At 45.8% G+C, this 144,179-nt stretch overlaps 2 protein-coding genes and 1 long non-coding RNA gene across 3 annotated transcripts; all 3 read right to left on the reverse strand.

The window, feature by feature from the left end:
* Nucleotides 1–17,574: 17,574 nt before the first annotated feature.
* On the reverse strand, nt 17,575–20,601 carry LOC129867990 (uncharacterized). Its single transcript, XR_008761708.1, has 2 exons — nt 19,513–20,601; nt 17,575–19,482 (listed from the first exon to the last, which is right to left on the reverse strand). It is a non-coding gene; the product is annotated as an uncharacterized LOC129867990 (long non-coding RNA).
* Nucleotides 20,602–21,022: 421 nt separating this feature from the next.
* ywhag1 (3-monooxygenase/tryptophan 5-monooxygenase activation protein, gamma polypeptide 1) lies at nt 21,023–51,381 on the reverse strand. The gene is made up of 2 exons (XM_055941527.1): nt 51,126–51,381; nt 21,023–23,530 (listed from the first exon to the last, which is right to left on the reverse strand). Exons 1-2 carry the CDS (start codon nt 51,210–51,212, stop codon nt 22,874–22,876), a joined length of 744 nt encoding a protein of 247 aa, XP_055797502.1. The 5' UTR covers nt 51,213–51,381; the 3' UTR covers nt 21,023–22,873.
* Nucleotides 51,382–54,339: 2,958 nt separating this feature from the next.
* Nucleotides 54,340–86,905, reverse strand: LOC129869107 (scavenger receptor cysteine-rich domain-containing group B protein). Its single transcript, XM_055943613.1, has 9 exons — nt 86,779–86,905; nt 71,831–72,133; nt 70,870–70,938; nt 68,254–68,568; nt 66,847–66,930; nt 65,817–65,894; nt 65,033–65,347; nt 55,121–55,195; nt 54,340–54,897 (listed from the first exon to the last, which is right to left on the reverse strand). Exons 1-9 carry the CDS (start codon nt 86,903–86,905, stop codon nt 54,581–54,583), a joined length of 1,683 nt encoding a protein of 560 aa, XP_055799588.1. The 3' UTR covers nt 54,340–54,580.
* Nucleotides 86,906–144,179: the final 57,274 nt, after the last annotated feature.

The raw sequence follows: 144,179 nt of genomic DNA on the forward strand, positions 1-144,179 counted from the left end.
GCCAACCCGGATGTCCTAGCCTTGTCTGAATCCTGGCTTAGGAAGACAACCAAAAACCCTGAAATTTCCTATAACATTTTCCGACAAGATAGAACTGCCAAAGGGGGCAGTGTGGCAATCTACTGCAGAGATAGCCTGCAGAGTTCTGTCTTAATATCCAGGTCTGTACCCAAACATTTCAAGCTTCTACTTTTAAAAATCTACCTTTCCAGAAACAAGTCTCTCACCGTTGTCGCTTGCTATAGACCACCCTCTGCCCCCAGCTGTGCCCTGGACACCATATGTGAATTTATTGCCCCCCATCTATCTTCAGAGCTCGCCCTGCTAGGTGACCTAAACTGGGACATGCTTAACAGCCCGGCCATCCTACAATCTAAGCTTGATACCCTCAATCTCAAACAAATGATCAATGAACCCACCAGGTACAACCGCAAATCCATAAACACGGGCACACTCATAGATATCATTCTAACCAACTTGCCCTCCAAATACACCTCTGCTGTTTTCAACCAAGATCTCAGCAATCACTGCCTCATTGCCTGCGTCCGTAATGGGTCTGCAGTCAAACAACCAGCCCTCTTCACTGTCAAACGCTCCCTAAAACACCAGCGAGCAGGCCTTTCTAATCGACCTGGCCCGGGTAAGCTGGAAGGATATTGACCTCATCCCGTCAGTAGAGGATGCCTGGTTAATCTTTTAAAGTGCCTTCCTCACCATCTTAAATAAGCATGCCCCATTCAAAAAATGTAGAATCAGGAACAGATATAGCCCTTGGTTCTCTACAGACCTGAATGCCCTTGACCAGCACAAAAACATCCTGTAGCGTTCTGCATTAGCATCGAATAGCCCCCGTGATATGCAACTTTTCAGGGAAGTTAGGAACCAATATACACAGGCAGTTAGGAAAGCTAAGGCTAGCTTTTTCAAGCAGAAATTTGCATCCTGTAGCATAAACTCAAAAAAGTCATGGGACACTAAAGTCCATGGAGAATAAGATCACCTCCTCCCAGCTGCCCACTGCACTGAGGCTAGGAAACACTGTCACCACCGATAAATCCACTATAAATTAGAATTTCAAAAAGCAATTTTTTACGGTTGGCCATGCTTTCCACCTGGCTACCCCTACCCCGGTCAACAGCCCTGCACCCCCCACAGCAACTTGCCCAAGCCTCCCCCATTTCTCCTTCACCCAAATCCAGACAGCTGATGTTCTGAAAGAGCTGCAAAATCTGGACCCCTACAAATCATCCGGGCTAGACAATCTGGACCCTCTCTTTCTAAAATTATCTGCCGAAATTGTTGCAACCCCTATTACTAGCCTGTTCAACCTCTCTTTCGTATCGTCTGAGATTCCCAAAGATTGGAAAGTTGCCGCGGTCATCCCCCTCTTCAGAGGGGGAGACACTCTAGACCCAAACTGCTACAGACCCATATCTATCCTACCCTGCCTATCTAAGGTCTTTGAAAGTCAACAAACAGATTAACGACCATTTAGAATCCCACCGTACCTTCTCCGCTATGCAATCTGGTTTCAGAGCTGGTCATGGGTGCACCTCAGCCACGCTCAAGGTACTAAACGATATCATAACCGCCATTGATAAGAGACATTACTGTGCAGCCGTATTCATTGACCTGGCCAAGGCTTTCGACTCTGTCAATCACCACATTCTTATTCATAGAGTTCAGTGTGTCACATCGGAGGGCCTATTGTCCGGACCTCTGGCAGTCTCTATAGGGGTGCCACAGGTTCAATTCTCCGGCCAGCTCTCTTCTCTGTATACATCAATGATATCGCTCTTGCTGCTGGTGGTTCTCTGATCCACCTCTACGCAGACAACACCATTCGACACCATTCTGTATACCTCTGTACACCTCTGGCCCTTCTACTACCCAGCCAATAAGTTGTTGTGACTAGGTAGGAGTGGTATACAGAAGATAGGCCTATTTGGTAAAAGACCAAGTCCATATTATGGCAAGAACAGCTCAAATAAGCGAAGAGAAACAAAAGTCCATAATTACTTTAAGACATGAAGGTCAGTCAATATGGAACATTTCAAGAACTTTGAAAGTTTCTTCAAATGCAGTCTCAAAAACCATCAAGAGCTACAATGAAACTGGCTCTCGTGACCGCCACAGGAAAGGAAGACCCAGAGTTACCTCTGCTGCAGAGGATAAGTTTATTAGAGTTACCAGCCTCAGAAATTGCAGCCCAAATAAATGCTTCATAGAGTTCAAGTAACAGACACATATCAACATCAACTGTTCAGAGGAGACTGCGTGAATCAGGCCTTCATGGCCGAATTGCTGCAAAGAAACCACTACTAAACGACACCAATAAGAAGAAGATAATTGCTTGGGCCAAGAAACATGAGCAATAGACATTAGAACGGTGGAAATCTGTCCTTTGGTCTGATGAGTTTACATCTTGTCTAGGCGACTGTAGACTATCTGAAATGAGATGTAGGTCTATCAGGGGCTATAAACTACCTGCTTTTATCTACGTAAACCATGACAAAGTTGAATTACAATAATAAACCCAGATTTTAGTCCGTAGCCTATTGAAATGACAAGTCAATCTGGCAAATGGGCCATTTATAACGGTTTGTATTTATTAACATCTGGTACATAATAACGGCACAATTGCCAGAAAATAGCCTGACATTAGTTTATGCTCTTCCAGGTGTTTCTTGCTCAGAGATTTCGAGATCCTCTGTCCAACTTTCATCACTCAAACTCTCCTGTTGGATTTATCTATAGCTATGCACATGTACAAAGGGGATTTTTTTTACAATTATAATCCTGGTTCGAGCCCTGAATGCTGATTGGCTGAAAGCCGTGGTAAATCAGACCATATACCACGGGTATGACCCCAAACATTTTTTATTGTTCTAATTATATTGGTAACCAGTTTATAATAGCAGTGAGACACCTCGGGGGTTTGTGGTATATGGCCAATACACCACGGCGAAGGGCTGTATCCAGGCGCTCCGTGTTGCGTCATGCTTAAGAACAGCCCTTCGCCGTGGTATATTGGCCATATACTGTACTATACCCCCTTGTGCCTTATTGCTTAATCATAGCAGTAAAACTAGTTAAATTAACATCCATTGATGGAAAATTATCTGGCGAGTTTAATGAGGGCGAATTATCTTTTCTCTTGCGACATATTCAAATTCCTTTATTATGTCATGTCATAGCTCACAATAATTCTTATTTTGAGGAAACCCGGATTTGTAATAATTCTGAAAATAGATTATACCTACAAATCTTATTGAATGTGTTCAAATGGCAAGTTACAAGTTTGCGACCGTTGTTAAATCTTTCACACGTCATGAAGCTTGCAAAATGTAATTACACGTTTGCAAACCATACTTGCAACTACGAATCTCAACGTGCGACCACAAAATACAAACTAGTTAGTTGGCTAGTTCTGTCATTAATATAATCCCATACAATTGGCAGAAGCAAATGGGGATCCCTAATAAATACAAATACAAATGCATGTGTCTCACGGTCAATGGGTGAGTTATTTTTTAAATGTATTTTTTTATTGAATATTGAAAACAATCCACCTGCAGTGAAGCCGTTCAACATTTACGTCACATTCAGTCACCTAACATCCAGAGAGACTCACAGGATTAACCAGGAGCAACCAGGAGTAACCAGGAGCAACCAGGAGTAACCAGGAGCAACCCGGAGCAACCAGGGGTAACCAGGAGTAACCTGGAGTAACCCGGAGCAACCCGGAGCAACCAGGGGTAACCTGGAGTAACCTGGAGTAACCCGGAGCAACCCGGAGCAACCAGGGGTAACCAGGAGTAACCTGGAGTAACCTGGAGTAACCCGGAGCAACCCGGAGCAACCAGGAGTAACCAGGGGTAACCAGGAGTAACCTGGAGTAACCAGGGGTAACCTGGAGTAACCAGGAGTAACCAGGAGTAACCAGGAGTAACCAGGGGTAACCGGGAGTAACCAGGAGCAATCAGGAGTAACCAGGAGCAACCAGGGTCAAGCATCACGCCCAGGAGCATGTCAAACAGATCTCCCACCAAGTCAAATCGGGGAGCCGGACCAGCGAACTATTGGCCACCGATAGAAGCAGCCAATAGGAGGGCTGATTGCTTACAGCGCCACACACACACACACACACACACACACACACACACACACACACACACACACACACACACACACACACACACACACACACACACACACACACACACACACACACACACACACACACACACACACGAGCAATGTATGCTATATTGAGCATGTGCCGAACCAGATGTGTAACTAAGTAAAATCACATTTTAAAGGGAATTTGCATAATATCAGTTTTATCTGAACATTACCTAATCCCAACTCTAAGTGCAACATTTACTGCAGAGGGAGCATTATAGGAGTTACATTTCCAAGTCACTAATAGGATAGGACACTGAATTTCAGACAAATTGACTCTATAAGCCACCTAATATTTCATACATGACTCACCATTTTATGAATGCCTGGTTAAATGATTCATCTGAGATAGAGATCCAGCTGCAGCCACCAAGCCCCAACCCAGAGAACACAGAGATATCCACCACTCCATCTCCATCTACCTGCCCTGTGTGTGTGTGTGTGTGTGTGTGTGTGTGTGTGTGTGTGTGTGTGTGTGTGTGTGTGTGTGTGTGTGTGTGTGTGTGTGTGTGTGTGTGTGTGTGTGTGTGTGTGTGTGTGTGTGTGTGTGTGTGTGTGTGTGTGTGTGTGTGTGTGTGTGTGTTTGTGTGTGTGTGTGTGTGTGTATTGGCTGTTTCTTCTTCTTCCTCCCTCTAACCTCCCCCCTCATCCCTCTATCCTCCCCTCATCCCTCTATCCTCCCTCTATCCTCTCTATCCTCCCTCCCATCCCTCTAACCTCCCCCTCATCCCTCCCTCCTCCCTCTAACCTCCCCCCTCATCCCTCTATCCCCCCTCTATCCTCTCTATCCTCCCTCTCATCCCTCTAACCTCCCCCTCATCCCTCCCTCCCCCCTCTAACCCCCCTTCATCCCTCTATCCTCCCCATATCCTCTCTATCCTCCCTCTCATCCCTCTAACCTCCCCCTCATCCCTCCCCCTTCCCTCTATCATCCACTCTCCTCCCTCTATCCTCCCCTCATCCCTCTATCCTCCCCCTCATCCCTCTATCATTTCCCCTCATCCCTCCCTCATCATTCTAACCTCCCCTCTCACCCTCCCTCATCCCTATATCCTCCCTCTCATCCCTCTTTCATTTCCTCTCATCCCTCCCTCATCCCTCTATCCTCCCTCTCATCACTCTATCCTCCCTCTCATCCCTCTATCCTCCCTCTCATCCCTCTATCCTTTCCTCTCATCCCTCCCTCATCACTATCCTCCCCCTCATCCCACTCTCCTCCCCTCACCCCTCTATCCTTTCCTCTCATCCCTCCCTCATCCCTCTATCCTCCCTCTCGTCCCTATATCCTCCATCTATCCTACCACTTTCCTATATCCTCCCCTCTCCCCCTCATCCCTCTCTCCACCCTCTCCCCCCTCATCCCTCTCTCCTCCCTCTCATCCCTCCATCCTCGCTCTCATCCCTCTATTCTCCCTCTCATCCCTCTATCCTCCCCCTTCCCTCTATCATCCCTCTCATCCCACTCTCATCCCTCTATCCTCTCATCCCTCTATCCTCTTCCTCTCATCCCTCTAACCTCCCCTCTCATCCCTCTCTCCTCCCCCTTCCCTCTATTCCTCCCTCTATCCTCCCCCTTCCCTCTATCATCCCTCTCATCCCACTCTCATCCGTCTATCTTCCCCTCTCATCGCTCTATCCTCTTCCCTCATCCCTCTAACCTCCCCCCTCCCCACTGCTCTCAGATGCATTACCTCTGTATCTACATACAGTACCAGTTACAGATGGACTCTGTCACTTTTAGGGATTTTTGAGCATTTTGGAATGCACCACACAACCACCAATATAACTAACTACATTTAGCAGAAAACATAGAGCTACAACACCTGTTCACTGTCTGTAATGTATACCGGATTCACTGTCTGTAATGTTTACCTGTTCACTGTCTGTAATGTTTACCTGTTCACTGTCTATAATGTATACCTGATTCACTGTCTGTAATGTTTACCTGTTCACTGTCTGTAATGTGTACCTGTTCACTGTCTGTAATGTATACCTGTTCACTGTCTGTAATGTTTACTTGTTCACTGTCTGTAATGTATACCTGATTCACTGTCTATAATGTTTACCTGTTCACTGTCTGTAATGTTTACCTGTTCACTGTCTATAATGTTTACCTGTTCACTGTCTGTAATGTATACCTGTTCACTGTCTGTAATGTATACCTGTTCACTGTCTGTAATGTTTACCTGATCACTGTCTGTAATGTTTACCTGTTCACTGTCTGTAATGTATACCTGATTGACTGTCTGTAATGTTTACCTGTTCACTGTCTGTAATGTATACCTGTTCACTGTCTGTAATGTTTACCTGTTCACAGTCTGTAATGTTTACCTGTTCACTGTCTGTAATGATTACCTGATTCACTGTCTGTAATGTATACCTGTTCACTGTCTGTAATGTATACCTGATCACTGTCTGTAATGTTTACCTGTTCACTGTCTGTAATGTATACCTGATTGACTGTCTGTAATGTTTACCTGTTCACTGTCTGTAATGTATACCTGTTCACTGTCTGTAATGTTTACCTGTTCACTGTCTGTAATGTTTACCTGTTCACTGTCTGTAATGTATACCTGTTCACTGTCTGTAATGTTTACCTGTTCACTGTCTGTAATGTTTACCTGTTCACTGTCACTAATGTTTACCTGTTCACTGTCTGTAATGTATACCTGTTCACTGTCTGTAATGTATACCTGTTCACTGTCTATAATGTTTGCCTGTTCACTGTCTGTAATGTATACCTGATTCACTGTCTGTAATGTATACCTGTTCACTGTCTGTAATGTTTACCTGTTCACTGTCTGTAATGTTGACCTGTTCACTGTCTGTAATATTTACCTGATTCACTGTCTGTAATGTATACCTGATCAGTGTCTGTAATGTTTACCTGTTCACTGTCTGTAATGTATACCTGATTCACTGTCTGTAATGTATACCTGTTCACTGTCTGTAATGTATACCTGTTCACTGTCTGTAATGTATACCTGATTGACTGTCTGTAATGTTTACCTGTTCACTGTCTGTAATGTATACCTGTTCACTGTCTGTAATGTTTACCTGTTCACTGTCTGTAATGTTTACCTGTTCACTGTCTGTAATGATTACCTGATTCACTGTCTGTAATGTATACCTGTTCACTGTCTGTAATGTATACCTGATCACTGTCTGTAATGTTTACCTGTTCACTGTCTGTAATGTATACCTGATTGACTGTCTGTAATGTTTACCTGTTCACTGTCTGTAATGTATACCTGTTCACTGTCTGTAATGTTTACCTGTTCACTGTCTGTAATGTTTACCTGTTCACTGTCTGTAATGTTGACCTGTTCACTGTCTGTAATGTTTACCTGATTCACTGTCTGTAATGTTTACCTGTTCACTGTCTGTAATGTTTACCTGTTCACTGTCTGTAATGTCTACCTGTTCACTGTCTGTAATGTAGACCTGTTCACTGTCTGTAATGTTTACCTGTTCACTGTCTGTAATGATTACCTGATTCACTGTCTGTAATGTATACCTGTTCACTGTCTGTAATGTATACCTGTTCACTGTCTGTAATGTTTACCTGTTCACTGTCTGTAATGTATACCTGTTCACTGTCTGTAATGTTTACCTGATTCACTGTCTATAATGTTTACCTGTTCACTGTCTGTAATGTTTACCTGTTCACTGTCTGTAATGTAGACCTGTTCACTGTCTGTAATGTATACCTGTTCACTGTCTGTCATGTATACCTGTTCACTGTCTGTAATTTTTACCTGATTCACTGTCTGTAATGTTTACCTGTTCACTGTCTGTAATGTCTACCTTTTCACTGTCTGTAATGTAGACCTGTTCACTGTCTGTAATGTATACCTCTTCACTGTCTGTAATGTCTACCTGTTCACTGTCTGTAATGTATACGCGATTCACTGTCTGTAATGTATACCTGTTCACTGTCTGTGATGTATACCTGTTCACTGTCTGTAATGTTTACCTGTTCACTGTCTGTAATGTATACCTGTTCACTGTCTGTAATGTATACCTGTTCACTGTCTGTAATGTATACCTGATTCACTGTCTGTAATGTTTACCTGATCACTGTCTGTAATGTTTACTTGTTCACTGTCTGTAATGTATACCTGATTCACTGTCTATAATGTTTACCTATTCACTGTCTGTAATGTTTACCTGTTCACTGTCTGTAATGTTTACCTGTTCACTGTCTGTAATGTATACCTGTTCACTGTCTGTAATGTATACCTGATTCACTGTCTATAATGTTTACCTGTTCACTGTCTGTAATGTTTACCTGATTCACTGTCTATAATGTTTACCTGTTCACTGTCTGTAATGTTTACCTGTTTACTGTCTGTAATGTTTACCTGTTCACTGTCTGTAATGTTTACCTGTTCACTGTCTGTAATGTATACCTGATTCACTGTCTATAATGTTTACCTGTTCACTGTCTATAATGTATACCTGTTCACTGTCTGTAATGTTTACCTGATTCACTGTCTGTAATGTATACCTGTTCACTGTGTGTAATGTATACCTGTTCACTGTATGTAATGTATACCTGATTCACTGTGTGTAATGTTTACCTGTTCACTGTCTGTAATGTATACCTGTTCACTGTCTGTAATGTATACCTGTTCACTGTCTGTAATGTATACCTGTTCACTGTCTGTAATGTCTACCTGTTCACTGTCTGTAATGTTTACCTGTTCACTGTCTGTAATGTTTACCTGTTCACTGTCTGTAATGTTTACCTGATTCACTGTGTGTAATGTGTACCTGTTCACTGTCTGTAATGTATACCTGATTCACTGTCTGTAATGTATACCTGTTCACTGTCTGTAATGTTTACCTGTTCACTGTCTGTAATGTATACCTGATTCACTGTCTGTAATGTTTACCTGTTCACTGTCTGTAATGTATACCTGTTCACTGTCTGTAATTTATACCTGTTCACTGTCTGTAATGTTTACCTGTTCACTGTCTGTAATGTATACCTGGTTCACTGTCTGTAATGTATACCTGTTCACTGTCTGTAATGTATACCTGTTCACTGTCTGTAATGTTTATCTGTTCACTGTCTGTAATGTATACCTGTTCACTGTCTGTAATGTTTACCTGTTCACTGTCTGTAATGTTTACCTGTTCACTGTCTGTAATGTATACATGTTCACTGTCTGTAATGTTTACCTGTTCACTGTCTGTAATGTTTACCTGTTCACTGTCTGTAATGTTTACCTGTTCACTGTCTGTAATGTTTACCTGTTCACTGTCTGTAATGTTTACCTGTTCACTGTCTGTAATGTATACCTGTTCACTGTCTGTAATGTATACCTGTTCACTGTCTGTAATGTTTACCTGTTCACTGTCTGTAATGTATACCTGTTCACTGTCTGTAATGTTTACCTGTTCACTGTCTGTAATGTATACCTGTTCACTGTCTGTAATGTTTACCTGTTCACTGTCTGTAATGTATACCTGTTCACTGTCTGTAATGTTTACCTGATCACTGTCTGTAATGTTTACTTGTTCACTGTCTGTAATGTATACCTGATTCACTGTCTATAATGTTTACCTGTTCACTGTCTGTAATGTTTACCTGTTCACTGTCTGTAATGTTTACCTGTTCACTGTCTGTAATGTATACCTGATTCACTGTCTATAATGTTTGCCTGTTCACTGTCTGTAATGTATACCTGATTCACTGTCTATAATGTTTGCCTGTTCACTGTCTGTAATGTATACCTGTTCACTGTCTGTAATGTTTATCTGTTCACTGTCTGTAATGTTTACCTGTTCACTGTCTGTAATGTTTACCTGTTCACTGTCTGTAATGTATACCTGTTCACTGTCTGTAATGTTGACCTGTTCACTGTCTGTAATGTATACCTGTTCACTGTCTGTAATGTATACCTGTTCACTGTCTGTAATGTATACCTGTTCACTGTCTGTAATGTATACCTGTTCACTGTCTGTAATGTTTATCTGTTCACTGTCTGTAATGTATACCTGTTCACTGTCTGTAATGTTTACCTGTTCACTGTCTGTAATGTTTACCTGTTCACTGTCTGTAATGTATACATGTTCACTGTCTGTAATGTTTACCTGTTCACTGTCTGTAATGTTTACCTGTTCACTGTCTGTAATGTTTACCTGTTCACTGTCTGTAATGTTTACCTGTTCACTGTCTGTAATGTTTACCTGTTCACTGTCTGTAATGTATACCTGTTCACTGTCTGTAATGTTTACCTGTTCACTGTCTGTAATGTATACCTGTTCACTGTCTGTAATGTTTACCTGTTCACTGTCTGTAATGTATACCTGTTCACTGTCTGTAATGTTTACCTGTTCACTGTCTGTAATGCATACCTGTTCACTGTCTGTAATGTTTACCTGATCACTGTCTGTAATGTTTACTTGTTCACTGTCTGTAATGTATACCTGATTCACTGTCTATAATGTTTACCTGTTCACTGTCTGTAATGTTTACCTGTTCACTGTCTGTAATGTTTACCTGTTCACTGTCTGTAATGTATACCTGATTCACTGTCTATAATGTTTGCCTGTTCACTGTCTGTAATGTATACCTGATTCACTGTCTATAATGTTTGCCTGTTCACTGTCTGTAATGTATACCTGTTCACTGTCTGTAATGTTTATCTGTTCACTGTCTGTAATGTTTACCTGTTCACTGTCTGTAATGTTTACCTGTTCACTGTCTGTAATGTATACCTGTTCACTGTCTGTAATGTTTACCTGTTCACTGTCTGTAATGTATACCTGTTCACTGTCTGTAATGTATACCTGTTCACTGTCTGTAATGTATACCTGTTCACTGTCTAACATACAAAGTACCTGTTCACCGTCTGTGACATACAGTGCCTGTCAGGTAGAGGAAAGTTGCAGTCAACCAGCGTCGCAATCACTAAACAAATATGTTCCTCCTTGAACTCACTCACCACATTGGACAAAATCGCTCTGTGCAAATTGGTTTCAGGATGCCTCTGAGAAAGACTGCACCATCAGCAATACTATGGGCCCAAAGTAAACACTCTCTCCCAAGATCAGATGGAACCACTCCAGCAGAGCTGTCTGAGATCACAGTTACAGAACCAGTCACCTCCCCAAACAAGAAGACAGGAGTCATCTTCCTAAACAAGAGGAGAGGAGTCACCTTCCTAAACGAGAGGACAGGAGTCACCTTCCTAAACAAGAAGACAGGAGTCACCTTCCTAAACGAGAAGACAGGAGTCACCTTCCTCAACAAGAAGACAGGAGTCACCTTCCTAAACGAGAGGACAGGAGTCACCTTCCTAAACGAGAGGACGGAAGTCACCTTCCTAAACGAGAGAACAGGAGTCACCTTCCTAAACGAGAAGACAGGAGTCACCTTCCTCAACAAGAGGACAGGAGTCACCTTCCTCAACAAGAAGACAGGAGTCACCTTCCTAAACAAGAAGACAGGAGTCACCTTCCTAAACGAGAGGACAGGAGTCACCTTCCTAAACAAGAAGACAGGAGTCACCTTCCTAAACGAGAAGACAGGAGTCACCTTCCTAAACGAGAGGACAGGAGTCACCTTCCTCAACGAGAGGACAGGAGTCACCTTCCTCAACAAGAAGACAGGAGTCATCTTCCTAAACGAGAGGACAGGAGTCACCTTCCTCAACAAGAAGACAGGAGTAACCTTCCTCAACAAGAAGACAGGAGTCATCTTCCTAAACGAGAGGACAGGAGTCACCTTCCTAAACAAGAGGACAGGAGTCACCTTCCTAAACAAGAGGACAGGAATCACCTTCCTAAACGAGAGGACAGGAGTCACCTTCCTAAACAAGAGGACAGGAGTCACCTTCCTAAACAAGAAGACAGGAGTCACCTTCCTAAACAAGAGGACGGGTGTCACCTTCCTAAACAAGAGGACGGGAGTCACCTTCCTAAACAAGAGGACGGGAGTGACCTTCCTAAACGAGAGGACAGGAGTCACCTTCCTAAACGAGAGGACAGGAGTCACCTTCCTCAACGAGAGGACAGGAGTCACCTTCCTAAACAAGAGGACATGAGTCACCTTCCTAAACAAGAGGATGGGAGTCACCTTCCTAAACGAGAGGACGGGAGTCACCTTCCTCAACAAGAAGACAGGAGTCACCTTCCTAAACGAGAGGACAGGAGTCACCTTCCTAAACGAGAGGACAGGAGTCACCTTCCTCAACGAGAGGACAGGAGTCACCTTCCTAAACAAGAGGACAGGAGTCACCTTCCTAAACAAGAGGACAGGAGTCACCTTCCTAAATGAGAGGACCGGAGTCACCTTCCTAAACAAGAGGACAGTAGTCACCTTCCTAAACCAGAAGACAGGAGTCACCTTCCTAAACGAGAGGACAGGAGTCACCTTCCTAAACGAGAGGACAGGAGTCACCTTCCTCAACGAGAGGATGGGAGTCACCTTCCTAAACAAGAAGACAGGAGTCACCTTCCTAAACAAGAGGACAGGAGTCACCTTCCTAAACGAGAGGACAGGAGTCAGCTTCCTAAACGAGAGGACAGGAGTCACCTTCCTAAACGAGAGGACAGGAGTCACCTTCCTCAACGAGAGGATGGGAGTCACCTTCCTAAACAAGAAGACAGGAGTCACCTTCCTAAACAAGAGGACAGGAGCACCTTCCTAAACGAGAGGACAGGAGTCACCTTCCTAAACGAGAGGATGGGACTCATCTTCCTAAACGAGAAGACAGGAGTCACCTTCCTAAACGAGAAGACAGGAGTCACCTTCCTAAACGAGAAGACAGGAGTCACATTCCTAAACGAGAGGACAGGAGTCACCTTCCTAAACGAGAGAACAGGAGTCACCTTCCTAAACAAGAGGATGGGAGTTATCTTCCTAAACGAGAAGACAGGAGTCACCTTCCTAAACGAGAAGACAGGAGTCACCTTCCTAAACGAGAGGACAGGAGTCACCTTCCTCAACAAGAGGACAGGGGTCACCTTCCTCAACGAGAGGACAGGAGTCACCTTCCTCAACAAGAGGACAGGAGTCACCTTCCTCAACAAGAGGACAGGGGTCACCTTCCTAAACGAGAAGACAGGAGTCACCTTCCTAAACGAGAAGACAGGAGTCACCTTCCTAAACGAGAGGATGGGAGTCACCTTCCTAAACAAGAGGACAGGAGTCACTGTCCTAAACAAGCCAGTAATCTTACTGTATTGGTTTGTGACATGATTATGAATGCGGTCTTTTTCTCCTGGGAGGGGTGAATTACTGGGCAAAATGCTATCCTATCAATGTTGTGTGTCAGACAGTAACAGACATGTTCTCACCAACACCCATCACTCACCCCACCTCCATTTGATCAGGAGAGAAGAATGAGTGAAGAGGGCAGGTAAGGTCTGCTGTGAAGAGGACAGGTTAGTCCTGCTGTGAAGAGTTTAGGTCAGGTCTGCTGTGAAGTAGTGTCTGTCTGAGTAACACCTGAATGGAGGAAAACCTGTCTGTCTCTGAGTAAAACATGGATGTAGGGAGACCTGTCTGTCTCTGAGTAAAACATGGATGGAGGGAGACATGTCTGTCTCTGAGTAAAACATGGATGGAGGGAGACATGTCTGTCTCTGAGTAACACCTGCATGGAGGGAGACCTGTCTGTCTCTAAGTAAAACATGGATGGAGGGAGACCTGTCTGTCTCTGAGTAACACCTGCATGGAGGGAGACCTGTCTGTCTCTGAGTAACACCTGCATGGAGGGAGACCTGTCTGTCTCTGAGTAACACCTGCATGGAGGGAGACCTGTCTGTCTCTGAGTAAAACATGGATGGAGGGAGACCTGTCTGTCTCTGAGTAAAACATGGATGGAGGGAGACCTGTCTGTCTCTGAGTAAAACATGGATGGAGGGAGACCTGTCTGTCTCTGAGTAAAACATGGATGGAGGGAGACCTGTCTGTCTCTGAGTAACACCTGCATGGAGGGAGACCTGTCTGTCTCTGAGTAACACCTGCATGGAGGGAGACCTGTCTGTCTCTAAGTAAAACATGGATGGAGGGAGACCTGTCTGTCTCTGAGTAAAACATGGATGGAGGGAGACCTGTCTGTCTCTAAGTAAAACATGGATGGAGGGAGACATGTCTGTCTCTGAGTAACACCTGCATGGAGGGAGACCTGTCTGTCTCTGAGTAAAACATGGATGGAGGGAGACCTATCTGTCTCTGAGTAAAACATGGATGGAGGGAGACCTGTCTGTCTCTGAGTAAAACATGGATGTAGGGAGACCTGTCTGTCTCTGAGTAAAACATGGATGGAGGGAGACCTGTCTGTCTCTGAGTAAAACATGGATGGAGGGAGACCTGTCTGTCTCTGAGTAAAACATGGATGTAGGGAGACATGTCTGTCTCTGAGTAAAACATGGATAGAGGGAGACCTGTCTGTCTCTGAGTAAAACATGGATGGAGGGAGACCTGTCTGTCTCTAAGTAAAACATGGATAGAGGGAGACCTGTCTGTCTCTGAGTAAAACATGGATGGAGGGAGACCTGTCTGTCTCTGAGTAAAACATGGATGGAGGGAGACCTGTCTGTCTCTGAGTAAAACATAGATGGAGGGAGACCTGTCTGTCTCTGAGTAAAACATGGATGGAGGAAGACCTGTGTGTGGAGCTGAAGTTATGTCATTAATGAACATCAAATCGTGTTGAGATAGTGGCTGTGGAGGATGGGCATGAGGATGAGCAGTTTGTTATGTGATGATCATCTACAGTCCATTCAGATTACTGTACGTTTATTAAAGGGTAAATCAAACTGTTTTTGACTTACTCTGTACTTTCACAAATTAATACAACATTTATATTATACTTGGTGAATTTCAAAGCATGGAATTAGGCCAATAGATTATTTCTTTCAACTGTATATTTGTGTTTCAACAGAAAACCCTTTCAGCTCCTGCGACAGCCAGACGCGAAGAGACAGCAACATACCAGCCGTTATCTCCAGGGAGACGGGATGTCTGGTACAGCAGCCCTACAACGAGGAGGAAGACGGGATGTCTGGTACAGCAGCCCTACAACGAGGAGGAAGACGGGATGTCTGGTATAGTAGCCCTACAACGAGGAGGAAGACAGGATGTCTGTTATAGTAGCCCTACAACGAGGAGGAAGACAGGATGTCTGTTATAGTAGCCCTACAACGAGGAGGAAGACGGGATGTCTGGTATAGTAGCCCTACAACGAGGAGGAAGACGGGATGTCTGGTATAGTAGCCCTACAACGAGGAGGAAGACGTGATGTCTGGTATAGTAGCCCTACAACGAGGAGGAAGACGGGATGTCTGGTACAGCAGCCCTACAACGAGGAGGAAGACGGGATGTCTGGTACAGCAGCCCTACAACGAGGAGGAAGACGGGATGTCTGGTATAGTAGCCCTACAACGAGGAAGGCTGCTGCTGAGAGGGGTGGGATGCCAACTATAGTCCTAGCAACAGAAACTAGATTGGTGAGTGCTGGTGCTCTAGACCGGCCACCATTGGCTAAAGCTTTAAACAGGAGAACAGCCCGTCCACCAATGGCTAAAGCTTTAAACAGGAGAACAGGGCATGATAATTCATCTTCTGAAAGTACTTCTTTGAGAAAATAAATGGCTCTGTACATTGCCGAGTCAAGTCAGGATGAATTTGTCATTTCATGTTGTAGTCTTTGTCACATTAGTAGGTCTAGTCTTTTTAAATGGTTGACTGTGAATTTAATTCTCATCATATGAGGAGATGATGGATATTTAGAGTAATATACACCTGATACATTGTTAGTCAAGGGGAAAAATGTGGTTATGTAGTTTTATCTGGAAAATATTAAATGCCTTAGTCCTTTACTGACTTAGTAATTTACTGCCTTAATCATTTACTGCCTTAGTAATTTACTGCCTTAGTCATATACTGACTTAGTAATTTATTGCCTTAATCATTTACTGCCTTGTTCATTTACTGCCTTGGTTATTTACTGCACTGGTTATTTACTGCCTTGTTCATTTACTGCCTTGGTCATTTACTGCCTTGGTCATTTACTGCCTTGTTCATTTACTGCCTTGGTTATTTACTGCACTGGTCATTTACTTCCTTGGTTATTTACTGCCTTGTTCATTTACTGCCTTAGTTATTTACTGCCCTGGTTATTTACTGCCTTGTTCATTTACTGCCTTGGTCATTTACTGCCTTGGTCATTTACTGCCTTGGTCATTTACTGCCTTGGTCATTTACTGCCTTAGTTATTTACTGCCCTGGTTATTTACTGCCTTGTTCATTTACTGCCTTGGTCATTTACTGCCTTGGTCATTTACTGCCTTGGTCATTTACTGCCTTGTTCATTTACTGCCTTGGTCATTTACTGCCCTGGTTATTTACTGCCTTGGTCATTTACTGCCTTGGTCATTTACTGCCTTGGTCATTTACTGCCTTGTTCATTTACTGCCTTGGTCATTTACTGCCCTGGTTATTTACTGCCTTGGTCATTTACTGCCTTGGTTATTTGCTGACAGCCTATGTGATGGGTTATATGCAGCCCTCCTGTTCTCTGAAGCAGACATGTCTGTCCACCAGTCAGCTGCATAGCCCTGCTGTCCTGGGAATCCTCTAGTGCTTCATCAAGGATTTATCTACTTCCCCTGCCTTCGATCGACTGTAGAGGAACCAACCCTGATACCAAAATCAATACCTACTCTAGGTAATGAACACAATCTGCTTACAGATACCTTACTGACTCCATTCTACTCAGGCAGATAGATAGGGCTTTTGACTTTGGATAGGGGTAAGGGTGGGGGTGAATAGGGGACAGGCCCTGATCCAGCATGAAGGTGCTCTTCTCTTTCTGTCATCCAGAGGAAATCTTAGATCTAATTTCACCTAACTAGCAACTCCAGCCTATACTTAAGCAAAAAGGCACTCCGGGGGTGTGTGGTATATGGCCAATATACCATGGCTAAGGGCTGTTCCTAAGCACGATGCAACGCGGATTGTCTAGATACATACAGCCCTTAGCTGTGGTATATTGGCCATATACCCCCCCCCCCCTTATTGATATTATAAACAGGTTACCAACGTAATTCAAGCAGTAAAAATAAATTTTGTCATACTTGTGCTATACGGTCTGATATACCACAGCTGCCAGCCAATCAGCATTCAGGGCTTGCACCATCCTTCCTCTACTCCTTCCTATACTCCGCCCTATACTCCAGCCTAAACGTCCTATACTCCTTCATATACTCATTCCTAGACCCCAGCCTATACTTCTTCCTATACTTTACTGTGTGTGATGTTGATAATAGTGTATGACTTGGGCGACAAGGTGAGGTGAAGCCTGGCTCCTATAGGTCTGTGTGTATTCCCATCAATCTTGAGCTGAAATAATTGTGTATTCAGATGCATTTTCAATGAAGCAACAGTTTATTGATACAAACCAGCGTTGTATTTGTTGGAGGAGAATACATTGGGTTTCCAGTCATCGGGGTATCCTAACCTTCAGCCAGGTCAGGTGTGATCAGAACTTTTAGGTATAGAAGAGTCATACTTTTGGAAATAAGATTTTTAACTGTTTGCTGGTTCATCAATTTTGATGGCAAACCTGCCACAGTACTTGTCATAGTTCTTTCTACGGGGATTGATCGGTTGATCTATGTTTACCTGTGAAAACGTAGTGGTATGTGGAGAACCCAAAGAGTGGTTGCACTAGCAAGTTAATCTGCAAAATATAAATAGGTCCCCCCCCCAAAAAAAATACAAATAAATAAGTACATTTCACTTCGCTGTCGTACAGTTGCAGGACAGACAACCTTTAAGTTAAGTCATCAGTGTGTTTCGAGGCCGAGCCGAGTATGTTGCAGTTTGATGATGTCACGCTGAGGAAAACCAGCTGTGTGTCTTTCAGGATGTGTCATCAGCAGATGGGAAGTTAAACCACTGGTGTGGGGTTGACAGTACACTCAGTCACGGCAGGTTTTCTGCAGACGAGAGATAAGCATCTCAGTGACTTGTTGTTTCTATTCCAGAATGTAGACGTTATAATTTGTAAACATCAAACTACAAAAATATCTATCTACCTACAATATACTGTATATCTACAATATCTATCTACCTAGAGTACCTATCTATCTACAATATCTATCTACCTAGAGTACCTACCTACCTACCTACAATATATATCTACCTACAATATATATCTACCTACAATATATATCTACCTACAATACCTACTGTGAGTCATGGGGTGGGGCGGCAGGGTAGCCTAGTGGCTAGAGCGTTGGACTAGTAACCGAAAGGTTGCAAGTTAAAATCCCCGAGCTGACAAGGTACAAATCTGTCGTTCTGCCCCTGAACAGGCAGTTAACCCACTGTTCCTAGGCCGTCATTGAAAAATAAGAATTTGTTCTTAACTGACTTGCCTAGTTAAATATAAAAAGGTACATTTGTAAGTCGCTCTGGATAAGAGCGTCTGCTAAATGACTTAAATGTAAATGTAAATATCTACCTACAATATCTATCTACAATATCTATCTACCTAGAGTACCTACCTACCTCCCTACAATATATATCTCCCTAGAGTACCTACCAATCTATAATATCTATCTACCTAGAGTACCTACATATCTATAATATCTATCTACAATATCTATCTACCTAGAGTACCTACCTATCTATAATATCTATCTACCTAGACTACCTACCCATCTATAATATCTATCTACCTAGAGTACCTACCTATCTATAATATCTATCTACCTAGAGTACCTACCTATCTACAATATCTATCTACCTAGAGTACCTACCTATCTATAATATCTATCTACCTAGAGTACCTACCTATCTATAATATCTATCTACCTAGACTACCTACCTATCTATAATATTTATCTACCTAGAGTACCTAGCTATCTACAATATCTATCTACCTAGAGTACCTACCTATATATAATATCTATCTACCTAGAGTACCTACCTATCTATAATATCTATCTACCCAGAGTACCTACCTATCTATAATATCTATCTACCTAGAGTACCTACCTATCTATAATATCTATCTACCTAGAGTACCTATCTATAATATCTATCTACCTAGAGTACCTACCTATCTATAATATCTATCTACCTAGAGTACCTACCTATCTATAATATCTATCTACCTAGAGTACCTACCTATCTATAATATCTATCTACCTAGAGTACCTACCTATCTACAATATATATCTACCTAGAGTACCTACCTATCTATAATATCTATCTACCTAGAGTACCTACCTACCTACAATATCTATCTACCTAGAGTACCTACCTACCTACCTACAATATGTATCTACCTAGAGTACCTACCTACCTACCTACAATATATATCTCCCTAGAGTACCTACTTACCTACAATATGTATCTATCTACCTACCTAGAAGATATCTACCTACCTACCTACCTACAATATCTAACTTCCTACCTACTATATCTAACTACCTACCTACAATATCTACCTACCTACTTACAATTCTAGCTAGCTACCTACCTACCTACCTACCTACCTACCTACTTACCTACCTACCTACCTATTTATCTACCTAACTACCTATTTATCTAGCTACCTACCTATTTATCTAGCCATTCATGAACAAATGTACAACTGCACTGACATCAGACGCAACAGAGGTGTTAACAGCAGACATTATACACGCCTTAAAATACATCTTATAATATACTATATCAAATGTACAACTGTATTTAGTGTACAATCAATGTAGAATTATATCTATCTGCCTATATATCTACCTACCTAGCTAACTGTAGTGAACAACATCACAGTACTACATCTGCCTCTAAAACAGTGTTCATTATATCGCCATGGCAATCTATGGAGCGCCTTCAGAATAATCATGAGGAAGAAACATGATCAAAAACAAAAAACAAAGCCAAAATCATCAGAAACTAATCGCCAAAGGACAAACACCTACATGGTTGATATGAATCTAACAACAGCAGTACTGAAATGTGTTTCGAAGAGCTTTGTAATATTTAAATTACAGTTGTATTATTTGTTGTCATTTTATAACTGTTATTATTTTTCTGTTGAGTCACCACTACATGACTCACATTAAGATACCAGGTCCGTGAGTGAATTCCTACATTCAGAAAAACAAAACACTGTTTCATCTTGACTCTCTGACTACAATAATAATAATAATAATAATGACATAATGACGTTCAAAAGCACTAACAGAAAGGTCATTAAGATAAATTCATCAACTATTTTACAATGTGATCATTAACATTTAACATTTAACATTTTAACATTTAAGTCATTTAGCAGACGCTCTTATCCAGAGCGACTTACAAATTGGTGCATTCACCTTATGGCATCCGGTGGAACAGCCACTTTACAATAGTGCATCAGATCTTTTAAGGGGGGGGGGGGGGGGGGGCAGAAGGATTGCTTTATCCTAGGTATTCCTTGAAGAGGTGGGGTTTCAGGTGTCTCCGGAAGGTGGTGATTGACTCCGCTGTCCTGGCGTCGTGAGGGAGTTTGTTCCACCATTGGGGGGCCAGAGCAGCGAACAGTTTTGACTGGGCTGAGCGGGAACTGTACTTCCTCAGTGGTAGGGAGGCGAGCAGGCCAGAGGTGGATGAACGCAGTGCCCTTGTTTGGGTGTAGGGCCTGATCAGAGCCTGAAGGTACTGAGGTACTCTATATGTCACTATGACACAAACACCAGATGGTAATGTCAAAGGTCAAGCTAACACTGGTGTTTTGTTTCTTTTATACCCCCCCGTCTCCCCTCATGCCTCCCCCTTTGTTTAGTAGAAACCAAATACAAGAATTGCATGTCACAATAGCAATGTCCATTACAGATTAATTTAATGTTAACAATCACTGTTTTTTGGTATAGTGTACTTCCAGCGAATGGAGTAAAGAAAACAAAGATTAAAAATAAATGTTCAACAATCCAATATAAAGTATAAATAGAAAATAAATCAGATTGAAATCTAGTCATTTCATGTTCATATGAATACTTCATGTCTACAGTATAGGTTAATGACAATGCAGGCAAGTTACTGTATGTAAATACATCACCAGCATGCACAATATTATATTATGGAGAATATTGGAGTGGTTATCGTTTTACACTCGAGGAACAATATGATAGGCAAGTGCATTTTTTTGACAATTAAAAAGGTTAACACAAAAACAAAATGTTTTTATATATTGGCCAGTGCTCTGTCCAAAAAAGGTGTATCGGTGAGCGTGTGGTTCCAGTCAACTGTGTGTCATTTCAGAGATCTACAATAAGTAATTGTTGTAAACATAAATGTACCTTAATTTAGGGCATATTCTGTTGCCTTACAATATCAAATGATCTCCTCTACGATATCATTTATTTTGGTAGTTTTAGCGTTTTCATTTTCATTGTATTAGCATATTTTGATATTCTAATAATATGGCACCCATGACAACCTCGGTAAGGGGTGAGTAATAATAATAGTAATAATAATAGTAATAATAATAGTAGCCATGTGCTTGAAGATGTTTATGTCTGTATATCATATCAGTGCATGAGAGGGCTGTACTGTCTCTGTGTTTCCTCTACTCCTGCTTTCGTTACAGTACTCTAGTCTGGATGACTGGGTCCAAACCAATTGCTGACATCATGGGAACAAAACATTGGGTTATGTGTGTTCAATAACCACAGAGAATACCTGGCTTCACTCAACAATTACGATTACAGGGTGAGGCATACTTTTTAGATTCAATGTTGGTAAGTCTGAGGTGTCTAGCTAGAGGTACGATACCTCTTTCACTCTCTCCGGAAACTATTTGCAATTCTTTATTTTTTTACGAGGTGATGAAGTTTTTTGTATTTTTTTTTTAAATATTCTATATATTAATTTTATTTTTGCACAAGCTTCGATCTCCCCTTACAATTTTGAACGTTCCTCCTCCCTTACCACAGAAGTTAAATAAGCAGCTCCACTTCATGTAGCTAACAACATAACAACGTGCCAGTCTCCATGCCAGTGTGAGGGTGTCGTCTCTAACCCAACAACCACACTCTACTCACTGGCTGACTGACTGGCTGACTGACTGACTGACTGACTGACTGACTCACTGACTGACTGACTCACTGACTGACTGGCTGACTGACTGACTGGCTGACTGACTGACTGACTGACTGACTCACTGACTGACTGGCTGACTGACTGACTGGCTGACTGACTGACTGACTGACTGACTCACTGGCTGACTGACTGACTGACTGGCTGACTCACTGGCTGACTGACTGACTGACTGACTGACTGACTGACTGACTGACTGACTGACTGACTGGCTGACTGACTGACTGACTCACTGACCGCAGACCTTCTTCATTCTCAAGTGGTGTTTTGACAAAAGTTGCAGAGGCAATCAAGAAGGAAGGGGTTTATCTATTATTATATCTTTTTTTTAAACTATACTAGAAACTAAACTCATCTCCCCTCCTACTCTTTTTAATTAAATAGTTTCTTCACTTTTTACATTCGTTGGGAAAAATAAAGAACTGATCGTATCATCATCTGTGGCTACCAAAGTTCCACCAGCCAACATTTTAACATTTCTAAGAACTGTTTTATTTTTGTTTGTTGTCATTTGAGTGCGTGAGCGTGTTGTGTGTATTGGCTGATACAGGACACGGGGGTCTTTTTAGGGGCTCTCTAGTTATTGGTCTCTCCACCCTCGTCGTCTTGCTGGTCGCTCGTCCACAGTGTCAAGTTGTCTCGTAGCAGCTGCATGATGAGGGTAGAGTCTTTGTAGGAGTCCTCATTCAGGGTGTCTAGCTCAGCGATGGCGTCATCGAAGGCGGTCTTGGCCAGGTGGCAGGCCTGCTCAGGTGCATTCTGGATCTCGTAGTAAAACACGGAGTAGTTGAGAGCCAGACCCAGACGGATAGGGTGGGTGGGCTGCATGTGCTCCTTGCTAATCTCATGGGCCTCGCTGTAGGACTTCTCAGAGGACTCCACCACACCGGCCCTCTTCTCGCCAGTGGCCACCTCAGCCAGGTAGCGGTAGTAGTCGCCCTTCATCTTCAGGTAAAACACTTTGCTCTCGTGCTGCGTGTCGTTGCAGTTCTTGATCAGGAAGTTGTCCAGGAGGTTGAGCACGTCCTGGCACACGGTCTCCAGTTCCTTCTCAATCTTCTCGCGGTACCCACGCACCATCTCAACCTTCTTCTCGTAGCCGTCCACCGAGGTCTTCTGCTCGATGCTGGAGATGACGCGCCAGGACGAGCGCCGTGCCCCCACCACGTTCTTATAGGCCACAGAGAGCAGGTTCCTCTCCTCATTGGATAAGGCCTCGTTTAACTCTGTCACCTAGGAGACACAGAGGGGAAAATAGGGACAGGAATGGTTCAGAGTTGCAGTTAAAAACAGTATTTTAATGTTTATAATATAGAGTTTACATTAAAACAGTATTTTAATATTTATAATATCCAGTTTACCTTAAAACAGTATTTTAATATTTATAATATACCGTTTAACTTAAAACAGTATTTTCATATTTATAATATACCGTTTAACTTAAAACAGTATTTTCATATTTATAATATTCAGTTTACATAAGAACATTATTTTTATATTTATAATATATAGTTTACCTTAAAACAGTATTTTAATATTTATAATATTCAGTTTACATAAGAACATTATTTTAATATTTATAATATATAGTTTACCTTAAAACAGTATTTTAATATTTATAATATATAGTTTACCTTAAAACAGTATTTTAATATTTATAATATATAGTTTACCTTAAAACAGTATTTTTATCTTGTAAATGACTTTTATTGGCTGTGCCACATTTTGCCATGTGTTCCCTTACTAGCTGAATCAACATTTTATATTGATATAACCTACATAGCTCGTCACGATAAACAAAGCAATATTGAGTTGCACAGCAGCTAGGTTGGCTAGAAAAAATCAAGATAACATACTCTATACTGAACCAGGAAAACTAAGGAGGCTTTTGGAATGCACAGTTAGTCATTCATGATGATTCACACAACGATAGAGGTCAGAGGTGGGATAACTCCCATGATCTTCTACACCAGTGGTCACTGACTGTCAATGGCATCCAACAGCTTCAGGCCGGGGCTGGACCACGCCTGTCTGTAGTAAGCTGACATCATGTCCCTGGCTGCTCATTGGCTTTCTCCTGCTCTGAAAGCTTGTTTTGTTTTGTTTCCACGGGCCTGTGTCTGTCTGGCTAAAGGGTTTTATTCCTTTATACCCTCACAGAGAGGAGACCATGCAGTGTAGCACACATCACAGCCACCTTTACATACTTAACCCCTCTGCTCTGGATATAAAGCCTGCTACTCTAGTGTGTCCCAAATGTCACCCATAGGGCTCTGGGCAAAAGTAGTGCACTATATAGGGATTAGAGTCCCATTTGGAACACAGACCCTCTATTTCAGGGCCTTCATTCCTCTCCAGGGCCTAAATTCCACTGCCAGGGCATGGGGTCCCTGGCAGTGACTTTATAGTTCACACCAAGCCCTCTTTGTCTGATGGTTGCCCTACTGAATGTGTTTGTCTGTGACAAACACACAAAAAACTAGATATATTCTAAACATCCTAAACTAGAGAGATTTTGGTGATCTTTAAAAAGCACAGAATTAAACCCACTTGATTGGTTGCTTGCTTTAAGCCGCTTTGCAGTGCTCTTGGCCTGTTGCCTGAGGGGTCCCGAGAAAAAAAAATCTACAGTTTGCTGTTTGATGACGTTGGCTTAGGAGTTTAACGACAGTTTACAGCCAAACCTAAAAGCACACTAACCTTTAAGGGTATACAGTATATTGCCATTTTCCAGTGCTAATAGAACAACAGCAACATATCATTTGAACTGAAATGTCTTATCAAAAAGACAGACAAAGTAAACACTTAGTAACTTGGAAAACAATGACCGAACCATGGGTGATATTAGAGCTTGGCGATATGGCCAAAATATCATATCACTGAATTGTTTTAATTTATGACTGTGTTTGATGGTATTTTATGTTTTCGAATAATAAAAGCTCAACATTTACTTTATGAGTAGTGAGTGATCCTAGGGTGCTTTATGAGTAGTGAGTGATCCTAGGGTGCTTTATGAGTAGTGAGTGATCCTAGGGTGCTTTATGAGTAGTGAGTGATCCCAGGGTGCTTTATGAGTAGTGAGTGATCCTAGGGTGCTTTATGAGTAGTGAGTGATCCTAGGGTGCTTTATGAGTAGTGAGTGATCCTAGGGTGCTTTATGAGTAGTGAGTGATCCAGGGTGCTTTATGAGTAGTGAGTGATCCTAGGGTGCTTTATGAGTAGTGAGTGATCCTAAGGTGGAAACACATACATTCTAAGTGGTTTCAATGGGTCTTTTTCCATTCTGATTGTCAGGGTTGGGTAGGTTACTTTCTAAATGTAATCCGTTACAGTTATTAGTTACCTGTCCAAAACTGTAATCAGTAACGTAACTTTTGGATTACCCAAACTCTTTAACGTAATCTGATTACATTCAGCTACTTGTAGATTACTTTCCCCTTAAGAGGGCATTAGAAGAAGACAAAAATGTTTGTGACCAATTGAACAACATCTATTGCAGCATAAATCAATGTCACAGCTGGCCATATATGGGTGTTAAATTTTACTTTATGGGAACAAACTTATACCTGCACGGTTTTTCAATGCTGATTTGAATGTCATTGATTAAACTGAGAAGTGTCAAAGATTTTATTTTCGTGCAAATATCCTTTCTGAATTTAAAAGTCATCATCCAAGTAATCATCTAGTTTTTCTTATTTTTTGACCAAATGTTGCAATTGCGATTTGACTTGCGATTTAGGTCAAAACACTTGGGTGAACTGTTGGAATCATGGAAATAGAATGATTATTCTAATTCTATAGTTAGAATATAATACTGGGGGGGGGGGGGGGCAAGTGAGCAAGCCATGGAGTAGGTAACGTTTTTCCGAGCTCATGCTGAAATTGCATTTACTCAATACTTTCTTTGCACTTTGACCCAAGAAGAACTAGTAAACACAGCCTTTGAATGACATGCTTTACTTTGTTCAACTTTTATTTTTGTTTTAATGTGTAAATGGCGCATTACCTGCAAAAGTTTAAGTTCAGCGGAGTCACTGACAGAAGAGAAAACACTAAACAAGGAGTTCGAGTTCTTAGACAAGGGGGATCGGTGGCTCCTCCCCTCGGCTCGGCGAAAAAATGAACACAGGGGATTTGAAGGCTGAGATTCTTGCTGCACTCGGAGCGGACGTTTCATCTATACTCAAGGAGCTCAGTGAGGACTTTAATTTTATTAAGTCGGAGTTACAAGCAGTCAAAAATGAACTCGCATTTGAGGAATCATTCTCCTCAAACTCTTTACCCTCAACAATGAGACAAGCATGTATTTCACTAATTCTGAAAAGGAAGAAAAAATACTTGAGTGTGGTTCATAAGAGGCCCATTTCTGTAAAGATACTTTCTAAGATGATTGCCTGCCATTTTGAGTCAGTCCTTCCCTCCATTATCTCTACAGATCAAACAGGTTTCATTATTTTTTCAACATCAGACGTCTTTAAAATATACTTTTATCTCTCTTCATCTGACACTCCAGAGATGTTGTTATCACTTAATGCTGAGAAGGCGTTTGATCGGGTGGAGTGGGATTATCTATTTTATACTCTCAAACAGTATGGATCCGGTCCCAATTTTATGTCCTGGATCAAAGTCCTTTACTCCTCCCCTTTGGCTGCAGTGCGCACAAATAATAACCTTTCATCCTATTTCCAACTTCAATGTGGGACAAGACAGGGTTGTCCTCTATCCCCTCAGCTGTTTGTCATCGTAATTGATCCTTTAGCCATAGCAACAAGGTAATCACACCACTATCAAACGTATTCGAAGAGGGGAGCTTAGAGCATAAAGTTTTACTCTATGCAGATGACATGCTATTATATATGTTTGACCCTTTAACTGGTCTTCCAGAGGTCCAGGTTCTACTAAAGACAGTTGGTAAAATATCCGGGTTGAAGGTTAATCTACAAAAAAGTCTATTGATGTCTAATCCTTCTGCCATGCAAACTTATTTTAGTCATGTGCCCTCCAAGAGTGACTAGACAGAAATTGAAATATTTGGGAATTTCAAAGATCTCTATAAAGCCAATTTCCCTCCCTTGAAATTTCCCTCCATCTGAAACAGGATCTTGAATGCTGTGATTTACTTTCTCTTTCTTTGGGGGAAGAATTAAAACTGTTAAAATGAACGTATTACCTAAGTTTTTATACTTATTTCAATGTATTTCTATCTTTCTGATAAAATATTTCTTAATCTCCATAGATAAACTGATATCTGCTTTTATCTGGAACAAGAAAAACCCTTGGATATGTAAGAATGTATTGCAGAGATCTCTCTCCCCAGGGTGATCTAGCACTTCCGAACTTTCAATATTATTACTGGGCAGCTAATATAAGAATCGTTCTATATTGGATGACAGAACTCTCTAAAATCTTGCATCAGCTGAGCCTGTTTGCAAATACACTAAAAACCTTATTGTGAAACATTATCTAAAAATCTGGAAACAGTTCAGGTGATCGTTTGATCTCAGTGAATTTTCAACTTCTGCCCCATTATTAAAGATCCATACATTCTGTCCATCATTATTAGACCAGGCGTTTCATATCTGGTCTGGAAAAGGGATCTCCTCACTGAACGACTTGTACATTGGTATGGATTTTGCCTCTTTTGAACAGTTAGTATAACAATTCTATATTCCTAGATCCCATTTCTTTAGATACCTGCAATTGCGTAGTTTTGTATCTTCATCCTCGAGTCACTTCACGCTCACCTACCTCCCATCTAGATTCTATTTTTAATGTGAACCCTTATATCAAAGGGGGCATAAGCTTGATCTATACATTATTAAACTCGCAGAATCTGGATTCCCTGAACTCTCTTAATAACTAATAGGAAGAAGATTTAGGTGAATAACATTCAGACAAGAGAATGCTTTAGAGAATACATTCTTCATCTATATGTCTAAGACATGCTGTAATTCAATTTGAAATAGTGTCACGTTCCTGACCTATTTATGTTAGTTTTTGTGTGTTAGTTGGTCAGGACGTGAGGTTGGGTGGGCATTCTATGTTATCTGTTTCTATGTTGGTTTTGGTTTACCTGGTATGGCTCTTGATTAGAGGCAGGTGGTTTGCGTTTGCCTCTAATTAGGAGTCATATTTAGGTAGGGCATTCTCACTGTTTGTTTGTGGGTGATTGTCTCCTGTGTCCGTATGTTATGTTCGTACCACATGGGACTGTAGCGTTTGTTTGTTTCGTTTCGTTTCGATGTCGTCTGTTTCCTGTACGTAAGTTTATGTTTAGTTATGTAAGTTTATGTTCAGGTCTCGTCAACGTCGTTTTGTTATTTTGTAGTTTTGAAAGTGTTTTGTTTCGTTTCGTGTTGCCATCTTTATCGTTGTTATAATAAAGATGGCTTATTTCCCGCAAGCTGCGTTTTGGTCAGAAGATCCTTCTCTCCTCACCTCGTCCGAGGATGAGGAGAGCAACACCCGTTACAGAATCACCCACCACGCTAAGACCAAGCGGCAAAGGGAAACTAAACGGAGTAAGGGACAGGAGAGAAAGGATTTCTGGACATGGGAGCAAATAATGAATGGAGAAGGTCCCTGGGCTAAGGCAGGAGAAAATCGCCGTCCCAAAGCTGAGCTGGAGGCACGGAGGAGAGCAGAGGCTACCGGGGAGAGGAACCGGAGCTATGAGGGAACGCGTCTGGCACGGAAGCCAAAAAAGCCCGTGAGTAATTCCCAAAAATTTCTTGGGGGGGGGGGCTAGGAGATAGTGGGCCAAGGGCAGGTAGGAGACCTGCGCCCACTTCCCAGGCTTACCGTGGAGAGCGGGAGTACGGGCAGGCGCCGTGTTACGCAGTAGAGCGCACGGTGTCTCCTGTACGAGTGCATAGCCCAGTGCGGGTTATTCCACCTCCCCGCACTGGTAGGGCTAGATTGGGTATTGAGCCAGGTGTCATGAGGCCGGCTCAACGCGTCTGGTCTCCAGTGCGTCTCCTCGGGCCGGCATACATGGCACCTGCCTTACGCATGGTTTCCCCGGTTCGCCTACATAGCCCGGTGCGGGTTATTCCACCTCCCCGCACTGGTCGGGCAACCGGGAGTATTCAACCAGGTAAGGTTGGGCAAGCTCAATGCTCAAGAGTGCCAGTACGCCTCCACGGTCCGGTATTTCCGGCACCACCTCCCCGCCCCAGCCTAGTACCTACAGTGTATACACTACGCACTAGGCTACCAGTGCGTATCCTGAGCCCTGTTCCTCCTCCACGCACTCTCCCTGTAGTGCGTGTATCTAGCCCGGTGCCTCCAGTTCCGGGCCCACGCACTAAGCTACCTGTGCGTCTCCAGAGCCCTGAACCCACTGTATCTTCTCCCCCTACTAATCCTGATGTGCTTGTCCTCAGCCCGGTGTCACCAGTGCCGGTACCACGCATCAGGGATAGAGTAGGCTTTGAGAATACAGTGTGCCCTGTCCCTGCTCCCCGCACTAGTAGGAAGGTGCTTATCCTTAGCCCGGTGCCTCCAGTTCCGGCACCACGCACCAGGTCTACAGTGCACCGTATCCGGCCAGAGCCATCCGTCTCCCCAGCGCCATCTGAGCCATCCGTCTCCCCAGCGCCATCTGAGCCATCCGTCTCCCCAGCGCCATCTGAGCCATCCGTCTCCCCAGCGCCATCTGAGCCATCCGTCTCCCCAGCGCCATCTGAGCCATCCGTCTGCCAGGAGCCTGCAAAGCCGCCCGTCTGCCATGAGCCTGCAAAGCCGCCCGTCTGCCATGAGCCTACAGAGCCGTCAGCCAGACAGGAGCCGCTAGAGCCGTCAGCCAGACAGGAGCCGCTAGAGCCGTCAGCCAGACAGGATCTGCCAGAGCCGCCAACCAGACAGGATCTGCCAGAGTCGCCAACCAGACAGGATCTGCCAGAGTCGCCAACCAGACAGGATCTGCCAGAGTCGCCAACCAGACAGGATCTGCCAGAGTCGCCAACCAGACAGGATCTGCCAGAGTCGCCAACCAGACAGGATCTGCCAGAGCCGCCAACCAGACAGGATCTGCCAGAGCCGCCAGCGAGCCATGAGCAGCCAGAGCCGTCAGAGCGCCATGAGCAGCCAGAGCCGTCAGAGCGCCATGAGCAGCCAGAGCCGTCAGAGCGCCATGAGCGTCGAGAGCCGTCAGCCTGCCATGAGCGTCGAGAGCCGTCAGCCTGCCATGAGCGTCGAGAGCCGTCAGCCTGCCATGAGCGTCGAGAGCCGTCAGCCTGCCATGAGCGCCGAGAGCCGTCAGCCTGCCATGAGCGTCGAGAGTCGTCAGCCAGCCATGAGCGTCGAGATTCGTCAGTCAGCCATGAGCTGACCTTCAGCCTGAAAAGGCTAGATACCCAGAACTGCCCATCAGTCCAGAGCTGTCTCTCTGTCCGGAGCTGCCTTTCAGTCCGGAGTTGCCCCTCTATCCTGATCTCCCTCTCTATCTTTATCTACTTCTATTTTCTTATCTATCCCTCTGTCTTGATTTATCTCTCTGTCCCGGTGTTGTCCTTATTAGATATGTTGTTAAGGGGATTTTGTGGGGGTCAAAAGAGGGTGGACATTCTTGGAGGGAGGAAGTTAGGATGGATTATGGTGGGGTGGGAACCGCGCCCGGAGCCTGAGCCACCACCGTGGTTAGATGCCCACCCAGACCCTCCCCTAGACTTTGTGCTGGTGCGTCCGGAGTTCGCACCTTGTGGGGGGGGTACTGTCACGTTCCTGACCTATTTATGTTAGTTTTTGTGTGTTAGTTGGTCAGGACGTGAGGTTGGGTGGGCATTCTATGTTATCTGTTTCTATGTTGGTTTTGGTTTACCTGGTATGGCTCTTGATTAGAGGCAGGTGGTTTGCGTTTGCCTCTAATTAGGAGTCATATTTAGGTAGGGCATTCTCACTGTTTGTTTGTGGGTGATTGTCTCCTGTGTCCGTATGTTATGTTCGTACCACATGGGACTGTAGCGTTTGTTTGTTTCGTTTCGTTTCGATGTCGTCTGTTTCCTGTACGTAAGTTTATGTTTAGTTATGTAAGTTTATGTTCAGGTCTCGTCAACGTCGTTTTGTTATTTTGTAGTTTTGAAAGTGTTTTGTTTCGTTTCGTGTTGCCATCTTTATCGTTGTTATAATAAAGATGGCTTATTTCCCGCAAGCTGCGTTTTGGTCAGAAGATCCTTCTCTCCTCACCTCGTCCGAGGATGAGGAGAGCAACACCCGTTACAAATAGTTAATCAGTTGCATTGGTCAAAGGCAAAATTATTCAAGATTAGACCAGAAATACATCCCACTCGTGACCGATGTAAGCAGGCTCCTGCTACTTTATCACACATGCTTTGTACATGCCTGAAAATGAGAGATTTCAGGTTATCAATTGTTGAGACGTTTTCTAAGATACTGGAGAGACCTAGAGAACCTTCTGCCTTTATTGCATCATTCAGAGTGGTACCACAGGAGGTCCCTCTAAACAGTTATATAGAGTGGCACCACAGGAGGCCCCTCTAAACAGTTCTATAGAGTGGCACCGCAGGAGGCCCCTCTAAACAGTTATATGGAGTGGCACCACAGGAGGCCCCTCTAAACAGTTATATGGAGTGGCACCACAGGAGGCCTCTCTAAACAGTTATATGGAGTGGCACCACAGGAGGCCCCTCTAAACAGTTATATGGAGTGGCACCACAGGAGGCCCCTCTAAACAGCTCTATAGAGTGGCACCACAGGAGGCCCCTCTAAACAGTTCTATAGAGTGGTATCACAGGAGGCCTCTCTAAACAGTTATATGGAGTGGCACCACAGGAGGCCCCTCTAAACAGTTATATGGAGTGGCACCACAGGAGGCCTCTCTAAACAGTTCTATAGAGTGGCACCACAGGAGGCCCCTCTAAACAGTTCTATGGAGTGGCATCACAGGAGGCCCCTCTAAACAGTTCTATAGAGTGGCACCACAGGAGGCCCCTCTAAACAGTTCTATGGAGTGGCATCACAGGAGGCCCCTCTAAACAGTTCTATAGAGTGGCACCACAGGAGGCCCCTCTAAACAGTTCTTTGGAGTGGCACCACAGGAGGCTCCTCTAACCACCACAGGAGGCCCTTCTAAACAGTTCTATAGAGTGGCACCACAGGAGGCCCTTCTAAACAGTTCTATAGAGTGGCACCACAGGAGGCCCCTCTAAACAGTTCTATGGAGTGGCACCACAGGAGGCCCCTCTAAACAGTTATATAGAGTGGTACCACAGGAGGCCCCTCTAAACAGTTATATAGAGTGGCACCACAGGAGGCCCCTCTAACCAGTTCTATAGAGTGGCACCGCAGGAGGCCCCTCTAACCAGTTCTATAGAGTGGCACCGCAGGAGGCTCCTCTAAACAGTTATATGCAGTGGCACCACAGGAGGCCCCTCTAAACAGTTATATGGAGTGGAACCGCAGGAGGCCCCTCTAACCAGTTATACGGAGTGGCACCGCAGGAGGCCCCTCTAAACAGTTCTATGGGCAACATGGTGGTATGTAATACTCTTCTAGCTAGACGTCTTATACTATTTAAGTGGAAGGATCGGTTTCCTCCTACTTTTGACCATTGGACAAAGAAAGTTTCGCAACATCTCTAACTAGAGAAAATACGCTACTCTGTTAGGGGATCTGCAATTACATTTTATAATATCTGGCAACCTTTCCTATCCTTTGTAGAAGACATGGACCAAGCTAATTTCACAACTCCATAAACCAATCCAAATTAGAATTTGGATCATTATTTTTACAATTTATTTCCTTTTTTTTGTATTATTTGATTATATTTTTCATTGTATATCATGCCTGCTTTAAGTCTTGTTTTGGGGCTCTGATAGAGCATGGGGGGGGGGGGGGGGGTTGATCTGCTTTGCTAGGGGGTGCGTGTGTGTTCTGCCTTATATCCGTTCTGTCTGTTATCTGTATAATCATAAAAAATGCCACAAAAACAATGTCAATTTTTTTATTTTATGAAACATTATATAATAGTGGACACCTTGAATACAGTGTTGTTTGACATGACAACAAATGAAAATGCCAGGGCTGCCAGGTTATTTTGACAGGGTAGAAACCAAAGTGTTGGTCAGTGTTTCCTAGGTGACCCTGTAATCTCTGGCCACATAATTTTTTAAAATCTTTAATTCATGTAGCTAACATATTCATGCTTTGCATATTCCTCTTTGATTTTTAAGATACTGCTGCACAAACATCATGCTGATTTAAGCTTACGCCATCACTGGTATCAGGCTGTATAGTTAGCCACGTTTGCTCTGACTCAGTACATTTATTAGCTAGCTAGCTAACCATCTAACTAGCGATTAGCATTAGTAGCTAACACGAACTAGCGATTAGCATTAGTAGCTAACACGAACTAGCGATTAGCATTAGCGGTTAACACGATTTAGCCACAACTTCCTAAGAAAAGACAAACAAGTTGTTTGTAATTATAGGAACGCTTGTGAATTTATACTAAGAAGCAAAGCGGAAATAGCATCGTTGTCATCAACATGTCGAACAACAACACATCCTTGAGTGAAAGGGGCGATGCTAGGTCTGCGTGGAAAGCAGCATGGAGAGAGAGCATATCACATTTAACAAACCAAACATTCAAATATCGTTACAGAAGATAAAGTAAAAACCCAAACTGGTCTGTGCATCAATACCGGTATATAGTCAAATACAGTATACCGCCAAACCCTAGGTGATATATTAAGAAGAGTTACTTTCCTCTTCTACACTGAACAAAAATATAAACGCAACATGTAAAGTGTTGGTCCCATGTTTCATGAGCTGAAATAAAAGATCCCTGAAATGTTCCATACGCACAAAAAGCTTATTCTCTCCAATTTTGTGCACAAATTTGTTTACATCCCTGTTAAGTGAGCATTTCTACTTTGCCAAGATAATCCATCCACATGTACAGGTGTGGCATATGAAGAAATGTATTAAACAACATGATCATTACACAGGTGCACCTTGTGCTGGGGCTCAATAAAAGGTCACTCTAAAATGTGTAGTTTTGTCACACAACACAATGCCACAGATGTCTCAAGTTGAGGGAGCATGCAATTGGCATGTTGCCTCCAGGAATGTCCACCCCACCAGAGCTGTTGCCAGATAATTTCATGTTCATTTCTCTACCATAAGCCGCCTCCACAGGAATTTTAGAGAATTTGACAGTACGTCAAACCGGCCTCACAACCGCAGACAGCGTGTATGGCGTCGTGTGGGCGAGTGGTTTGCTGTTGTCAACGTTGTGAACAGAGTGCCCCATGGTGGCGGTGGGGTTATGATATGGGCAGGCATAAGCTACAGACAACGAACACAATTGCATTTTATCAATGGCAATTTGAATGCACAGAGAAACCGTGATGAGATCCTGAGGCCCATTGTCGTGCCATTCATCCTCCTCCATCACCTCGTGTTTCACCATGATAATGCACGGCCGCATGTCACAATGATCTGGGCGACAATTCCTAGAAGCTGAACATGTTATTCCATGACCTGCATACTCTCCAGACGTGTCACCCATTGAGCATGTTTGGTATGCTCTGGAACGACGTGCACGACAGCGTGTTCCAGTTCCTGCCAATATCCAGCAACTTTGCACAGCCATTGAAGAGGAGTGGGACGACATTCCACAAGCCACAATCAACAGCCTGATCAATTCTATGCGAAGGTGATGTGTCACACTGCATGAGGCAAATGGTGGTCACACCAGATACTGACTGGTTTTCTGATTCACACCCCTACCTTTTTATTTTAAGGTATCTGTGACCAACAAATGCATATCTGTATTCCCAGTCATGTGAAATCCATAGATTAGCGCCTAATGAATTTATTTCAAGTAACTGATTCCCTTTTAAATGAACTGTAAATCTTTGAAATTTGTACATGTTGCATTTATATTTCTGTTCTATTTCTAATCAGATCCTCAGAAGTATAACGAGAACATGGCACTTTTTAAGTCTTGTTCAGCCTGGAGATTCTGTAAGTCTTTTTCCAGTTGAGAGCAAAGGAACGCTACATTCTACCACAGGGCTCTCCAACCCTGATCCTGTACATTTTCACTCTACCCCTAATCTAGCACACATGATTATTATAATTAGATGTTTGATAAACTGTACCAGGTTAGTTACAACTGGGGTTGGAGTGAAAATCCTACAGGACGGTAGCTCTCCAGGAACATGGTTGGAGACCCCTACCTACCCTAACCAGCCCAACACTACACTCTACCCCTAACCAGTCCAACACTACACTCTACCCCTAACCAGCCCAACACTACACTCTACACTAACCAGCCCAACACTACACTCTACCCTAACCAGCCCAACACTACACTCTACCCTAACCAGCCCAACACTACACTCTACCCTAACCAGCCCAAAACTACACTCTACCCTAACCAGCCCAACACTACACTCTACCCTAACCAGCCCAACACTACACTCTACCCTAACCAGCCCAACACTACACTCTACCCTAACCAGCCCAACACTACACTCTACCCCTAACCAGCCCAACACTACACTCTACCCTAACCAGCCCAACACTACACTCTACCCTAACCAGCCCAACACTACACTCTACCCCTAACCAGTCCAACACTACACTCTACCCCTAACCAGCCCAACACTACACTCTACCCCTAACCAGCCCAACACTACACTCTACCCTAACCAGCCCAACACTACACTCTACCCTAACCAGCCCAACACTACACTCTACCCCTAACCAGCCCAACACTACACTCTACCCCTAACCAGCCCAACACTACACTCTACCCTAACCAGCCAAACACTACACTCTACCCATAACCAGCCCAACACTACACTCTACCCTAACCAGCCCAACACTACACTCTACCCTAACCAGCCCAACACTACACTCTACCCCTAACCAGTCCAACACTACACTCTACCCTAACCAGCCCAAAACACTACACTCTACCCTAACCAGCCCAACACTACACTCTACCCTAACCAGCCCAACACTACACTCTACCCTAACCAGCCCAACACTACACTCTACCCTAACCAGCCCAATACTACACTATACCCTAACCAGGTCAACACTACACTCTACCCCTAACCAGGTCAACAATACACTCTACCCCTAACCAGCCCAACACTACACTCTACCCTAACCAGCCGAACACTACACTCTACCCCTAACCAGCCCAACACTAACCAGCCCAACACTAACCAGCCCAACACTAACCAGCCCAACCCTAACCAGCCCAACACTACACTCTACACTAACCTGCCCAACACTAACCAGCCCAACCCTAACCAGCCCAACACTACACTCTACCCCTAACCAGCCCAACACTACACTCTACCCCTAACCAGCCCAACACTACACTCTACCCCTAACCAGCCCAACACTACACTCTACCCTAACCAGCCCAACACTACACTCTACTCCTAACCAGCCCAACACTACACTCTACCCTAACCAGCCCAACACTAACCAGCCCAACACTAACCAGCCCAACACTAACCAGCCAAACACTAACCAGCCCAACACTTTACTCTACACTAACCAGCCCAACACTTTACTCTACACTAACCAGCCCAACACTAACCAGCCCAACACTACACTCTAACCTAACCAGCCCAACACTAACCAGCCCAACACTAACCAGCCCAACACTACACTCTACCTCTAACCAGCCCAACACTAACCAGCCCAACACTACACTCTACCTCTAACCAGCCCAGCACTAACCAGCCCAACACTACACTCTACCCCTAACCAGCCCAACACTACACTACACTCTACTCCTAACCAGCCCAACACTACACTCTACCCTAACCAGCCCAAAACTAACCAGCCCAACACTAACCAGCCCAACACTAACCAGCCCAACAATAACCAGCCCAACACTAACGAGCCCAACACTAACCAGCCCAACACTACACTCTACCCTAACCAGCCCAACACTAACCAGCCCAACACTAACCAGCCCAACACTAACCAGCCCAACACTACACTCTACCCTAACCAGGTCAACACTAACCAGCCCAACACTACACTCTACCCTAACCAGCCCAACACTAACCAGCCCAACACTAACCAGCCCAACACTAACCAGCCCAACACTAGCTAGCCCAACACTACACTCTACCCTAACCAGCCCAACACTAACCAGCCCAACACTAACCAGCCCAACACTAACCAGCACAACACTAACCAGCCCAACACTAACCAGCCCAACACTAACCAGCCCAACACTACACTCTACCCTAACCAGCCCAACACTAACCAGCCCAACACTAACCAGCCCAACACTAACCAGCCCAACACTACACTCTACCCTAACCAGCCCAACACTAACCAGCCCAACACTAACCAGCCCAACACTAACCAGCCCAACACTACACTCTACCCTAACCAGCCCAACACTAACCAGCCCAACACTACACTCTACCCTAACCAGCCCAACACTAACCAGCCCAACACTACACTCTACCCTAACCAGCCCAACACTACACTCTACCCTAACCAGCCCAACACTAACCAGCCCAACACTAACCAGCCCAACACTAACCAGCCCAACACTACACTCTACCCTAACCAGCCCAACACTAACCAGCCCAACACTAACCAGCCCAACACTAACCAGCCCAACACTAACCAGCCCAACACTACACTCTACCCTAACCAGCCCAACACTAACCAGCCCAACACTACACTCTACCCTAACCAGCCCAACACTAACCAGCCCAACACTACCCTCTACCCTAACCAGCCCAACACTACACTCTACCCTAACCAGCCCAACACTACACTCTACCCTAACCAGCCCAACACTACACTCTACCCTAACCAGCCCAACACTAACCAGCCCAACACTAACCAGCCCAACACTAACCAGCCCAACACTAACCAGCCCTGCCTATCCAGTGACGTCTTTGGCATAAATCACTCCTGTTATCTTTCCATGTCAGCTTTCATTTGATTGAGAAGTGAAGAGTTTGCTCACTCCGATGTATTTTCTAATCTTTCTCATTGCTCTCTCTCTCTCTCTCTCTCTCTCTCTCTCTCTCTCTCTCTCTCTCTCTCTCTCTCTCTCTCTCTCTCTCTCTCTCTCTCTCTCTCTCTCTCTCTCGTTTGGAACAGATCCATTTCCCAGACCCTTTATCTGCAGCATAATCTCCTTCCCCTAACCACATAAGAAGGGTTCTAGAACCCTTCCAGAATCAGATCACAGCTTCCAGTACAGTCCCATAATCAGAGCAAGTAATCTATGAGTCATAGCCAAGTCTAACATTCCGAGCTGCCTATGATGACTTCAGCCCTTGATAAAAATCAAATAAATAAAAAAGAGATTACTTTGCCTTCATTGGTTTCCTCTTCTACCCAGATATCCAAATGGGATTTTTTGTTTTTTTTGTTCTTGGAGCCATGGACTGGGTACCCAAGAAACAAAATCCCCCTCCAACTCGCTCTCTCAGTATAGGTCGTGAGTACATTGAGTCACCTGATCAACTGTTAATTCCCGCAAAAATCGAATACATAAAACACCATGTTCAACTGATGATACTGTACCTCTCACAGGTATGCCTATCCTCAAACACACAGACAGCATTAATATACATAAATACTGATTTCACACCTAACTCCTCCTGCCAGCAGCATACCTCCCTGCATCCCACTGCCGGCTTGCCTCTGAAGCTAAGCAGGGCGATCCTGTTTGGTCCAGATGCTGCTGGAAGTGGTGTTGGAGGTCCAGTAGTGGGCCCTCTTCCCTCTGGTCTGTGGAGATCCCAATGCCCCAGGGCAGTGAATGGGGTAGTGGGGTGGTGGGTTGGGGTATAGTTGGGTGGTGGGTTGGGGTATAGTTGGGTAGTGGATTGGGGTATAGTGGCGTAGTGGGTTGGGGTATAGTGGGGTAGTGGATTGGGTTATAGTGGGGTAGTGGGTTGGGGTATAGTGGGGTAGTGGGTTGGGGTATAGTGGGTTGGGGTATAGTGGGGTAGTGGGTTGGTGTATAGTGGGGTAGTGGGTTGGGGTATAGTGGGGTAGTGGGTTGGGGTATAGTGGGTTGGGGTATAGTGGGGTAGTGGGTTGGTGTATAGTGGGGTAGTGGGTTGGGGTATAGTGGGGTAGTGGGTTGGGGTATAGTGGGGTAGTGGGTTGGGGTATAGTGGGTTGGGGTATAGTGGGTTGGGGTATAGTGGGGTAGTGGGTTGGTGTATAGTGGGGTAGTGGGTTGGGGTATAGTGGGGTAGTGGGTTGGGGTATAGTGGGTTGGGGTATAGTGGGGTAGTGGGTTGGTGTATAGTGGGGTAGTGGGTTGGGGTATAGTGGGGTAGTGGGTTGGGGTATAGTGGGGTAGTGGGTTGGGGTATAGTGGGGTAGTGGGTTGGGGTATAGTGGGTTGGGGTATAGTGGGGTAGTGGGTTGGTGTATAGTGGGGTAGTGGGTTGGGGTATAGTGGGGTAGTGGGTTGGGGTATAGTGGGTTGGGGTATAGTGGGGTAGTGGGTTGGGGTATAGTGGGGTAGTGGTTAGTGGTTGGGGGTTAGAATGAGCTAACACACACACACATACACAGTCCACAAATCGATGTGTAGAAGACGAATCCCTCTATGGCAGTGATATTTAAAGTCTGTGTCACAGGAAACTACAGTGGGATCGCCAAAATTAGGAACAAAAAAGGATTATTTTATGGCACAATATACAAATGTTTTTTTGCGATTTTTTTTAGGTAAAAATATATTAAAATTAAGGTTCTGTCATTTGTTTTGGGGTTCCCAGAAATTGTGGCAGAAAAAATGGGGTCCCTGCTGAAAAAGTTTAAATATCACTGGTCAGTTCAGGGATGGGCAACTTTGATGGGGGTGGGGGCCACACAAAAAATCTGAACTCACGAGGGGCCGCAGTGGCTCGCGGGTCTGCTTATGCACGTCCATACCCACACATGCAGTCAAAACCGGCCCTAGCCTTTTGGAGACCCTAAGTGACATTTTTGAGAAAAACATTTTAGCGTTCCCCCCCTCTTGACAGCATTTAAAAAAATGTTATTATGTCTGAGAGTTAATTTCCTGCAATTCTACACATTTTGCCATGGGGCTTCAAAAAAACAAGTTGCTGTTTTAAAGGGAGAACTTTGAGATTTTGACATTGAGGCTCTTTAACTTCCTCCCCAGAGTCAGGTGAACTCGTGGATACCATTTGTATATCTCTGTGTGCAGTTTGATGGAGCCTGGGGCTGTTACAGCAGCATTTGGGGTGAAACTGAAAGGACTAACTGGAAGCTGTGGTGCAGGGATCACAATAGAGTCCTCTGTCTGCCCGTAAAGCTCATCAATCGTCCCTAGCTCTCTCGTGACTCATCCCCACCACTAGCTGCTGTCAACTCCAAACAACAAAAGCAACAGAAATCCAAAAGATCAATTATTTCTCTCCGAGGATTAATGGCTGTCTACTCTGCTTCATTCCTCAGGCACACAAATGTCTGATGTCTATAGACGTGAGATAGTAGTAAAAGCCTATAAGAGGGTGTTCCCAAGGGGAGGAGTTGGGTTAATGAAGAGTCAGGGGGAGGACTAAGAAGCTCCCACCTCACTCGTTTTGTTCCACCTCTGTAACCCTTCAGAAGGATGGATGGACATCGGCTAATGCAGGGCTGACACAAGAGTGGGCCTCATTCTACATGTCCCTGGCTCTCCCCAACTCTCCATCACTCCCACACACCACCTCTCTCTTTCTCTACGTCTATCACACCCACCACCTCTCTCTTTCTCTCTCCGTCTCTCACACCCACCCCCTCTCTCTTTCTCTCCATCTCACACCCAACACCTCTCTCTTTCTCTCCGTCTCTCTCACCCACCCACCTCTCTCTTTCTCTCCGTCTCTCTCACCCACCCACCTCTCTCTTCCTCTCCATCTCTCACACCCACCACCTCTCTCTTTCTCTCCGTCTCTCACACCCACCACCTCTCTCTTTCTCTCCGTCTCTCACACCCACCACCTCTCTCTTTCTCTCCATCACTCACACCCACCACCTCTCTCTTTCTCTCTCCATCTCTCTCACCCACCACCTCTCTCTTTCTCTCCAGCTCTCTCACCCACCACCTCTCTCTTCCTCTCTCCATCTCTCTCACCCACCACCTCTCTCTTTCTCTCCAGCTCTCACCCACCACCTCTCTCTTTCTCTCCAGCTCTCTCACCCACCACCTCTCTCTTTCTCTCTCCATCTCTCTCACCCACCACCTCTCTCTTTCTCTCAATCTCTCACACCCACCACCTCTCTCTTTCTCTCCAGCTCTCACCCACCACCTCTCTCTTTCTCTCCGTCTTTCACACCCACCACCTCTCTCTTTCTCTCCATCACTCACACCCACCACCTCTCTCTTTCTCTCCGTCTCTCACACCCACCACCTCTCTCTTTCTCTCCGTCTCTCACACCCACCACCTCTCTCTTTCTCTCCATCACTCACACCCACCACCTCTCTCTTTCTCCCCATCTCACACCCACCACCTCTCTCTTTCTCTCAATCTCTCACACGCACCCACCTCTCTCTTTCTCTCCAGCTCTCACCCACCACCTCTCTCTTTCTCTCCGTCTCTCACACCCACCACCTCTCTCTTTCTCTCCATCACTCACACCCACCACCTCTCTCTTTCTCTCAATCTCTCACACCCACCCACCTCTCGCTTTCTCTCCGTCTCTCACACCCACCACCTCTCACTTTCTCTCCATCTCTCACACCCACCACCTCTCTCTTTCTCTCCATCACTCACCTCATACCCACCACCTCTCTCCTTCTCTCCATCACTCACACCCACCACCTCTCTCTTTCTCTCTCCATCTCTCACACCCACCACCTCTCTCTTTCTCTCCGTCTCTCACACCCACCACCTCTCTCTTTCTCTCCGTCTCTGACACCCACCATCTCTCTCTTTCTCTACGTCTCTCACACCTACCACCTCTCTTTCTCTCCATCTCTCACCTACCACCTCTCTCTTTCTCTCCGTCTCTCTCACCTACCACCTCTCTCTTTCTCTCCGTCTCTCACACCTACCACCTCTCTCTTTCTCTCCGTCTCTCACACCCACCACCTCTCTCTTTCTCTCCGTCTCTCTCACCTACCACCTCTCTCTTTCTCTCCGTCTCTCACACCCACCACCTCTCTCTTTCTCTCCGTCTCTCACACCCACCTCTCTCTTTCTCTCTCCATCTCTCACACCCACCACCTCTCTCTTTCTCTCCGTCTCTCTCACCTACCACCTCTCTCTTTCTCTCCGTCTCTCACACCTACCACCTCTCTCTTTCTCTCCATCTCACACCCACCACCTCTCGCTTTCTCTCTCCGTCTCTCACACCTACCACCTCTCTCTTTCTCTCCATCTCTCACCTACCACCTCTCTCTTTCTTTCCGTCTCTCTCACGTACCACCTCTCTCTTTCTCTCCATCTCTCACCTCACACCTCTCTCTTTCTCTCCATCTCACACCCACCCACCTCTCTCTCTCTCTCCGTCTCTCACACCTACCACCTCTCTCTTTCTCACTCCGTCTCTCACACCCACCACCTCTCTCTTTCTCTCCGTCTCTCTCACCCACCACCTCTCTCTTTCTCTCCATCTCTCTCACCCACCACCTCTCTCTTTCTCTCCGTCTCTCACACCTACCACCTCTCTCTTTCTCTCCGTCTCTCTCACCTCACACCTCTCTCTTTCTCTCCATCTCTCACTTACCACCTCTCTCTTTCTCTCCGTCTCTCACACCTACCACCTCTCTCTTTCTCTCTCCGTCTCTCACACCTACCAACTCTCTCTCTCTCTCCATCTCTCACCCACCACCTCTCTCTTTCTCTCCATCACTCACCTCACACCCACCACCTCTCTCTTTCTCTCCATCTCTCACCCACCACCTCTCTCTTTCTCTCCATCACTCACCTCACACCCACCACCTCTCTCTTTCTCTCCGTCTCTCACACCTACCAACTCTCTCTTTCTCTCATCTCTCACCCACCACCTCTCTCTTTCTCTCCATCTCTCACCCACCACCTCTCTCTTTCTCTCCATCACTCACCTCACACCCACCACCTCTCTCTTTCTCTCTCCGTCTCTCACACCCACCACCTCTCTCTTTCTCTCCCCATCTCTCTCACCGTTACTTTCCTCGCTCTCACCTCGCTACCTTGTTTTCCCTCCTTATCTCTAAGCTAAAGTGACATCTCTCCTGCAGACCCTCTCCCTCTCTCAGGCTGCAGAACACAGAGACGGCGTGCGCTGCCTGACGTCACGAGCTGTGAGGATGGCTGGTTAAGGAGAGAGAGAGAGAGAGAGAGAGAGAGAGAGAGAGAGAGAGAGAGAGAGAGAGAGAGAGAGAGAGAGAGAGGGAGAGAGAGAGAGAAAGAGAGAGAGAGAGAGAGAGAGAGAGAGAGAGAGATAGAGAGGTGTGTGTGTGTGTGTATGTGTGTGTGTGTGTGTGTGTGTGTGTGTGTGTGTGTGTGTGTGTGTGTGTGTGTGTGTGTGTGTGTGTGTGTGTGTGTGTGTGTGTGTGTGTGTGTGTGTGTGTGTGTGTGTGTGTGTGTGTGTAAGGGGAGGGGAGGGGAGGGGGTTGATTCAAGTAGCTCTTTGTTGTTATATAACCATACACGACTGCAGTTTTTTAAATAGATTTTTCCCTCTCTCTCTCTCATTGCAGCTGCTGCAGGCTTCTAAATATACAATACATACAAGTTGTATAACCCAAAAGGCATGAATAAAAAAACAAGAGTATGTAACTGTGTTGGTACGAAAGCAGGTTCATGTCACTAGGTCTCTGCTACAACACAGAGGCAGGATTTATCAGGATGGGGCAGTATATTCACAGCAGAGGCAGGATTTATCAGGATGGGCAGTATATTCACAGCAGAGGCAGGATTTATCAGGATGGGGAAGTATGTTCACAACATAGAGGCAGGATTTATCAGGATGGGGAAGTATGTTCACAACATAGAGGCAGGATTTATCAGGATGGGGCAGTATATTCACAGCAGAGGCAGGATTTATCAGGATGGGGCAGTATATTCACAACAGAGGCAGGATTTATCAGGATGGGGCAGTATATTCACAACATACTGAGGCAGGATTATCAGGATGGGGAAGTATGTTCACAACATAGAGGCAGGATTTTTCAGGATGGGGCAGTATATTCACAACAGAGGCAGGATTTATCAGGATGGGGCAGTATTTCACAACATACTGAGGCAAGATTTATCAGGATGGGGGAGTATATTCACAGCAGAGGCAGGATTTATCAGGATGGGGCAGTATATTCACAACATACTGAGGCAGGATTATCAGGATGGGGAAGTATGTTCACAACATAGAGGCAGGATTTTTCAGGATGGGGCAGTATATTCACAACAGAGGCAGGATTTATCAGGATGGGGCAGTATTTCACAACATACTGAGGCAAGATTTATCAGGATGGGGGAGTATATTCACAGCAGAGGCAGGATTTATCAGGATGGGGCAGTATATTCACAACATACTGAGGCAGGATTATCAGGATGGGGAAGTATGTTCACAACATAGAGGCAGGATTTTTCAGGATGGGGCAGTATATTCACAGCAGAGGCAGGATTTATCAGGATGGGGCAGTATTTCACAACATACTGAGGCAAGATTTATCAGGATGGGGGAGTATATTCACAGCAGAGGCAGGATTTATCAGGATGGGGCAGTATTTCACAATATACTGAGGCAGGATATATCAGGATGGGGAAGTATATTCACAGCAGAGGCAGGATTTATCAGGATGGGGCAGTATATTCACAGCAGAGGCAGGATTTATCAGGATGGGGCAGTATATTCACAGCAGAGGCAGGATTTATCAGGATGGGGCAGTATATTCACAACAGAGGCAGGATTAAGGATAAGGATGGAGTTTGAGGATTAGGATGGGGGTTGGGGTTGGGGATTGGGATGGGGGTTGGGGATTAGGATGGGGGTTGGGGATTAGGATGGGGGTTGGGGATTGGGATGAGGGTTGGGGCTGGGGATTAGGATGGGGCTGGGGATTAGGATGGGGGTTGGGGATTAGGATGGGGGTTGGGGATTAGGATGGGGGTTGGGGATTAGGACGGGGGTTGGGGATTAGGACGGGGGTTGGGGATTGGGATGGGGTTGGGGATAAGGATGGGGGTTGGGGATTAGGATGGGGGTTGGGGATTAGGATGGGGGTTGGGGATTAGGATGGGGGTTGGGGATTAGGATGGGGGTTGGGGATTAGGATGGGGGTTGGGTTTTAGGATGGGGGTTGGGGATTAGGATGGGGGTTGGGGATTAGGATGGGGATTGGGGCTGGGGATTAGGATGGGGGTTGGGGATTAGGACGGGGGTTGGGGATTAGGATGGGGGTTGGGGATTGGGATGGGGTTTGGGGATAAGGATGGGGGTTGGGGATTAGGATGGGGTTGGTGATAAGGGGAGGGGTTGGGGATTAGGATGGGGGTTGGGGATTAGGATGGGGGTTGGGGATTAGGATGGGGGTTGGGGATTAGGATGGGGGTTGGGTTTTAGGATGGGGGTTGGGGATTAGGATGGGGGTTGGGGATTAGGATGGGGGTTGGGGATTGGGATGGGGTTTGGGGATAAGGATGGGGGTTGGGGATTAGGATGGGGGTTGGGGATTAGGATGGGGGTTGGGGATTAGGATGGGGGTTGGGGATTAGGATGGGGATTAGGATGGGGATTGGGGCTGGGGATTAGGATGGGGGTTGGGGCATAATGAGAAGGATGGGGATTGGGGCTGGGGATTAGGATGGGGATTGGGGCTGGGGATTAGGATGGGGATTGGGGCATAATGAGAAGGATGGGGGTTGGGGCTGGGGATTAGGATGGGGGTTGGGGCATAATGAGAAGAATGGGGATTGGGGCTGGGGATTAGGATGGGGATTGGGGCTGGGGATTAGGATGGGGGTTGGGGCATAAGGATAAGGATGGGGGTTGGGGCTGGGGATTAGGATGGGGATTAGGATGGGGATTGGGGCTGGGGCTGGGGATTAGGATGGGGGTTGGGTTTTAGGATGGGGGTTGGGGATTAGGATGGGGGTTGGGGATTAGGATGGGGGTTGGGGCTGGGGATTAGGATGGGGGTTGGGGCATAATGAGAAGGATGGGGATTGGGGCTGGGGATTAGGATGGGGATTGGGGCTGGGGATTAGGATGGGGGTTGGGGCATAAGGATAAGGATGGGGGTTGGGGCTGGGGATTAGGATGGGGATTGGGGCTGGGGATTAGGGTGGGGGTTGCCTGGCTACCTTGATCCGGCAAAACGCTACGCTATGCGCACGGATGTTCTTCTCTGCAATGAGTCTGGATCTGGGTGCCTTCCCGACCCTTCACTGAATGCGAACACATTTGGGGCCGTCTGATTGGTCCAGAAACCGATGGGTTGGGTTGGGTTGGGCCAGAGCCTGAACACACGTAGGTGGGTAAAGTGTCATTTTGAAAATTCGTCATTGGCTTTGATTCTCTGATTGGTTGGTGATGATCCAATCACTGATGACTTCGTTTTTTACAACACCCTTCACCACAAACAACGTCAATGATGTCTCAGATTAAAGTATGTACTGATTGACAGAGCAGCTGAAGAATTTAGTGTGAGTCGTCAGGCTAGGATGAGGGCTCCCCTCCTCCTTCTCTGAGTCAGCCTTAATTTAGAGGGTGGAGCAAAAGCCCCCCTTCCCCTGACATTACCACCACCTGGTCCTAAAGCAACCTGCTAGACCAGGATTCCCAAAACCCGGTCCTGGGCCCCCTGTGTGACGTTTTCATCAACTCATCATCAAGCTTTGTGCTAGGGCAAAAACAAAAATGTGTGGGGGGGGGGCTGATTTTGGGAAATGTTGTGGTGCGGTTATCCGTGTTTCTTGATGTCAAATTATTCCCATTAATGCTCGCTATTGGTCTGTGGCCATTTATTTCGCATCAGGGATGCGACAGCAGTACCTTTGTAGCTAAGCCTAACCCTAACCCTTTTTCTAACCTTAACCTCATTCTCCTAACCTGCCACATAAATTATCCTAGCCTTCCACGTTAGTTATCCTAACCTGCCACATAAATTATCCTAGCCTTCCACGTTAGTTATCCTAACCTGCCACATAAATTATCCTAGCCTTCCACGTTAGTTATCCAAACCTGCCACATAATTTATCCTAGCCTTCCACGTTAGTAATCCTAACCTGCCACATAAATTATCCTAGCCTTCCACGTTAGTTATCCTAACCTGCCACATAATTTATCCTAGCCTTCCACGTTACTTATCCTAACCTGCCACATAAATTATCCTAGCCTTCCACGTTAGTTATCCTAACCTGCCACATAATTTATCCTAGCCTTCCACGTTAGTTATCCTAACCTGCTATGTAAACCAATGATCTGTGTCGAGAAACCATCAGTCTCAGAGCACTGGAACTGACCAATGGCAGGTATCAATGGACTGACCAATGGCAGGTATCAATGGACTGACCAATGGCAGGTATCAATGGACTGACCAATGGCAGGTATCAATGGACTGACCAATGGCAGGCACCAATGGACTGACCAATGGCAGGTATCAATGGACTGACCAATGGCAGGTATCAATGGACTGACCAATGGCAGGTATCAATGGACTGACCAATGGCAGGTATCAATGGACTGACCAATGGCAGGTATCAATGGACTGACCAATGGCAGGCACCAATGGACTGACCAATGGCAGGTATCAATGGACTGACCAATGGCAGGTATCAATGGACTGACCAATGGCAGGCATCAATGGACTGACCAATGGCAGGCATCAATGGACTGACCAATGGCAGGTATCAATGGACTGACCAATGGCAGGCACCAATGGACTGACCAATGGCAGGCACCAATGGACTGACCAATGGCAGGTATCAATGGACTGACCAATGGCAGGTATCAATGGACTGACCAATGGCAGGTATCAATGGACTGACCAATGGCAGGCACCAATGGACTGACCAATGGCAGGTATCAATGGACTGACCAATGGCAGGTATCAATGGACTGACCAATGGCAGGTATCAATGGACTGACCAATGGCAGGTATCAATGGACTGACCAATGGCAGGTATCAATGGACTGACCAATGGCAGGTATCAATGGACTGACCAATGGCAGGTATCAATGGACTGACTAATGGCAGGCACCAATGGACTGACTAATGACAGGTATCAATGGACTGACCAATGGTAGGTATCAATGGACTGACTAATGGCAGGTATCAACAGACTGACCAATGGCAGGTATCAATGGACTGACCAATGGCAGGTATCAATGGACTGACTAATGGCAGGCACCAATGGACTGACCAATGGCAGGTATCAATGGACTGACCAATGGCAAGCACCAATGGACTGACCAATGGCAAGCACCAATGGACTGACCAATGGCAGGCACCAATGGGCGTTTCCTAATATCAAACGCCCAGATTGGGGTCTCCAATTACACCACATTGGCCTATTGATTCATGTACATTTCATAATGACCTTAACCCTGGAGAACATGATTCATGTACATTACATACTGACTGGCTGCTAATACTACAGCCAGCTTCTGCAATGGACTCTGTGTCTGTGTTATTACAGTAACTCCTTAGTGACAACCTACCGTTCAACATTAGAGCTCCCTGTTCAAGGCAGTTATGCGATGCCCTCTATGGACTAGTAGTCTGTGACAGAGCATTTTCTCAGAGGTGGATTCAGTCAATCCCTATTGGCTTGTCTACTCATTAAGGTGAATAGCCTGATATGCTCTCCTCCCTCTCGGTTCTATTGATGTAATAGAGACCCAATATACTACTGGGCATCAGTTGAGCCTGTTGAGGGGAGGACGGCTCATAGTAAAGGCTGGAACGGAGCAAACGGGAATGGCATCAAACACCAAATCAAATCAAATGTATTTATTTATAAAGCCCTTCTTACATCAGCTGATATCTCAGTGCTGTACAGAAACCCAGCCCAAAACCCCAAACAGCAAGCAATGCAGGTGTAGAAGCACGGTGGCAAGGAAAAACTCCCTTGAAAGGCCAGAACCTAGGAAGAAACCTAGAGAGGAACCAGGCTCTGAGGGGTGGCCAGTCCTCTTCTGGCTGTGCCGGGTGGAGATTATAACAGAACATGGCCAAGATGTTCAAAATGTTCATAAATGACCAGCAGGGTCAAATAATAATAATAAACCATGTGTTTGATGTATTTGATACCATTCCACTGATTCTGCTCCAGCCACTACCACTAGCCCATCCTCCCCAATTAAGGGGTCACCAACCTCCTGTGATGGGTAGATTGTACATTCATGTTTGTTTGGTCAGGATAAGGATGAGAGATACGATAGACAGGCTACCACATTGGACATTCATCCCAGGCCAGGGACGACTACCCCATACTGACCTGACCATATCATCCACTATCTCAGCTCGTGTTTACACACCGAGTAGTCAATATCCTCATTCTGATTATATCAAGCCCCCATATGCATGTCTGAATAGTAATGCCACGGATACAAAGGGCTGAGTCCGATTCCCGAAATGGTGCAATACGGGTACTGCACCTTGGCACATTCTGCGACACGCCTCGTACAGAGTACCTGCTACGCCTTCCTTTCTGACGAGGTCGAGGAGGGTGCAGTGATACAGCATGGGCTGCTACAATGCCGGTTATCCTTGAGATGGAATTCAGAACCATTCCGACCATTCTAACACGCTACAGTCTGCATCCACTGCAATATGACAACCAAAGAACGTTCTAGAAGGATTTCTGCTACCACCCACGTTTCACGTTCCCAGGATCATATTTTACGGGCACATTGTATATTGCGCCAATCGATATAGGCTACAACGGGTCAGCTATAACGTTTTGCTTTATTCTTCTACACAGCGCGCGCTACTGACTTTGTGTGTGGTGCATAAATGTATTTCCTCACAATGTTAGATATAACTAATACAAATGGATCTTCGCGGGAAATTGTCTTGGTTAGAGATCAGTATCACACTCGGGGAATTGAGCCGTCCCTGCCTCCAACCATGTCACTCTTGAACAGTAGCTTAAAGTAAGGCTACAGTACCAGGGAATTGCTTGTTCTCTCTGGTGTCTACCCAAAAGCACATCATTTTTACACGAATATTCCACTGCCTCTCCTTGCCAATATTATCCATGTTTCCCATTTAATTCAGTGAGATCAAAAATTAAACAAACACGTTTCATCTCCAGAGCAAGATGATTGATCCGTTATCAGTCTCCATCATTGTTGCCATGCTGTCTAGCTGATTAAAATGCAACCTGGCAACAAAAAAGGCACCGCCCCAAGATCAAACAAGCATTCGGTTTTCCTTCATCTGACAGCATTATGCCACACTGACAACCACTTTATACTATAAGGCAATACGTGACCATAACTCAAAGTTTCAATAAACATGCCTTTAATTTAGATAACGAATGTGATGCAAACAATTGCTGGATTTTAAAATAAAACGGATATGTATTGTAGTAACCTATGGGCCTTGTCACTGCCAGTCACTTTCCCGAAAATGTAAATGGCATGATATATTGGCTATCCCTTGTCTTATTCAAGTTAAAGGTTTTGTCATAATAATGATCTTTCAAGGCATGTTTAATACATCGAATATGCATCTAATTAAATATGGAATACAATAAGCAGGCAACAATGATTGCCATAGGATACATCGCAATTACTATGTATGTAAATGTATATATCTTTTTCTTTTTTTTTTTTACGTGAGGAATTGACACTGTTAGTGGCGGATATTTATGATCGCTTATTAAACTCAGAAATATGATTCCAAAGCAGAACTTACCGACTTCATGGCTGCTGCCATATCATCATATCTCTCAGCCTGTTCGGCCAGCCTGGCTTTCTGCACCAGTTGCTCGCGATCTACCATTTTAGCTGTCGTTGATACAATGCTATTCTAGAATTGTTAAAGTTTTAAATAAAAGTATGTCACTTTCAGCAATACAGTGGAATGTTACCAGAGGTCCTCTTGCTGCAGCTGCTCCCTGCTGTCTGTGCGTGCGGACGGGACACTCCCTCCCCAACATTACCACTTTCCCTGGATTGCGTCAGCGCCAGAAAAAGGCGTGTAGATGTATAGTGATGTAACAATCCTTATTGGGAGCACAGTCAGTGCCTGATACTGGTTAACGAATAGGATTCTACCGTTAGAATCATACGCTGTAGTGGTATAGAGACTGTATGTTGTATTCTAAACCATTTAACCACACCCGATAATTGAACATTCGTAGACTAGAGAGAGCGTTATTCTCATACACATGCTGTGACAGGAGGTCTAGCGTAAAGACTTCCGTAGGGTCTTTATAGGGAGAACTTGTAGAGCCTAGGGTACCTTTCATGTTTAGTCACAATGTGATTTGATTAGAATAGCATGTTGCAGTAATTGACTAGCCTCTATGTCGAGCAGCAGAGTGCAGGTCTGATAGGCTACAGAACAAATCCACCAAGAGCCCATCATCATTCCTGGGTTCAAGCTGCTCTACCATGTCAGTCAGCCAGCCTGATCACAGTCTAACCACAGTCTAACCACAGCCCGACCACAACCTGACCACAACCTGACCACAACCTGACCACAACCTGACCACAACCTGACCACAGCCTGACCACAGTCTAACCACAGTCTAACCACAGCACTGACCACAGTCTAACCACAACCTGACCACAACCTGACCACAGCACTGACCACAACCTGACCACACCTGACCACAGTCTAACCACAACCTGACCACAGTCTAACCACAACCTGACCACAACATGACCACAACCTGACCACAACATGACCACAACCTGACCACAGCCTGACCACAGCACTGACCACAAGGTGACCACAGTCTAACCACAACATGACCACAACCTGACCACACCTGACCACACCTGACCACAACCTGACCACACCTGACCACAACCTGATCACAGTCTAACCACAGCCTGACCACAGTCTGACCACAGCCTGACCACAACCTGACCACAACATGACCACAACCTGACCACAGCCTAACCACAGCACTGACCACAGCTTAACCACAGCCTGACCACAACCTGACCACAGTCTGACCACAACCTGACCACAGCACTGACCACAGTCTGACCACAACCTGACCACAGCCTGACCACAGCACTGACCACAGCCTGACCACAGCACTGACCACAGCCTGACCACAGCACTGACCACAGCTTAACCACAGCCTGACCACAACCTGACCACAACCTGACCACAACCTGACCACAGCCTGACCACAACCTGACCACAACCTGACCACAACACTGACCACAACACTGACCACAACCTGACCACAACACTGACCACAACCTGACCACAACCTGACCACAGCCTGACCACAGTTTAACCACAGTTTAACCACAACCTGACCACTGACCTGGTTGAGTTACCTGGGTGGGTTACCTGGGTGGGTTACCTGGGTGGGTTACCTGGTTGAGTTACCTGGGTGGGTTACCTGGGTGGGTTACCTGGTTGAGTTACCTGGTTGAGTTACCTGGGTGGGTTACCTGGGTGGGTTACCTGGTTGAGTTACCTGGTTGAGTTACCTGGGTGGGTTACCTGGGTGGGTTACCTGGGTGGGTTATCTGGGTGGGTTACCTGGGTGGGTTACCTGGGTGGGTTATCTGGGTGAGTTACCTGGGAGAGTTACCTGGGTGGGTTACCTGGGTGGGTTACCTGGGTGAGTTATCTGGGTGAGTTACCTGGGTGAGTTACCTGGGTGAGTTACCTGGGTGGGTTACCTGGGTGAGTTATCTGGGTGAGTTACCTGGGTGGGTTACCTGGGTGGGTTACCCGGGTGGGTTATCTGGGTGGGTTACCTGGGTGGGTTACCTGGGTGGGTTATCTGGGTGAGTTACCTGGGAGAGTTACCTGGGTGGGTTACCTGGGTGGGTTACCTGGGTGAGTTACCTGGGTGGGTTACCTGGGTGAGTTACCTGGGTGGGTTACCTGGGAGAGTTACCTGGGTGGGTTACCTGGGTGGGTTACCTTGTAATCCAAGCAAGGCCCGGAGCGTTTTCATTAAGCCGATTCTGTTGCAAAACGTTTTTTGAACTGAAGCGAACGGAACGGGGAGGGACCTACCTGAACGAGAGTTGCAATTGGAAATGTGTTTTTCATAGAAACTCTCGCTTTGGACAAATGACACCTAGTGTGTACCTCCCGATCAGATTAGCTCTCGTAGAGTGACTGGTGGCTGATGGCCAAGACTGGGGAACCTCCAACATTACTACATGTCCAATACTAAACACAATATAAAGAGGCACAGGTAGACAATTGAAGAGGAGAACTGATTTCACAGTAAGGCTGTAGCTAAAGCTTAGATCATTTGCCATACTCTTCCTGAAATAGCACTGTGTGAGAGAGAGAGAGAGAGACAGACAGACAGAGAGAGAGAGAGAGAGAGGGGGGGAGATATAGAGAAAGGGGGGAAGAGAGAGAGAGAGAGGGGGGAGATATAGAGAAAGGGGTGAAGAGAGAGAGAGAGAGAGAGAGAGAGAGACAGAGAGAGAGAGAGGGGGGGGGGGGGTATAGAGAAAGGGGGGAAGAGAGAGAGAGAGCAAAGACTAGATAGTCCTTTCCAGAACCAGACATCAAAATACACACGGCAGACAGAATATAATGAGTCATCCTGGTCCACAAGAGAGGACATAAATGGAAGACTAGCTGGATAGGGTGACGATTTCCACATGAAAGGTGTCACATTTAAAAATAATTGAACCAAAATAACTACAATCCCGGAGCTTTGGAAGTCACCATGATCTGATTCCAGACATATGTCCACCTCGTCTCAGGAATAATACATTACAATTGATAAAAGTTGGGGGGAAAAACATGCCAAGAGGACTATGGTGTCATGTACATCTTAGTCCTCTTAGCATGAGAGAGAGAGAGAGTTGGTTTAAAGCTTTGGTTTTCTTCTGTTTATCAAATATCAAAACATGTGTGCAGTGTTTTATATATCATCTTTTTTTATTTATATATTTATGAAGTGCTTAATAGGAATAGATAATCATAATATTTAATAATATATTGTCATATGTTAATTTGTTTTCTTTCTTTCTTTTTAGATTTTTTTGTTGTTGTTGGTGTCTTCCTTCCATTTGGCATTGGGGTGAGCTGTTATTTACATAATGTTTACAAGTCCCGGGTTATGCCCACCCCGGCGGCCATCCTATTTGTTGGCAGTGGAGGTGGGAGTAGTTTGATTGCTCCCTGGCGGCGAATCGCTGCTCGAATCACGACAGTGAGCACGTGACGCCGGCGTCTTCAGAATGGTCACAGTTGTGTACATCCCAGGATATGTGTGAGCACTGCTGGAGCGAGGCCTCGGAGCCACTGCACTTCAGATTGTCCAGGAGGATGGTGCCGCTGCCGGGCCCGAAGTAGGCCTCCCCGCTCGCCGCAACAGCCTGCCCACAGCCCAGCTGGCGACACACCACCTGGGCATCTGGCATGTCCCAGGCGTCGTCACACACCGTACCCCATTTCGCCCCCGAGAAGATCTCCACCCGACCCTCGCAGTGGTGCTGCCCGCCCACCAACCTCACCATGCCTAGAGGGAAACAGAGGGTAGAAACAGTCACATATTCTGGAGCAAATTAACATTTAACACTAGAGACACATACCACACACCATGGCTGGTCCTGAGACATGAATGAAACACGATGCATTATGGAAGATGGCCTCTGAAAAGTGATGCCGTGAATGTGTGTTGACCTTTCACCTTAACTTGAACCAGGAACATGTAGCTAAACCTGAACAGGTAGAAGACTTACCTTCACTTGGTGGTCCAGTGGTGCGTGTTGTTTCTGTCATGGTGAAGCCTCTTACAGTTTGAACAGGCTGAAAGGCTGGAGAAGAAGAGGGAGATAGTATGAGGTTTCTGTTGTGTATGTTTCCCTGGGGAGCGGTCATCTACTTGAGAACAACTGTTGACCAGAGCCCTCAAAACATTGTTGTGAGTTATTCCATTGATCAGCTAATCAGTTATATTAGAAGATAACTGCTCTGGAAGTCTACTTTGTGATCCCCTTATCATCAGAGGTTCACTAAGATTCACCTGGTCTGCTCTGATAACTCTGACTTGATGAAGACCTTAGTCACAGGAAGGACATCTTTCTCTGACATGATGAAGACCTTAGTCACAGGAAGGACATCTTCCTCTGACATGATGAAGACCTTAGTCACAGGAAGGACATCTTCCTCTGACATGATGAAGACCTTAGTCACAGGAAGGACATCTTCCTCTGACATGATGAAGACCTTAGTCACAGGAAGGACATCTTCCTCTGACATGATGAAGACCTTAGTCACAGGAAGGGCGTCTTCCTCTCTTTTTATTCTTCTTTTCTCTATTGTGTCTTATTTAGTCTTTAAGAACGGTTTGGCCTGCAGGCTTCCAGAGAGGCTGATTACCCCCAGAGAGGCTGATTACCCCCAGAAAGGCTGATTACCCCCAAAAAGGCTGATTACCCCCAGAGAGGCTGATTACCCCCAGAGGCTGATTACCCCCAGAGAGGCTGATTACCCCAGAGAGGCTGATTACCCCAGAGAGGCTGATTACCCCATAGAGGCTGATTACCGCCAGAGAGGCTGATTACCCCATAGAGGCTGATTACCCCCAATGAGGCTGATTACCCCAGAGAGGCTGATTACCCCCAGAGAGGCTGATTACCCCAGAGAGGCTGATTACCCCAGAGAGGCTGATTACCCCCAGAGAGGCTGATTACCCCAGAGAGGCTGATTACCCCCAGAGAGGCTGATTACCCCCAGAGAAGCTGATTACCCCAGAGAGGCTGATTACCCCCAGAGAGGCTGATTACCCCCAGAGAGGCTGATTACCCCAGAGAGGCTGATTACCCCAGAGAGGCTGATTACCCCAGAGAGGCTGATTACCCCCAGAGAGGCTGATTACCCCAGAGAGGCTGATTACCCCAGAGAGGCTGATTACCCCATAGAGGCTGATTACTCCAGAGATGCTGAATACCCCAGAGAAGCTGAATACCCCAGAGAAGCTGAATACCCCCAGGGAGGCTGATTACCCCAGAGAGGCTGATTACCCCCAGAGAAGCTGAATACCCCAGAGAGGCTGATTACCCCCAGGGAGGCTGATTACCCCAGAGAGGCTGATTACCCCCAGAGAAGCTGAATACCCCAGAGAGGCTGATTACCCCCAGAGAGGCTGATTACCCCCAGAGAGGCTGATTACCCCCAGCGAGGCTGATTACCCCCAGCGAGGCTGATTTACCCCAGGGAGGCTGATTACCCCCAGAGAAGCTGAATACCCCAGAGAAGCTGAATACCCCAGAGAAGCTGAATACCCCATAGAGGCTGATTACCCCATAGAGGCTGATTACCCCAGAGAGGCTGAATACCCCATAGAGGCTGATTACCCCATAGAGGCTGATTACCCCATAGAGGCTGATTACCCCATAGAGGCTGATTACCCCAGAGAGGCTGAATACCCCAGAGAAGCTGAATACCCCAGAGAAGCTGAATACCCCATAGAGGCTGATTACCCCATAGAGGCTGATTACCCCAGAGAGGCTGAATACCCCATAGAGGCTGAATACCCCATAGAGGCTGATTACCCCATAGAGGCTGATTACCCCATAGAGGCTGATTACCCCAGAGAGGCTGAATACCCCAGAGAGGCTGAATACCCCATAGAGGCTGATTACCCCATAGAGGCTGATTACCCCAGAGAGGCTGAATACCCCAGAGAAGCTGAATACCCCAGAGAAGCTGAATACCCCATAGAGGCTGAATACCCCATAGAGGCTGATTACCCCATAGAGGCTGATTACCCCAGAGAGGCTGAATACCCCATAGAGGCTGATTACCCCATAGAGGCTGATTACCCCATAGAGGCTGATTACCCCAGAGAGGCTGAATACCCCATAGAGGCTGATTACCCCAGAGAGGCTGATTACCCCATAGAGGCTGATTACCCCATAGAGGCTGATTACCCCATCATTTAGTCAAATGTTCTATATTATTTTACTTGAGCTTTATAAACCTTTTTTTCTGAGAGTGTTTGACTTTTTGAGTGAATGAGTGAATGAGTGAGTCCCACTAGCTGTCTGGTTTGGAACCATGCTGGTGCACCTGAACAGCATGGGGTTAACGAGCTTCCACCTGCATAAAGCCTGCTGACGACGCCTGGGGAAAGAGGAGCTGCTACTGGTAGAGACCATTACCCTGCTCGGTAGAGGCAAACGACCTCGACCGCCGCTCTGAGTGAAGTAATGCTATGTTGTTCGATCGATTGACCGATTCAGCTTCTCTCTCTCTCTCTCGCCACTTCAAGCCACCCGGTGCGCTAAAGACGCAACATTGGGCGACAGGTAGCATAGCGGTTATTAAGAGCGTTGGGCCACTAACCGAATGGTTGCTGGTTTGAATCCCTGAGCCGACTAGGTGAAAAGTCTGTGCCCTTGAACAAGGCATTTAACGCCAAATACTCCTGTAAGTCGTTCTGGACAAGAGTGTCTGCTAAATGATGTAAAATGAGACCACGATGACTACCGCTCTTGGACCAGGCTGGCCCCGAACCAAATGTGAATGTGGGGCTTGTGTGTTCTGGTTGTAATATTGTGTAACTTACCCCCTTTTAACTAAAAGGGCAATATTAAAGAAGAACCTTAGATTTTTGACCTGTACCAGAATAATCAACCAAGGAAAATGCTGACAAGTGAGGACATTTTTGCTGGCCCTCACAAGGAAAACGTCAATTTTAGGGTTACGGTTTAGGCGTTAGTGTTGGTGTTGGGGTTAGGGAAAATAGGCGTTGAATGGAAATCAATTGTTGGTCCTCACAAGTACTGTCACGATCGTGTGGCGGATTGACGGACCAAAATGCAGCAGTTGGAAAATAAGCCATCTTCTTTTATTTTAAAAGATGACAAACAATAAACACGAAACACTTTAACAAAATAACAAAACGACCGTGAAGCTACAAACGTTGTGCACATACATACAGGCTACAAACGTTCTACATAGACAACACGAAAACATCACAGGAGACAATCACCCACAAACAAACAGTGAGAATGCCCTACCTAAATATGACTCTTAATTAGAGGCAAACGCAAACCACCTGCCTCTAATCAAGAGCCATACCAGGCAAACAAAACCAACATAGAAACAGATAACATAGACTGCCCACCCAAAACACATGCCCTGACCATAAACACATAAAAACAACATAAAACAGGTCAGGACTGTTACAGTACCCCCCCCTCAAGGTGCGCACGCCGGGCGCACCAGCACAAAGTCCAGGGGAGGGTCCGGGTGGGCAGTTGACCACGGTGGTGGTTCCGGCTCAGGACGCTGTCCCCATACCACCATAGTCACTCCCCTCTTCTGTCTACCCCTTCTAATGACCACCCTAACACTACCCTCCCCTAAATAAACGGCCAGCACCGGAACAAGGGGCAGCACCGGGACAATGGGCAGCACCGGGACAAGGGGTAGCACCGGGACAAGGGGCAGCACCGGAACAAGGGGCAGCACCAGGATAAGGACCAGCACCGGAATAAGGGACAGCACCGGGACAAGGGGCAGCACCGGGACAAGGGGCAGCACCGGGACAAGGGGCAGCACCGGGACAAGGGGCAGCACCGGGACAAGGGGCAGCACCGGGACAAGGGGCAACACCGGGACAAGGGGCAGATCCCGGCTGAAGGACTCTGGCAGGTCCTGTTTGGACGGCTCTGGCAGGTCCTGGCTGGACGGCTCTGGCAGGTCCATGCAGGCTGACGGCTCTCGACACTCATGGCAGACTGACGGCTCTCTACGCTCATGGCAGGCTGACGGCTCTCGACGCTCATGGCAGGCTGACGGCTCTCGACGCTCATGGCAGGCTGACGGCTCTCGACGCTCATGGCAGGCTGACGGCTCTGGCTGCTCATGGCAGGCTGACGGCTCTGGCTGCTCATGGCTCTCTGACGGCTCTGGCTGCTCATGGCTCTCTGACGGCTCTGGCTGCTCATGGCTCTCTGACGGCTCTGGCTGCTCATGGCTCTCTGACGGCTCTGGCTGCTCATGGCTCTCTGACGGCTCTAGCAGATCCTGTCTGGTTGGCGGCTCTGGCAGATCCTGTCTGGTTGGCGGCTCTGGCATATCCTGTCTGGTTGGCGGCTCTGGCAGATCCTGTCTGGTTGGCGGCTCTGGCAGATCCTGTCTGGTTGGCGGCTCTGGCAGATCCTGTCTGGCTGACGGCTCTAGCGGCTCCTGTCTGGCTGACGGCTCTAGCGGCTCCTGTCTGGCGGATGGCTCTGTAGGCTCATGGCAGACGGGCGGCTTTGCAGGCTCATGGCAGACGGGCGGCTTTGCAGGCTCATGGCAGACGGATGGCTCAGACGGCGCTGGGGAGACGGATGGCTCAGATGGCGCTGGAGAGACGGATGGCTCAGATGGCGCTGGGGAGACGGATGGCTCAGATGGCGCTGGGGAGACGGATGGCTCAGATGGCGCTGGGGAGACGGATGGCTCAGATGGCGCTGGGGAGACAGATAGCTCTGTAGGGAGGAGAAGGAGAGACAGCCTGGTGCGTGGTCTAGGCACCGGCTGCGCTGGAGAGGAGGAAACAGCAGGAGAGAGAACCCGGAGAGACAGCCTGGTACGGGGGGCTGCCACCGGAGGACTGGTACATGGAGGTGGCACCGGGTCTACCGGACCGTGAAGGAGGACACGTGCTCTTGAGCACCGAGCCTCCCCAACCCTACCAGGTTGAATGGACCCCGTAGCCCTGCCAGTGCGGCGAGGTGGAAAAGCCCGCACTGGGCTATGCAGGCGAACCGGGGACACCACCTGTAAGGCTGGTGCCATGTACACCGGCCCGAGGAGACGTACTGGAGACCAGCTACGTTGGGCCGGCTTCATGGCACCCGGCTCGATGCCCAACCTAGCCCTCCCAGTGCGGCAAGGTGGAATAGCCCGCACTGGGCTAAGCACGCGTACTGGGGACACCGTGCGCTTTACCGCATAACACGGTGTCTTACCAGTACGACGCCTTCTACCTCCACGGTAAGCACGGGGAGTTTGCTCGGGTATCTTACCCGGCTTTGCCACACTCCTCGTGTGCCCCCCCCCAAGAAATTTTTTGGTCTGACTCACGGGCTCCCAACCGCGTCGTCGCGCTGCCTCCTCATACCAGCGCCGCTCAGCCTTCGCTGCTTCCAATTCCTCCTTTGGACGGCGATATTCCCCTGGTTGAGCCCAAGGTCCTCTACCGTCCAAGATCTCCTCCCAAGTCCAGAAGTTCTTGTTGCTCCGTCGAGCATTCCCATACCGCTTGGTCACATTTTGTTGGTGGGTGATTCTGTTACGATCGTGTGGCGGATTGACGGACCAAAATGCAGCAGTTGGAAAATAAGCCATCTTCTTTTATTTTAAAAGATGACAAACAATAAACACGAAACACTTTAACAAAATAACAAAACGACCGTGAAGCTACAAACGTTGTGCACATACATACAGGCTACAAACGTTCTACATAGACAACACGAAAACATCACAGGAGACAATCACCCACAAACAAACAGTGAGAATGCCCTACCTAAATATGACTCTTAATTAGAGGCAAACGCAAACCACCTGCCTCTAATCAAGAGCCATACCAGGCAAACAAAACCAACATAGAAACAGATAACATAGACTGCCCACCCAAAACACATGCCCTGACCATAAACACATAAAAACAACATAAAACAGGTCAGGACTGTTACAAGTACAGTAAAACCAAACGTGTGTTTACTTCACTGTGTACATAGTAGAGCAGGGGTGTCAAAGTCAAATGGACGGAGGGCCAAATAAAAAATTTAGCTACAAGCCGAGGGCCGGACTGTTCGAATGTTCATTGAAATTTTTTTAAATGACGCATATAGTCTAGTGAACCTAATTGAACCTACTGAAAACCTAACAAATATATTCCAATATGATCAGATAAATAAAGCAATATTTTCTTATGGCTCTGTCAGTAATCTTTAATTTTCAACAGACACAAAAGACAAATTTCCTTTATATAAAAATCCCCATAACATGAACATTAAATGAAAGAAACCGGTATTCAAGGCACCATCAGTAGCCTATATTTTCTATTTTAGCAAAAGTGGGCTAAATTTACTTCAAAGAAAAAAACAATAATAGCAATTTTCTATCATCCACTCAACTGAAATATTTTTAAAATATAATTGGATTGAAATACAATAAAATAAAGTGCAAAAATCTATTAATCAAAAACAACACTTTGTTTAAGGAGAAGTAACATGCAGTGAAAACAAATATTAAACTTGAACTTTTAAACTTGAACTGAGTAAAAACTCTAAATATGTGATTGCACAGTAATGTTCACTTGTTTGAGGTTGAGGGTGATACTTGGTGGTGTCCCATCTTTTCCACAAGTTCATCAATGTTCGGGGTAAGGCTCTGAGCTGAGGAAATCCTCAGAATTGAGTGGAGGTGTTCAGCAGTAAGTCGACTTCTGTGTGATGTTTTGTTCAGGTTCATCAAAGAAAACAGTTGTTCACACAGGTATGTGCTGCCAAACATAGACAACGTTTGAGCAGCCTGGATGCGCAGCTGGGGCATTGTGTCGGGGAGGAAACGGGCGAACTCCGCAGCACCCACTGCCGCATATTTTGCCCTCAGTGCATCATTGCATTGGAGGTCAATCAACTCCATTTGGAGGTTTGGTGGTGAGCTTTCCACGTCAACAGCAAATGGGTTACCGAGCAGTTCCAACCTGCTTTTTTGTGCTTCAAAGTCAGCAAATCGGCGTCGAAAGTCAGCGGCAAGCATACCTATTTTATCAGCCAACTGTGCGCTCGGGAACGCACTGGTAGAGAGCTTCTCTTTCATGGTCTGGCAGCTGGGAAAGTGGCTCAAATTTTCTTTCCGCATCTGCGTCTCCCACAGAGTCAGTTTGGTTTTAAATGCCTTCACTGTACTGTACATATCAGAGATGACATGATCCCGACCCTGCAGCTGCAAGTTCATTGCATTCAGATGACTCGTAATGTCACACAGAAAAGCCATTTCACACAGAAACATTTCGTCTCGGAGTTGTGTTGTGTCTTTCCCTTTGCTGTCCAAGAACAGACAAATCTCCTCACGAAGCTCGAAACATCTTTGAAGCACCTTTCCCTGGCTTAGCCATCGCACCTCTGTGTGATAAGGCAAATCACCATGCTCCGTTTCTAACTCCGTCAGAAATGCCTTGAACTGGCGGTGATTCAAACCTTTGGCTCTGATAAAGTTAACTGTGCGCGTGATGATGCTCATTACATGCTCCATTTTCAAGGCTTTACCGCACAACGCTTCCTGGTGTATGATACAATGATAAGCTGTCAGCTCACCTGTTGCGTTTTCCTCTTGCATCTTTTCCCGTATCTTCGCCACCAGTCCGCTCCTGTGTCCACACATCGCAGGTGCTCCGTCGGTTGTCAAACCCACGAGTTTTTCCCAAGGCAGCTCCATCTCATTTACACATCTTGACACCTCTTCATACAAATCATGCCCCGTAGTTGTGCCATGCATAGGACGTAAAGCCAAAAACTCCTCTGTCACGCTTAGGCTGGAGTCCACTCCGCGGATGAAAATTGACAACTGGGCAATGTCAGAAATGTCGGTGCTCTCATCCACAGCCAAGGAATATGCAATGAAATCTTTTCCCTTTTTCACAAGCTGCTCTTTTAGATTGATGGACAACTGGTCTACTCTCTCGGCAATGGTGTTTCTGCTCAGACTCACATTTAAAAAGAGTTGCCTTTTTTCTGGGCAAACTTCGTCACAAACTTTAATCATGCAGTTTTTGATGAAATCCCCCTCCGTAAATGGCCGGGCTGATTTAGCGATCTCTTCTGCCAAAATAAAACTGGCCTTGACAGCAGCCTGGCCTTGTGATTTGGCTTTTTTGAACAGAGCCTGTCGAGATTTGAGGCCTCGTTTTAATTCCTCTGCCTTTTGTAGCCTTTGTTCCATGTCCATATTCTTGTTTTTGTCCGCGTGTTTCGTTTCATAATGTCGTCTCAGATTATACTCTTTCAGTACCGCCACACTTTCTCCACACAGAAGACACACAGGTTTTCCAGCTACCTCCGTGAACATATACTCCGACTCCCACCTTGTTTGAAACCCCCGGTTCTCAGTGTCCACCTTCCGTTTTGCCATTTTTGATGGGTATCTGAAAGTTAATTTTACTGTGATGCTGACGACTGCTGTGCCAATAAATATTGAAATGAAGCAGCCTACTGCTCGGTGCGTCACCGTTGCATTGTGGGAAATGTAGTATTGGTGCGTGTAAAAGATCTGCGGGCTGCCGGCTTGCTGCGGTCTGCGGGCCGGTTCTAATAATAAATCAAGATCATCCCAGGGGCCGTAAAAAACCTTCTCGCGGGCCGGATGTGGCCCGCGGGCCTTGACTCTGACATATGTGTAGTAGAGCCTGGTCACAGTGTGCGCCTGTTTGGAACTTAGAGGGTGTGTAATTACTGAGTGACATGCTAATCAATACAAATTCTGAGCAAATTCCAGCCACTGTGGCTCTAAATCGAGGCTGGAGAGGCTGCGACCTCCTACAGTTGTATTAGATGGGACTTTGATGAATGGCGAAAAGCGGCAATCAAAATAAATGTATCACGTCAGACGTATTGTTTTTGTCACGACCAATTGAGTTCCGGTATTTACAGTTTATGTGAAAACCATTTCTAAGAAGCGTACTTTGAGATTTTTCCAAACTTTAAATCTCTTGCGCTGGTCGCACTTTGAAGTCCACAATGTAGAGGGGACGTCAAGGGTTATGCTAGATGGTGATGAATAGAGATCAGCCAATTACAACCAGCAGTTGCTTTCATCCACTCCTGTCATAGGCTTCCATTCAATAGAATTTTAAACTCCATTCTGAGGAGCTGTGAAACCAGACGGTTGGAGACGGCTGGTGGACAACATTACTCAGTCTACTAGTACTACTACTAGTACTACTACTACTACTACTACTACTACTACTACTACTACTACTACTAGTAGTACTACTACTACTACTGCTACTACTAGTACTACTACAACTACTACTAGTACTACTACAACTACTACTACTACTACTACTACTACTACTACTACTACTACTACTACTACTACTACTACTACTACTACTAGTACTACTACTACTACTACTACTACTAGTACTACTACAACTACTACTACTACTACTACTACTACTACTAGTACTACTACTACTACTACTACTACTACTACTACTAGTACTACTACTACTGCTACTACTACTACTACTACTACTACTACTGCTACTACTACTACTACTACTACTACTACTACCACTACTACTACTACTATTACTACTACTACTACCACTACTGCTACTGCTACTACTACTGCTACTACTACTACTACTACTACTAGTACTAGTACTAGTACTAGTACTAGTACTACTACTACTACTACTAGTACTATTACTAGTACTACTACTACTACTACTACTACTATTACTACTGCTACTACTACTACTACTACTACTACTACTACTATTACTACAACATTACTCAGTCTACTAGTACTACTACTAGTACTACTACTACTACTCAGCCCTGCCTGCAGCTGATCAAAGATAGATATCTGATTCACATCGGACAAAGAAGTTATATTGCCATAGTCCCAGGCAGTCTTACGTGCACAGATAACACCAGCGTCTTCATGATGCCCACAGTTGTGCTGTCCCCAGCCCAGGTTGAAACAATTCTCCAGTTTTATTTCACTGCCCGTACAGTCCACGTTGTCCAGCAAGATGGGGCCCGAGCCGTAGCCGAAGAAGGCCAGGATCTTGGCGGCGATGGCGGGACCACATCCCAGCTGCCTACACACCACATGGGCGTTAGGCAGCCCCCAGTCGTCGTCACACACCGTGCCCCACTGGTTGTTGTGGAACACCTCCACGCGACCCTGGCAGCTGCTGTTACCGTTCACCACGCGGATGATGGGACGCTCTGGAGGAGACACACAGAGAGGAGAGAGATTTATTAGGTAAAGGTGTTCCTATGCTTCCTTGTTGCACAATGGCTTTAATCTAGAAATGGGTTAGAGCTCTGAATGCTGATTGGCTGACAGCCGTGGTATATCAGACCGTATACCACGGGTATGACAACACATGTATTTTTACAGCTCGAATTACGTCGATAACCAGTTTATAATAGCAACAAGGCACGAGGGGGTGTTGTGTATAGCCAATATACTACGGCTAAGGGGTGTGTCCAGGCGCGATCCGTCGTGCCTCAGAACAGCCCCTTAGCCGTGGTTTATTGGCCATACACAACACCCCCTCGTGCCTTATTGCTTAAATAATAAGCCAGTATTATAAAAACAGATATATCTGTTTAGAGTACATTAGCTAGAGATAATTCCCTTTCATTTATCACATTTATCACATGGGGGGGGGGGGCACAACATCACCACTACCTTTGGTTGTCATAGCAACCGTTGTCGTTGTCATAGTAGTTGTAGTAGTGGTCTTGACTGGTTCTGTTCGGTCGGTCACTAGAATAAGACGAGCAATGCATTAGAATCAGAATTGACGAGTCGGTCTACACGAGCAAGCTGATGCCTACAGTAGACAGCAGAGGGTGTCCCATCCTCTGTGAGGAGAGAGGGGGTGGGGTCGAATTAGGAATTAGAATACCAGAATGGACATTAACCTTCTCATGCTAGTATAAAAGGTCAGGCATTTTGGTCAGGGAATGGGTCAACCTTGGTTTGCCAGGGCTGTGATAAAATATTGTGTAAAACAATTACATTTGAAGAGTGTGTCTGCACTGTGTGTTTGTTAGCTAGCTAGCCAGACAGTTTTAGAGGAATGATTCTATAAATGGATCAAATGAACTACCCATATGCCAACATTCAATTCAAACAATACAGTCAATCCACAGCTTAGACAAGGTGTAAATGCAAATACTGATATTGTATCATATAATTTCACTCACAGCTTGGAAAATTATTTAACATTTTTAATTATGGTCTTTTTAAATATATTTTAAAGGTTATTTTACAGAAAATTGTCACAAAACCCATAAAAGCTGTGTTTATAATATGACACTATTTTAGGTTGACTATAATTCTGATACCCATCACATGCCTTAATTTTATTTTCCTGCATTAGTCAAATCGGGAAATGCATCACTTCCTGCCTCTACTGCATTCAGTCCAATTAGACTGACCAAAATGGCTGCCATTTTCACCATGTTCTGGAACTTTGAGGGTTTAGGAAGTTCTGTAGCCCCTCTAGCAATTTAATAGGATCTCTATGGGGGTGACTTCATTTACTTGCTCCATCACCACCATGTATTGAGTGGCACCGCTGTCTCAGATTTAGAGAAATTTAGAGATGAAACAGCACCCTCTACTGGTCATGGGATAGAGGTGCAGGTGGAGCAGTGTGGTCTGATGGGGACCACACTATTATTACATTATAATACTAAAGCTAAATAATTGCCTGCAATGCTGGCAGTCTGGAAGAATCCCCTTCCCATGGGCATTGTGGCAGTGTTCTTGGGAGGAACTGTGGTGGAGCCTGAACCTACACAGAGAGAAAAAAACAGGAATAGCAGACATAGTATTAAAGACATTGGCAACATGAATTACAGAGAGAGAGAGAGAGAAAGAGAGATACACAAACACAAACACACCCCACAGAGCCCCAGGACAACAGCACAATTAGACCCAACCAAATCATGAGAAAACAAATAGATAATTACTTGACACATTGGAAAGAATTAACAAAAAAACAGAGCAAACTAGAATGCTATTTGGCCCTAAACAGAGAGTATACAGTGGCAGAATACCTAACCACTGTGACTGACCCAAACTTAAGGAAAGCTTTGACTATGTACAGACTCAGTGAGCATAGCCTTGCTATTGAGAAAGGCCGCCGTAGGCAGACATGGCTCTCAAGAGAAGACAGGCTATGTGCTCACTGCCCACAAAATGAGGTGGAAACTGAGCTGCACTTCCTAACCTCCTGCCCAATGTATGACCATATTAGAGACACATATTTCCCTCAGATCACACAGATCCACAAAGAATTCGAAAACAAATCCAATATTGATAAACTCCCATATCTACTGGGTGAAATTCCACAGTGTGCCATCACAGCAGCAAGATTTGTGACCTGTTGCCACCAGAAAAGGGCAACCAGTGAAGAACAAACACCATTGTAAATACAACCCATATTTATGTTTATTTATTTTAACTTGTGTGCTTTAACCATTTGTACATTGTTACAACACTGCATATATATAATATGACATTTGTAATGTCTTTATTGTTTTGAAACTTCTGTATGTGTAATGTTTACTGTTCATTTTTATTGTTTATTTGACTTTTGTATATTATCTACCTCACTTGCTTTGGCAATGTTAACACATGTTTCCCATGCCAATAAAGCCCCTTGAATTGAATTGAATTGAATTGATACAGGGAGAGAGAGAAAGACAGACAGACAGAGAGAGATATAGGGTGAGGGAGACATTGTTTGTTGTTGAATTGAATGTAAAGAGAGAGAGAGACTGAGAGAGATACAGGGAGAGAGAAAAAGACAGAGAGAGAGAGAGAGAAACAGAGAGACTGAGAGAGATACAGGGAGAGAGAGAAAGACAGAGAGAGAGAGAGAGAGAGAGAGAGAGAGAGAGAGAGAGAGAGAGAGAGAAAGAAAGAAAGACTGAGTGAGGTACAGGGAGAGAGAGAAAGACAGAGAGAGAGAAACAGAGAGAGACTGAGAGAGATACAGGGAGAGAGAGAGAAAGACAGAGAGAGAAACAGAGAGAGACTGAGAGAGATACAGGGAGAGAGAGAGAAAGACAGAGAGAGAGAGAAACAGAGAGAGACAGAAACAGCTTGTCACCTGAACAGATAACTCCAGCATCCTCATGATGTCCACAGTTGTGTATCCCCCATCCCAGGCTGTAGCATTTACTCAGCTGCTTCTCGTAGCCAATACAGTTGACGTTGTCCAGTAGAATCAGTCCTGTGCCGTAACCAAAGTAGGCGTTGGTGGTGGAAGAAAGAGCGTGGCCACAGCCAATCTGCTGACACACCACCTCTGCGTCTCTCCTACCCCAGTCGTCATCACACACCGTCCCCCAGCTGCCCTGGTTGAAGATCTCCACTCGTCCCTGGCAGTAGTCCAGTCCACCAACTAACCGGATCCTACCATCTCCTAAAATATACGGGGAGGGCGGGAATCATCAGCATTCCATGTAAACTATATTTGCAAAAGTATGTGGACACCCCTTCAAATGAGTGGATTCGGCTATTTCAGCCACACCTCTCTCTCTCTCTCTCTCTCTCTCTCTCTCTCTCTCTCTCTCTCTCTCTCTCTCTCTCTCTCTCTCTCTCTCTCTCTCTCTCTCTCTCTCTCTTTGCTGACAGGTGTATACAGTCAAGCACACCGCCATGCAATCTCCATAGCCCAACAGTGGCAGTAGAATGGCCCGTACTGAAGAGCTCAGTGATTTTCAAAAATCAAATCATATTTGAATTGTCACATGCACATATTTAGCAGATGTTATTGCGGGTGTAGCAAAATGCTTGTGTTCCTAGCTCCAACAATGCAGTAGTATCTAACAATTCACAACAATACACACATTTAAAAGTAAAAGAATGGCCTTAATAAGTATATAAATATTAGATTGAGCAATATCGGAGGGGCATTTACTAAAATACAGTAGAATATAATACAGTATATACATATGAGATGAGTAACGCAGCATGTAAACATTATTAAAGTGACTAGTGTTCCATTATTAAAGTGGCCAGTGATTCCATGTCTATGTCTATAAGGCAGCAGCCTCTAAGGTGCAGGGTTGAGTAACCGGGTGGAGGACGGCTAGTGATGGCTGTTTAACAGTCTGATGTCCTTGAGATTCTTTTTGGCCTTCCTGTGACATCGGGTGCTGTAGGTGTCCTGGAGGGCAGGTAGTTTGCCCACGGGGATGCGTTGTGCAGACCTCACTACCCTCTGGAGAGCCTTACGGTTGTGGGCGGTATAGTTGCCGTACCAGGCGGTGATACAGCCCGACAGGATGCTCTCAATTGCGCATCTGTAAAAGTTTGTGAGGGTTTTAGGGGCCAAGACAAGTTTCTTCAACATCCTAAGGTTGAAGAGGCGCTGTTGCGCCTTCTTCACCACACTGTCTGTGTGGGTGGACTATTTCAGATTGTCAGTGATGTGTACGCCGAGGAACTTGAAGCTTTCCACCTTCTCCCCTGCAGTCCCATCGATATAGGGGCGTGCTCCCTCTGCTGTTTCCTGATGTCCAAAATCAGCTCCTTAGTTTTGTTGACGTTGAGTGAAAGGTTATTTTCCTGGGACCCGTCTCCCAGTGCCCTCACCCCCTCCCTGTAGGCTGTCTCGTCATTGTTGGTAATCAGGCCCTAGAACCATGGCTCAGGACTACGTGTCCTGATGACTCCTTGTGTCCCCTGTCCACCTGGTTGTGCTGCTGCTCCGGTTTCGCCTGTTCTGCCTGCGGCTGTGAAGCCATGGCCTGTTCGCTGGACATGCTGCCTTGTCCCGGACCTGCTGTTTTCGACTCTTTCTCTCTACCACACCTGCTGTCTCTAACTCTGAATGATCGGCTATGAAAAGCCAACTGACATTTACTCCTGAGGTGCTGACCTGTTGCACCCTCTACAACCACTGTGATCATTATTATCTGACCCTGCTGGTCATCTATGAACATTTTAACATCTTGGCCATGTTCTGTTATAATCTCCACCCAGCACAGCCAGAAGAGGACTGGCCAACCCTCAGAGCCTGGTCACTCTCTAGGTTTCTTCCTAGGGAGTTTTTCCTAGCCACCGTGCCTCTACTTCTGCATTGCTTGATGTTTGGAGTTTAAGGCTGGGTTTCTATACAGCACTTTGTGACATCGGCTGATGTAAAAAAGGGCTGTATAAATAAACGTGATTGATTGATATGTCTGTGAGTTGTTATGCCTGAGATTTGTCTGTAACATTGTTCTCCCATGCTGCTGTCTTAGTTCCGTTCCAGGTCTCTATTGAAAAAGGATTTTATCTCAATGACACTACCTCGATAAATAAAGGTTACATTTAAAAAATGGGGGCTTAAAATCCTTAATAGAATATCGCTCCATTTCACTATGGTAGCATTTACACAGGCAGCCAAATTCTGATATGTTGCTCAATTATTGTCTAAAGTGCTGATCTGATTGGTCAAAAGACCAGTAAGTGGGAAAAGATCAGAAATGGGTTGCCTGTGTAATCGCAGACGTTTTAGTTTGGATTCCGGGCTATATTTATCGGGCCCTTGTGAGCGTGTTGTCTTCCATGAACTTCTACAGTTCTACAAACCTGGTTGTGACTGAAGACAAACGGACTTCACCTTTTCCCTTATTAAAGCAGTTTATACAGTGAATTAAACAAACCCTTCTTCAAACTATTTTATGTACATCATTTGACTGAAATTAGAGAGAAAGAAATGAACTGGATCACTTACTTAAACCTGAGTTTCTCCTAGATGAAGTGGTGGCCTCACCGACGCGCCGTGACTTCACCACTGTTGGAACTAAGGAGAGATGAGACAGAGTTAGTAAAATAATACATTATTTTATTAGTGAGTCAACCAGGGATGTGTCCTTGTCACGCATTGACATCACATGAAATCTTTAGAAATTGTAAGGACCCTTCCTATACAAAACATAATTAGAAGAGTAATACACTAGAGACTCATCTCTGGACCTCAAAGACAGTTCAACGTCTTTTCATTGTTCTCCTCTAGTCCTCTCGTCAGACCTGGGACACCAGGTGGGTGCAATAAATAATCAGGTTTTAGCGGTTTTACACATACATGTTATTCAATCATTGCATCCACACTACTCGTCTGCGTAGCCAGGCGCTAAAATATAACTTGGTTCTATTTGTGGCGCTTGATGCGTTGCAAGTCCCGCCTCTCCAATCTCCTCATTGGTTTTTAGGAGCATATACCCACGTGGGTGATTGAAAGATGAACTGAGGTCCACACTTCAGTCTAGTCGGTTGTAGTAATGCACCTTAAAGTTAAAGTCCGAAGAAAAAGAAGCCTGAAGGAGGAGAGATGACTAGAAACGTATTCGGTTTACCATTTTATCTGTGGATTAGTTGTCGGAGTAGAGGACCTTGTGCATTTCAGGTAAAATAACAACCCAATGTTTATATCCCAGGACAAATTAGCTAGCAACAGCAAGCTAGCTAGCTAAATTGCCATAAATGTTTGCTTATCGACCTCTCCCCAAATTAATATAATTGGTTCAGAGTTAGTTTTGAAATTTCCACCTGCGTGTCCTGATCACTTCTGGGGAACAAAATCAACATGTGCGAGATGGTGTACGCAGACACACGCGAACGTGCAGTCTGCTCAGCATGTAAGAGTTACATACCTCTGGACTGGAGTATTATAAATATACCTCAATGAGCCTTACCTTTGCATGTGACCGATATATCCTCGTAGTGGTAACAGTTATGGATTCCCCAGCCCAGACTGCCACACTGTCCCAGGTCTGTCTCCCCTCCTTTACAGTCTACGTTGTCCAACAAGATGGGCCCCAAGCCCCGGCCGTACTCTTTGATGCTGCCCACCGCCACAGCCAGGCCACAGGCCAGCTGCCGACACACCACATTGGCATCTACCATGTCCCAGTCGTCATCACACACCGTACCCCACGTTCCGTTGTGCCACACTTCCACACGCCCCTCACACCGGTCACGCCCGTTCACCAGACGCACTGCAGAGACGAGACAATACATCACTAGACACACTGCAGAGGAGAGACAATACATCACTAGACCCACTGCAGAGGAGAGACAATACATCACTAGACCCACTGCAGAGGAGAGACAATACATCACTAGACCCACTGCAGAGGAGAGACAATACATCACTAGACACACTGCAGAGGAGAGACAATACATCACTAGACCCACTGCAGAGGAGAGACAATACATCACTAGACCCACTGCAGAGGAGAGACAATACATCACTAGACCCACTGCAGAGGAGAGACAATACATCACTAGACCCACTGCAGAGGAGAGACAATACATCACTAGACCCACTGCAGAGGAGAGACAATACATCACTAGACACACTGCAGAGGAGAGACAATACATCACTAGACCCCCTGCAGAGGAGAGACAATACATCACTAGACCCACTGCAGAGGAGAGACAATACATCACTAGACCCCCTGCAGAGGAGAGACAATACATCACTAGACCCACTGCAGAGGAGAGACAATACATCACTAGACCCACTGCAGAGGAGAGACAATACATCACTAGACCCACTGCAGAGGAGAGACAATACATCACTAGACCCACTGCAGAGGAGAGACAATACATCACTAGACCCACTGCAGAGGAGAGACAATACATCACTAGACCCACTGCAGAGGAGAGACAATACATCACTAGACCCACTGCAGAGGAGAGACAATACATCACTAGACCCACTGCAGAGGAGAGACAATACATCACTAGACCCCCTGCAGAGGAGAGACAATACATCACTAGACCCACTGCAGAGGAGAGACAATACATCACTAGACCCACTGCAGAGGAGAGACAATACATCACTAGACCCACTGCAGAGGAGAGACAATACATCACTAGACCCACTGCAGAGGAGAGACAATACATCACTAGACACACTGCAGAGGAGAGACAATACATCACTAGACACACTGCAGAGGAGAGACAATACATCACTAGACCCACTGCAGAGGAGAGACAATACATCACTAGACCCACTGCAGAGGAGAGACAATACATCACTAGACCCACTGCAGAGGAGAGACAATACATCACTAGACCCACTGCAGAGGAGAGACAATACATCACTAGACCCACTGCAGAGGAGAGACAGAGACAAATGCATCATGGTCAGAGGAATCAACAATCAGCACCACTGTCTTCCCTTTCACTCTGATGCTGATGTCATCAATGTGACCCAGTGTGTGATGACGTCATATTATCCTGTCGGGAGGCTGTATCTAGATCTAGTTTTCTTATTTTTCACTGTAAGTGAAGAAAATCCTCCACCAAACCAATTCAATCCATATCATTTTACTGGCTAGAAACTGTCTGCTTTCTTTCTGTATAATACATGTGCCACACAACATCGATCAAAACGTAAGTCTGGGCAAGCACACAACAGGCCAACTGTCTGTTGGACATTATACTCGTGTGTGTTACTGTCTGGAAATAGAACTCTCATATAATGATAGATATTAGTACAAGAATCCTTTTTTGACTAGCTCGTCTAATCCTTTCCACTGTCCAATTTAAGAAACAGAATAAGACTAAGCAAGCCACATGACTCCACTGACTAGTGTGGGATGGTGAGAGAGAGAGAGGGGAAGAGAGAGCGAGAGAGGGGAGAAGAGAGAGAGATATGGGAGAGAGAGAGAGAGAGAGGGGGGAAGATATAGAGAGAGGGGGGAGAGAGAGGGGGGAGAGAGAGGGGGTAGAGGGAGGGGGAGAGAGAGGGAGGAAATATAGAGAAAGAGAGGGGGAAAGAGAGAGAGAGAGGGGGGGGAGAACAAGAGAGAGTAATTGAGGTGGATTAGGTAAATTGAGAGCAAAGGGAAGTGACCTTGTTGTAGTGTGCCCAGGGTGCTGATCTTTCCCTCCCTGTCTCATTTTCCCTCTCTCTCTCTCTCTCTCTCTCTCTCCTCTCTCTCTCCTCCTCTCTCTCTCTGTCCTCTCTCTCTCTCCTCTCCTCTCCTCTCTCTCCTCTCCTCTCATCTCTCTCCTCTCTCCTCTCTCTCTCTCTCTCTCTTCTCTCTCGTCTCTCTCCTCCCTCTCTCTCTCTCTCACTCCTCCCTCTCTCCTCTCTCTCTCTCCTCTTCTCTCTCTCTCTCTCTCTCAATTCAATTCAATTCAATTTGCTTTATTGGCATGACGTAACAATGTACATATTGCCAAAGCTTATTTACAATATAAAAATGAGAATCAAAATGGTCAACGGGACAACAGTAACAACAATAACTAAGTGTCAAAATAACCATACATTCAACAATAACAATAAACATACAGTAGAGTACATGTGCATCTCTCTCTCTCTGTCTCTCTCTCTCTCTCTCTCTCCTCTCTCCTCTCTCCCGTCCTCTCCTCTCTCTCCTCTCTCCTCTCTCTCTCTCTCTCTCCCTCCCTCTCTCTCTCTCTCTCTCTCTCTCTCTCGCTCTCTCCTCTCTCTCTCCTTCTCCTTCTCTCTCTCTCTCTCTCTCTCTCTCTCTCTCTCTCTCCTCTCTCTCTCTCTCCTCTCTCTCTCTCTCTCTCCCTTCCTCTCTCTCTCTCTCTCTCTCTCTCTCCCTCTCTCTGTCTCTCTCTCTCTCTCTCTCTCTCTCTCTCTCTCTCTCTCTCCTCTCTCTCTCTTCTCCTCTCTCTCTCTCTCTCTCTCTCTCTCTCTCTCTGCTCTCTCTCTCATCTCTCTCTCTCCTCTCTCTCTCTCTCTCTCTCTCCCTCTCCCTCTCTCTCCTCTTCTCTCTCTCCCTCTCTCTCTCTCTCTCTCTCTACAAGTTAGATCATTTGTAATTCATGCGTTGGATGTGAACATGTATTTGTTGAACGTGGGTGTTTCAGACCGACAGAAGGTGGGGTGGATGTGGTGAGAGTTGGCGGGAGCCCAGCAGCACATTGCCTACCTTGGGAATGCGTTGTCTTCATGGAGGTTGTCGTCGTGGTCCCATTGGCTGGGAAAAAAGACAGAGAGGGAGGAGAGAGAGAGAGACTGGTAAAATGATTAGTCGAAAGGAGGTTCTTGGCCCTCCATAGTACTGTACTCTGTCTCTACTATGTCTATTTCCTGTAATATGAGACACAGCTTGACAAAGCAGCAGGAAGCTTGTTTTTCTCATTTTGTCTGTCATAGTTGAAGTGTACCTATGATGGAAACTACAGGCCTCTCTCATCTTTTTAAGTGGGAGAACTTGCACAATTGGTGGCTGACTAAATACTTTTTTGCCCCACTGTAGCTAACTAAACCAGCGAAGGAGTCGACATACAAATGTGTACAGAGGGTTTATACATTCCTGCCTGTGTGACATTTGGGGGTTTTCGTTTTGAGAATGGAAACTATGAACTACACTGTCTCTTCCAAAGGCTGTCTTTGCCCCCCAACATGGCAGGCTTTACTTTGTTAACATCCCTGTTTCTTAAACCTCTGTGTGCAAGTTCAAGAATATATCTAACAAGTGGAACTGGCTGGGGGTACTGGAGGAGAGGTATGGGCTGGCTGGGGGTACTGGAGAGGTTTAGACTGGCTGGGGGTACTGGAGGAGAGGTTTAGACTGGCTGGGGGTACTGGAGGAGAGGTTTAGACTGGCTGGGGGTACTGGAGGAGAGGTTTAGACTGGCTGGGGGTACTGGAGGAGAGGTTTAGACTGGCTGGGATACTGGAGGAGAGGTTTAGACTGGCTGGGATACTGAAGGAGAGGTTTAGACTGGCTGGGATACTGAAGGAGAGGTTTAGACTGGCTGGGGGTACTGGAGGAGAGGTTTAGACTGGCTGGGATACTGGAGGAGAGGTTTAGACTGGCTGGGATACTGGAGGAGAGGTTTAGACTGGCTGGGATACTGGAGGAGAGGGTTAGACTGGCTGGGGGTACTGGAGGAGAGGTTTAGACTGGCTGGGGGTACTGGAGGAGAGATTTAGACTGGCTGGGGGTACTGGAGGAGAGATTTAGACTGGCTGGGATACCGGAGGAGAGGTTTAGACTGGCTGGGATACTGGAGGAGAGGTTTAGACTGGCTGGGATACTGGAGGAGAGGTTTAGACTGGCTGGGATACCGGAGGAGAGATTTAGACTGGCTGGGATACTGGAGGAGAGATTTAGACTGGCTGGGGGTACTGGAGGAGAGGTTTAGACTGGCTGGGGGTACTGGAGGAGAGGTTTAGACTGGCTGGGATACTGGAGGAGAGGTTTAGACTGGCTGGGGGTACTGGAGGAGAGGTTTAGACTGGCTGGGATACTGGAGGAGAGGTTTAGACTGGCTGGGATACTGGAGGAGAGGTTTAGACTGGCTGGGATACTGGAGGAGAGGTTTAGACTGGCTGGGGGTACTGGAGGAGAGGTTTAGACTGGCTGGGGGTACTGGAGGAGAGGTTTAGACTGGCTGGGATACTGGAGGAGAGGTTTAGACTGGCTGGGATGCTGGAGGAGAGGTTTAGACTGGCTGGGGGTACTGGAGGAGAGGTTTAGACTGGCTGGGATACTGGAGGAGAGGTTTAGACTGGCTGGGATACTGGAGGAGAGGTTTAGACTGGCTGGGGGTACTGGAGGAGAGGTTTAGACTGGCTGGGATACTGGAGGAGAGGTTTAGACTGGCTGGGATACTGGAGGAGAGGTTTAGACTTGCTGGGATACTGGAGGAGAGATTTAGACTGGCTGGGATACTGGAGGAGGGGTTTAGACTGGCTGGGGGTACTGGAGGAGAGGTTTAGACTGGCTGGGATACTGGAGGAGAGGTTTACACTGGCTGGGGGTACTGGAGGAGAGGTTTAGACTGGCTGGGATACTGGAGGAGAGGTTTAGACTGGCTGGGATACTGGAGGAGAGGTTTGGGCTGGCTGGGGTACTGGAGGAGAGATTTAGACTGGCTGGGGGTACTGGAGGAGAGGTTTAGACTGGCTGGGATACTGGAGGAGAGGTTTAGACTGGCTGGGATACTGGAGGAGAGGTTTAGACTGGCTGGGATACTGGAGGAGAGGTTTAGACTGGCTGGGGGTACTGGAGGAGAGGTTTAGACTGGCTGGGGGTACTGGAGGAGAGATTTAGACTGGCTGGGGGTACTGGAGGAGAGATTTAGACTGGCTGGGATACCGGAGGAGAGGTTTAGACTGGCTGGGATACTGGAGGAGAGGTTTAGACTGGCTGGGATACTGGAGGAGAGGTTTAGACTGGCTGGGATACCGGAGGAAAGATTTAGACTGGCTGGGATACTGGAGGAGAGATTTAGACTGGCTGGGGGTACTGGAGGAGAGGTTTAGACTGGCTGGGGGTACTGGAGGAGAGGTTTAGACTGGCTGGGATACTGGAGGAGAGGTTTAGACTGGCTGGGGGTACTGGAGGAGAGGTTTAGACTGGCTGGGATACTGGAGGAGAGGTTTAGACTGGCTGGGATACTGGAGGAGAGGTTTAGACTGGCTGGGATACTGGAGGAGAGGTTTAGACTGGCTGGGGGTACTGGAGGAGAGGTTTAGACTGGCTGGGGGTACTGGAGGAGAGGTTTAGACTGGCTGGGATACTGGAGGAGAGGTTTAGACTGGCTGGGATGCTGGAGGAGAGGTTTAGACTGGCTGGGGGTACTGGAGGAGAGGTTTAGACTGGCTGGGATACTGGAGGAGAGGTTTAGACTGGCTGGGATACTGGAGGAGAGGTTTAGACTGGCTGGGGGTACTGGAGGAGAGGTTTAGACTGGCTGGGATACTGGAGGAGAGGTTTAGACTGGCTGGGATACTGGAGGAGAGGTTTAGACTTGCTGGGATACTGGAGGAGAGATTTAGACTGGCTGGGATACTGGAGGAGGGGTTTAGACTGGCTGGGGGTACTGGAGGAGAGGTTTAGACTGGCTGGGATACTGGAGGAGAGGTTTAGACTGGCTGGGGGTACTGGAGGAGAGGTTTAGACTGGCTGGGATACTGGAGGAGAGGTTTAGACTGGCTGGGATACTGGAGGAGAGGTTTGGGCTGGCTGGGGTACTGGAGGAGAGATTTAGACTGGCTGGGGGTACTGGAGGAGAGGTTTAGACTGGCTGGGATACTGGAGGAGAGGTTTAGACTGGCTGGGATACTGGAGGAGAGGTTTAGACTGGCTGGGATACTGGAGGAGAGGTTTAGACTGGCTGGGGGTACTGGAGAGATATGGGAAACACAGTTTTCCCTCAATGCTATATCTTTAGGCATTAACCAAATAACTGATAAAAGTTGTATACAGCAATAATGATTGGACATATTTGGTATATTGCCCATCCTTTAGCAACGACACAGATTCTATAGGGTTGGGTTCTATTTAGTCTTGTGTTCTGAGTCTTCACCCCCTTTTGGAATCATCGTCAGAAAGCTGGACAGATTTCGCTGTGTATTACTCCTCAGGTTAATGCCGGTCAGTAGTCTGTGTATTACTCCTCAGGTTAATGACGGTCAGTAGTCTGTGTATTACTCCTCAGGTTAATGCCGGTCAGTAGTCTGTATATTACTCCTCAGGTTAATGACGGTCAGTAGTCTGTGTATTACTCCTCAGGTTAATGCCGGTCAGTAGTCTGTGTATTACTCCTCAGATTAATGACGGTCAGTAGTCTGTGTATTACTCCTCAGGTTAATGATGGTCAGTAGTCTGTGTATTACTCCTCAGGTTAATGCCGGTCAGTAGTCTGTGTATTACTCCTCAGGTTAATGCCGGTCAGTAGTCTGTGTATTACTCCTCAGGTTAATGACGGTCAGTAGTCTGTGTATTACTCCTCAGGTTAATGGCGGTCAGTAGTCTGTGTATTACTCCTCAGGTTAATGACGGTCAGTAGTCTGTGTATTACTCCTCAGGTTAATGGCGGTCAGTAGTCTGTGTATTACTCCTCAGGTTAATGGCGGTCAGTAGTCTGTGTATTACTCCTCAGGTTAATGGCGGTCAGTAGTCTGTGTATTACTCCTCAGGTTAATGACGGTCAGTAGTCTGTGTATTACTCATCAGGTTAATGACGGTCAGTAGTCTGTGTATTACTCCTCAGGTTAATGGCGGTCAGTAGTCTGTGTATTACTCCTCAGGTTAATGACGGTCAGCAGTCTGTGTATTACTCCTCAGGTTAATGACGGTCAGTAGTCTGTGTATTACTCCTCAGGTTAATGACGGTCAGTAGTCTGTGTATTACTCCTCAGGTTAATGCCGGTCAGTAGTCAGTGTATTACTCCTCAGGTTAATGACGGTCAGTAGTCTGTGTATTACTCCTCAGGTTAATGCTGGTCAGTAGTCTGTGTATTACTCCTCAGGTTAATGCCGGTCAGTAGTCTGTGTATTACTCCTCAGGTTAATGCCGGTCAGTAGTCTGTGTATTACTCCTCAGGTTAATGACGGTCAGTAGTCTGTGTATTACTCCTCAGGTTAATGACGGTCAGTAGTCTGTGTATTACTCCTCAGGTTAATGGCGGTCAGTAGTCTGTGTATTACTCCTCAGGTTAATGACGGTCAGTAGTCTGTGTATTACTCCTCAGGTTAATGACGGTCAGTAGTCTGTGTATTACTCCTCAGGTTAATGCCGGTCAGTAGTCTGTGTATTACTCCTCAGGTTAATGGCGGTCAGTAGTCTATCCTGGGATTTGAAGTTCTGTTGGTAGAGCAAAAGCGTACAGTAATGTGGGTCTGTTTCCGTCCAGTTTCCTGTTTCCTGTAGAGGTGTTATTCTACAGCCACTGAGATGGTAGTTTCTAGTTCCATTCACTTCCTCAAAAACAGAGAATAGGAACCATTCTAAACACCACACGCAAAATACAATATGTCACTTCACAGGCTTTTTCCCTTTAGGAATATTTTTTTTGCTTGCGAGGGGGTGTTTTATTGGGATCCCCATTAGCTGTTGTGAAAGCCTCAGCTACTCTTCCTGGGATCCACACAGAACATGAAACATGACATAATACAGAACGTTATTAGACAAGAACAGCACTATATACATTTAGAAATGCACACATAGCCTACACATCAATACACACAAACTATTTAGATCAAATAAGAGGAGAGGTGTTGCTTTGTCTATTTAAAAAAAAAACAGGTTTGCTGTTCATTTGAGCAATATGAGATGGAAGTGAGTTCCATGCAATAATGGCTCTATATAATATTGTACGCTTTCTTGAATTTGTTCTGGATTTGGGGACTATGAAAAGACCCCCGGTGACATGTCTGGTGGGGTAAGTGTGTTTTTCAGAGCTATGTGTAAGTTGACTATGCAAACATTTTGGAATTTTCAACACATTAATGTTTCTTATGAAAAGAAGTGCAGTCAGTCTCTCCTCAACTCTTAGCCAAGACAGACTGGCAGCATAGTATTTATATCAGCCTTCTGATTACAATGAAGAACAAGATGTGCCACTCTGTTCTGGGACAGCTGCAGCTTACAGTCTTTCTTTGCAGCACTTGACAACTTGGCTGGACAATAATCAAGATAAGACAAAAGTAGAGCTTGCTGGACTTGCTTTGTGGAGTGTGGTCTCGATAAAGCAGAACATCTCTTTATTACGGACAGACCTCTCCCCCATCTTTACAACCATTGAATCTATATGTTTTGACCATGACAGTTTACAATCGAAGGTAACACCAAGTAATTGAGTCTCCTCAGCTTGTTCAACAGTCACACCATTCATTACCAGATTCAGCAGTACCAAATACAATGCTCTTAGTTTTAGAGATGTTCAAGACCAGTTTATTAATACTGGCCACTCATTTCAAAACTGACTGCAACTCCTTGTTAAGGGTTTCAGTGACCTCATTAGCTGTAGTTGCTGACACGTAAATTGTTAAATCATCAGCATACATGGACACACAGGCTTTGTTTAATGCCGGTGGCAGGTCATTAGTAAAAATAGAAAAGAGTAGAGGGCCTAGAGAACTGCCCTGTGGTACACCACACTTTACATGTTTAACATTATAGAAGCTTCCAATAAAGAAAACCCTATGTTCTATTAGATAGATAGCTCTACATCCAAGATTTGGCAGATGATGAAAAGCCATAACACATACATTTTTTTCAACAGGTTATGGCCAATAATATCAAAGGCTGCACTGAAATCTAACAGTATAGATCCCACAACATTGTTATTATCAATTTATTTCAACCAATCATCCATCATTTGTGTCAGTGCAGTACATGTTATAAGCATGCTGAAAGTATGTGGTTAATTTGTTTACAGAGAAATAGCTTTGTATTTGGTCAACCACAATTTTTTCCCAACAGTTTGCTATGAGTTGGCAGCAAGCTGATTGGTCTGCTGTTAGAACCAGTAAAGGCCGCTTTACCACTCTTGGGTAAAGTGGAATGACTTTGGCCTCCCAATTCTTGGGTGCTTGTGTCAATGAAACAAAAGGCCCTTAAACACATAAATAGTTGTGTTATGTTCGCTACGTGGCTTAGTTATTGAAAAGCTTCCTAGAATATTATAATATGATATGTTTTTTTGGGTCGTCTGTATTCATAGAGGTGACGTGGGACTGAAATCTGAGGTGGGAACAGTACTGTTACGGTGTGTTTCAGAAAGGACAGTCAGTAAAATGAGAAGGGATTCACTTAGAAAACCACTTACCGGGTATGGCTCTTCTGGTGATTTCGGTCAAATCTTCTGAAATCAGAAAATAAAAACGTCACAAAGAAATGTCACCCAATCGAATTTATATATATCAAATCAAATCGTATTTGTCACGTGCGCCGAATACAACAGGTGTAGTAGACCTTACAGTGAAATGCTTACTTACGAGCCCCTAACCAACGATGCAGTTTAAATAATAATAATATATATATATATATATATATATACTGTACATACACTGAGTATACAAAACATTAGGAACACCTTCCTAATATTGAGCTGCACCCCCACCTTTTGCCCTCAGAACAGCCTCAATTCGTCGGGGCATGGACTCTACAAGATGTCGAAAGCGTTCCACAGGGACGCTGGCCCATGTTAACTCCAATGCTTCCTAAAGTTGTGTCAAGTTGGCTGGATGTCCTTTAGGTGGTGGACCATTCTTGATACACACAGGAAGCTGTTGAGCGTCACAAAAACAGCAGTGTTGCAGTTCTTGACACAAACTGGTGTGCCTGGTAACTATTACCGTAAACAGTTCTTAAATCTATTGTCTTGCCCATCTACCCTATGAATGGCACTTAACACGTCCCACTTAGCTTGAGTCTAAAACATCCTTCTTTAACCCGTCTCCCCCCTTCATCTACACTGATTGAAGTGGGTTTAACGAGACATCATTAAGGGTTAATAGATTTGACCTGGTCAGTCCATGTTCCATTTAGCAGGCGCGTTTTATCCAAAGCAACTCAGTCATCCATGCATATATTTTACGTGGAGGAGATAATGGGAATCGAACCAACTATCTTGGCATTGTAAGCACAATGCTCTGCAAACTGAACTACAGAGGACCACGTTCTACTAACTGAACTACAGAGGACCACGTTCTACTAACTGAACTACAGAGGACCATGTTCTACAAACTGAACTACAGAGGACCACGTTCTACTAACTGAACTACAGAGGACCACGTTCTACTAACTGAACTACAGAGGACCACGTTCTACTAACTGAACTACAGAGGACCACGTTCTACTAACTGAACTACAGAGGACCACATTCTACTAACTGAACTACAGAGGACCACATTCTACTAACTGAACTACAGAGGACCACATTCTACTAACTGAACTACAGAGGACCATGTTCTACTAACTGACCTACAGAGGACAATGCTCTGCAAACTGAACTACAGAGGACCACGTTCTACTAACTGAACTACAGAGGACCACGTTCTACTAACTGAACTACAGAGGACCACGTTCTACTAACTGAACTACAGAGGACCACGTTCTACTAACTGAACTACAGAGGACCACATTCTACTAACTGAACTACAGAGGACCACATTCTACTAACTGAACTACAGAGGACCACATTCTACTAACTGAACTACAGAGGACCATGTTCTACTAACTGAACTACAGAGGATTGTGTTCTACTAACTGAACTACAGAGGATTGTGTTCTACTACCTGAACTACAGAGGACCATGTTCTACTAACTGAACTACAGAGGACCACATTCTACTAACTGAACTACAGAGGACCATGTTCTACTAACTGAACTACAGAGGATTGTGTTCTACTAACTGAACTACAGAGGACCATGTCCTACTAACTGAACTACAGAGGACCATGTTCTACTAACTGAACTACAGAGGACCATGTTCTACTAACTGAACTACAGAGGACCACGTTCTACTAACTGAACTACAGAGGACCACGTTCTACTAACTGAACTACAGAGGACCATGTTCTACTACCTGAACTACAGAGGACCATGTTCTACTAACTGAACTACAGAGGACCATGTTCTACTAACTGAACTACAGAGGACCATGTTCTACTAACTGAACTACAGAGAACCATGTTCTACTAACTGAACTACAGAGGACCATGTTCTACTAACTGAACTACAGAGAACCATGTTCTACTAACTGAACTACAGAGGACCATGTTCTACTAACTTAACTACAGAGGACCATGTTCTACTAACTGAACTACAGAGGACCATGTTCTACTAACTGAACTACAGAGGACCATGTTCTACTAACTGAACTACAGAGGACCATGTTCTACTATCTGAACTATAGAGGACCATGTTCTACTAACTGAACTACAGAGGACCATGTTCTACTAACTGAACTAAAGAGGACCACGTTCTACTATCTGAACTATAGAGGACCATGTTCTACTATCTGAACTATAGAGGACCATGTTCTACTAACTGAACTACAGAGGATTGTGTTCTACTAACTGAACTACAGAGGACCATGTTCTACTAACTGAACTACAGAGGACCATGTTCTACTAACTGAACTACAGAGAACCATGTTCTACTAACTATAGAGGACCATGTTCTACTAACTGAACTACAGAGGACCATGTTCTACTAACTGAACTACAGAGGACCTGGAGCCATGTTCTATTAACTGAACTACAGAGAACCATGTTCTACTAACTGAACTACAGAGGACCACGTTCTACTAACTGAACTACAGAGGACCACGTTCTACTAACTGAACTACAGAGGACCACGTTCTACTAACTGAACTACAGAGGACCACATTCTACTAACTGAACTACAGAGGACCACATTCTACTAACTGAACTACAGAGGACCACATTCTACTAACTGAACTACAGAGGACCATGTTCTACTAACTGAACTACAGAGGATTGTGTTCTACTAACTGAACTACAGAGGATTGTGTTCTACTACCTGAACTACAGAGGACCATGTTCTACTAACTGAACTACAGAGGACCACATTCTACTAACTGAACTACAGAGGACCATGTTCTACTAACTGAACTACAGAGGATTGTGTTCTACTAACTGAACTACAGAGGACCATGTCCTACTAACTGAACTACAGAGGACCATGTTCTACTAACTGAACTACAGAGGACCATGTTCTACTAACTGAACTACAGAGGACCACGTTCTACTAACTGAACTACAGAGGACCACGTTCTACTAACTGAACTACAGAGGACCATGTTCTACTACCTGAACTACAGAGGACCATGTTCTACTAACTGAACTACAGAGGACCATGTTCTACTAACTGAACTACAGAGGACCATGTTCTACTAACTGAACTACAGAGAACCATGTTCTACTAACTGAACTACAGAGGACCATGTTCTACTAACTGAACTACAGAGAACCATGTTCTACTAACTGAACTACAGAGGACCATGTTCTACTAACTTAACTACAGAGGACCATGTTCTACTAACTGAACTACAGAGGACCATGTTCTACTAACTGAACTACAGAGGACCATGTTCTACTAACTGAACTACAGAGGACCATGTTCTACTATCTGAACTATAGAGGACCATGTTCTACTAACTGAACTACAGAGGACCATGTTCTACTAACTGAACTAAAGAGGACCACGTTCTACTATCTGAACTATAGAGGACCATGTTCTACTATCTGAACTATAGAGGACCATGTTCTACTAACTGAACTACAGAGGATTGTGTTCTACTAACTGAACTACAGAGGACCATGTTCTACTAACTGTACTACAGAGGACCATGTTCTACTAACTGAACTACAGAGAACCATGTTCTACTAACTATAGAGGACCATGTTCTACTAACTGAACTACAGAGGACCATGTTCTACTAACTGAACTACAGAGGACCTGGAGCCATGTTCTATTAACTGAACTACAGAGAACCATGTTCTACTAACTGAACTACAGAGAACCATGTTCTACTAACTGAACTACAGAGGACCATGTTCTACTAACTGAACTACAGAGGACCATGTTCTACTAACTGAACTACAGAGGACCATGTTCTACTAACTGAACTACAGAGGACCACGTTCTACTAACTGAACTACAGAGGACCACGTTCTACTAATTGAACTACAGAGGACCATGTTCTACTACCTGAACTACAGAGGACCATGTTCTACTAACTGAACTACAGAGGACCATGTTCTACTAACTGAACTACAGAGGACCATGTTCTACTAACTGAACTACAGAGGACCATGTTCTACTAACTGAACTACAGAGGACCACGTTCGACTAACTGAACTACAGAGGACCACGTTCTACTAACTGAACTACAGAGGACCATGTTCTACTAACTGAACTACAGAGGACCATGTTCTACTAACTGAACTACAGAGGACCATGTTCTACTAACTGAACTACAGAGGACCACGTTCTACTAACTGAACTACAGAGGACCATGTTCTACTACCTGAACTACAGAGGACCATGTTCTACTAACTGAACTACAGAGGACCATGTTCTACTAACTGAACTACAGAGGACCATGTTCTACTAACTGAACTACAGAGGACCATGTTCTACTAACTGAACTACAGAGGACCATGTTCTACTAACTGAACTACAGAGGACCATGTTCTACTAACTGAACTACAGAGGACCACGTTCTACTAACTGAACTACAGAGGACCACGTTCTACTAACTGAACTACAGAGGACCATGTTCTACTACCTGAACTACAGAGGACCATGTTCTACTAACTGAACTACAGAGGACCATGTTCTACTAACTGAACTACAGAGGACCATGTTCTACTAACTGAACTACAGAGGACCATGTTCTACTAACTGAACTACAGAGGACCACGTTCTACTAACTGAACTACAGAGGACCACGTTCTACTAACTGAACTACAGAGGACCATGTTCTACTACCTGAACTACAGAGGACCATGTTCTACTAACTGAACTACAGAGGACCACGTTCTACTAACTGAACTACAGAGGACCATGTTCTACTAACTGAACTACAGAGGACCATGTTCTACTAACTGAACTACAGAGGACCATGTTCTACTAACTGAACTACAGAGAACCATGTTCTACTACCTGAACTACAGAGGACCCTGTTCTACTAACTGAACTACAGAGAACCATGTTCTACTAACTGAACTACAGAGGACCAAAAGTGAAATAAACAAGAAAAAATTAATAGTAAACACTCACTAAAGTTCCACACTCAGCTCAGACAACTTGGGGTTTTAAAATAGATTGTCTCCCAATTAAAAAATGAGCTGTGGTGAAATATCACTCCATTACACTCACTCACCGATCTGCAGTATCACTCCGACAGCCACCAGTAGCAGGGACCCTAGCAGGGATGCCAGCAGCCAGGCAGCCACCTTCCAGCCTCCACATGGCCTGCACACACACTCCTTTACACCCTGGCATCGCATGGCTCTCCGTCTCTCTCTCTGTCTGACTGACGATCCAATCAGTCTGGTGGAACACACACAAAATCTATCAGTGCTCTGGACCCTCTGTTTGTCTCTCGCTGTCTCTGTGTCTCTCTCTCTCTGTCTGTCTCTCTGACTCCCGTCTCTGTCTGTCTCCGTCTCTCTCTCTCTGTCTCTCTCTGTCTCTCTCTGTATGTCTCTGTCTGTCTCTCTGTCTCTCTCTTTATCTGTCTCTCTCTCTGACTCCGTCTCTTTCACTCTGTCTCTCTCTGTCTGTCTCTCTGTCTGTCTCTCTCTCTGACTCCGTCTCTCTCTGTCTGTCTCTCTCTCTCTGACTCCGTCTCGCTCTGTCTGTCTCTCTCTCTCTGTCTCCGTCTCTCTGTCTCCATCTCTGTCTCTGTCTTTGACTCTGTCTCCGTCCCTCTCGCTGTCACTCTCTCTGTCTCTCTATCTCTGTCTCGCTCTCTTTCTGTCTTTCTGTTTGTCTCCGTCTCTCTCTGTCTCTCTCTGACTCTGTCTCTGTCCCTGTCTCTCTTTCTGTCTGTCTCCGTCTATCTCTCTGTCTCTGTCTCTCTCTGTCTCTCTCTGTCTCCGTGTCTCTCTCTGTCTCCGTGTCTCGTCTCTGTCTCTGTCTCTCTTTCGCTCTCTGACTCTCTTTCGGTTTGTCTCCGTCTCTCTCTGTCTCTCTCTGACTCTGTCTCTGTCTCTGTCTCTCTTTCTGTCTGTCTCCGTCTATCTCTGTCTCTGTGTCTCTCTCTGTCTCTGTGTCTCTCTCTGTCTCCGTCTATCTCTGTCTCTGTCTCTCTTTCTGTCTGTCTCCGTCTCTCTCTCTCTCCGTGTCTCTCTCTGTCTCTCTACGTCTCTCTCTCTGTCTCCGTGTCTCTCTCTGTCTCTGTCTCCCTTTCCGACTCGCTCACTCTGTCTCTATCTCTCTCTCTTTCAGTCTCTCTCCCTCTGACTCTGTCTCTGTCTCTCTCTGTCTCTCTCTCTCTCTGTCTCTCTGTCTCTCTCTCTCTCTGTCTCTCTCTGTCTCCTTGTCTCTTTCTGTCTGTCTCTCTCTGTCTCTGTCTGTCTCTTTGTCTCTCTCTATGTCTCTCTGTCTACGTCTTTCTTTCTGTCTCTGTGTCTTTCTCTGTCTCTGTGTCTCTCTGTCTCTCTCTCTCTCTCTCTCTCTCTGTCTCTCTCTCTGTCTATCTCTCTATCTCCGTCTATCTCTCTGTCTCTGGGTCTCTCTCTGTCCATGTGTCTCTCTGTCTCTGGGTCTCGCTCTGTCTCTGTTTCTCTCTGTGTTTCTCACATTTAATCCTAGTAAAAATTCCCTGTCTTAGACCAGTTAGGATCACCACTTTATTTTAAGAATGGGAAATATCAGAATAATAGTAGAGAATTATTTATTTCAGCTTTTATTTCTTTCTTCACATTCCCAGTGGGTCAGAAGTTTACATACACTCAATTAGTATTTAGTAGCATTGCCTTTAAATTGTTTAACTTGGGTCAACCGTTTTGGGTAGCCTTTCACAAGCCTCCCACAATAAGTTGGGTGAATTTTGTCCTATTCCTCCTGACAGAGCTGGTGTAACTGAGTCAGGTTTGTAGGCCTCCTTGCTCGCACACGCTTTTTCAGTTCTGTCCACAAATTGTCTATAGGATTGAGGTCAGGGCTTTGTGATGGCCACTCCAATACCTTGACTTTGTTGTCCTTAAGCCATTTTGCCACAACTTTATAAAGTATGCTTGGGGTCATTGTCCATTTGGAAGACCCATTTGCGACCAAGCTTAAACTTCCTGACTGATGTCTTGAGATGTTGCTTCAATATATCCACATAATTTTACTTCTTCATGAAGCCCTCTATTTTGTGAAGTGCACCAGTCCCTCCTGTAGCAAAGCACCCCCACAACATGATGCTTCCACCGCCATGTTTGATGGTTGGGATGGTGTTCTTCTACTTGCAAGCCTCCTCCTTTTTCCTCCAAACATAATGATGGTCATTATGGCCAAACAGTTTCATCAGACCAGAGGACATTTCTCCAAAAAGTATGATCTTTGTCCCCATGTCCAGTTGCAAACCGTATTCTGGCTTTTTTATGGCGGTTTTGGAGCAGTGGCTTCTTCCTTGCTGAGCGGCCTTTCAGGTTATGTCGATATAGGACACGTCTTACTGTGGATATCTTCACAAGGTCTTTTACTGTTGTTCTGGGATTTTATTTGCGCTTTTCGCACCAAAGTATGTTTATCTCTAGGAGACAGAACGCGTCTCCTTCCTGAGCGGTATGACGGCTGCGTGGTCCCATGGTGTTTATACTTGCGTACTATTGTTTGTGCAGATGAACGTGGTACCTTCAGGCATTTTAAAATTGCTCCCAAGGATGAACCAGACTTGTGGACGTCTACAATTTTTTTCTGAGGTCTTGGCTGATTTCTTTTGATTTTCCCATGATGTCAAGCAAAGAGGCACTGAGTTTGAAGGTAGGCGTTGAAATACATCCACAGGTACACCTCCAATTGACTCAAATTATGTCAATTGGTCATTGTGTTCTTGGGGACCTTCAAAGCTGCAGACATTTTTTGGTAGTCTGATGGCCTCGAAAAAGAAACTGTTTAACATTCTGATGGCCTGGTGATAGAAGCTGTTTCTCAGTCTGATGGCATGGTGATAGAAGCTGTTTCTCAGTCTCTCTGTCCAAGCTATGATGCACCTTTACTGTCTCTGTCTGCTAGATGGCAGCAGGGTGAACAGACCGTGACTCAGGTGGCTGAGGTTCTTGAGGATCTCCTTGTCCTTCCTTTGACACAGAGTGCTGTAAATGTCCCGGTGATGACCATTAACACCAGATTGTTCTTCAAGATGTTCAAACGTTCATAGATGACCAGCAGGGTCAAATAATAATCACAGTGGTTGTAGACGTAGAAGGCGCAACAGGTCAGAACCTCAGGAGTAAAAGTCAGTTGGCTTTTCATAGCCGAGCAGTCAGGAGGTTTGAGACAGAGAGATCAGAGAGATCATTGTGCTGTCCAATTAGGAAGCAGGGATTTTAACATCGGCCAAGCAACCCAGCACCGTGGCTGTCCCATTGAGCACAGCGTGCTAACAAACCGCTCAAATCCACGGCACAAATGGTTCACTTATGAGGAATGAAAAATAATCTAGTCCCCGATGTTGCGTTCTTCAATACTCCATTCATAGTGGGATGTAGCGCAGGTCAGCAGGGGAATAATGTTGCCTTTTGTGTCGGCCGTGCTTCCCCTCCCTCCTCTCTGCCCCGCACCGCTGAAAGATCCTCGAACCCATGAACATACTCATGAACGTCTAAGATAACCAGGACTGTAACACTCTGACTCTCTCTCTCTCTCACGGTCACACACACTGAAAAGGGGAGGAATTCTGACCCCATTAAATTCCGATTTATTGCATCTGACAACAGGTCTGTTTAAGCCTTATCCATTAACATGGTAACATCATCAACCCCCACATTGCAGATTTCCTTTTGTTTAGGGAAGAGGCATATCTTCAATCATAATTATTGAGAAAAAAAATCTAAGGAAAGACAATGCATGTAAACACAGCAAGTGGCAAAGCTTTCTAAGGTTGTAATTGGGTTAAGTGCCTTGCTCAAGGGCACTGCTAGTTTTTAACCTTGTCGGCTCTGGGATTCAAACTAGTGACCTTTTTGTTATTGGCTAGAACGCTCTAACCCGCTAGGCTACCTGCGGTCCCAATCTGAACGCTCTAACCCGCTAGGCTACCTGCCGTCCCAATCTGAACGCTCTAACCCGCTAGGCTACCTGCCGTCCCAATCTGAACGCTCTAACCCGCTAGGCTACCTGCCGTCCCAATCTGAACGCTCTAACCCGCTAGGCTACCTGCCGTCCCAATCTGAACGCTCTAACCCGCTAGGCTACCTGCCGTCCCAATCTGAACGCTCTAACCCGCTAGGCTACCTGCCGTCCCAATCTGAACGCTCTAACCCGCTAGGCTACCTGCCGTCCCAATCTGAACGCTCTAACCCGCTAGGCTACCTGCCGTCCCAATCTGAACGCTCTAACCCGCTAGGCTACCTGCCGTCCCAATCTGAACGCTCTAACCCGCTAGGCTACCTGCCGTCCCAATCTGAACGCTCTAACCCGCTAGGCTACCTGCCGTCCCAATCTGAACGCTCTAACCCGCTAGGCTACCTGCCGTCCCAATCTGAACGCTCTAACCCGCTAGGCTACTTGCCGTCCCAATCTGAACGCTCTAACCCGCTAGGCTACCTGCCGTCCCAATCTGAACGCTCTAACCCGCTAGGCTACCTGCCGTCCCAATCTGAACGCTCTAACCCGCTAGGCTACCTGCCGTCCCAATCTGAACGCTCTAACCCGCTAGGCTACCTGCCGTCCCAATCTGAACGCTCTAACCCGCTAGGCTACCTGCCGTCCCAATCTGAAATCTGTAAATGACAAAATTCAGATGCAGCTTTTGGTTGTTCCATCCACTGAAACACAAACCACTGTGGTGTGCCATATATACAGTACAAAACTACTGTGGTGTGCCATATATACAATACAAAACCACTGTGGTGTGCCATATACACAGTACAACACCACTGTGGTGTGCCATATATACAGTACAAACCACTGTGGTGTGCCATATATACAGTACAAACCACTGTGGTGTGCCATATATACAGTACAAACCACTGTGGTGTGCCATATATACAGTACAACACCACTGTGGTGTGCCATATACACAGTACAGAACCACTGTGGTGTGCCATATATACAATACAAAACTACTGTGGTGTGCCATATATACAGTACAAAACTACTGTGGTGTGCCATATACACAGTACAAAACCACTGTGGTGTGCCATATATACAATACAAAACTACTGTGGTGTGCCATATATACAGTACAAAACTACTGTGGTGTGCCATATACACAGTACAGAACCACTGTGGTGTGCCATATATACAATACAAAACTACTGTGGTGTGCCATATATACAGTACAACACCATTGTGGTGTGCCATATATACAATACAAACCACTGTGGTGTGCCATATATACAGTACAACACCACTGTGGTGTGCCATATATACAATACAAACCACTGTGGTGTGCCATATATACAGTACGACACCACTGTGGTGTGCCATATATACAGTACAAAACTACTGTGGTGTGCCATATACACAGTACAACACCACTGTGGTGTGCCATATATACAGTACAAACCACTGTGGTGTGCCATATATACAGTACAAAACTACTGTGGTGTGCCATATATACAGTACAAAACTACTGTGGTGTGCCATATACACAGTACAGAACCACTGTGGTGTGCCATATATACAATACAAAACTACTGTGGTGTGCCATATATACAGTACAACACCATTGTGGTGTGCCATATATACAATACAAACCACTGTGGTGTGCCATATATACAGTACAACACCACTGTGGTGTGCCATATATACAATACAAACCACTGTGGTGTGCCATATATACAGTACGACACCACTGTGGTGTGCCATATATACAGTACAAAACTACTGTGGTGTGCCATATATACAGTACAAAACTACTGTGGTGTGCCATATACACAGTACAACACCACTGTGGTGTGCCATATATACAGTACAAACCACTGTGGTGTGCCATATATACAGTACAAAACTACTGTGGTGTGCCATATATACAGTACAAAACTACTGTGGTGTGCCATATATACAGTACAACACCACTGTGGTGTGCCATATATACAATACAAACCACTGTGGTGTGCCATATATACAGTACGACACCACTGTGGTGTGCCATATATACAGTACAAAACCACTGTGGTGTGCCATATATACAGTACAACACCACTGTGGTGTGCCATATATACAATACAAAACCACTGTGGTGTGCCATATATACAGTACAAAACCACTGTGGTGTGCCATATATACAGTACAACACCACTGTGGTGTGCCATATATATAGTACAAAACCACTGTGGTGTGCCATATATACAATACAAAACCACTGTGGTGTGCCATATATACAGTACAACACCACTGTGGTGTGCCATATATACAGTACAACACCACTGTGGTGTGCCATATATATAGTACAAAACCACTGTGGTGTGCCATATATACAATACAAAACCACTGTGGTGTGCCATATATACAGTACAAAACCACTGTGGTGTGCCATATATACAAACCACTGTGGTGTGCCATATATACAATACAAACCACTGTGGTGTGCCATATATACAGTACAACACCACTGTGGTGTGCCATTCAAAAGGGACATTTAACATTACTTTCCAATCATTGGCTTGAAATAGAGTTTAAATCGCCAGGCGTTTGGAAAATGTGCATTTTATAAAATAAGGAAATAATGAAAACAATACATTTTCAAAATCGAGAAACATACCTGGAATAAAAGTTGTTCTCTTCTCTCACAGGATAAAAAAAAGACAAATCAAAGTTCCCCAAACAAGTCTCTACAAATAAAATTGTCCTTTGGATTTTCAGATGTCAGTTAGCTCATAGAACACTTCCCCAGACTCTCGCAGTCCGAAAAACGTAGGAAAACATACAGTCTTTCATCTCCTTCCCTTTTCTTCCGTGACTATAAGTACCTGGCTCCAGTGATAAGATTACGTATAACAATAGACAACAGCATTGCATGTTAAATAACCTAACGTCCCCCTTCAACTGCCCGTGGTTAGAAGAAACAGAACAGAAGAAGAAGAAAAGGCCATGTTGAAAGCCAACCCTTCACAGGTACCTTGTCATCTCCAGTTTCAGCTGATGCTCACGGAAGGTGCTGTCTTCTTCATCTAAGGGACTGTACAGTGACAATGGGGAGGATGCGGGGGGAGAGAGAGAGGGCAGTGACTGTAGTGTGTGTGTGCGTGCGTGCGTGCGTGCGTGCGTGTGCATCTGTGTGTGTGTGTGTGTGTGTGTGTGTGTGTGTGTGTGTGTGTGTGTGTGTGTGTGTGTGTGTGTGTGTGTGTGTGTGTGTGTGTGTGTGTGTGTGTGTGTGTGTGTGTGTGTGTGTGTGTGTGTGTGTGTGTGTGTTGTGTGGTGTCTCCCACCCACAGTCACAGTGGTAAAGTAGCACAGTCTGATTTATGAAGCTGGGAAACTGATTCAATGTTTCAGGTTAATATTTGAAATTAAAATTCCACCTTGTTTAGGGTTTGTTTTTTTTACGTGAAAACAACAACAAAAAATTAAAACAGACTCAAAATTGTATTCATATTTTATTGCGACAACATGACACATGATAACTCCCAGGTCTACAAAATAAAAGTTCATATGATTCACATGATAACTCCCAGGTCTACAAAATAAAAGTTCCCGTGATGTGTGAGTTCAGATAGGCATCAATGCTACAGCAAACTCAAGAAAGTAAGATGGCTGCTCACCGACAAATTACAAAAATCCAACAAAAGGAGCTTACCAGGAAAAAAAACACGGACTAATTCGAGGCAGAAATTACTTGGAGCAGTCAACAAAAGAATCTAGAGATTAATTTCTTATTTGCTCGCTTTAATCTATTGTTCGGGATGAGTACAGGTGACTGACGGTTCCACCGCAGTCTGACTTCTTCCTTCCTCGAAATATTCTTTTTGGAAGTTTTTACTGGTAATGCCCATTTGTTGAATTTTCTTTATTCACGCCGCAGTTCCGCCCTCTCTGAAATATCCGTGTTTGTTCAGAATGACAACATGCAGGCACAATAGAGCAGTAGCAGACATACAGCAACACAGAGACTATTCACCCATATTATTTTTTAGGTGTCTGTGTGTTTGTTGAGGGTTTCCTTTTTTTTCAGAGGAAGTATTTATAACAATGTGAAAACACACCTGCTGTGAGGTCAATACAGTACTTGACCTTTTGACTGTACTCAGTCTCAATATCTCTGATCATCAAACTATTTACGGTGTATCATAAGGAGCTTGGCTGGCTAAACATAGTGTCATATCAGGAACAATAGATTTAATTTTTGAAGAACTGAGGTATTGATGGAGGTGGCCTGTTACAGTTAATCACAAAACAATACAACTAAACATAGCTCTGCTTTTCAGGAAGTCTAAAAACCTAATAGCAGGAACCCTACCTTCATACAATATGAGCCAAAACATGGGGGGGGGGGGGGGGGGGGAGGCTCCATCCCTAAATTGCCTATTTCTCTCATAAGAAAAAGCCCTGGTCATCCAGCCCTCACCTGAATTTCACAGCAGAACTGCAGCCTACGTTGTAGCGCAGGCTAAAAGTCGACTGTCCTTGAAAAAAGCTAATCCTTCCTGAGCCTCAGCAGAGAAACGTGGCTAGCTGTTTACACCCAATTGTTAGGGTTCTCAAGGGGCCAATTCAAGGACGCTATGCTCCGGGTGTCACACGATTCATCGGACGAGTCAAAACACAGGGATTCTGTTTCACAGGGCTAATCCTGACTAGTCTGAACGTCCACGGTTGGAGCCCAGGCCCCGGATCCCACACTCTCTAACCAGGATATTAGCTGCACGGTTGGTCGGATGATTTTGTAACCTGGAGGAAAAGGAAAAGCTAGACCACCACTGTCTACAATATTAACACATTCTACATTCTACATACAACTATTCATCATGTATTCATATACTGTAACATGCATGTTTAGCATCTCCTAGACGCATTCTGTCATCAGTTGAAACTTGGGGTTTGTGTATGGGGGAGGGGGGGGGGGGGGGGGTGAGGCTGGGATGTCACTACAGTAGCTTACCCAGAATGCCCCTGTGCCTCTCCAGTCTCGACAGAGGAGTGGTGAAAACTTAAGAACAGGTGGCTCGGTCCTTTCTCTCTCTCCCTATCCTCTCTCTCTCCCTATCCTATCTCTCTCCCTATCCTCCCTCTCTCCCTATCCTCTTTCTCTCCCTATACTCTCTCTCCCTATCCTCCCTCTCTCCCTATCCCCCCCTCTCTCTATCCTCTCTCTCTCCCTATCCTCCCACTCTCGCTATCCTCCCTCTCTCCCTATACCCCCCTCTCCCTATCCTCCCTCTCTCCCTATCCCCCCCCTCTCCCTATCCTCTCTCTCTCCCTATCCTCTCTCTCTCCCTGTCCTCCCTCTCTCCCTATCCCCCCCTCTCCCTATCCCCCCCTCTCCTTATCCTCTCTCTCCCTATCCTCTCTCTCTCCCTATCACCCCCTCTCCCTATCCTCCCACTCTCCCTATCCTCCCCTCTCTCCATATCCTCCCTCTCTCCCTATCCTCCCTGTCTCCCTATCTTCTCTCTCTCCCTATATTCCCTCTCTCCCTATCCTCCCTCTCTCCCTATCCTCTCTCTCTCCCTATCCTCCCTCTCTCCCATCCTCCCTCTCTCCCTATCCTCCCTCTCTCCCTATCCTCTCTCTCTCCCTATCCTCCCTCTCTCCCTATCCCCCCCTCTCCCTGTCCTCTCTCTCTCCCTATCCTCTCTCTCTCCCTATCCTCCCCTCTCTCCCTATCCTCCCTTTCTCCCTATCCTCCCTCTCTCCCTATCCTCTCTCTCTCCCTATCCTCTCTCTCTCCCTATCCCCCCTCTCCCTATCCTCTCTCTCTCCCTATCCTCTCTCTCTCCCTATCCTCTCTCTCTCTCCCTATCCTCTCTTTCTCCCTATCCCCCCACTCTCCCTATCCTCTCTCTCTCCCTATCCTCCCACTCTCCCTATCCTCCCGCTCTCCCTACCCCCCTATCCTCCCTCTCTCCCTTTCCTGCCACTCTCCCTATTCCCCCATATCCTCCAACTCTCCCTATCCCCCCCTCTCAATATCCTCCCTCTCTCCCTTTCCTCCCCTCTCTCCATATCCTCCCTCTCTCCCTATCCTCCCTCTCTCCCTACCCTCCCCTCTCTCCCTATCCTCCCTCTCTCCCTATCCTCTCACTCTCCCTATCCTCCCTCTCTCCCTATCCTCCCACTCTCCCTATCCTCCCTCTCTCCCTATCCTCCCCTCTCTCCCTATCCTCCCACTCTCCCTATCCCCCGCTATCCTCCACTCTCTCTATATCCTCCCACTCTCGCTATCCTCCCCCTCTCGCTATCCTCCCCCTCTCCCTATCCTCCCACTCTCCCTATCCTCCCACTCTCCCTATCCTCCCCCTCTCCCTATCCTCCCACTCTCCCTATCCCCCCCCTCTCCCTATCCTCCCTCTCTCCCTATCCTCCCTCTCTCCCTATCCCCCCCTCTCCATATCCTCCCACTCTCCCTATCTCCCCTACCAACCCCTCTCTCCCTATCCTCCCTCTCTCCCTATCCTCTCTCTCTCCCTATCCTCCCTCTCTCCCTATCATCCCAGTCTCCCTATCCTCCCTCTCTCCCTATCCTCCCCTCTCTCCCTATCCTCCCACTCTCCCTATCCCCCCCTATCCTCCACTCTCTCCATATCCACCCACTCTCGCTATCCTCCCCCTCTCCCTATCCTCCCACTCTCCCTATCCTCCCACTCTCCCTATCCTCCCCCTCTCCCTATCCTCCCACTCTCCCTATCCTCCCCCTCTCCCTATCCTCCCCCTCTCCCTATCCCCCCTCTCTCCCTATCCTACCACTCTCCCTATCCTCCCACTCTTCCTATCCTCCCACTCTCCCTATCCTCCCTCTCTCCCTATCCTACCTCTCTCGCTATCCTCCCACTCTCGCTATCCTCCCCCTCTCCCAATCCTCCCACTCTCGCTATCCTCCCCCTCTCCCTATCCTCCCTCTCTCGCCAAACCTCTCCCTCTCCCTATCCTCCCTCTCTCCCTATCCTCTCTCTCTCCCTATCCTCTCTCTCTCCCTATCCTCTCTCTCTCCCTATCCTCCCACTCTCCCTATCCTCTCTCTCTCCCTATCCTCCCACTCTCCCTATCCTCCCGCTCTCCCTACCCCCCTATCCTCCCTCTCTCCCTATCCCCCCCTCTCCCTGTCCTCTCTCTCTCCCTATCCTCTCTCTCTCCCTATCCTCCCCTCTCTCCCTATCCTCCCTCTCTCCCTATCCTCCCTCTCTCCCTATCCTCTCTCTCTCCCTATCCTCTCTCTCTCCCTATCCCCCCCTCTCCCTATCCTCTCTCTCTCCCTATCCTCTCTCTCTCCCTATCCTCTCTCTCTCTCCCTATCCTCTCTTTCTCCCTATCCCCCCACTCTCCCTATCCTCTCTCTCTCCCTATCCTCCCACTCTCCCTATCCTCCCGCTCTCCCTACCCCCCTATCCTCCCTCTCTCCCTATCCTGCCACTCTCCCTATTCCCCCCTATCCTCCAACTCTCCCTATCCCCCCCTCTCAATATCCTCCCTCTCTCCCTTTCCTCCCCTCTCTCCATATCCTCCCTCTCTCCCTATCCTCCCTCTCTCCCTATCCTCCCTCTCTCCTTATCCTCCCACTCTCCCTATCCCCCCCCTCTCCAAATCCTCCCACTCTCCCTATCTCCCCTACCCTCCCCTCTCTCCCTATCCTCCCTCTCTCCCTATCCTCTCACTCTCCCTATCCTCCCTCTCTCCCTATCCTCCCACTCTCCCTATCCTCCCTCTCTCCCTATCCTCCCCTCTCTCCCTATCCTCCCACTCTCCCTATCCCCCCCTATCCTCCACTCTCTCCATATCCTCCCACTCTCGCTATCCTCCCCCTCTCCCTATCCTCCCACTCTCCCTATCCTCCCCTCTCTCCCTATCCTCCCTCTCTCCCTATCCTCTCTCTCTCCCTATATTCCCTCTCTCCCTATCCTCCCTCTCTCCCTATCCTCTCTCTCTCCCTAGCCTCCCTCTCTCCCATCCTCCCTCTCTCCCTATCCTCCCTCTCTCCCTATCCTCTCTCTCTCCCTATCCTCTCTCTCTCCCTATCCTCTCTCTCTCCCTATCCTCCCACTCTCCCTATCCTCTCTCTCTCCCTATCCTCCCACTCTCCCTATCCTCCCGCTCTCCCTACCCCCCTATCCTCCCTCTCTCCCTATCCCCCCTCTACCTGTCCTCTCTCTCTCCCTATCCTCTCTCTCTCCCTATCCTCCCCTCTCTCCCTATCCTCCCTCTCTCCCTATCCTCCCTCTCTCCCTATCCTCTCTCTCTCCCTATCCTCTCTCTCTCCCTATCCCCCCCTCTCCCTATCCTCTCTCTCTCCCTATCCTCTCTCTCTCCCTATCCTCTCTCTCTCTCCCTATCCTCTCTTTCTCCCTATCCCCCCACTCTCCCTATCCTCTCTCTCTCCCTATCCTCCCACTCTCCCTATCCTCCCGCTCTCCCTACCCCCCTATCCTCCCTCTCTCCCTATCCTGCCACTCTCCCTATTCCCCCCTATCCTCCAACTCTCCCTATCCCCCCTCTCAATATCCTCCCTCTCTCCCTTTCCTCCCCTCTCTCCATATCCTCCTCTCTCCCTATCCTCCCTCTCTCCCTATCCTCCCTCTCTCCTTATCCTCCCACTCTCCCTATCCCCCCCTCTCCATATCCTCCCACTCTCCCTATCTCCCCTACCCTCCCCTCTCTCCCTATCCTCCCTCTCTCCCTATCCTCTCACTCTCCCTATCCTCCCTCTCTCCCTATCCTCCCACTCTCCCTATCCTCCCTCTCTCCCTATCCTCCCCTCTCTCCCTATCCTCCCACTCTCCCTATCCCCCCTTATCCTCCACTCTCTCCATATCCTCCCACTCTCACTATCCTCCCCCTCTCCATATCCTCCCACTCTCCCTATCCTCCCACTCTCCCTATCCTCCCCCTCTCCCTATCCTCCCACTCTCCCTATCCTCCCACTCTCCCTATCCTCCCCCTCTCCCTATCCTCCCTCTCTCCCTATCCTCCCTCTCTCCCTATCCCCCCCTCTCCATATCCTCCCACTCTCCCTATCTCCCCTACCAACCCCTCTCTCCCTATCCTCCCTCTCTCCCTATCCTCTCTCTCTCCCTATCCTCCCTCTCTCCCTATCATCCCAGTCTCCCTATCCTCCCTCTCTCCCTATCCTCCCCTCTCTCCCTATCCTCCCACTCTCCCTATCCCCCCTATCCTCCACTCTCTCCATATCCTCCCACTCTCGCTATCCTCCCCCTCTCCCTATCCTCCCACTCTCCCTATCCTCCCACTCTCCCTATCCTCCCCCTCTCCCTATCCTCCCACTCTCCCTAGCCTCCCCCTCTCCCTATCCTCCCTCTCTCCCTATCCTACCACTCTCCCTATCCTCCCACTCTCCCTATCCTCCCACTCTCCCTATCCTCCCTCTCTCCCTATCCTACCTCTCTCGCTATCCTCCCACTCTCGCTATCCTCCCCCTCTCCCAATCCTCCCACTCTCGCTATCCTCCCCCTCTCCCTATCCTCCCTCTCTCCCTATCCTCTCCCTCTCCCTATCCTCCCTCTCTCCCTATCCTCCCTCTCTCCCTATCCTCCCCCTCTCCCTATCCTCCCCCTCTCCCTATCCTCCCAATCTCCCTATCCTCCCACTCTCCCCATCCTCCCCTCTCTCCCCATCCTCCCCTCTCTCCCTATCCTCCCACTCTCCCTATCCTCCCTCTCTCCCTATCCTCCCCTCTCTCCCTATCCTCCCCTCTCTCCCTATCCTCCCACTCTCCCTATCCTCCCACTCTCCCTATCCTCCCCTCTCTCCCTATGCTCCCCTCTCTCCCTATCCTCTCGCTCTCCCTATCCTCCCTCTCTCCCTAACCTCCCACTCTCCCTATCCTCACTCTCTCCCTATCCTCCCACTCTCCCTATATTCCCCTCTCTCCCTATCCTCTCTCTCTCCCTATCCTCCCTCTCTCCCTATTCTCCAACTCTCCCTATCCTCCCTCTCTCCCTATCCTCCCACTCTCCCTATCTTCCCTCTCTCCCTATCCTCTCTCTCTCCCTATCCTCCCTCTCTCCCTATCCTCCCACTCTCCCACTCTCCCTCTCTCCCTATCCTCCCACTCTCCCTATCCTCCCCTCTCTCGCTATCCTCCCCCTCTCCCTATCCTCCCACTCTCCCTATCCTCCCTCTCTCCCTATCCTCTCTCTCTCCCTATCCTCTCTCTCTCCCTATCCCCCCTCTCCCTATCCTCTCTCTCTCACTATCCTCTCTCTCTCCCTATCCTCTCTCTCTCTCCCTATCCTCTCTTTCTCCCTATCCCCCACTCTCCCTATCCTCTCTCTCTCCTCCTATCCTCCCACTCTCCCTATCCTCCCGCTCTCCCTACCCCCCTATCCTCCCTCTCTCCCTATCCTGCCACTCTCCTATTCCCCCCCTATCCTCCAACTCTCCCTATCCCCCCCTCTCAATATCCTCCCTCTCTCCCTTTCCTCGCCTCTCTCCATATCCTCCCTCTCTCCCTATCCTCCCTCTCTCCCTATCCTCCCTCTCTCCCTATCCTCCCTCTCTCCCTATCCCCCCTCTCCATATCCTCCCACTCTCCCTATCTCCCCTACCCATCCCCTCTCTCCCTATCCTCCCTCTCTCCCTATCCTCTCTCTCTCCCTATCCTCCCTCTCTCCCTATCCTCCCACTCTCCCTTTCCTCCCTCTCTCCCTATCCTCCCCTCTCTCCCTATCCTCCCTCTCTCCCTATCCCCCCTATCCTCCACTCTCTCCATATCCTCCCACTCTCGCTATCCTCCCACTCTCCCTATCCTCCCACTCTCCCTATCCTCCCACTCTCCCTATCCTCCCCCTCTCCCTATCCTCCCACTCTCCCTATCCTCCCCCTCTCCCTATCCTCCCTCTCTCCCTATCCTCCCTCTCTCCCTATCCCCCCCTCTCCATATCTCTCCCAATCTCCCTATCTCCCCTACCCTCCCCTCTCCCTATCCTCCCTCTCTCCCTATCCTCTCTCTCTCCCTATCCTCCCTCTCTCCCTATCATCCCTCTCTCCCTATCATCCCACTCTCCCTATCCTCCCTCTCTCCCTATCCTCCCCTCTCTCCCTATCCTCCCACTCTCCCTATCCCCCCCTATCCTCCACTCTCTCCATATCCTCCCACTCTCGCTATCCTCCCCCTCTCCCAATCCTCCCACTCTCGCTATCCTCCCTCTCTCCCTATCCTCCCCTCTCTCCCTATCCTCCCTCTCTCCCTATCCTCCCCTCTCTCCCTATCCTCCCTCTCTCCATATCCTCCCACTCTCCCTATCCTCCCTCTCTCCCTATCCTCCCACTCTCCCTATCCTCCCCTCTCTCCCTATCCTCCCTCTCTCCCTATCCTCCCACTCTCCCTATCCTCCCCTCTCTCCCTATCCTCCCTCTCTCCCTATCCTCCCACTCTCCCTATCCTCTCTCTCTCTCCCTATCCTCCCCCTCTCCCTATCCTCCCCCTCTCCCTATCCTCCCAATCTCCCTATCCTCCCAATCTCCCTATCCTCCCACTCTCCCCATCCTCCCCTCTCTCCCCATCCTCCCCTCTCTCCCCATCCTCCCACTCTCACTATCCTCCCCCTCTCCCTATCCTCCCTCTCTCCCTATCCTCCCACTCTCCCTATCCTCCCCTCTCTCCCTATCCTCCCCTCTCTCCCTATCCTCCCACTCTCCCTATCCTCCCACTCTCCCTATCCTCCCCTCTCTCCCTATGCTGCCCTCTCTCCCTATCATCTGTCTCTCCCTATCCTCCCTCTCTCCCTAACCTCCCACTCTCCCTATCCTCACTCTCTCCCTATCCTCCCACTCTCCCTATATTCCCCTCTCTCCCTATCCTCTCTCTCTCCCTATCCTCCCTCTCTCCCTATTCTCCCACTCTCCCTATCCTCCCTCTCTCCCTATCCTCCCTCTCTCCCTATTCTCCCACTCTCCCTATCCTCCCTCTCTCCCTATCCTCCCACTCTCCCTATCCTCCCTCTCTCCCTATCCTCCCTCTCTCCCTATCCTCCCTCTCTCCCTATCCTCCCTCTCTCCCTATCCTCCCTCTCTCCCTATCCTCCCCTCTCTCGCTATCCTCCCCCTCTCCCTATCCTCCCACTCTCCCTATCCTCCCTCTCTCCCTATCCTCTCTCTCTCCCTATCCTCCCACTCTCCCTATCCTCCCCTCTCTCCCTATCCTCCCTCNTAATAGTATGGAACTTGGCTGAAATCAAAACCAATCGTCTTATTTTCTAACCAACACACAACTGTCAAATGTACACCAATGTACACCGATGTACACCAATGTACACCAATGTACACCGATGTACACCAATGTACACCGGTGTACACCAATGTACACTGATGTACACCAATGTACACTGATGTACACCAAAGTACACCAATGTACACCAATGTACACCGGTGTACACCGATGTACACCAATGTACACCAATGTACACCAATGTACACCAATGTACACCAATGTGCACCAATGTGCACAGATGTACATGTATGTGTCATCACCATTCATGCTGAACCCCATCTCAAAGCCTTGTGTCACATAGAAAGATGTACTTACATCCTATCTGTGCATCGGGAAAATACTTTGTACTCCTATGGAATTTGGCTGAAATCAAAACCCGTTATTATATCACACTTTCTAATACTTACATAACTACAGTATTTCATGCATGCCAACACCTACAGCCATTTAAACCGTTGTACCTTTCGTGCCCAACCTGGGACAATCTCAGTCCTATTGTCTGGTTAAAAAGGTGTGCTTCAACTTACATCTCCACAGAGTTCTCTCTCTCTCTAAAAATCAGGTTTTAGCCGGCCCGAAGCCAACACCCATTGTCTTGTCTGAAAATGACCAACCCTTACATCATGCATGCCAGAACATACAGTAGTATACTATAGCAGTTCACCCACTTTTTCCTGCCTGTCCTTGATCCGTCCCAATTGTGTCTGGTTTGCTTAATCCTTATTGCGTTACTTTCAAATGCATCGTTTACCAGGTCAGTGTCCTCTTTAAATATTAGAATCCCTTCAAGTCAATGGTTTATTAGTTTACTGTATAGATATATTTAATAGGTCGTTTGATAGTACATATGGAGATATTCGAATCCCTTCAAGTCAATGGTTGTGTGACGGGTGAATTATACTTCTGTAGTTCTCCCACTGGTCCACTGGACCTCAGCCAGCGGTGAGAGTGGCGTGGCGAGACGATTCATCCTTCTCTCCCTCTCTTCAAAGGGTTAGCTGTCACAGCCCGATCATGTGTTGGAGCGTTCGCTTGTGACTGGACGGCCGACGCTATTCATGGAGGCGTCTCTCAGATTCCCGGCTGGCATTGGTGCAGGATTTCCACAACAATGAAGACTGAGATGGTTGCTAATGATTAGGACGGTGTTAACTTAGCCTCATATAAACTGCAGTCTACAGAATCCTAGTGTTTTCTCTTCATTATTTTTACATTTTGACACAAGTTGGATGAGAGACGGTCCTTACAGAAAGTGAACTTTTTTACTGTAGCTAGCCTCACCTGAACCTTCCTCTATGGGACTAAATGAGCAGACAGTGTTTGTCATCGCGTAGAGTCCTGAGGCAACAGAAAGAACAATGTCCGTTGTCTGTCTCTGTATAACGGATCTGTGGCACAAGCATGGCCTAGCCCAGCCAACACGAGGAACGCTGGCTCGGGGAACAAGCTCCAGCTGAACACTGTTCCCTTTATCAGGGTGTGGCAGCCCTCTAACTCCGTGGTTCCCAAACTTCTACCCTCGGCCTCTCCCTTCTAGCATTGGGGAACATCCCACGCAACGTCTATTTATATGGGCACAAGCACTGTTCATGACACAAACTGTAAACACCCCTCTTGTTGGCAGAGAGAACATTTTGCAGGTTTGAAAGCACATTTCCTGCAATTCTATAATTTTTGTCATGAGGTACAGAGATAATTTAGCATTTTTAAAGCACATTTCCTTGTCTGATGTGTATTTATGTGATTTTTGAGTGACTCAAAATCTATGTGTAGCATATAGAGATGTGTGAAACTCACGCCCTCAGCCTCAGAGATGTGTCCTACTGTATTACCTCCCACTCCCCCTACTGTATTACCTCATGCTGCTCCTCCCCCTACTGAATTAACTCACACTGCTCCTCCCCCTACTGTATTACCTCACGCTGCCCGTCCCCATACTGTATTACCTCCCACTCCCCCTACTGTATTACCTCACGCTGCTCCTCCCCCTACTGTATTACCTCACGCTGCTCCTCCCCTTACTGTATTACCTCACGCTGCTCTCCCCCTACTGTATTACCTCACGCTGCTCCTCCCCCTACTGTATTACCTCACGTTACTCCTCCCCCTACTGTATTACCTCACGTTACTCCTCCCCCTACTGTATTACCTCACGTTACTCCTCCCCCTACTGTATTACCTCACGTTACCCCTCCCCCTACTGCATTACCTCACGCTGCTCCTCCCCCTACTGTATTACCTCACGCTGCCCCTCCCCATACTGTATTACCTCCCACTCCCCCTACTGTATTACCTCATGCTGCTCCTCCCCCTACTGAATTAACTCACGCTGCTCCTCCTACTGTATTACCTCACGCTGCCCCTCCCCATACTGTATTACCTCCCACTCCCCCTACTGTATTACCTCACGCTGCTCCTCCCCCTACTGAATTAACTCACGCTGCTCCTCCCCCTACTGTATTACCTCACGCTGCGCCTCCCCCTACTGTATTACCACCCACTCCCCCTACTGTATTACCTCATGCTGCTCCTCCCCCTACTGTATTACCTCATGCTGCTCCTCCCCCTACTGTATTACCTCATGCTGAACCTCCCCCCACTGTATTACCTCCCCCTACTGTATTACCTCACGCTGCTCCTCCCCCTACTGTATTACCTCACGCTGCTCCTCCCCCTACTGTATTACCTCACGCTGCCCCTCCCCATACTGTATTACCTCCCACTCCCCCTACTGTATTACCTCATGCTGCACCTCCCCCTACTGTATTACCTCACGCTGCTCCTCCCCCTACTGTATTACCTCCCACTCCCCCTACTGTATTACCTCATGCTGCACCTCCCCCTACTGTATTACCTCACGCTGCTCCTCCCCCTACTGTATTACCTCCCACTCCCCCTACTGTATTACCTCATGCTGCACCTCCCCCTACTGTATTACCCCATGCTGCTCCTCCCCCTACTGTATTACCTCATGCTGCTCCTCCCCCTACTGTATTACCTCACGCTGCTTTCCCCCTACTGTATTACCTCACGCTGCTCCTCCCCCTACTGTATTACCTCCCACTCCCCCTACTGTATTACCTCACGCTGCGCCTCCCCCTACTGTATTACCTCCCACTCCCCCTACTGTATTACCTCATGCTGCTCCTCCCCCTACTGTATTACCTCCCACTTCCCCCTACTGTATTACCTCATGCTGCTCCTCCCCCTACTGTATTACCTCCCACTCCCCCTACTGTATTACCTCATGCTGCTCCTCCCCCTACTGTATTACCTCCCACTCCCCCTACTGTATTACCTCATGCTGCTCCTCCCCCTACTGTATTACCTCCCCCTACTGTATTCCCTCACGCTGCTCCTCCCCCTACTGTATTACCTCCCCCTACTGTATTACCTCATGCTGCTCCTCCCCCTACTGTATTACCTCCCCCTACTGTATTACCTCATGCTGCTCCTCCCCCTACTGTATTACCGCATGCTGCTCTTCCCCCTACTGTATTACCTCATGCTGCTTTCCCCCTACTGTATTACCTCACGCTGCTCCTCCCCCTACTGTATTACCTCACGCTGCCCCTCCCCCTACTGTATTACCTCATGCTGCTCCTCCCCCTACTGTATTACCTCATGCTGCTCCTCCCCCTACTGTATTACCGCATGCTGCTCCTCCCCCTACTGTATTACCTCATGCTGCTCCTCCCCCTACTGTATTACCTCACGCTGCTCCTCCCCCTACTGTATTACCTCACGCTGCTCTCCCCCTACTGTATTACCTCATGCTGAACCTCCCCTTACTGTATTACCTCATGCTGCTCCTCCCCATACTGTATTACCTCCCCCTACTGTATTACCTCATGCTGCTCCTCCCCCTACTGTATTACCTCATGCTGCTCCTCCCCCTACTGTATTACCTCATGCTGCTCCTCCCCCTACTGTATTACCTCATGCTGAACCTCCCCCTACTGTATTACCTCCCCCTACTGTATTACCTCACGCTGCTCTTCCCCCTACTGTATTACCGCCCACTCACCCCTACTGTATTACCTCACGCTGCTCCTCCCCCTACAGTATTACCTCACGCTGCTCCTCCCCCTACTGTATTACCTCATGCTGCTCCTCCCCCTACTGTATTACCTCACGCTGATCCTCCCCCTACTGTATTACCTCATGCTGCTCCTCCCCCTACTGTATTACCTCACGCTGCTCCTCCCCCTACTGTATTACCTCACGCTGCCCCTCCCCATACTGTATTACCTCATGCTGCTCCTCCCCCACTGTATTACCTCACGCTGCTCCTCCCCCTACTGTATTACCTCACGCTGCTCCTCCCCCTACTGTATTACCTCACGCTGCTCCTCCCCATACTGTATTACCGCCCACTCCCCCTACTGTATTACCTCATGCTGCTCCTCCCCCTACTGTATTACCTCCCACTCCCCCTACTGTATTACCTCATGCTGCTCCTCCCCCACTGTATTACCTCACGCTGCTCCTCCCCCTACTGTATTACCTCACGCTGCTCCTCCCCCTACTGTATTACCTCACGCTGCTCCTCCCCCTACTGTATTACCGCCCACTCACCCCTACTGTATTACCTCACGCTGCTCCTCCCCCTACTGTATTACCTCACGCTGCTCCTCCCCCTACTGTATTACCTCATGCTGCTCCTCCCCCTACTGTATTACCTCACGCTGCTCATCCCCCTACTGTATTACCTCATGCTGCTCCTCCCCCTACTTTATTACCTCACGCTGCTCCTCCTGTACCAGTTATCCCTAACAGTACTAGTAGCTAGCCAGTTAGCCCTAAAAGTACTAGTAGCTAGCCAGTTAGCCCTAACAGTACTAGTAGCTAGCCAGTTAGCCCTAAAAGTACTAGTAGCTAGCCAGTTAGCCCTAACAGTACTAGTAGCTAGCCAGTTAGCCCTAACAGTACTAGTAGCTAGCCAGTTATCCCTAACAGTACTAGTAGCTAGCCAGTTAGCCCTAACAGTACTAGTTGCTTGCCAGTTAGCCCTAACAGTACTAGTAGCTAGCCAGTTATCCCTAACAGTACTAGTAGCTAGCCAGTTAGCCCTAACAGTACTAGTAGCTATCCAGTTAGCCCTAACAGTACTAGTAGCTAGCCAGTTATCCCTAACAGTACTAGTAGCTAGCCAGTTAGCCCTAACAGTACTAGTAGCTAGCCAGTTAGCCCTAAAAGTACTAGTAGCTAGCCAGTTAGCCCTAACAGTACTAGTAGCTAGCCAGTTAGCCCTAACAGTACTAGTAGCTAGCCAGTTATCCCTAACAGTACTATTAGCTAGCCAGTTAGCCCTAAAAGTACTAGTAGCTAGCCAGTTAGCCCTAACAGTACTAGTAGCTAGCCAGTTAGCCCTAACAGTACTAGTAGCTAGCCAGTTATCCCTAAAAGTACTAGTAGCTAGCCAGTTAGCCCTAAAAGTACTAGTAGCTAGCCAGTTATCCCTAACAGTACTAGTAGCTAGCCAGTTATCCCTAACAGTACTAGTAGCTAGCCAGTTATCCCTAACAGTACTAGTAGCTAGCCAGTTAGCCCTAACAGTACTTGTAGCTAGCCAGTTAGCCCTAACAGTAGTAGCAGCTAGCCAGTTATCCCTAACAGTACTAGTAGCTAGCCAGTTAGCCCTATTGACTTATTATGGGCTTGTGATCTACGACACGTAGGCAAGTAAACATGACAAAGTTAACACAGCATGTATTTATTAACGTATCAAGATTAATACAATATTGTAGTCAGGCTTCACATGCGATGTGAATGGGCAATATTTCATTCCGAAGTCAGAGTGTATTTTCTCTCGCTTCAGCTCAAATAATGTCCGCCATTGCTTTCAAGAAATGTTGCGCTCTTTCGTACGTGATTGCTTCATATTTCTTTGCATACTTTCCGTTGAAGCTTACATCGATGAATGCTTTAAGATATGTACATATGGACTGCGCATTTGAGAACTGCACTCCATGCTTCGTTTCACATACTTTGATTTGGACTCATACTCCAACCCTCCTGTGGTCCAACCAGAGAATGGTGGAATGCATTTTGAGAAACACCCTCTGTCTATCTCTCTTTATCATTCTGTCTGTCTGTATCTGTCTATCTCTCTTTATGATTCTGTCTGTCTGTATCTGTCTATCTCTCTTTATCATTCTGTCTGTCTGTCTCGGTCTATCTCTCTCTATCATTCTGTCTGTCTGTCTCGGTCTATCTCTCTCTATCATTCTGTCTCTCTCTGTCTATCTCTCTCTATCATTCTGCCTGTCTGTCTCTGTCTATCTCTCTCTATCATTCTGTCTGTCTCTCTGTCTATCTCTCTCTATCATTCTGTCTCTCTCTGTCTATCTCTCTCTATCATTCTGCCTGTCTGTCTCTGTCTATCTCTCTCTATCATTCTGTCTGTCTCTCTGTCTATCTCTCTCTATCATTCTGTCTGTCTCTGTCTATCTCTCTCTGTCATTCTGTCTGTCTCTCTCTGTCTATCTCTCTCTATCATTCTGTCTGTCTCTCTGTCTATCTCTCTCTATCATTCTGTCTGTCTCTGTCTATCTCTCTCTGTCATTCTGTCTGTCTCTCTGTCTATCTCTATCATTCTGCCTGTCTGTCTCTGTCTATCTCTCTCTATCATTCTGTCTGTCTCTGTCTATCTCTCTCTGTCATTCTGTCTGTCTCTCTGTCTATCTCTATCATTCTGCCTGTCTGTCTCTATCTCTCTCTCTCTATCATTCTGTCTGTCTCTCTGTCTATCTCTATCATTCTGTCTGTCTCTCTCTGTCTATCTCTCTCTATCATTCTGTCTGTCTCTCTGTCTATCTCTCTCTCTCTATCATTCTGTCTGTCTCTGTCTATCTCTCTCTATCATTCTGTCTGTCTCTCTGTCTATCTCTCTCTGTCATTCTGTCTGTCTCTCTCTGTCTATCTCTCTCTATCATTCTGTCTGTCTGTATCTGTCTATCTCTCTCTATCATTCTGCCTGTCTGTCTCTGTCTATCTCTCTCTATCATTCTATCTGTCTCTCTGTCTATCTCTCTCTATCATTCTGTCTGTCTCTGTCTATCTCTCTCTATCATTCTGTCTGTATCTCTATCTCGCTCTATCATTCTGCCTGTCTGTCTCTGTCTATCTCGCTCTATCATTCTGTCTGTCTCTCTGTCTATCTCGCTCTATCATTCTGTCTGTCTCTCTGTCTATCTCGCTCTATCATTCTGTCTGTCTCTCTGTCTATCTCTCTCTATCATTCTGTCTGTCTCTCTGTCTATCTCTCTCTCTCTATCATTCTGTCTGTCTCTCTCTGTCTATCTCTCTCTATCATTCTGTCTGTCTCTCTGTCTATCTCTCTCTGTCATTCTGTCTGTCTCTCTCTGTCTATCTCTCTCTATCATTCTGTCTGTCTGTATCTGTCTATCTCTCTCTATCATTCTGCCTGTCTGTCTCTGTCTATCTCTCTCTATCATTCTGTCTGTCTCTCTGTCTATCTCTCTCTATCATTCTGTCTGTCTCTCTGTCTATCTCTCTCTATCATTCTGTCTGTCTCTCTCTGTCTATCTCGCTCTATCATTCTGCCTGTCTGTCTCTGTCTATCTCTCTCTATCATTCTGTCTGTCTCTCTGTCTATCTCTCTCTATCATTCTGTCTGTCTCTCTCTGTCTATCTCTCTCTATCATTCTGTCTGTCGCTCTGTCTATCTCTCTCTATCATTCTGTCTGTCTGTCTCTGTCTATCTCTCTCTATCATTCTGTCTCTCTCTGTCTATCTCTCTCTATCATTCTGTCTATCTGTCTCTGTCTATCTCTCTCTATCATTCTATCTGTCTCTCTGTCTCTCTCTCTGTCGTTCTGTCTGTCTATCTCTCTCTGTCAATCTCTATCATTCTGTCTATCTCTCTCTATCTCTCTCTATCATTCTGTCTGTCTCTCTGTCTATCTCTCTCTATCATTCTGTCTGTCTCTCTCTGTCTATCTCTCTCTATCATTCTGTCTGTCTCTCTGTCTATCTCTCTCTATCATTCTGCCTGTCTGTCTCTGTATATCTCTCTCTATCATTCTGTCTGTCTCTCTGTCTATCTCTCTCTATCATTCTGTCTGTCTCTCTCTGTCTATCTCTCTCTATCATTCTGTCTGTCTCTCTGTCTATCTCTCTCTATCATTCTGTCTGTCTCTGTCTATCTCTCTCTATCATTCTGTCTGTCTCTCTATCTCGCTCTATCATTCTGCCTGTCTGTCTCTGTCTATCTCGCTCTATCATTCTGTCTGTCTCTCTGTCTATCTCGCTCTATCATTCTGTCTGTCTCTCTGTCTATCTCTCTCTATCATTCTGTCTGTCTCTCTGTCTATCTCTCTCTCTCTATCATTCTGTCTGTCTCTCTCTGTCGATCTCTCTCTATCATTCTGTCTGTCTCTCTGTCTATCTCTCTCTGTCATTCTGTCTGTCTCTCTCTGTCTATCTCTCTCTATCATTCTGTCTGTCTGTATCTGTCTATCTCTCTCTATCATTCTGCCTGTCTGTCTCTGTCTATCTCTCTCTATCATTCTGCCTGTCTGTCTCTGTCTATCTCTCTCTATCATTCTATCTGTCTGTCTGTCTCTGTCTATCTCTCTCTATCATTCTGTCTGTCTCTCTGTCTATCTCTCTCTATCATTCTGCCTGTCTGTCTCTGTCTATCTCGCTCTATCATTCTGTCTGTCTGTCTCTGTCTATCTCTCTCTATCATTCTGCCTGTCTGTCTCTGTCTATCTCTCTCTATCATGCTGTCTGTCTCTCTGTCTATCTCTCTCTATCATTCTGTCTGTCTCTCTCTGTCTATCTCTCTCTATCATTCTGTCTGTCTCTCTGTCTATCTCTCTCTATCATTCTGTCTGTCTCTGTCTATGTCTCTCTATCATTCTGTCTCTCTCTATGTTGCTCTATCATTCTGCCTGTCTGTCTCTGTCTATCTCGCTCTATCATTCTGTCTGTCTCTCTGTCTATCTCGCTCTATCATTCTGTCTGTCTCTCTCTGTCTATCTCTCTCTATCATTCTGTCTGTCTCTCTGTCTATCTCTCTCTATCATTCTGTCTGTCTCTCTCTGTCTATCTCTCTCTATCATTCTATCTGTCTCTCTGTCTATCTCTCTCTCTATCATTCTGTCTGTCTGTATCTGTCTATCTCTCTCTATCATTCTGCCTGTCTGTCTCTGTCTATCTCTCTCTATCATTCTGTCTGTATCTGTCTATCTCTCTCTATCACTCTGCCTGTCTGTCTCTGTCTATCTCTCTCTATCATTCTGTCTGTCTCTCTGTCTATCTCTCTCTATCATTCTGTCTGTCTCTCTGTCTATCTCTCTCTATCATTCTGTCTGTCTCTCTCTGTCTATCTCGCTCTATCATTCTGCCTGTCTGTCTCTGTCTATCTCTCTCTATCATTCTGTCTGTCTCTCTGTCTATCTCTCTCTATCATTCTATCTGTCTCTCTGTCTCTCTCTCTGTCGTTCTGTCTGTCTATCTCTCTCTGTCAATCTCTATCATTCTGTCTATCTCTCTCTATCTCTCTCTATCATTCTGTCTGTCTCTCTGTCTATCTCTCTCTATCATTCTGTCTGTCTCTCTCTGTCTATCTCTCTCTATCATTCTGTCTGTCTCTCTGTCTATCTCTCTCTATCATTCTGCCTGTCTGTCTCTGTATATCTCTCTCTATCATTCTGTCTGTCTCTCTGTCTATCTCTCTCTATCATTCTGTCTGTCTCTCTCTGTCTATCTCTCTCTATCATTCTGTCTGTCTCTCTGTCTATCTCTCTCTATCATTCTGTCTGTCTCTGTCTATCTCTCTCTATCATTCTGTCTGTCTCTCTATCTCGCTCTATCATTCTGCCTGTCTGTCTCTGTCTATCTCGCTCTATCATTCTGTCTGTCTCTCTGTCTATCTCGCTCTATCATTCTGTCTGTCTCTCTGTCTATCTCTCTCTATCATTCTGTCTGTCTCTCTGTCTATCTCTCTCTCTCTATCATTCTGTCTGTCTCTCTCTGTCGATCTCTCTCTATCATTCTGTCTGTCTCTCTGTCTATCTCTCTCTGTCATTCTGTCTGTCTCTCTCTGTCTATCTCTCTCTATCATTCTGTCTGTCTGTATCTGTCTATCTCTCTCTATCATTCTGCCTGTCTGTCTCTGTCTATCTCTCTCTATCATTCTGCCTGTCTGTCTCTGTCTATCTCTCTCTATCATTCTATCTGTCTGTCTGTCTCTGTCTATCTCTCTCTATCATTCTGTCTGTCTCTCTGTCTATCTCTCTCTATCATTCTGCCTGTCTGTCTCTGTCTATCTCGCTCTATCATTCTGTCTGTCTGTCTCTGTCTATCTCTCTCTATCATTCTGCCTGTCTGTCTCTGTCTATCTCTCTCTATCATGCTGTCTGTCTCTCTGTCTATCTCTCTCTATCATTCTGTCTGTCTCTCTCTGTCTATCTCTCTCTATCATTCTGTCTGTCTCTCTGTCTATCTCTCTCTATCATTCTGTCTGTCTCTGTCTATGTCTCTCTATCATTCTGTCTCTCTCTATGTTGCTCTATCATTCTGCCTGTCTGTCTCTGTCTATCTCGCTCTATCATTCTGTCTGTCTCTCTGTCTATCTCGCTCTATCATTCTGTCTGTCTCTCTCTGTCTATCTCTCTCTATCATTCTGTCTGTCTCTCTGTCTATCTCTCTCTATCATTCTGTCTGTCTCTCTCTGTCTATCTCTCTCTATCATTCTATCTGTCTCTCTGTCTATCTCTCTCTCTATCATTCTGTCTGTCTGTATCTGTCTATCTCTCTCTATCATTCTGCCTGTCTGTCTCTGTCTATCTCTCTCTATCATTCTGTCTGTATCTGTCTATCTCTCTCTATCACTCTGCCTGTCTGTCTCTGTCTATCTCTCTCTATCATTCTGTCTGTCTCTCTGTCTATCTCTCTCTATCATTCTGTCTGTCTCTCTGTCTATCTCTCTCTATCATTCTGTCTGTCTCTCTCTGTCTATCTCGCTCTATCATTCTGCCTGTCTGTCTCTGTCTATCTCTCTCTATCATTCTGTCTGTCTCTCTGTCTATCTCTCTCTATCATTCTGTCTGTCTCTCTCTGTCTATCTCTCTCTATCATTCTGTCTGTCGCTCTGTCTATCTCTCTCTATCATTCTGTCTGTCTATGTCTCTCTCTATCATTCTGTCTCTCTCTGTCTATCTCTCTCTATCATTCTGTCTATCTGTCTCTGTCTATCTCTCTCTATCATTCTATCTGTCTATCTCTCTCTGTCAATCTCTATCATTCTGTCTATCTCTCTCTATCTCTCTCTATCATTCTGTCTGTCTGTCTCTGTCTATCTCTCTCTATCATTCTGTCTGTCTGTCTCTCTATCTATCTCTCTTTAACATTCTGTCTGTCTGTCTCTGTCTCTCTCTATCATTCTGTCTTTCTCTGTCTATCTCTCTCTATCATTCTGTCTATCTCTCTCTGTCAACCTCTATCAATCTGTCTGTCTCTCTGTCTATCTCTCTCTGTCGTTCTGTCTGTCTATCTCTCTCTATCATTCTGTTTGTCTCTCTCTGTCTATCCCTCTCTATAATTCTGTTTGTCTCTCTCTGTCTATCCCTCTCTATAATTCTGTTTGTCTCTCTGTCTATCTCTCTCTATTGTTCTGTCTGTCTCTCTCTTCCTGCCTCTTTCTGTCTGTGTGTGTCTCTCTCGCTCTCTGATTGTCTCTCTCTCTCTCTTTGATTCTCTCTTTGGTGCCAGCTGCCTGCCACACATGAACAGGGAGAGAGAGAGGGAGAGAGAGAGAGAGAGGGAGAGGGAGAGATGGAGCGACCCAAGGACACTGATAACAAAAGGCAAAAGGGTGTGCACTCTTTTTCTCTCTCTCTCTCTATTCTCACACATAAAATTGTACTGAGTCATGCGTGCAAACAATCATATTCACTAGATGCGGTATTTTATATTGGCAAGTCATCATCTTTGGTTCAAAGCTGTTTATTTCACCAGGCTATTGGAGCCGGCTAGAACCCTAGATAGGCGACAGTCATTCTCCTTGTTACTGATGCACAGTCCCTCCAGTGGCTTGGCAGGGTACAGTAGGCTACACTCTCCAATTGTGGACGTGGCACCATGGAATTGAAAAGACATGTACTGTAGAACACCTGTGGGCATCTAGGCCTTCCAATATCCCACGTTATCATGTTCCCAGGTATCCCATGTTATCATGTTCCCAGGTATCCCATGTTATCATGTTCCCAGGTATCCCATGTTATCATGTTCCCAGGTATCCCATGTTATCATGTTCCCAGGTATCCCATGTTATCATGTTCCCAGGTATCCCAGGTTATCATGTTCCCAGGTATCCCATGTTATCATGTTCCCAGATATCCCATGTTATCATGTTCCCAGGTATCATGTTATCATGTTCCCAGATATCCCATGTTATCATGTTTTCAGGTATCCCATGTTATCATGTTCCCAGGTATCCCATGTTATCATGTTCCCAGGTATCCCATGTTATCATGTTCCCAGATAGCCCATGTTATCATGTTCCCAGGTATCATGTTATCATGTTCCCAGGTATCCCATGTTATCATGTCCCCAGGTATGCCATGTTATCATGTTCCCAGGTATCCCATGTTATCATGTTCCCAGGTATCCCATGTTATCATGTTCCCAAGTATCATGTTATCATGTTCCCAGATATCCCATGTTATCATGTTCCCAGATATCCCACGTTATCATGTTCCCAGATATCCCACGTTACCATGTTCCCAGATATCCCACGTTACCATGTTCCCAGGTATCATGTTATCATGTTCCCAGGTATCATGTTATCATGTTCCCAGGTATCATGTTATCATGTTCACCGATATCCCATGTTATCATGTTCCCAGGTATCCCATGTTATCATATTCCCAGGTATCCCATGTTATCATGTTCCCAGGTATCCCATGTTATCATGTTCCCAGGTATCATGTTCCCAGGTATCCCATGTTATCATGTTCTCAGGTATCATGTTATCATGTTCCCAGGTATCCCATGTTATCATGTTCCCAGGTATCCCATGTTATCATGTTCCCAGGTATCCCATGTTATCATGTTCCCAAGTATCATGTTATCATGTTCCCAGGTATCATGTTATCATGTTCACAGGTATCATGTTATCATGTTCCCAGGTATCCCATGTTATCATGTTCCCAGGTTTCATGTTATCATGTTCCCAGGTATCCCATGTTATCATGTTCCCAGGTATCATGTTATCATGTTCCCAGGTATCCCATGTTATCATGTTCCCAGATATCCCATGTTATCATGTTCCCAGGTATCATGTTATCATGTTCCCAGGTATCCCATGTTATCATGTTCCCAGGTATCCCATGTTATCATGTTCCCAGGTATCCCATGTTATCATGTTCCCAAGTATCATGTTATCATGTTCCCAGATATCCCATGTTATCATGTTCCCAGATATCCCATGTTATCATGTTCCCAGATATTCCACGTTACCATGTTCCCAGATATCCCACGATACCATGTTCCCAGATATCCCACGTTACCATGTTCCCAGGTATCATGTTATCATGTTCCCAGGTATCATGTTATCATGTTCCCAGGTATCATGTTATCATGTTCACCGATATCCCATGTTATCATGTTCCCAGGTATCCCATGTTATCATGTTCCCAAGTATCATGTAATCATGTTCCCAGGTATCCCATGTTATCATGTTCCCAGGTATCCCACGTTACCATGTTCCCAGGTATCATGTTATCATGTTCCCAGGTATCATGTTATCATGTTCACCGATATCCCATGTTATCATGTTCCCAGGTATCTCATGTTATCATGTTCCCAGGTATCCCATGTTATCATGTTCCCAGGTATCCAATGTTATCATGTTCCCAGGTATCATGTTATCATGTTCCCAGGTATCCCATGTTATCATATTCCCAGGTATCATGTTATCATGTTCCCAGGTATCATGTAATCATGTTCCCAGGTATCCCATGTTATCATGTTCCCAGGTATTATGTTATCATGTTCCCAGGTATCCCATGTTATCATGTTCCCAGGTATCGTGTTATCATGTTCCCAGATATCCCATGTTATCATGTTCCCAGGTATTATGTTATCATGTTCCCAGGTATCCCATGTTATCATGTTCCCAGGTATCATGTTATCATGTTCCCAGATATCCCATGTTATCATGTTCCCAGATATCCCATGTTATCATGTTCCCAGGTATCATGTTATCATGTTCCCAGGTATCCCATGTTATCATATTCCCAGGTATCCCATGTTATCATGTTCCCAGGTATCCCATGTTATCATGTTCCCAGGTATCATGTTATCATGTTCCCAGGTATCCCATGTTATCATGTTCCCAGGTATCCCATGTTATCATGTTCCCAAGTATCATGTTATCATGTTCCCAGGTATCATGTTATCATGTTCCCAGGTATCATGTTATCATGTTCCCAGGTATCCCATGTTATCATGTTCCCAGGTATCCCATGTTATCATGTTCCCAGGTATCCCATGTTATCATGTTCCCAGGTATCATGTTATCATGTTCCCAGGTATCCCATGTTATCATGTTCCCAGGTATCCCATGTTATCATGCTCCCAGGTATCCCATGTTACCATGTTCCCAGGTATCATGTTATCATGTTCCCAGATATCCCATGTTATCATGTTCTCAGGTATCATGTTATCATGTTCCCAGGTATCCCATGTTATCATGTTCCCAGGTATCCCATGTTATCATGTTCCCAGATATCCCATGTTATCATGTTCCCAGGTATCATGCTATCATGTTCCCAGGTATCCCATGTTATCATGTTCCCAGATATCCCATGTTATCATGTTCCCAGGTATCCCATGTTATCATGTTCACAGGTATCACATGTTATCATGTTCTCAGGTATCACATGTTATCATGTTCCCAGGTATCATGTTATCATGTTCCCAGATATCCCATGTTATCATGTTCCCAGGTATCCCATGTTATCATGTTCCCAGGTATCCCATGTTATCATGTTCCCAGGTATCCCATGTTATCATGTTCCCAGGTATCCCATGTTATCATGTTCCCAGGTATCCCATGTTATCATGTTCCCAGGTATCATGTTCCCAGGTATCATGTTATCATGTTCCCAGGTATCATGTTATCATGTTCCCAGGTATCATGTTATCATGTTCGCATTCTCATGTTATTATTTTGTTTAAATATAATTTGATCTCTGAGAAATTAAGCTTTTATTGCACCCAATTTGGCCATTTTAATTTATAGGATTCATATCATGTTCACTATTATTTATTTTTTTAATCTAACCTTTATTTAACTAGTCCCTAAGGGACTCTCAATCACTGTCAGATGTGATACAGCCTGGATTCGAACCAGGGACTGTAGTGACACCTCTAGCGTCACTGAGATGCAGCGTCTTAGACCGCTGCACCTGACATTCAATTTGGACCAACATTTATTAATTTTATTATTTTCAGGGGGTATACTTTTTTTAGGGTGTAAACTGGACCAAACATTTTTCTAAGAATGAGTAAGACATGAGGACTCCAAAATAATTGTCAAAAGCCATCTTTCCCATGTTTCCCCCGCCCTCCTTTCGGAAAAGCTGACCACGACTCCATTTTGTTGATTCCAGCCTACAAACAGAAACTAAAACAACAAGCTCCCGCGCTCAGGTCTGTTCAACGCTGGTCCGACCAATCTGATTCCACGCTTCAAGACTGCTTCGATCACGCGGATTGGAATATGTTTCGCATTGCGTCCAACAACAACATTGAAGAATATGCTGATTCGGTGAGCGAGTTCATTAGGAAGTGCATTGACGATGTCGTACCCACAGCAACGATTAAAACATTCCCAAACCAGAAACCGTGGATTGACGGCAGCATTCGCGTGAAACTGAAAGCGCAAACCACTGCTTTTAACCAGGGCAAGGTGACCGGAAACATGACCGAATACACACAGTGTAGCTATTCTCTCCGCAAGGCTATCAAACAGGCTAAGTCCCAGTACAGAGACAAAATAGAGTCGCAATTCAACAGCTCAGACACAAGAGGTATGTGGCAGGGTCTACAGTCTATCACGGATTACAAAAAGAAAACCAGCCCCGTCGCGGACCAGGATGTCTTGCTCCCAGACAGGCTAAATAACTTTTTTGCCCGCTTTGAGGACAATACAGTGCCACTGACACGGCCCGCTACCAAAACCTGCGGGCTCTCCTTCACTGCAGCCGAGGTGAGTAAAACATTTAAACGTGTTAACCCTCGCAAGGCTGCAGGCCCAGACGGCATTCCCAGCCGCGTCCTCAGAGCATGCGCAGACCAGCTGGCTGGTGTGTTTACGGACATATTCAATCAATCCTTATCCCAGTCTGCTGTTCCCACATGCTTCAAGAGGACCACCATTGTTCCTGTTCCCAAGAAAGCTAAGGTAACTGAGCTAAACGACTACCGCCCCGTAGCACTCACTTCCGTCATCATGAAGTGCTTTGAGAGACTAGTCAAGGATCATATCACCTCCTCCCTACCGGACACCCTAGACCCACTCCAATTTGCTTACCGACCCAATAGGTCCACAGACGACGCAATCGCAACCACACTGCACACTGCCCTAACCCATCTGGACAGGAGGAATACCTATGTGAGAATGCTGTTCATCGACTACAGCTCAGCATTTAACACCATAGTACCCTCCAAACTCGTCATCAAGCTCGAGACCCTGGGTCTCGACCCCGCCCTGTGCAACTGGGTCCTGGACTTCCTGACGGGCCGCCCCCAGGTGGTGAGGGTAGGTAACAACATCTCCACCCCGCTGATCCTCAACACTGGGGCCCCACAAGGGTGCGTTCTGAGCCCTCTCCTGTACTCCCTGTTCACCCACGACTGCGTGGCCATGCACGCCTCCAACTCAATCATCAAGTTTGCGGATGACACTACAGTGGTAGGCTTGATTACCAACAACGACGAGACGGCCTACAGGGAGGAGGTGAGGGCCCTCGGAGTGTGGTGTCAGGAAAATAACCTCACACTCAACGTCAACAAAACAAAGGAGATGATTGTGGACTTCAGGAAACAGCAGAGGGAGCACCCCCCTATCCACATCGACGGGTCAGTAGTGGAGAAGGTGGAAAGTTTTAAGTTCCTCGGTGTACACATCACGGACAAACTGAATTGGTCCACCCACACAGACAGCGTTGTGAAGAAAGCGCAGCAGCGCCTCTTCAACCTCAGGAGGCTGAAGAAATTCGGCTTGTCACCAAAAGCACTCACAAACTTCTACAGATGCACAATCGAGAGCATCCTGTCGGGCTGTATCACCTCCTGGTACGGCAACTGCTCCGCCCACAACCGTAAGGCTCTCCAGAGGGTAGTGAGGTCTGCAGAACGCATCACCGGGGGCAAACTACCTGCCCTCCAGGACACCTACACCACCCGATGTCACAGGAAGGCCACCACTAACATTTAGCGGCCGCTGCCAACATACTGACTCAACTCCAGCCACTTTAAAAATGGGAATTGATGGAAATTATGTAAAAATGTACCACTAGCCACTTTAAACAATGCCACTTAATATAATGTTTACATACCCTACATTACCCATCTCATATGTATATGTATATACTGTACTCTATATCATCTACTGCATCTTGCCATCTTTATGTAATACATGTACCACTAGCCACTTTAAACTATGCCACTTTATGTTTACATACCCTACAGTACTCATCTCATATGTATATACCGTACTCTATACCATCTACTGCATCTTGCCTATGTCGTTCTGTACCATCACTCATTCATATATCTTTATGTACATATTCTTTATCCCTTTACACTTGCGTGTATAAGGTAGTAGTTGTGGAATTGTTAGGTTAGATTACTTGTTGTTATTACTGCATTGTCGGAACTAGAAGCACAAGCATTTCGCTACACTCGCATTAACATCTGCTAACCATGTGTATGTGACTAATAAAATTTGATTTGATTCGATTTGATTTTCATACCATCTACGGATACCCAACATCCCACCCTAACAACAAGTAGTATGGAGCTGTGGCTTGGAGTATTGTTTCTTCATCCTACGTATTCTCAGTGAATATGGTGCTGCCCCCCCCCCGTTCAGAGAAATTAGTCATTGAAGTTGTTGGGTTCATATTCCATCCTACATCCTGATATTACCAGGTTCTGACCACTAGATGGTGCTGTCTTTCCCCACTGTTCATTAATTATTAAAGTTGTTGGGTTTATATCCCATCCTACATCCTGATATTACCAGGTTCTGACCACTAGATGGTATTGTTCCTTTTTATTAGGCTATATATTTCTAAAGGGACATAATGGTTTCCTTACCCTGTAAGTAGTCTATGGCCTTGGCATGACAGCAACCCATGATTTGGCTTTTCTTACCTTGTGTTGGATGTTGGATGTCCTTGTCTATCAGTGTATCATTGTTTTGTTACTTGTCATGTTTTGTGTTTTGTGTTTTTTTGTGGACCCAGGGAAGAGTAGCCTCATGTCTAACTCATTATTAGAAAAAGGTTTGGTCCAAATTGGATGTGAGGTACTATCTTTATTGAATATTATATGAATCCTACGAATTGAAATGACCAATCAATGCCAATCTTCTGTTTCTAAAAAATAAACGATTTCAGAACAATCTCAGACGATGGTGTTGAAATCCTCTTTGTTGTGCTTTTTGAGGTGGAACGACCCCAGGGTCCTCCTCCCTGTGGTGTTCTGTATTATAGACCTGACCTAGCCTGGTTAAACAAAGACTGACTAAACACTTACCATAGGATCACCAGGGTCCTCCTCAGTATTATATAGGGCTCTGTACTATAGATCTAGCCTGGAAAAAGAACACAGTATTCAATCTGGTTTAGCCAGGCTACCATAGACATGTAGCTAGTCGAGGTCACTAGCGTGTTTTTTTTCCACTGTGGTGTACATACTATAATGTGGAGATCTGACCCTGAAGCGTGAAACACAAACCATCTCACATTCCGCTGAGTAAAATGTCAACATCGACAACAACCTACACAATGTAAAAGCTTCTTGAAACTGTGTTTCTTCCCTTTGTTTTTCTTCCCTTTTTTTTCCTTCCCTTTTTTTGGGGTCGGCGAGGGGGAGGGACAGTTTCCTCCTCTCAGACTGTAGAAATCAGGATGTCAGGTCAGCATGATGACACTTTTATTTTTAGAAGAGAGAGAAGATTCTCAGGGGGAAAGAGTTAAAGGTACCCAACTCCTCAACCCGTAGAGAGACCTGACACTACTGAGAAACAAAAAAAATAACACTGATGACAGCAAAAGAATCAAACCAGCAGTTAGTAGAAGGAAGTTGAGTTTGAGAGGAATGTGCAGACACAAATAAAAGACACAAACATGTTCTTTTTCACAACAGAGGGACAGACACACAGGGCACAGCACTCTGGTATTGTGTTAGTTTCTGCTCATGTTCCCTAAGCTGGCAAACGAAACACCTGGGTGTCCTGCTGGACAATAATGTAGTTCCATTAGCTACAAACTCGATGGCTACTTTGGTCTTATTGAACAATAAACTCAGGTTTTGAAAATTGAACAGAAGGAAAAAGTCATTTGACTGATTTAAATGATATTTAATAATAAACAATGGATCACTATGCATAGGTTTGCTCTGTGAGCATCTCCAGCATTATAAACTATAGTTACAATGGTGAAGTGCCTGTGTTAAACCACTTATATTTATCATATATTAATAAATCAGGTATATTTCAAATAAAAAATAAAAATAAACTGCTTTGCTAAAAACTCAGCCTTCTTACATTTCAAGATGTGAAACATTTAGTCCCCCCCCAAAATAATCATATTGTCACGCCCTGGCCTTAGTATTCTTTGTTTTCTTTATTATTTTAGTAAGGTCAGGGTGTGACATGGGGAATGTTTGTGTTTTGTTGGTTTTGGGTGATTCTATGGTAAAGGGGGTGTTGGGTGTAGTATATGGGTTTGTGTTGAGTACATGTGTCTAGCGTTGTCTATGTATGTTTAGTTGTCTAGGAGAGTCTATGGTTGCCTGAATGAGTTCCCAATTAGAGACAGCTGATTTCTGTTGTCTCTGATTGGGAGCCATATTTAGGGTAGCCATAGGCTTTCATTTGATGTGAGTAGTTGTCTATGTTAAACGTTTGTAGCCTGTGTGTGCACATCGTTTATTTAGCTTCACTATTGTTTTGGTTAGTTCGTAAGTGTGTTTGTTTCGTTTTGCCTTCTTCATCAATAAAAGGAGATGGCTTATTTTCCTAATGCTGCGTTTTGGTCCGTCAATCCTCCACACGATCGTGACACATATAAATAATGGGCCCAGCACTTGCACGTGCAAGCCGCTAGTGGTCACTCGGCTCACAGTAAATTATCTTTGGTCCACTTGATGATGGGGGCATCTTCAAGTGCTCTGATCGGGTGCTTTACTGAAGCAACTGGTCCTCCCTTGAGATGCGGATTTCGACTGAGGCCGATACTGTAATTCGAGTAAATAAACAACGGTTGACTTGCGTGAGCACCGGTTAAGTCTTGTTCTCTAACTTCTAATTGTCAAAGGAATGAAGAGTTATTTTAGTAGCAACCGGCTACGCTCTTTCTACGTTTGTTGCTGTAACGTTAGCTAGATAACCGTTACAGTAGCTAACTAAAGAAGAAGTGCGATTTTTGTGTTTGTTGTGCTGTTAGCTAGCCATCCCCTTTCTGTACTAGCTAGCTAGGGAGTTTATACCCCATTCATAGATGCTAACTAACTAACATTAATGGGCTAGGGGGGTTTAAAGCCCCATTGTATCTGTATTTAATTAGGTATTTAATTAGCTAGCAGGCTAATTAATGTAGCTAACGTTCGTCAGCTAGTGAACCATGGAAACGTTATCTCACTGTGATGTCACATTTTGTTGTGTCAATTCCAAACATGGCCACAAAGAACGGGCCACGTAATATGAGCTAGCACAGTGGTTCCCAAACAGGGGTACTAGGACCCCAGGAGATACTTTGCCTATCCACATGGGGTACTTGATAGGACTCATGAGCTGGTAAAATGCACATGAGGCGGTACTCCGGGATGAGCATAATTCAGTTGGTATTAAAGTTACCAAAAAGGTTGGAAACCACTGAGCCGGCTAATGAACTAAATATGAACATGTTAATCTTACCTATAATAGAGCCCCACAGTGGGGGAGTCATAATGCCCATAAAACCTAATGGTCAAACAGGGAAATGGTTCCAATCGCTTTTCCATCATTCATTTTTTCTCATAGAATCACGTAGGCTTACCCTGGCGTGATGTTTTGATAACCGTGAATCTCTCTCGGACAAGATGATTAATCAATACATTCGGCTCTATTTACTCTCAGATTTGAAAATGCTAATAAGCATCAAAGTAGACATCATGTAAAACTACAAATCCCTGCAAGCTCCAGTGCGTCATCTTTATCTGACGCCTTTTGCAAACAGGTATTGTGTCTTTCTAAACCTTGCACAAGACAGTTCACTAAATTGTCCATTTAAAGAAATGTAGCCAATTTATTAATTACTAAATTTAGCTTACATTAGATTGTTAATCGAGAGATTCATACCTTTGCCTCGATTTGGCAGTCTCGTCCAGCTCATCATAGCATTTGTAGTTCTACATTAGCAACTAATTCATTTTTTTTGGGGGGGGGGCTACTGATAACATTTTGTTGCTTTAGCGTGAATAACCTTAATTAGCTAGCTTAGCATGTGGGCTAGCATCCTATCTTCATGGTGTTGGAATTTAATGACGTCTTGCACGTGGGCAGGTAGGAACTACTGGTACTTTCAAGACAACTGGGAACTCGGGGGGGGGGGGGGGGGGGGGGGGACTTTGAGAATTTGGCAGTACGTTCAGCCAGCCTCACAACCACAAACCACATGTAACCACGCCAGGCCAGGACCTGTCAGAAACCATCTCAGGGAAGCTCATCTACGTGCTCGTCGTCCTCACCAGGGTCTTGACCTGACTTCAGTTCAGCGTCATAACCGACTTAAGTGGGTAAATGCTCATTTTCCAAGGCCACTGGCATGGTGGAGAAGTGTGCTCTTCACAGATTAATCCCGGGTTTCAATTGTACCGGGCAGACAGCGTGTATGACATTGTGTGGGTCAGCGGTTTGCTGATGTCAACGTTGTAAACAGAGTGCCCCATGGTGGCGGTGGGGTTATGGTATGGGCAGGCATAAGCTACGGACAACGAACACAATTGCATTTTATCAATGGGCAATTTGAATGTACAGAGAAACCGTGACGAGATCCTCTAGGCCTATTGTGGTGCCATTCATATACCTCCATCACCTCATGTTTTAGCATGATAATGCACAGCCCCATGTTGCAAGGATCTGTACACAATTCCTGGAAGCTGAAAATGTCCCAGTTCTTCCATGGCCTGCAGACTCACCAGACAGGTTAACCATTGAGCATGTTTGGGATGCTCTGGATCAACGTGTACAACAGCGTGTTCCAGTTCCCGCCAATATCCAGCAACTTTACACAGCCATTGAAGAGGAGTGGGACAAAATTCCGCAGGCCACAATAAAGAGCCTGATCAACTCTATTTGAAGGAGACGTGTCGCGCTGCATGAGGCAAATGGTGGTCACACCAGATACTGACTGGTTCTCTGATCCACAACCCTATTATTATTATTTTTTTTTAAGTTATCAGTTGCCAACAGAGGCGTATCTCTATTCCCAGTCATGTGAAATCCACAGATTAGGGACTAATACATTTATTTAAATTGACTGATTTCCTTATATGAACTGTAGCTCAGTAAAATCTTTGAAATTGTGGCATGTTGAGTTTATTTTTGTTCAGTGTGGGTGGAGGTGATTTAAGGTTTTGGTCTCAGAGCAAATGTCATGGCTTTTCATTTATGTGCACATGCAGAGATTTCGATTATGTAATGTGTTTCTGATTTGTTATTCGTATTTATTATGGATCCCCATTAGCTGTTGCCAAGGCAGCAGCTACTCTTCCTGGGGTTTATTATGGATCTCCATTAGTTCCTGCCAAGGCAGCAGCTGCTCTTCCTGGGGTTTATTATGGATCCCCATTAGTACCTACCAAGGCAGCAGCTACTCTTCCTGGGGTTTATTATGGATCTCCATTAGTTCCTACCAAGGCAGCAGCTACTCTTCCTGGGGTTTATTATGGATCTCCATTAGTTCCTACCAAGGCAGCAGCTACTCTTCCTGGGGTCCAAACATATTAAGGCACTTACATCAACCAAACACTTTTTTGCATCATATAACATTACACCACTACATATCTACAATATAACATGTATAAAACCACCATATAATAATATTACAATGTACGTGTGTGTATAGAGTGTGTGTGTGTGCGTGTCTGTTCCTGTGTGTGTGTCTCTTCACAGTCCCCGCTGTCCCATGAGGTGTATTTTTAACTGTTTTTAAATCTGATTCTACTGCTGCATCAGTTACCTGATGTGGAATAGAGTTCCATGAAGTCATGGCTCTATGTAGTACTGTGCGCCTCCCATAGTCTGTTCTGGACTTGGGGACTGTGAAGAGACCTCTGGTGGCATGTCTCGTGCGGTATGCATGTGTGTCTGAGTTGTTTGCTAGTAGTTTAAATCAGACATCTTGGTGCATTTAGCCTGTCAACACTTTTTACAAAAACAAGAAGTGAGGAAGTCAACCTCTCCTCCACTTTGAGCCATGAACAATTTACATGATAATATTAGCTATCCTTGTACACTTAAGGGCTAGCCTTGCTGCCCTGGTCTGAGCAAATTGTAATTTTCCGAGGTCCCTCTTTGTGGCACCTGACCACACGACTGAACAGTAGTCCAGGTGCGACAGCTAGGGCCTGTAGGACCTGCCTTGTTGATAGTGTTGTTGAGAAAATAGAAACTAGGGCATGTAGGACCTGCCTTGTTGATAGGGTTGTTGAGAAGGTAGAAACTAGGGCCTGTAGGACCTGCCTTGTTGACAGGGTTGTTGAGAAGATAGAAACTAGGGCCTGTAGGACCTGCCTTGTTGATAGGGTTGTTGAGAAGGTAGAAACTAGGGCCTGTGGGACCTGCCTTGTTGACAGGGTTGTTGAGAAGGTAGAAACTAGGGTTGTAGGACCTGCCTTGTTGACAGTCTGGTTGAGAAGGCAGAGCAGAGCTTTTATTATTTGATTTTCAAGTTGTTTGGGTGTAAAAGTACTAAGCATAGCTTTGATTATGCCAGCAGAGACTTTAAAAATGCAACCTTGCATGGTTTTATTTTGCCCAATGAGCATGTAAGATATGCAGCGGAAAGCTAAGGCCATCCTCCATAGTGATGGTCTTGGAAGGAGATCAGATAAAAGATACAGGAAATTGGCTTAGGTTCACTGACTATAAACAATTCACAGTCATGGTCTTGCAAATTTAATGAAACGCTACAGTATTGCCTGACTGGCCAGAACACATTTTCTGCTGAGAAAAATCAGAAAAATCGACTCTAGTTCCCTAAAATAATGTAAGGATAGTTGTATTAGGGAATTAGAGTAGATTTTTTTTCGGCGTGATTGGTTGGTCCTTACTGTGTTTTGGTAATGAACGGCTATCTTTACATTACTAGTGAATGTGATTCCTTCTCCTCTTGAAAATATGCTGACCTCCTTCCACATGTACTTGCACATTCTTCCACATGTAGTATGTAGAGAACAATAGCAATGGTGTCTTTTTGTAGGCACTAACTCCACCATCGCTCATTGGCCAAAGCGGCAGGTAGCCTAGTGGTTAGAGTTGTCGTGTCTTTGTCTATGCCGAATTAAGTGATATGACATGCTATTCTATCAAATCCTTTCTCTGTAATTGATATTATTTTGCACACATTGTATATAGATTATCTTTTTCCTACCATGTTATTGACTTGTTTATTGTTTACTCCATGTGTAACTCTGTGTTGTTGTCTGTTCACACTGCTATGCTTTATCTTGGCCAGGTCGCAGTTGCAAATGAGAACTTGTTCTCAACTAGCCTACCTGGTTAAATAAAGGTGAAATAAAAAATAAAAAAAATATTACCTGATTGCGCTAATCATGTAAATGTAATTAACTAGAGAGGCGGGGCACCACAAAATAATATTTATAGAGCAGTTATCTTCCGAATAAACTCTTAAAGACCTAGTAATATTTTACATCAATAGCAGTCAATATTAATCGTCACCTTATTTCAGTCTCATCTGAAAGTTGTAAATTCTTGGTTATCTTCACGAATCCTGGCTAACAAGTTGAATCAGCAATACAAAATTGGGTTTAATTATTTATTTACTAAATACCTAACTATTCACACAGAATGAATCATACTTTGATTACAAATTATGTCATAAAGGGAACAGATATGACAGCTGGTTACACAAAGGAAAGGGGGTTGGGTTTGAGTGAAAGAGCGGGAAGACTGAGGAACAAATATCGTAAATACAAAATCCTACGCATTCTAAATTACCGCCCATTTGGAAAAGGAAAATGCAATAAATATTTACTCTGAGCTGCGATTCAATAGGTTGGTGGTAGATGGATGGCCGTGTTGCCCAACAGAGTGCTTTGTCCTTTGAAGAGTGTCTCTGGTGGTGAACGGGAAACGTTGTAATGTCGTCGTTGTGTGGTAGACGGGATACTCTGTCTGTCCTCTCCTAGCCCACGTTTACAGCGGCCGCTGCTAACTCAACGGCTAGGAGGTATCACTTCTGTAGCGAATAAGAGTTCAAAGTTCATACCATTGGCAACCAAAGCTCACGCTGAGGTTGGCTTCGTTCTGTAGTTATTATCTGAATCCTTCTGACATCAGAACGTCGTCCTACCCGGAACAGGAGGTTACATTTTCGTCAAGGGCTTATATAGTGGAGGGAGAGAAGGGTGTGTTTCATAGTTTATAACCCATGTCTCTTCACAGGGGCGGGCCACTGATTGAGCAGAGCTCTAATCTTATGAAAACCCAATTCTCTCATTTGGAAGCTAAAATTACATTTAATCTTTTCACAAATATTTTCATTGAAATTCCATTTAAATTGCACAACAATTCCATGTGAATCTGATAACTATAACGTGTAGACTTTCTCAGATACAGTTTATGTCGTCCTGTCATCAGCCATAATGTCTCAGATGACAACCTAACTGACATCATATTCATTAAGTACCAACGCATATTTTCAACTGGTTCTATTACCGAAATATGGTTCCTTTCCCTCCACTTGTTTGATGTTCCCAGACTTTCTATGATTAACAAAGGCTATTCAAAAGATAGAGGGAAGGGAGAAAGGTATTTATGGGGGGAGGTCATACACCTTACCCACAGGCCAACGTCATAACAGAGTATAGGGGCGGCAGGTAGCCTAGTGGTTAGAGCGTTGGACTTGTTACTGAAAGTTTTCAAGATCAAATCCCCGAGCTGACAATTGAAACGTCTGTCGTTCTGCCCCCGAATAAGTGTTCCGAGGCCGTCATCGGAAATAAGAATTTGTTCTTATTAACTGACTTGCCTAGTTAAATTAAGGTAAAATATATATATATTTTAAAAGCCTATGGGTTAATGAATGGCAATTTTGGAGGGTTTTGGGATAAATGCTGAAATTAAATAAGGTCTGTGGTGAAACGCAGGCTTAGGAGATCTAATACGTTTTGTTCTGTGAGATAACCTCATTTTTTTGTAAATTTTGAAGCTTTTATGTAATCAGATAAAGCACAAAGGCTTCATAATTCATAAAGTCATGTTTAACTGACTGATGTTATCTCACAGAACAACACGTATAGATAGGGTTAGCTGACAACGTAAGGAAAACGATGGGAACGCTTCAATGGGGCAGAAGTTCATGAGTTCTAGTGATTCAGGATGGCCAGATAGCTACCAACAATGACAAACTGCCACGTGGGGAATTGTAAGTGTCTCATCATCTTGTTCTTGATACATTGTCTTGTTTTGACTGATTTAATTTCAATGCTAATATGGCTAGAATTCGCTAGCTAGCTGACCAACAACTGTAACAATGTATTTGAGAGACAAGTTGACATTGTACAAATTTTATTTATGTTTTTGACTAAACATTGGAGACGAAATATAGTTTACATATTGTCAACAATCTAAGCCAACCTTGTCTGTTTTGCCCCATAGTTGCTAAACAACCAACCCCTGTAAGATCTCCTAAGCCTATGTTAACCACAGACCTTATTTGGGGCGTTTATTCGTAAACCCTATTCTTCCCCATTAATTTCCCCCCCCATAGGAATGGATGAACCAACCAAAGGTATTTCATTTCTGTTTTTTTAGGACTACAAGCTGGCGAACAGTATTGGAAGGTAATCAAAGAAGCTAAGAAATGTTAGCTAAGCTGTCACTTGTTGACCACCGGTGGGTGTCCTGTTCTCCTCACTCTTTTGTTCTTCTGCCAGATGACAGCTCTCTCCTTTTTTCAGATGTCTATATACAGACAGACTGGTCACGTAGACTATAAATAAAATGCCCTAACAAGGTCCTGAGTATAGTAGTACAGTATCTGGCTGTATCGTCTCAATCCCAAGGTCAGTCTGTCAGGCAGACGACTAGAGCTCTGCACAGGTATGAATTTGAAGCCCGAGCCCTACCCAGGCCCGCGACGATCAGGCCCTACCCAGGCCCACAACAATCAGGCCCTACCCAGGCCCGTGACAATCAGGCCCTACCCAGGCCCGCGACAATCAGGCCCTACCTAGGCACCGTAACGTTCAGGCCCTACCCAGGCCCGTAACGTTCAGGCCCTACCCAGGCCCGCGACAATCAGGCCCTACCCAGGCCCGCGACAATCAGGCCCTACTGAGGCCCTACCCAGGCCCGCAACAATCAGGCCCTACCCAGGGTTGCGACAATCAGGCCCTACCCAGGCCTGCGACAATCAGACCCTACCCAGGCCTGCGACAATCAGACCCTACCCAGGCCCGCGACAATCAGGCCCTACCCAGGCCCGCAACAATCAGGCCCTACCCAGGCCTGCGACAATCAGGCCCTACCCAGGCCTGCGACGTTCAGACCCTACCCAGGCCCGCGACAATCAGGCCCTACCCAGGCCCGCAACGTTCAGGCCCTACCCAGGCCAGATTGCTTCTGGCAAATTTAAAGCCCATGCCCGAAATCAGAAATAACTTCCTCTGTTAGTAAATCCATTAGCTGCTCCTCTCGGTAGGTCACCTGCTCCCTGCTCACAGCTCGCTCTGCTCATGGCGCTCTGAGTCTGAGTATCCATAGCAACGGCTCCACTTGGGCTGCTCTGCTCCATGAAGAGACATCAGAGAGCAGTCAGCTGTTAGCTACTTTTCGTCACTCTAAACTCTGGCAAAACACAAGTAACATTATTTTCTGTGAAAATAATCTCTCCTGTCTCTACATTTGACGAGGTACTTCTGACATCTTGTTATGATCTTAGTCAGATATGACTGTACTGCGCAGCAGAGCACGAGCAAAGGGCTCAGTTTCAAAATGTTAGGGATCAATTTAGTGATACCCAAGCCCTGCTCTTACCCTAGTTATTGATGGAAAACAGGCCCTACCCTAGTTATTGATGAAATGAAGGCCCTACCCTAGTTATTGATGAAATGAAGGCCCTACCCTAGTTATTGATGAAATGAAGGCCCTACCCTAGTTATTGATGAAATGAAGGCCCTACCCTAGTTATTGATGAAATGAAGGCCCTACCCTAGTTATTGATGAAATGAAGGCCCTACCCTAGTTATTGATGAAATGAAGGCCCTACCCTAGTTATTGATGAAATGAAGGCCCTACCCTAGTTATTGATGAAATGAAGGCCCAACCCTAGTAATTGATGAAATGAAGGCCCTACCCTAGTTATTGATGAAATGAAGGCCCTACCCTAGTTTTTGATGAAATGAAGGCCCTACCCTAGTTATTGATGAAATGAAGGCCCTACCCTAGTTATTGATGAAATGAAGGCCCTACCCTAGTTTTTGATGAAATGAAGGCCCTACCCAGCCCTAACCCGATGAATAAAGTCTTGGCCGTCTGGCTCGGGTTGGGTAGCAGAGCTCTACAGACTATAATACATCCTTTGGCAGTGTGTTTAATCATAGGCTTTATGCACAATGGAAATTAGTGGGAGCTGATGCCAAGGAAAGAGACTCAGACGAACTCTGGCAATGACACTGGCAATGACACTGCCCAGTCTGTCCTCTGTTAGCAGTGTAGTGCAGATGTAGCCTAGCCTAGACCTGGGCTGGGCCAGGAAGAGGGACATCTGCTCTCTCATGTTAGTTACTTTTGTGTTGAGTGGGGAAACATTGCCTCTCTGTTAGACTGGCATTATAAATAATTAACTGTTATTTAAAAAGAGAGAACTACTGTAGCAACCAGCTGTTTTACTTAAGTAGCTGTATAGGACTCATAGTCAATGCTGTTCACACAGTATTCTGTTGGACCTCAACATTACGTGAGATACTGGCCGTAGGTTACCGTACCGGCCGTGGCCTACCGTACCGGCCGTGGCCTACCTTACCGGCCGCGGCCTGCCGTACCGGGCCGTGGCCTACCGTACCGGCCGTGGCTTACCGTACCGGGCCGTGGTTTACCGTACCGGGCCGTGGCTTACCGTACCGGGCCGTGGCCTACCGTACCGGGCCGTGGCTTACCGTACCGGCCGTGGCTTACCGTACCGGGCCGTGGCTTACCGAAATGGGCCGTGTCCTACCGGCAATACACTGGCTCCAGTGTGTTGTATTGATGTTTCTTTGGCTTCAGCACTCTCTAGAGGAGCCTGTCTGCTGCCATGCATAATGAAATAGCTATGTGGTAATAATTCTCTGTCCAGATAGTTATTAGTGTCTGCTCCATGCTAGCACTCCCCTGAGGTCCAGGCTAGCTGCAACATCTGCAACCTACATCAGCATTAACTATTGATTAAAATGTGTCTCATTTAATGCTGAGCCTCAGACAGACACAATGATGGAGATGAGACATATGAATTAAAATATATCCCGTTGTTATTTCTCCTGATACATTGTTTTGAGCGGATGGGAGGGGGTTGTGATGAGGATGGGATGGGGTTGTGATGAGAGGGATGAGGATGGGATGGGGTTGGATGAGAGCGATGAGGATGGGAGGGGGTTGTAGGGTGGGAAATGGGTTGATGTATATCTTTTGACCTTGTTAAACACAACAGTCTGCTTCTCCCCTTTTGATGTTGAACTGAAGAGGCATGTCTTCTAGATGTTTAATTGAGAATATTTGCTGATGTGTGCTGTCACATTTCATGCCTGTCTGTCAGTACTGCTAAAGGGGGCAGAATAGCAATCTGCTGTAGAGAAAGCCTGCCGAGTTCTGTCATACTATCCAGGTCTATGCCCAAACAGTTCGAGCTTCTACTTTTAAAGATCCAACTCTCCAGAAATAAGTCCCTCGCTGTTGCCGCTTGTTATAGACCACCCTCAGCTCCCAGCTGTGCCCTAGACACCATATGTGAATTAATTGCCCCCCCCATCTATCTTCAGAGTTCATACTGCTAGGTGACCTAAACACCCCGGCCGTCCTACAATCACAAACTAGATGCCCTCAATCTCACACAAATTATCAAAGAACCTATCAGGTACAACCCCAAATCCGTAAATATGGGCATCCTCATAGATATCATCCTGACCAACCTGCCCTCCAAATACACCTCTGCTGTTTTCACTGCCTCATTGCCTGTGTCCGTTTTGGGTCCGCGGTCAAACGACCACCCCTCATCACTGTCAAACGCTCCCTAAAACACTTCGGGGAGCAGGCCTTTCTAATCGACCTGGCCAGGGTATCCTGGAAGGATATTGACCTCATCCTGTCAGTAGAGGATGCCTGGTTGTTCTTTAAAAGTGCTTTCCTCACCATCTTAAATAAGCATGCCCCATTCAAAAAATTTAGAACTAAGAACAGATATAGGTTCTCTCCAGACCTGACTGCCCTCGACCAGCACAAAAACAAACTGTGGCGGACTGCACTAGCATCGAATAGTCCCCGTGATATGCAATTTTTCAAGGAAGTCAGGAACCAATACACACAGTCAGATTACTAAAGATTGGAAAGCGGCCGCGGTCATCCCCCTCTTCAAAGGGGGTGACACTTTAGTCCAGACCCAAACTGTTACAGACCTATTTCTATCCTGCCCTGCCTTTCTAAAGTCTTCGAAAGCCAACTTAACAAACAGATCACCGACCATTTCGAATCCCACCGTACCTTCTCCGCTATGCAATCTGGTTTCCGAGCTGGTCATGGGTGCACCTCAGCCACGCTCAAGGTCCTAAACGATACCATAACCGCCATCGATAAAAGACAGTACTGTGCAGCTGTCTTCATCGACCTGGTCAAGGCTTTCGACTCTGTCAATCACCGTATTCTTATCGGCAGATTTAAAAGCCTTGGTTTCTCTATTGACTGTCTCGCCTGGTTCACTAACTACTTCTCAGATAGAGTTCAGTGAGTCAAATCGGAGGGCCTGTTGTCCGGACCTCTGGCAGTCTCTGTTGGGGTGCCACAGGGTTCAATTCTCGGGCCGACTCGTTTCTCTGTGTATATCATATATATCAATATTAAGCATCTCCAATCCAAAATTAAATCTGGAATAGGCTTCCTATTTCGCAACAAAGCCTCCTTCACTCATGCTGCCAAACTTACCCTCGCAAAACTGACTATCCTACCGATCCTCGACTTCGGCAATGTCATTTACAAATTAGCCTCCAACAATCTACTCAGCAAATTGGATGCAGTCTATCACCATGCCATCCATTTTGTCACCAAAGCCCCATATACTACACACCACTGCGACCTGTATGCTCTCGTTGGTTGGTCCTCGCTACATATTCGTCGCCAAACCCACTGGCTCCTGGTCATCTATAAGTCTTTGCTAGGTAAAGCCCCGCCTTATCTCAGCTCACTGGTCACCATAGCAACACCCACCCATAGCAGGCGCTCCAGCAGGTATATTTCACTGGTCATCCCCAAAGCCAATTTCTCATTTGGCCGCCTTTCCTTCCAGTTCTCTGCTGCCAATGACTGGAACTAATTTTTTTTAAATCACTGATGTTGGAGACATATTTCCTTCACTAAATGTAAGCGTCAGCTTTCAGAGCAGCTTACCGATTGCTGCAGCTGTACACAGCCCATCTGCAAATAGCCCATTGTTACGGATACAGGTATCCTGTGTGTGTGTATTTCTTTTCTCTCCTTCTCCCCTCACAGGTGGCAATCATCATTCCCCAATCAGTCACCAATCAGTCGCTAATCAGAAGACAACTGCTCCTTTTCTCTTACCCTATCACATCCCCTTTCCCTTGGTTTAAAAACCCTGTCAGTTGTTTCTCAAGAGCTCAACCTCTCTGTCATGCAATCGCTCTGTAGAGCTCCTCTTTTTGTTTTTGCACCTACATGTCACTTTGTCCCCACCTGTGAGTATTGTTCTGTTATGGTGTTTAACTGTTTGTTTGATGGTGGGAAAAGGGGGTACAAGTTTCCCAAGGGAAAGTTGGAAGCACAGAATCCTTTAGAATGTCATTGTAGGTAAACTTTGTCTAAGAACACTAGTTAGAACTGGGTGGACCACCCACTGTATTGTTGGTTCGTTAGCTGTTATTGAAGTAGGCTTGTCTAGTTTAGGGGTGTTTTTGGATATTTGTTTCTTTCCTTGGGTCCAGCTAAGCCCCTTCTCCTGCATCCCCTTTACTGTGTGTTTACCAAATAAACCATGAGTGTTTGACGGTATATTTAAGTTGTCTGTGGTTATTTGTTCTCACTGTTACTTTTTCACTGTTATAATTTGTATGAGTTATGTTACGGGTCTCGTTGCCATCCCCCTAGACTGTAGAGCCAAAGGGATTCGTAACACCCATCCAACCAACTACCTACCTACCCCAAATTTGTTTTTGTTTTCCTGCTCTTTTGCACACCAGTATTTCTACCTCACACATACAGTTGAAGTCAGAAGTTTACATACACCTTAGCCAAATACATTTAAACTCAGTTTTTCACAATTCCTGACATTTAATCCAAGTAAAAATGCCCTGTTTTAGGTCAGTTAGGATTACCACTTTATTTAAGAAAGTGAATTGTCAGAAAAATAGGAGAGAATGATTTATTTAAGCTTTAATTTTTCACCACATTCCCAGTGGGTCAAAAGTTTAAATACACTCAATCAGTATTGGGTAGCATTGCCTTTAAATTGTTTAACTTGGGTCAAACGTTTCAGGTAGGCTTCCACAAACTTCCCACAATAAGTTTGGTGAATTTTGGCCCATTCCTCATGACAGAGCTGGTGTAACTGAGTCAGGTTCGTAGGCCTCCTTGCTCGCACACGCTTTTTCAGTTCTGCCCACACATTTTCTATAGGATTGAGGTCAGGGCTTTGATGGACACTCCAATACCTTGACTTTGTTGTCCTTAAGCCATTTTGCCACAACTTATAACAAGTATGCTTGGGGTCAATGTCCATTTGGAAGACCCATTTGCGACCAAGCTTTAACTTCCTGACTGATGTCTTGAGATGTTGCTTCAATATATCCACAATTTTCCTCCCTCATGCTGCCATCTATGTTGTGAAGTGCACCAGTCCCTCCTGCAGCAAAGCACCTCCACAACATGATGCTGCCACCCCCGTGCTTCACGTTGGGATGCTGTTCTTCGGCTTGCAAGCCTCTCCCTTTTTCCTCCAAACATAACGAAGTTCATTATGACCAAAAAGTTCTATTTTTGTTTCATCAGACCAGAGAACATTTCTCTAAAAAGTACCATCTTTGTCCCCATGTGCAGTTGCAAAACGTAGTCTAGCTTTTATATGGTGGTTTTGGAGCAGTGGCTTCTTCCTTGCTGAGCGGCCTTTCAGGTTATGTCGATATAGGACTCGTTTTACTGTGGATATTGATACTTTTGTACCTGTTTCTTTCAGCATCTTCACAAGGTCCTTTGCTGTTGTTCTGGGATTGATTTGCAATTTTCGCATCAAAGTACGTGTGTCTCTAGGAGCCAGAATGTGTTTACTTCCTGAGCGGTATGGCGGCTGCATGGTCCCATGGGGTTTATACTTGTGTACTATTGTTTGTACAGATGAACATGGTACCTTCAGGCGTTTGGAAATTGCTTCCAAGGATGAACCAGACTTGTGGAGGTCTACAAAAAAAATTCTGAGGTCTTTGCTGATTTATTTTGATTTTCCCATGATGTCAAGCAATGAGGCACTGAGTTTGAAGGTAGGCCTTGAAATACATCCACAGGTACACCTCCAATTGACTCAAATGATGTCAATTGGCCTGTCAGAAGCTTATAAAGCCATGACATCATTTTCTGGAGTTTTCCAAGCTGTTCATTGGCACAGTCAACTTAGTGTATGTAAACTTCTGACCCACTGGAATTGCGATACAGTGAATTCTAAGTTAAATAATCTGTCTGTAAACAATTGTTGGAAAAATTACTTCGGACATCTACTTTGACACCACAAAAATAGAAAATACATTTGTGGAGTGGTTGAAAATGAGTTTTAACCTTTCATTGCTACCCACCCCGGATCCGGGAGCATCCTCATCAAAAAGCTGACTAGCATAGCCTAGCCTAACGCGACAGGGATATCATATAATATAATATTCATGAAATCACAAGTCCAATACAGCAAATTAAAGATAAACATCTTGTGAATCCAGCCATCATTTCCGATTTTTTAAATGTTTTACAGCGAAAACACAATATGTATTTCTATTAGCTAACCACAATTGCAAAAGACTCAAAAAACCGCATATTTTCACCATTTTTCTACCGCATAGGTAGCTATCACAAAACTGACCAAATAGAGATATAATTAGTCACTAACCAAGAAACAACTTCATCAGATGACAGTCATAACATGTTATACATTAAATTTGTTTTGTTTGAAAATGTGCATATTTGAGGTATAAATCATAGTTTTACATTGCAGCTACCATCAAAAATATCACCAAAGCAGCCAGAATAATTAGAGAGCAACGTGAAATACCTAAATACTCATCAAACATTAATGAAAAATACATGGTGTACCGCAAATGAAAGATAAACATCTTGTGAATCCAGCCAATATTTCAGATTTTTTAAGTGTTTTACAGCGATAACACAATATAGCATTATATTAGCTTACCACAATAGTCAACCACACAAATGCATTTATTAGCAGCAAAAGGTAGCGATCGCAAAAACCAGCAAAAGATATAAAATTAATCACTAACCTTGACCAACTGTTATGGGTTTAAGATGGCACAGTGATGCCATCTGTTGGTAAATGTTTATTACTGCAACTCATGTATTTATACCGGGGTGCTTGAGGTACCCGGAAGTGTCATGATGTACAGAACAAGGCTGGTTACTCGCATGAATGTCTCTGTCTCGTCATTTACCATTGGAACAAACATGGTGTCAGAAGAGGGATCACTAACCATGCTTTCCGCAAATTAGAGTAACCTGTTCTGGTTTACTAAACAATTGTTTATTTGAGTAAAATTTCGCCGGAATTGGCTTTAGCTAGAGTGAGTTTGCTAGTTAGCTTCAGTGTTGTTAGCACCGGTTAGACATGGCAGCGAACATTCCCCCTCCCGCCGTTATGAAGCTCAGCGGGGATTGGAGCACGAACTGGGATACGTTTAGAGGTGAATGGGAAGACTATGCGCTAGCAACGGGACTTCTGGAAAAGGACGAAGAGGTAGTGGCTGCCACTTTGAGGACTATAATGGGAACTGAATGCCGACACGTATACAAACACAACCTGAACCTAACAGCAGCTCAGCAAGGTAACGCTATAACTATTCTTGATGCTCTTGAACATTACTTTAAGCCAGCAAAGAACGTCATCTACGAGCGTTATGTTTTCGGTTGTTGCAAACAGGAGGACGGGGAGTCCATTGACAGCTTTGTCACTAGGTTAAGGGAAAAGGCAGCTACATGTGACTATGGTGCTATAAGAGATGAACTGATCAGAGATAAGATTGTGCTTGGCATAACTGATGAGGGCACCCGCAGACGTTTGCTGAGAGAACGTGACCTGACGCTGGTCTTGGCAGTGGAGACATGCCGTGCAGCAGAGCTTACTGATATACGGATAAGGTCCATGGAGCTAGAAAGGCAACATATGGACAATGTCAATGCTACATTCAGGCAGCCAGTAAAGAAATTCCCCTTTGCCACAGCTAATGCTAATACTACAGCCAACTCTGCAGTAGACAACCCCAATACATGCCGATATTGTGGCATTTCTCATGGACGAGGAAAAGAACACTGCCCAGCCTATGGAAAAATATGCAAATCCTGTGGTACAGCTAATCACTTTGCAAGGGTCTGCATGAAAAGCAAGAGAAAGGAGGGTAAGGTGCACTCCATTGAAACAAACCCAGATGAAGGGAACAACAGCACGGAGGATGTATATGCTAGCGAGTGCATAGGGGCAGTGAAGGCAAAAGGGAAAAAGTGGTTCGTCACTCTGCTACTTAATAATAAACCACAGCAATGCCAGATAGATTCAGGGGCCACATGCAACGTTATGAGCCTTAAAGATAAAAGGAGGCTCGCGCCCAGAGACAATCTCACACAGAGTAGCACCAAGCTGAAACTGTATTCAGGCCAGTTCATGACCTCTTTAGGCCTGTTTGTGACAGAGTGTGTTTTACGTGGCCAGAAACACACCCTTGAGTTTGAAATAGTTGAGGCTAGTCAACAGCCATTACTGTCAGGTTCTACATGCGAGCGCCTTGGGCTTATTAACTTTACCATCCCAGCTGATCTTAACATTATAGATAAAGTCAAGGCTGGGCCCCTGAGCAAGGAGACACTCCTAAGCAAGTACCATGATGTCTTCAACGCCCCGGTCGAGTCAGTTCCCGGGGAAGTCCACTTTGAGTTGGACGCAGCAATCCAGCCTGTCCAGTGTGCACCCCGTAATGTACCAGTGGCCATGAAAGCAGCTACGAAGGCTCAGCTTGACAAATACGAAGCAGATGGCCACATGATATCCGTCACTGAGCCTACAGACTGGATAAGTAATATGGTTATCATCAAGAAACCAGACAAGCTACGGATATGCATTGATCCTAAACACCTCAACCGGGCTCTGCGACGTTCACATTACATTATGCCCACGTTGGAGGATGTTCTTTACAAGCTCCCAAAGGCCAGAATCTTCACGCTCGTGGACGCTAGAGATGCCTTCCTGCAGTGCAAGCTCGACGAGCCCAGCAGCTACATGACCACCTTTTGGACACCCTGGGGCAGGAAGAGGTGGTTGAAGCTTCCGTTTGGTGTCTCCGTGGCTCCAGAGGTGTATCAGCGGAAGCAGCACGAGCTGTTGATGGGACTCAGTGGCGTGGAACCCATAGCAGATGACATCCTCGTAGTGGGCTGTGGGGACAGTGATGAGGAGGCAGAATGTGACCATGACGCCAAGCTGCTGGCCCTGATGGTCAGATGCAGACAGGTCAAGCTAAGACTAAGCATAAAAAAGCTTCAGTTTAAAGTGCCAGAGGTCCGCTTTCATGGGCACATTTTGTCCTCCATCGGATTGAAGGCGGATCCTGAAAAAGTGAAGGCTGTCTTGGAAATGCCCCACCCATCTGACGTGAAGGGAGTGCAGCGCTTCGTCGGATTCGTCACTTACCTGGCCAAATTCCTACCGCGGCTCTCTGAAGTGTGTGAGCCACTAAGGAGGCTCATGGACAAGGACGCCATCTGGCATTGGCTCCCAAAACATGACGCAGCGGTGAGGGAAATAAAAAAACTGGTCACCCAGACACCTGTACTGCGTTACTACAATGTGTCAAAACCTGTCACGATTCAGAGTGACTCAAGCCAGTATGGACTTGGCTGTTGCCTCATGCAGGAGAGCCAGCCTGTGGCATTCGCCTCTAGGGCACTCACCCTAACAGAGCAGAACTATGCCCAGATAGAGAAGGAGTGCCTCAGCATTGTGTTTGCATGCCAACGCTTCCACCACTACCTGTACGGGCGTGACAATATTACCGCAGAGACAGATCACAAGCCCCTTATTGCTATATTCAGCAAGCCTCTTCTGAATGCCCCAAAACGACTGCAGAGCATGCTACTGGCCCTACAAAACTACAACCTCACGGTGGTGTATAAGCCAGGGCCAGAGATGTATGTGAGTGACACGCTCAGCAGGGCTACTGCATCAGGCATTCACACACGCTCCATGCATGAACAACACGCAGTGTGCAGCTTACAAAGAGAGCAAGTGGATGTTGAACACATCAACCAGGCTGACTACCTCAATGTTACGGACCAGCGCCTTATACAAATCAGACAGCACACAGACAGGGACGGACAACTCCAGGAATTGAGGTCTGTGATTATGATGGGCTGGCCCGACTGCAAGGAAGAAACTGCTTTAGCCGTCAGAGAATATTGGCAAGTCAAAGAGGAGCTCAGTGTTCAAAACGGAGTAATATTCATGTGTCAGAGAGTCGTTATTCCCCGGTCTCTGCGCCATGAGATGTTGGCGCGTGTGCACTCAAGTCACATAGGAGGTGAGGCCTGTTACAGACAAGCACGTGACACACTGTATTGGCCAGGAATGCAGAGTGAAATCAAAGACTATGTCAGTAAATGCACAATCTGCAATGAATATGCCATTGAACAACAGAGAGAGACGATGATGTCCCACGAGCTACCGATGCGCCCCTGGCAGATAGTAAGTTTAGATCTCTTCCAGCACAGTGGCAAAGACTTTCTGCTGGTAGTTGATCATTATTCAGACTTTTGGGAGATTGACCTCCTCTCCGACCTCTCAGCAGAGACAACGATCAAACGCTGCAAGGCTCAGTTTGCCCGCTATGGCCAGCCAGATAGGGTAATTTCAGACAATGGACCCCAATTCTCCGGTGTTGAGTTCCGAAAATTTGCTGCAGGATGGGAATTTGAGCACGTCACTTCATCACCACGATACCCAAAAGCTAATGGGAAGGCGGAGTCCGCAGTAAAAATCGCAAAGAACCTCTGCAAAAAGGCTCTGCGAGAGGGCAAAGATGCCTGGAAAGCAATCCTGCAGTGGCGCAATACCCCGACAGAAGGCATGGATAGCAGCCCGGCCCAGCGCCTCATGGCACGGCGCTTAAAAGCAGCTCTGCCAGTAGCCAACACTCTCCTGGAGCCCTGTGTGGTGACTGACGTGCTGGTGAAGCTACGTCACAGAAGACAGGTCTCCAAGTTCATCTACGACAAATCAGCAAAAGACTTACCTGAGCTCAGGGTGGGTGAAACGGTGCGAATGAAGCCACTACCAGGGGACCGGACGGGCCTCTGGAGACTCGGATCCTGTGTACAGAAAGTGGCACCACGCTCCTACTTGGTCGAAGTGAATGGATCATTGTACCGTCGCAACAGGGTTGACCTTCGGATTGCTGAGCCAGCACCTACTCAGAACCCTGATGGTCAAAGGGGTCGCATGACAAAAGACGGAACTCCAGCAATGGTGCCTGAGGCACTGGGCGAAGAGCCAGGTGATCACAGGTCAAGTCACATGGGGCCTGAGGCACTGGGCGAAGAGCCAGGTGATCACAGGTCGGCTGCTCCCTCGCCCATCAATACTCCTCTTAGACAGTCAGGTGACACGCCTGTGCGGGAACCCGCAGTCCTCGCGGACAAGCCCCCTGTCTTTTCACGCTACGGGCGTTTGTCTCAGCCACCAAAAAGACTTAATCTGTAGGTTTCCCATCAGGGTTGACAGAAAGAGATTAAAAGAAAAAAAAAAGTAAAGAGACTATCAAAATGTGTTAAGTTGTTATCTGAGAAAAAAAAAAAAAAAAAAAAACTAAACTGTTCATGTTGGAAACTATTACTAGGTTTGTTTTGTTAATGAATTGACACCTCCTGTCCTATTTTATTAAAGGGAAGATGTTATGGGTTTAAGATGGCACAGTGATGCCATCTGTTGGTAAATGTTTATTACTGCAACTCATGTATTTATACCGGGGTGCTTGAGATACCCGGAAGTGTCATGATGTACAGAACAAGGCTGGTTACTCGCATGAATGTCTCTGTCTCGTCATTTACCATTGGAACAAACACCAACTTCATCAGATGACTGTTTTATTACATCAGGTTATACAATACACTTATGTTTTGTTCGAAAATGTGCATATTTAGAGCAGCAAACAGTGGTTATACTTTGTGAATATGTAGCATCGATTCACCAAATTGTCCGGAGCTAGTTTGGACACTCACCTAATCTAACCAAAGAACTCATACATTTTACTAAAAAATACATGGACAGCAAATGAAAGATACACTAGTTCTTAATGCAACCGCCGTGTTAGATTTTTTAAAATAACTTTACCATAACAAACAACTTACGTTATAGCAAGACAGCGCCCGCAAAAAGGGCGAATAATAGGACTCAACATTTTCCACAGAAATACGAAATAACATCATAAATTGTTCTTACTTTTGCTGAGCTTCTATCAGAATCTTGTACAAGGAGTCCTAGTTCCAGAATAAATTGTTGTTTGGTTTTAGAATGTCCTTCTCTCCCGTCGAATTCGCTCCACAAGGCTAGCCAATGTTGATGACGTTCACAATTTCTCTCGACGCAGAGAACGGAAAACTCCAAAAGTCCCATTAAACGTTGAATAACCTGATGAAACTCGGTTGAAAAAACCTACTTTATGATGTTTTTGTATCAAATAAAAACCAAAGCCGGAGATATTAGCCGTGTATATCGAACGCTTATCATAAGACAATATGGAGGTACTTCCCGCGCCTAGGTAGACAAAGGAAATTCTGGACACGTCATTCCAAGAGCTCTTGTTCGACCTCAGATCGAGCTAGACACCCCATTCCACCTTCCACTGCCTGTTGACATCTAGTGGAAGACGTATGCAGTGCATGCATATCCATAAATATAAGGCAATTCAATAGGCAGGCCCTGGAACAGAGCCTCGTTTTCAGATTTTTCACTTCCTGTCTGGAAGTTTGCTGCAAAATGAGTTCTGTTTTACTCACAGATATAATTCAAACGGTTTTAGAAACTAGAGAGTGTTTTCTATCCAATAGTAATAATAATATGTATATTGTTCGATGTAGAATAGAGTACGAGGCAGTTTAATTTGGGCCCGATTTTTTCCAAAGTGGAAACAGCGCCCCCATATTGACAAGATTAATGACTCCAACCTAAGTGTATGTAAACTTACGACTTCAACTGTATCTCTCCAGTGTAAATTGCTAAATTGTAATTACA

This window comes from Salvelinus fontinalis, chromosome 13 (assembly GCF_029448725.1).
Source record: "Salvelinus fontinalis isolate EN_2023a chromosome 13, ASM2944872v1, whole genome shotgun sequence".
NCBI lineage: Eukaryota > Metazoa > Chordata > Actinopteri > Salmoniformes > Salmonidae > Salvelinus > Salvelinus fontinalis.

What these genes read in the sequence shown, in the direction of transcription:
- LOC129869107 (XM_055943613.1), bottom strand. Translation starts at nt 86,905, where the DNA reads ATGCGATGCCAGGGTGTAAAGGAGTGTGTGTGCAGGCCATGTGGAGGC. An exon ending in TGCTGGAGTTATCTGTTCAG is followed by an intron (nt 66,931 to 68,253) that starts GTGACAAGCTGT and finishes CTCTCTGTGTAG; the next exon opens with GTTCAGGCTCCACCACAGTT. An exon ending in CACTGGACCACCAAGTGAAG is followed by an intron (nt 54,898 to 55,120) that starts GTAAGTCTTCTA and finishes GTTTCCCTCTAG; the next exon opens with GCATGGTGAGGTTGGTGGGC.
- ywhag1 (XM_055941527.1), bottom strand. Translation starts at nt 51,212, where the DNA reads ATGGTAGATCGCGAGCAACTGGTGCAGAAAGCCAGGCTGGCCGAACAG. An exon ending in TGGCAGCAGCCATGAAGTCG is followed by an intron (nt 23,531 to 51,125) that starts GTAAGTTCTGCT and finishes TGTGTCTCCTAG; the next exon opens with GTGACAGAGTTAAACGAGGC.